The sequence below is a fragment of the Clytia hemisphaerica genome, unplaced genomic scaffold (genome assembly GCF_902728285.1).
Source record: "Clytia hemisphaerica strain Z4C2 unplaced genomic scaffold, Clytia hemisphaerica genome assembly, whole genome shotgun sequence".
Taxonomy (NCBI): Eukaryota; Metazoa; Cnidaria; class Hydrozoa; order Leptothecata; family Clytiidae; genus Clytia; species Clytia hemisphaerica.
The window spans coordinates 1,149,235-1,293,413 of NW_027103282.1; the positions used below are offsets into that span (position 1 = coordinate 1,149,235).

Genomic DNA, 144,179 nt, shown 5'->3' on the forward strand with positions numbered 1-144,179 from the left:
GTTTTTATGAGCATGAGTCTGNGCATTTATGAGCATGAGTCTGGTAATGTCACCCAATTAGGTGAAAAAATTTGGAAAAAATAAAGTTTTGAATTTCACTTTTATTCCTGGATAATTTTTTTATTAATGACTTCAATTTTCAGAAAACATAAGTATCAGGGCTTAATCAAACTGGCTTGGTCCATAAATTTAACCTAGAGTAGTTATAATCAGACAAATTTGCCAAAAAACTCTTTGTAGTTTACACTTTATTTGAGATAAAATATGCATTATCTAATACTTGTCTTAGATTTCAGTTCATGGCTAATATATTAAGCTGCATTAAAAAGCAATTTTTACCCTCCAGTAGGCATATTTTCAAATTCTGACACTTTTTTCAAAATAAAATCTAAAATACTAAAAAATATTCCCATAAAGTTTGACTTCATGAAAGAAAACTGGCTATGGTCAGGTAATTTCATTCTAGATTTGAAGGACTCATCACAAGGCTTCCAAAAAACCAAAAGTTTGCTATATTTCAGTTAGCCAATAAAAATTAGAAAATGAAACCTTGTTGGTTGCGGACATAACTTTTTGTTAAATTTGATTTAAAATCAGCAATAAACATTAAATTGAGTTATTATTTGGCTTTTAATACTTTGCTGTACTTGAACCAAAACTTAATCATTGAAATTTGTTGTCTTGAAAGGTCTTTGTAACTATGATTTCCTGAAAATTGAAGATTTATTTGTAAAAGAGAATCCAACCATATATATTTTTTTGTTAAAATCTAATCTTAAAAGTTAAGATTTGAGCTTGACATCAACTGTTGTACATTTCATAATCATTAAATATAATTTTTCCTTGAGAGTCACTAAACTTTTTCAATAGAAAGGGTTAAATGTATAATAATGCTGTGTTGCGGACATAACTTTTTCTTCTTAGGGTAGAACCATAGAACATTATACATCATTAATTAAAGATTTTGGAGTGTCTTTTTCTATTGCCAAAATTTAAGGAATATTATAGAGACTAAATCAATATAAAACCAAAAGATTTTGGTTTGGTTTGATTTCAGTTATTACATGTTTTTCTTTGAAAAGAACAAAAGAAGACTTATCAATGATATTAGAACTTTCTCATATTTCTAATAGAAGAACGACCCTCTAGACTAGAGGACACAAAAAATTAAAAAAAAACAAGGAAATGCATGGTTTTTACAAAATGTAACTCTTTAGCATTGTCAAAGTGTTAGCATAACTGCTTAAGGGGGTCAAAAATCTGATAAAATACTTTAAATAGTTATGTCCGCAACATACAATTTGCTACAGAATATGACTCTGTTTTGAACTATTGGAGCAATTCTAACCAGTCTGTAAGTGAATGTGTAGTAGATTATGTTGTGTGAACACTACACAATGAATTTAATATGCAAATTAATGCATGATTTATCCTTTATTCAAGCTCGCAGGCTCAGAACCATCATTTTCAAAGAAACAAAAAGGTTATTTTCTGTTAAAATTTTATTTTGGACCTCAACTTGGCATCAGAGTATTTGTTTTCTATTTCTAATAGCCTAAGCACTACTTCCATATAATAAAACATCATGCCAGCTTGCAAATACACTTTATCAGCAACATTTTAGATGAAATAGTTATGTCCGCAACATGAAATACATATGATATGAGGTGAAAAAACTGAAATCTTGCCAATGGAAAATTATCAGACTTTTTTCTGGTTTTAACCAACTTATAATGACCTCAAATGCAATAATTTGTCAAAGAAACCTAAAAATGGTGTTTGGGGGCTGAGAAAACTTCATGATTTGTTGCGGACATAACTTTTTGTTGCGGACATAACTAATTTTTGGAGAAACTATTTTGTTTCACCGTCTCCCAACAAATAGCCTTTGGGACTTCAAATTTGTATAAAATGACCCCAAATATGACCCTTGATATAGAAAAATGATTCAGCTGAGTAAGAATAACTCCTTTGAAAATTTAAAGGATAAAATAATGTGCGGACATAACTCAAAATTGTGAACGGAAATCATACCCTGTTCACTTCAAAATGGAATATTTTTCAATGAAGGACAACTGGTATTTTAGTGTTACTTGGTTTGGTTCTCTAATGGATGGGAAGGGTTAAAAATCAAATAACTATAGATATTAACACTTTCACTTCTCTAGCAAATCAATTGTGTGCGGACATAACTTTGTGAACGGAAAAAGTTATGTCCGCAACTTTTTGCATTTATTCTGGGAAAAACTTCATTTTGAAAAATCTTTTTGTAGATTTTGTTTTTCATGTCCCTTGGCTGTAATAAAAAGAAAAATTAAGTATGATCAGACATGATTGGGCCTAGATTATTAAATAATGAACTTAGACAATTTGCTAAAAACCTCATTTTCCGTTCACATTTTGATGTAAAAAGCTGTCCTGAAAAAATTGTGTACTTTGTAAAGTGAAAAAAATGACTGTTTAAGCTTGCCAGTATCAAGACTGATAAAAAACATCAGCTGGTATCATTATTGCATGCACCTAGATTTTTCACTGGATCCTTAAAGTTGAAAAGTTGACAAAACCGAAAATGGGTGACATTAGCAGACTCGTGCTCTTATCTGATTTGAAAATTGAAAATTTTCTTCAACCAAGGGGAGGGGGTGAATGAAAAAGTACGTACTTACCAGAGGTAACCTGAGATCAGATTGTGAATGTTTTCTGCACACCACGCTGAAGCTCTAAAGGGATGTGTGAAAACAAACAATCTGACAAATAATATGCAATCTCGAAATCGTAAGGACCACGTTCGTCTAAAAGGACTAGGAACGACAACAAAGTTGCGTGATTGTGTTTATGAATAGGGCGATGTATCAGTTTTTAAAACTTTCCGGCACACAACAAGATTCTTGTTGTAGAATTTTTGGCGAGAGGACTATTTTCCTCAGATGTATAATTTTCAAGCGCCTTTAGAGGTTTACCGTGCGCGTAAGAAAATTATGAACATCTGTTATCAGGTTAACCAGAGGGGGCTATAGCCATTTGGGTACGCTTGCATACAGGGGGAGAGTGTACTCGATTTTCGACATTTTAGTGCGTACGTACTATGTGGACAGCCCCCTGATGCAAGTTACCCGATCTCACGGTAGAATACTTTATTTTGATTAAATTTTGAACAAAATTAGATTTAATTTTGCGAGTCAGAAATATCTCAGGCGTTTTCGTGAGTTTTAATTTTGCGAGAAGGGCAAAAATTTGGAAAACCGCAAAATTTATATAAAGTCACGAAAGTTAATCCGATTAAACTAAAGTAAAAGAAAATAGCAAAAGAACAAAGAGGAATTATCTATGGCCACCGTTTCGCAACCATGGGGAATCATGATTTTACGGAAATGGGAATCCTCATATTGAATAAAGCATCTTCTGAAAATTCCATTCTTCCCCATAATTATGCGAAAATGAAAAACAAAGAAGCTTTCGTTTTTCTGATCGTCTTTTTAATCTGCCATGAAGTGTTATAAAATTCCTTATAGAATGAAACATTCTCCTACGAAGAGACTTCAAAAAAATGATGTATAGTAGAAAAAAGTTGTTACAAAGTACATCATTATATTTTCACAATTTCGTAAACTACGTCACAACCACGGAGCGCTGACTTTTAGATAAAAAGAAATTTTACCTGGTCGGTGGATGGGAAACATTTTTGGACCTACCTGGAGGTCCTGTAAATTAACCAACGTCTGTCCATTCAATCATTCGCTTGTTACCAGCTTTACCTGAGATAGTAGTAGAGACCAATGGTGCATAATTTTGATGGAATTGTGCACATTTGGCTAAAAGCATGAAATTTGGCACAGACCGAGTTTGGACCTTAATAAACGATTTTAGCCCGGGACCCACTCGGATTTCCCCTTTTTTACCCAATTTTGGGCCAATTTATGATGACGTCATCAGGAAAATTTTGGCTTAGAAGTCATCTCTGCAAATATGGTCATATCATACATCGTTGGATCGGAAATTCAATGTAGATTTCAAAAAAGGATTATCTCATACCATGAAAATCATGCCAATAAAAGTTATTCATTCCCAAAGTGAGTGATGACGTCATCAACTTTTTTTGGATTGGAGGGCATCTTTGCAAATATAGTCATATTATATACCGTTGGATCGGAAATTCAACGTAGATTTCAAAAAAGGATTATCTCATACCATGAAAATCAAGCCAATGAAAGTTATTCATCCTCAAAGTGAGTGATGACGTCATCGATATTTTTTTGGGTTAGAGGTTGTCTTAGAAAATATGGTCATATTATATACCTTTGGATCAGAAATTCGATCTAGATTGGAAAAAAGGATAATCCTATATCACTAAAAACAATAAAACCAGAAATTTGGACATGGTGGAGACCGTATCAAAGCTTGGTTTATGCATTAGCAAGCACCGGTTATCAAACCTCTCTATTGCAATGGGAAATAAAGTAATAGAACTGGATGAATTTGACAGGGTTGTATTGCCTACCAGCTTAATACTTGGTATTTTCTCAACGGCATCCATTGACAATCTAGATATTGCAATTAAATCAGCATTAGCTACAACATCTTTCCATGGGACTGCGGCTTCTATCAATCAACATCCTAAAGCCATTGGTCAAGGTTTTCCGAGGAAAGCTCCTAGAGTTGAAAAAATTCAGTCCGAGACACTGAAGAATCTCCCAACATCATATACTGACGTACCTCCTTTTCATTTACCAAGTGAAGTTAAACCTCCTGCATTTCAAAAGTCTAATGTTCCAAAACAAGACTCGGTGGCTGATCAAACGAAAGACAAGAAATGGTTAGAGAATCCAGAACAGTTATCATGGGCAGTCTATCATTCAAAAGAACGAAACCCAGCAACCTGTAAAGATATCTCAGCAATGTTGCCAATTTTTCGTGATGATTCAAAGTCGCCAGCTACAATCAAACATCTACTCAATGTTCTCATTCATTTTATCAGCTTCTTAAATCCAGGTCAACCTGCTGTTATTGGGCTCGACCAACCGCTATTTGCACTTGCTAAAAGGATTCAATGGTATCAGCCATCATTATATGGTGAAAAGAAGCTGGTGTGTTGATGCTCGGAGCACTTCACATTGAAATGGTCATGTTGAGTTGTTTGGGTGATTGGCTTGAGGATAGTGGCTGGACTATTGTCGTCTCCAACAGTGGTATCTCGTCATCTGGAAATGACTCCTTATTAACTGGCCACGATGTTGCCCAAACAAAATATGTGCATCAAGTAACTGCTATGGCCTTGCATCGCCTAATGAAATCAGCATATGACAACAGGACACCAAAAAATGCGAACACTTTTGAAATTTGGAGAGCCGAGATGGAAAAAGAAACCCACAGTTCAAATTTTGGTCAATTGCTTTGAAGATGGAAATGGATTATCTTACGTTTCTACGCTCCATTCGGTCTGCTGATTTCAAACTCTACGTCGCATCATTAAAAAAGTTTTTGCCATGGATCTTCCTCTTCGACCATGTCCATTATGCTCGTTGGCTAACCATTCATCATCACGACATGGAAGTTTTGAAAGACACAAATCCTCAAGTATACGAAGAGTTTGTGACAAACGGAAACTTCGTTGTGAACAGAAACTCAAAAACCGCTTCTCTAGCATGGGTCTGATCAACGCCATGAACAACTGAACAAAGATGTCAAAGGTTTGTATAAAGTATCAAAATTTTAAGGACCTTTTTGGTGCTATGTTTAAGTACGACACATTTAGTTTTTTTCACCTCGCTAAAGTGATTTTGAATTTATTTAAAATTTGATTGAATATAAAGGGTTTTGAAAAATGGGCAAAGTACTCTTTCTCTTTAATCCAGGAAGCGGCGGGTTAGTTGGTTTGACAGAAGATGAGGACAAGTTTCGACGCTGGCAGATTTGTAGTCCAGAAGTGGCTCGAGCAGTCTCAGAATTTGAGGAGATTACAGTCCTTAAAGAAAACGAGCATTCCGTTTATAATCACCACGAAGATTCAGAAGCGTTCAAGAAAAAGTTTCGAACGGATGTTGACAAGCTTTCCACTGAAATAACGCAACTGGGAAACCCTTTCAACAGCACAAGTTGTGACGATTCCAAGGAGCTGATTCAATTAGGAAATAAAGATGTGATGAATGAGGAAACAGCAAAGAAAGTTTTTGAAGTTGAGAAGATTGGAAAAGACCAGTTTGAGGAGTTTCAAACCACAAGAATTTTCAGTCAAACAACATCGATTGATTCTCCCATTACAAAAAACAATATTATCATTTTCAAAACATCTTGCACTACTCTCGGGTACCTAATAGCCGGGGGGTTTGGAATAAGCAGGGGGGTTGGAAAAAATATCAAAATTTAATAAGCGGGGGGGTTGGAATAAAAATGTCCTGGGTGGAAAATGTTCGAAAAGGAGGCTGATACAGCAGAATTAGGGCAAAAGAGGGAACTTTTAAAAACTTTTTCCCAAAAATCAATAAGCGGGGGGGTTGGAATAAGAATGTCCTGGGTGGAAAATTTTCGAAAAATTAATTAGCGGGCGCCCCCCGGCTATTAGGTACCCGAGAGTAAAGGGAAATCAAGCAAGGCAGAAACGAAAGAATTAAAGATGCACCTCCGGCTGTTCTCACAAATGTACATTGCCACACAAATCAGAGGAGGTGACCTTGATGAATTCTTCCAACATGAGACCCTTCCATATCCGCCAGCATTGTCAAAAGGTGGACAAATGCGTTCGGGAATTAAATCTGACCTGGCTAAGTGTGTTCAACCAGCAGAAGTTGTATCCTCTCCTCCTGAAGTTGATGGATCAGTGCTTGAAGGATCAGTCATCGTCAATATGACCAAACCAAAGAAGAATCAAAGATTCCAAGATTATTGCAAACAATCCTTCTATCCTCAGGTCAAGAAGCTTCAAAATGAATACAGGTCTCAACGTGTGGATGTCGTTTTTGACACACATCAGGATCTTAGTCTTACAGCAGCAACACGAACGAAACGGGGAAAAGGAATTCGTCGGAAGGTTCTAGATGATTCCATCGCACCAACAAACTGGAATGGATTCCTTCGTTTAAACCAAAATAAAACCGAGCTGTTCGCCTATCTTTCCAAAGAGCTGATGTCGTGTACCGACGATGAAACAGTGCTTACATGTGCTTATGCTACGACTTGCGTCACCAGTAGTGGTCAGATGGCATCATCATTTATTTCACCATGCAACCACGAAGAGGCAGACACAAGAGTGTTTTTGCACGTCAACGACATGTCTCTGCAAGGTCACACAAAGATAACTATTCGCACCGTGGACACCGACGTCTTAGTTATAGCTATATCCATATTTGCTCGTTTGCATGCTCAACTAGAAGAATTGTGGATCGATTTTGGTACTGGCAAACATCGGCAATTCTTCCCGATCCATTTGATTGTGAGAGATCTCGGACAATCAAAAGCTTTAGGAATCCCGTTTTTTCATGCCTTCACAGGATGTGACCAGGTCTCTTACATGTCGCAAGTCTCTAAAAGTTCTGCTTGGAAGATCTGGGACTCATTTGATGAAACAACCCCAATTTTTGAGAAGCTTAGTCATAAACCAACCCATCGTGATGTCGAAGAAGCATTGCCCATACTCGAACGCTTCACAGTGCTTCTATACAACAAGACGTCTAATTGTCTAACAACCAACGAATGTCGAAAAGAATTATTCTGCAAAGGCCGATCAATTGATTCCATTCCACCAACAAGTGGAGCTTTGTTGCAACATGCTTTTCGTTCCTCGTATATTTCCGGTTATAATTGGGATCAAGCGATTGTCACCAACCAAAGTCTTCCTGATCCAGAACAATGGGGCTTCAAAATGGCAAATAGTTGCTACGCACCTAAATGGTCTGACCTTCCAGATGCCACCTTGGCTTTGAGACAGTTGATTAAATGTGGATGCGATCCTCAGAAAGGTTGTAAAGGACGTTGCAAGTGTGTCAGCTCAGGGTTCTTATGTACCCAGCTTTGCAAATGCAAAGGAGAATGTGAACGTGATTAACTCAACAAATATCTAGATTTATATTTTGTTAACTTCACTAGGCTTGCTCTTTTCTATATATTTTCTATGTATTTTCAAAAGTCTCCGATTAAGAAGGTGTGTATATAATTTTGTACGAGAAAGTCTTTTAAACCCGAACGCTAGTTTGCTTATGCTTCTTTCAAAAGTTTTTCGTTCATTTATCATTTCACTATGTTCTTGTATAATCGAATTGTGCAATTCTCATTTATGCTTTTTTCTGCATTTTTATATATCAAATATAAAAATATAACACAGAAAACTGTAAATAAATATTGTTTAACCCGAATATATGATTTAATAATCTTAGTGTTCGCCGTATTCGGATAATTTACAAGTTACATTTAGTCTATAAAGCCCATGCCATCTGTTTATTTTTGTGGAAAATAACTTTTTGTTGGCTTCCTTCATGGTGTCAGATAATTTTCTTTCGGGATATAGGTAAAACTTCTGATCTAGAGCTATGTATAATTATGACCATTTGCTTAAGATGCAACTTTTAAGCCAGAAAGTTTGATGGGACCACCACTCACTTTGGAAATGAATAACTTTTATTAGCTTGATTATCATGGTATGAGGTAATCCTTTTTTGAAATCTACGTTCAATTTCCGATCCAACAGTATATAATATGACCATATTTGCAGAGATGTCCTCTAACCCAAAAAAAGTTGATGACGTCATCAACCACTTTGGGAATGAATAACTTTTATTGGCTTGATTTTCATGGTATGAGATAATCCTTTTTTGAAATCTGCGTTGAATTTCCGATCCAACGGTATATAATATGACCACATTTTCTGGGATGACCTCTAAGCCAAAATTTTCCTGATGACGTCATCATAAATTGGCTCAAAAATTGGGTAAAAAGGGGAAATTTGAGTGGGTCCCGGGCCCAAATCATTTATTTAGGTCTAAACTCGGTCTCTGAAAAAAATTTCTGCTTTTACCCTAAGTTGCACAATTTTTTCACCATTGGTCTCTACTATAGGCTCATTAGTTGTTTCTGATTTTTGGCACAAAGGTGCAAATTAGCAATGCCTAAAAAATCCAATTTTGAAGAATAATTTTTTCCAGCCAAAAATGATGGAAATATGCTGGAAATCAGCGTTTTTGCAGATTTTCATTGGAATTTTATTTCTTTGTTTTTTCAAACAAAAATATTGTTATAAGAATGTTAATTATAAGCTTGATTCAATATTCAATGAAACTGATTTTGTTAGCCAGAACTTCCTAAAAATCGCCATAACAGCTGAGAACCGCTGGAAAAACAGGTTTTCTTGAATTTCTTGAGTTGTACTTTTCTATTTCTCATGTGAGTATTGCCATTTTTCACCCTGGTGCAATAGATACTTAAAAAATGGGGGAATCAGATTTTCTAAAAAGGTATCTTTCTGGCCGCCTGGCCGAAAATGCTAGAAATATGCCGGAAAAACGCTCTATGATAAAAAAAATTCTACAATACTGATTGAAATCTCCAAAGGAATAAAATAACAAACAAAAGATAGCAACAGAACATAGCTATGTACAATAAATAATTAATTAGATAAAAGTATAATCTTGATATTCACAAATAAACTGATGCTCAGCAACAGTAACACAAAGGTGTATTTTAGATATTCTTTCTGATATCTTTTCAGGTTGTAGGAAGCCCTGAGCGTGAAATCCATGTACAAGCTTTGGTAACACTTGAGAAACTTGATGTCTCCAAACAAGAGGAGGATGAAGATGAGCTCTTCAAAATGTAAGCATTTTTATAGCAGACCCACCGGTTGATTTTTCTTTCATTTTTATAGCCGACTGACTGGTCCTGTTTTATTTTTAAAATGTAAGTATTTTTATAGCCAACTGGCCGGCCCTATTTTTGAAGTAGCTTGACCTCTTGACCTTTAAAACAAAAAATTAGCCTGATCAGTATTCAAGATTTATTTGATCTCTACACAATCCTACAACATTGTAGAAGAAATGCACAAAAACTTTCAGCAAAAATTTGTTCACTTTAAGAATCTCAAATCACAAAATATCTTTTCTTAAAACTTCAAGCAGTTTGTATCAGAGAAGTGTCTTTAATTCTCAATATTATGTTAATTTCTGCGTTTAAGGAGAGCCAAGCTATATCGATTTTTCACAGAGAAAGATGAGACTGGTTGGAAGGAGCGAGGCATCGGAGAAATGAAAATTATGAAACACAAAACTAACAAAACCTGTCGTGTTGTTATGAGAAGAGATAAAACTTTCAAACTTTGTGCTAACCATGCAAGTAAGTAATAACCTTCAAATTAATTGCGCCCGCCAAGGGCGCCTTAATGAGTAGTACCTAAGGAAAATCTCAGAAAAATTCGTTCTCGGAAATCTTGCCTCAATTGTTCAATTTCATCAAATACCTTTTTAGCGTGAATATCTCGAAGAGGTGAGTCAAGCTTTCGTCTCGATTGTTTTACGAAGCAATTCGTCTCGATTGTTTTACGAGGCATTGCTAGGAAATGCCTCGATTGACAAACAAGTACCCTCTGACTAAGTTTTGATACCTGTCAATCAACGTCAATCATATATCGACCAATCATATTAATTTTTTTAGATTCTTTTTCTGTTTTTCTGTAGTAATTGTAAACTTTAAAAACGTTATAACCATTATTTTTTTTGGGTGATAAAAGAGAAGAGAAAAAAAAAATCATCGCCCCGAGTGGGATTTGAACCACCACTAAAGGTAGATCTTCGGATAAGGGCGCCAGCGCTTTATACATTGAGCCACCGACTCACATCTGAAAGTTGAAATCCGTAACAACTGATTGCAATGCAAACTGACAAATCTCTATAATAGGGTAAAACCTGTGATAAGGAGTCTCCCAATTATTAATTCTTAAGAAAATTTTCTGCTTTCAAAGTAGAGGTCCTTTATTTTCCTCTAAACAGCCTGATTTTAGCCTATACTCAATTTGCGTTAAAATTCTATTATAATGTCACGTGACTTAGATAACATTTCCTACCTACAGCTAGATTTGACCTTCGGCTGGCTGACACGCCATTGGTCTAAATATCAGAAAACTATCGCCCTTCCGCGATAAAAGTCAATTCCTCCCCCCTTCTACATTTTTACTTTCAACAGGATTTTTTTCCTGGTTTAGAAAGGGTAAGGTCGATCGTCGCCTGGAAACTCACATCAACGGGCGCATCATGGCTTGGCTATTGACTAGTTTACTGTATGAGCGGCAGAGTTATTTCGAAAAAATAATCAAATTAGTCTTTCAAAAAGATCAAGAATTATTAAAATTAAACCTTGTTTTCGAATCTCAATTTCTTATTCAAAACTTTTCAGGCATAATTGCTATACGAAAAAAAAATGTATTGATTGACGGATATTCTTGTATCAGTCTTATATTTAAATCTTGAGTTTAATTTTGCTGATTTTCTCTCCTTCTAATTTAGTTTCCGGGAACATGGAGATCACACAGCACATGGGAAATGAGAAAGCGTTAGTTTGGAGCACACCTTCAGATTATGCAGATGATGAACCTAAACAAGAGACACTCTGTGTGAGGTTTGGTAAACCTGAATGTAAGTATAAACTTTCCCAAATGAAAAACTTGAAAATTTCCGCTCAATTTGTCAATTTTCTTCTTTTTTTCAAGAGAATTTCAATTTAAACAAAAGTATGATTTTTGAACATGTTTTGGCCAGACTTATCGGACCCACCTGCAATCCCGGACAAAAGGTTGAAGACTTTTCAAGATACATGAAAATTTTCAAAATAAGCTCTGAAAACCCATTTTTAACCAGGACCATGTTGTTTTTATTGGATTTGGAGAGCTGGGTGACAAGTCCAGAAGCCAAACCCACTCGACATTGAAGGAAATGAATTTTTCTTCAAGTCTTCAGGCCTTTTTTTTGTCTGAGATTGAAGATAGTTTTGCACTTCAATTTTTTCGAGAAGATATCATTAAATTACAGTGCTGCAAATAACGGCCGGTGACCGGTAAATGCCGGTCATTTTGTAGTTTCTACCGGTCATTCTGAAGCTCAGTTTTTCATTTTGTCCGGTTAAAATTTTAGATTAGAGGCTTCTTAATAGCGCTTCTAATTAGATTCTGCTAATCTGATTAGATTAGCACCAGAGCTCTCTGGTGCACCCACCACCCACAATCTGTGTGGCTGAAGTTTCAGCCATTTTGGAAGTCTAAAAATCACAAGGAATGCCATCGAGCCTGTAGCTGTCTTCTGCCAAATAATCACTTGTGGTTCATTTGGGGAATTCGCCATGTGTCAAAAGGGCTTTTTTGGCACTATTGAGTAATTTTTGAAGTCTACAGACCTTTTTTCCATGATTGTGTGTTTAGATTCGATAAGCCTGAGTGTGTAATGACATTTTCTGTAGGGGAAATAAACCTTCGATTTCTATTATTTTTACCTTTCAGCGGCAGCCGATTTCAAAAAGATATTTGAGGAATGCGTGGCAGCTTGTAAATCAGGAAAAGATGGAAGCGATAAGTTAGCAGACGATTTATCAACATTAAAAGTCACTGACGAAAAAGACAGTAAAAAGGAAGATGAAAAAGACTGTACTGAAGTAAACGGAGAAAAAGATTCTGAAAAAGATAAGAACACTGAAAAGACAGAAGAGTCAGTTGAGAAACCTGAAGATTAATTCGTGGTATAAAAATTGATGACGTATTTTTTTCACTGAAGCTTTCCAAATTCGTGAAAAATTTCGTATCAATCATTAAAATCATGTTTGTATAAATCTGTTTGGTTAATGAGAGAAGAATGTATGCTCGAGTGTGCGAATAATGGACGACGAGTGTATTACCAGCATGGGAGTTGACAGCGTGTTGTATCGGTGCATGGACTGTGACCCTGTTTTACTGAACTATGTGCAACGGTTGAACACCGAATTAAACTGCTATAACGTTGAGACATCTTTCAAGTTCAAAGACGACTACCACCACTACTGCTTTTACTGAAATCTATTTAATAGTGAAATAATATCGAAATATCAAACCCACTTTATTGCGATACATAGGACTCATAAAAAATAGCCCAAAGATAATTTTCCTGGTTTTTCCCTTAAGACTTCCGAGCTAGAGTAATATTTCAATTACTTATTCATTGAAATGCTTTATGTACTTCCATCAATAGTCTCGGCTTAACCAATCAGGCCATATCAAAAAAGTTTTGGAATCAACACCTTTTAAGTGATCCTCTTTTGGTTCTTAGGGAATTGATTTTAAATAATTTATTGATATTACTTAGGTTTGCAAAATAATGTTTAAACCATATGAATTTTGTATTACCTTGAATGGATTAATTTTCACGTGGATTCATTTTTTCTAATTTTCGCCAGTTTTGTCCAGATTTGTGATACGTTTAAAAATCCAAATTTCAGCCGGAAAATGAAAGAAAGTAAGTGCAAAAGTGGCTTCTCTGTGATATTTATTCCACATGAAAATTTAAAATTCTCAATTCGAGGAAAAAAGTCCACGTCAAATTTATCCACTTGAGGTAGAACCAGTTTAAGCCTGGTTTATCTCTTAATTACTGCTAGATATCTTTTTATACTTAGACTATAGTTTCATTGTTTTCAAATCAAATAGAACGGACTAATACTTGATTTCATAACTGGGACTATTCGATTAATGAAAGGGTCAATTTTTTTGCCGCCTGCTGATTTGGCGTATTTTACAGACCCAAATGTTTCCTTTTTGCTTAAATCAGCACCATGTTATTGAATCTCAGGATTGAAAAATTTCGCTAAATTTCGATATATTTTTTTTCAAAATGTTTTTTATTCACCGAAAATAAGCTCTTTAAAGTTTAAAAACTCTCCTTCTCAAAAGTCTTCGTTTTCTTCTTCATCAATTTTTTTCATTGCGATTTTTTAATTTTCAGATTCAGCCATAGTTTTATTGGTTACATCAGGTAGAAATCTATATATTTTTTACATTGAAAATATCAAAAATTCACTATGGTCAGAGCACTTCACCCTATTATTATCAGGCTTTTTCGGATTTTGTATTCTCAAGGGGGAGTGTTTTCCACCAGCCTTGCATAACTTTTGATCTAGAAAAGATATGGACTTGAAATTTGGTAGAAATGTTCTCTACTATAAAAGGAGTTCATAGAAAGAAATTTGGTTTGATGACGTCATCATAAAGGTGATGACATCACAAAGTTTAACAATTATCGCTGACCAATAAAAAAGTACTATTCAATAAAATAGCAATTAAAGTTGAAAGAATGGATATTTTTCAATTCTGTTTTGAATTTCTAAAAGCCAAAAAGAATATCTTTAAGATATTTGCTGGTTTTTAGCATACTAATAAAATTGACGTTAAAAATCCTTGAAGAAAATAAGTAAATTTTTTCAAAAAATAATGACGTCATTTTTTATGTCAGTTTTAAATATTTAACCCTATTCAACCTAGGCTTTTAGGGGCGGTTCAGAACTAGGGGGGCTTTTCCTGTACCACCCCACGGCGATCTTTAGATTAATGTTTAAAAATCGGGGAAACCAAAAGTTTATTTTTGTAATAACTGCAGTACTGTTTTTTAAAACGGCCCCATTTTTTGAGTCAATAATGCCCATACGTAAAACTATTTGAAAACAAATTTTTTTTTGATAAAAACTTTGCAATTTCGGGAAATTTTTGAAAAGTTTAATTTTAGATCCCTCAAAATCCCGCTTCATCCCGCTTTAGATCCCTCAAAATCGGAATCAACTTAATTCCCGATTGGGAAGGGCTAAAGTTCTCAAATTTTCACTGGATATTCGTTTTTATCTTCCCTATCGGATAAAAGAAGGATTCTGTCGTTAGATATCTTAAATTTTTCTTTACGACCAAAAAAGAGCATTTTTTTAATCCGATAAATCCGATTACAGATCGCCGTGCCCCTTAACTTTTGCTCTAGTGGGTCTTTTTGGATGAAATTTGGCACATAAGTTCCTTGTCACGTAAGGTAACTTTTGACAAAAAATTTTTTTGATGACGTCACTCATCATGCCCAAAGTGAGCAAAAACCGAAAATTTCCCTTGTTCTTATAAATAGCTATTGTATTCTAACAAATAAATGAGTAGTGAAGACATAGTCGGTAAACTTAACCAAGCATGTTAATTTTTATTTTTCATACATGTTTCGATTTAATAATCATCATCAGTGTTTTTAGTTCTAAAAATAGATAAATAAAAATTATATCATGTGTCACAAATAAATAGTGTATATACAGAATCAGTCACAAGTATAAAAATCAGCTTTTCAAAGTTTTTTGAATATTTAAAACCCCCCTCAAACGTTCGTTCCATAGATATTCCCTTTCAGACAATGTATATTTCCCCCTTGAGTGAATGCTTTCCAGATATTGGACAGCAAAGTCAGTTTTTTCTTTTCCAACACTACATACTTTTGAGTGTTCTAACACTGCTGAAGTTCTCGATTGTTGGAAATGTTCTTTAAAACGCTGGTTGAAATGGGTGGTGGTTTTCCCAATGTACATAGATAAACACGAACATGAGATACAGTAGATACCACAATCAGTACAAGTTAGACGTGCGTTAATGGGGTAGCTCCTGCCATTAGTTGGGGACTCAACGTGAGTGTTTTCATTTCGAATTTCATTAGAACAGATATCACAACGACGAGAACATGGCTTAGGAAAATGACTTTGTACATTGTTGTGAAAAAGAAGATTACCAATTGAAGACCCTGTTGATTTAACAATGTCTAATTTTACTTTATGATGGTTTAGAGTTCTGTTGATTTGGGTGGCAAAATGATCAATATCCTTTACATATGAGGTGTCTGAGAGGACTACCCACCGGACAGAGTTGATTTCAGATTCATTTGTTTTCGGGACTTGAACAAGATTGCGTTGAAGAGAATGAGCTTGTGAGAGAATATTATCTACCATTTCGATAGGATAACCAGAATTGATACAGCGTTGTCGCAGAAGAGCTACAGCGTCAAGGAAGTCCGAATCTCTAGAGCAAAGACGACGAAGTCTAACGAGTTGACTTTTAACTACTCCCTTGAAGGAATGACGGGGATGGGCTGATCCAAACTTAACATATGAGGTAGAAGCAGTTTGCTTGCGGTATTCCCTAGTGTGGAATTGACCATCTACGATGAAAATTTCAATGTCAAGCAAGTGGAGTTTTTCTTCTGAAATTTCGTTTGTAAGAAGAAGGTCGAATTTATTGAACTGTGTATTTAATGTCTCGAAAAAGTCATCGAATTTGCTTTTGTCGCGAAAGACCCCTCCACAGTCATCTATAAATCTCTTCCAAAGTTTCAAATTAGTTTCAAATATACGACGAAATCCTGGGTTATTTTCCAATAAGTCCCTCATAATAAAACTCAGGAAGATATTCGCTAATGGTACACAGTGTTTACCTCCTGTAGGGATACCTTTGTCCAGCATATAAAACTTATTGTCCCAAGTTATTTGCTGGTTTTCCAGTGTGTAAATGATCAGGTCTAGAAGAGTAGATTTGATTTGAATAGACCAATCAGTGCATTTATCAAAACAGTTCATTAAAGCTTTTCGGAGATGCTCGAATTTCACAGAAGGATACAGGGCTTGAACATCGATACCGAACAAGATGAGATCTGAAAAATCCCATGATTCATTAGTCGCTAGTTCATTCAGTTTATCAAAATCAATAAGGATATCAGTCGAGTCCTTTGTATATTCAAATTTACCATAAAGTTTTGAAAGTGGAGTTAGGAAAATTTCTAACAAAGGCTTTAGAAAAAAGTTGCCTGAGTTTAAACTGCTTATCATATCCTAAATATTCAATAAATTACGGATTAAACGATATATTTGACATTAAAAATAAATTTGTATTGGAAAAGTGTCAATTTTTGTGACATGTTACTGTTAGAAATGTCATTATGCTCAAGATGTGAAAAATTTCAGGTGTCAATTTTTTTGTTTTTTTTTGAAGCTAAATAAAAGTTAGGAATTTACAGAAAATTCCACGTCAAAAGCTCTATTATTTCAGGAGCTATTACCAATAGTTTGACCTCCGAACAGAAAGAGCCCCCCCCCCTAGGCCGAATAGGGTTAAAATATTATTAAAAATTTATTATTGATACCTAAAACCTGTCAAAATTTTAAGTCAGTTGGATGCCTAGATCAAAAGTTATGCTAAATTTAAGATTTTGGGATTTTACAGGGTTTTAGCTGGATTTTATGATATGCCTGCACAAAAAAGTCATAAAACCTGATCTGGTTCGGTGTATAATTGTAAAATTTGGTATACATGCTACTAATAGGATTACATTGAAAGTCAAAAACTTTCAAAGTGTTAAAAAAAATTTTCAGTGAGCTATTAGCTAAAGAGTGTCAGCCTGGTGGAAAACACCCCCCCCCCCTGATAAAAATAGGGTTAAACTATTAATTTTAGCGGGGATTAAATTTGACGGTTTTTGGTAAAACACACTAAAATTTTGAAAGTTGATCATTCGCCAAATTAAATACCGGCCAATATAAAAGAAATTTAATCTTTTTTAGGACATAAATCTAAAATCAGTATTTTTAAGTATAAACTGTCAAAATACCAAGTAATTTTTTATTTACAAGTGCCTAAAATTTCCCCTGAATTAAATCCTCTCCAAATTGTACAAATTCTGAAAATGCAAACAAACGAAGTTGGTATAGATGTTAAATTTCATTTGATCAACTTCATCAAGTTCTAAAGCTTCAACCATTCATCACAAAAATAGATGAACCAATCCATTGACAATTCACCACACAATAAATTCAAATATAATATGTATGTTTAGCCAACTGTCAATGGATTCCCACATTAAAATGTTTGTCATCTCGGATTGCTTATTGTTTTAATCTTACACCTGTTTAATTTGTCCTGCACCAATCCCAAACGAAATTTCATTGTCCTCTGCACGTACATCAAAAGAGCGCTTTATGCGTCTAACGTTAGGTATATTGACGTCTTGGCAACCAAAATAACATTTTCGACAAATGGAAACATCGCAGTGGAAAAAGAGCCCAATATCTTTGGAGAAATGTTCAATGTAAGCAGGGTTTAAACTAAACCGAAGAACCTGATTGGTCGTTTGGTTGAGCATTTGGAAGGAATTTGCATCACCGCATCTGAAACAATAATGCTGTGTGAGAATCTGTGATGATTTAGAAAAGTGATTTGGATCACGAGGTCTCTTTTTGAGCAAAATTCATAGGCTTCTAGGCTAAAGGCTCCTTCTATTTTCCGTCAACAAGGAGGAAAAGAGGGAAAGAGAGTAAATTGAATATTTGAGAAAATTTCAACAGTTCCCTCAAAAACCTTAGGTAGTTCACTTCTGTCTATCTTACAGGCTTTATGACGCTAGATAGACACACGTGATACTTAAAAAAGTCTTTGCACATCGCATATTGAACAACTAATGATAGATTAAATACCTGTTGCGTACGAAATAGTATTTTCGGCTGCCGTTCCATTGTCCCATTATGGATTCGGTCTTCGTGTAACAAGAGTCTAACACAATATTGATGCTCTCATGAGTGGTGTTCAAAACCAATTGGAAATACAGATATCGCTGTTCTTTCAGTTTCAAAGGGAATTCGTACGGTTGATATTTGTGGATAAAATCTTCGTCAATGTACATTTCGAACGTCACCAGTATCCGCCCGATCGGACCTATGTAATGAATGATACCGCGTTTGAGAATTAAAGGTTTAGTTTTTAAATAAGAGTGATAACGTTTGCTTACTCATCAATTTTAATTTAGAAGCTTTTTCACATTGAATTGACACGGATGTGAAGCAAAATTCACTTTTTTGCTTATATCATATAACAATAGCAAGACACTGTCCTGATATGATATATGTGTCTGACATGAAACGGAAACGCTTATGTAAAAATAAAACCTTTAAAGGTCAAAATGTAGAATCTAAAGTAAAGAATTTTCTACGTACTCGAGTATGGAGTGCTGCTGTTCTCAGGAAGACTCTAGACAACTACAAATTCATGAAATTCACGACGTAATGGTTAATACAGAAGCACCCAAGATAACCCGGGCGTTTGCCACTACACTAGTTTTATTATTCAAATTTAGAATTAGTGGAAAACAACCGAGTTTTTTGGGCGTTACCATACAAAACATCACGTTATGAATATCATGATCAGATAAGGCTGACGAACGCTCACTCACTATGAGGCAGAATGTAGACAGCTGCAGCATCTTTTTTCACCAACGAATTCCGTCCTTCTTCATCTGTATGGTTGAAGCTTCTTTCTACAGTGCAAACGATTGGTCGCTTCTTGACGATTTCATCGTTGTGCCTGACGTGAAATGACGGCATGACATAAGAGTCTAGTTTAGACAGCCCGCCTTTCGCCCTGCCTTTTTTTATTACCGAGTTTATGTATTTGCACTTTTGAGGACGGTATAGTGACTGAAGCGATTTGGAAAAACCCGCAATTCCGCCCCGCAAAATCGAGGACGGTAAAAGTGCTGATTTACCGTCGTCCTCAGCTGGTCAGGATCTACTCAAATTAGAACCTTACTTTCTCCGTCGCTGAAAAACACACATACATTAACTCGCTATTGTGAATTTCAAAAGTGAGAAAGTCAATGCATTGCTTCTTTTATGACGTCAATGTGATGACTTTGTTCAAGAAGCAAAATGTTGGTTGTCTAAACTAAGATACCCTATTTTTCAATCCTGTCCAAATCCTTGACCAAATAATGGCTCACTTAATCTGTTATCATCAAAATGCATTTATAGAAGAACACCTGCATGATTTTTTAACTCTTTAAGTTTGCTAAGGGTGAAGCCTTCATGTAAGATGATGCCCATCATGGTAATGAGTTATGAGTTTGATACAAGGAGCTTATTTGTTTTGCTAGTTGCAGTTGATGTTATCTAATTCGACGATCTACCATTTAATGCGCTCCCTTATTCGATGAAAGCTCAATTCCCTTTGAAATCGAATTAGAGAACACCAACTGTATATCTTACCTGAAGCTTGGTATTTTGATAGCGTAATGGAAAGTATTTAAGTAGGTTATATGGGTAGTGTTTGCCACAACACGTGTCCAACAAGCGCTGTAATTGGTGGATATTGTCATGTGACCTGAACCTAGTCTAGCTGTGCATTCTGATTGGTCGAGATGAGCTTTGATCATTTGGTAAGGTGCAAAGAAAGACTTGTTGATTGAAACTGTGAATCCGTTTTTTTCGCATTTCACTTCGACAGGATCTGATAGTGAACAAATAAAAGACTGGATATTGATTTTCAAAAGACACAATTTCCGATGATTTATGGAAGGTCGTAATTCATTACAATTGCCTTGCAATCTGTTAAAAAGACGTAATAACCTTCGAAATTCTAGGCCAATAGAAGTCGTTTTTGAATCTCTATTTATCATTTAACATTGTTCATTACCATCGTGGTCTAAAAGACTTCAAGAATTTAAGGGACAATGTTGAATAATCTAAAAAGTATATCTAAACCCTCATTAACCTCGTTCTGACGCCATGACGAAATCTGCATATTGGATACGAGGCTGTGAAACACAAAAATCCTCTGGGTCACTTGTCACTAGTCTCTGCGCGATCAATCGATATTTCTTCACGTAGTCACGCACAAAATCACGTAAGTTGATCACCAAAATGGTGGAATTCAAAATAATGACGTCACGATGTTTGATCACCTTAGCAACAGCTTTTTGATTGACGTCATAGATAAAAGCATCGATTTCGTCTACTGAATACAATTTGATCTGTAGTAAAAAACATCAACAGATGAACGATTTGTTATAATGGTGATGGGAGAAAATATAAACATTAGGTGAAATTTCCTTACCGTTCTGCGAAATTTGATGATGATTTGGTGGATATTTATCGGAACGATAGATCCAGGTTCAGGAATAATTTCCATGATTCGATTTCTGTTTAACCCGAGGTCTAACGAAAAGAATAGTAGAGAACGAGGTTTGACTTGAGTAATCGAAATGAGTCAACAAGGCAAATAAAATAAAGGCCGTTGCGGTGCAACTGCTTTAGCGTCAGAAATTTAAGCAGAGGCTTTTGTTTAAGATAAATATTCTATTGGTGGCCCCTTTGAAATTTCACTTTTAAAGCTTGGATAGCTTCGTTTAAGGAATGGCTTGATGTTGGTTCGGGATCCATGAAATATCAACACGGAAAGTTATGTGAAAGGTTTTGCTTTTAATGATAAGAGTGATATTGTTTGCTTACTCATCGATTTTAATTTACAAGCCTTATGATATTGAATTGACACAGACGTGGAGCATGATTGGTCAGAAAAATGAAAAGAAAAACATCTTTGGTTTATTCAGCACAATATAACAATAGGGAGACACCGTCCTTATTTGAAACATGTGTCTAATAAGAAACGGGAACAATAAAACCTTTAAGTAAGTAGAAAACGACCTACCTCCGATCATGATCAGCTGACAGAATTTCGAGGACGCGCGACTGAAACAGAATAAGAATTGCTCACGTGTAAGAACAGAGGAATGAACGGAACAGTACTCTTTAAAATAATAAGTCAATAGCAAGACATAGTCGAACGAACTTGACAGGAGTAATGTTAATTTTTATTTTTAAACATGTTTCGATATATTAATATCATCATCAGTAATTATTTAGTGTTCTAAAAATAAATAAAAATTAGGTTATTAAAAGTGCAAGTAAAATGATAAAATGAGACGAAGTATAAGGACAAAATCAAAATAATCAAACTATCAAATTAACTTTTCAACGTTTTCTGGATATTCAGGACACCTCTTAAACGTTCATTCCATAAGTACTCCCTTTCAGACAAAGAGTACTTTCCTCTAGAGTACATGTTTTCAAGGTACTGAACTGAGAAGTCAGTTTTCTCTTTACCAACACTACAAGTTTTCGAGTGTTCCAAAACTGCCGAGGTTCGTGATTTTTGGAAATGTTCCTTAAACCTTTGACCAAATTTTGTGGTAGTTTTACCAACATAGAGTGATAAGCACGAGCACGAAATACAATAGATACCTACCACAGTTTGAACACGATAAAGAACTGTCAACAGGATAACTACGACCATTGGTTGGTGATTCAATATGACTATTTTCGTTACGAATATCGTTGGAGCAAACAACACAACGCCGAGAACAAGCTTGTGGAAAGTTACTTTTGATATGGTTTTGAAACAAGAGACTACCGATTGAAGAACCGTTACATTTTACAATATCAAGTTTAATTTGATGATGACTGAGGGTTTTGTTGATACGACTAGCAAAGCGTTCAACTGTTTTTTCATATGATGTACCTGAGAGAATGACCCATCTAACAGCATTAACTTCGGTTTCTGAACGTCCAGTAGGGGTAAGGTTTCTCTGGAGGGTATGAGCTTGTTGTAAGATGTTATCCACCATTTGCGGACAATATCCAGAATTGATACATCTTTCTCTCAATTTTTCAACGGCTTGAAGGAAATCACAGTCTCTAGAGCATAGGCGGCGGAGTCTGAGTAGCTGACTTTTTACGATACCTTTAAAGCAGTGGCTAGGGTGCGCTGATCCGAACTTAACAAAGGAGTTGGATGCTGTTTGTTTGCGAAATTCACGGGTATGGAACTGGCCGTTTTCGATGAAAATTTCAATGTCGAGTAGGTGGATAGATTCTGAAGATATTTCATGGGTAAGAAAAAGATCAAATTTGTTGAATTGTCTATTCAAGAGTTCAAAGAATTCACGAAAATCTTCTTTCCCAAGAAAAACTCCTCCACAGTCATCAATGAATCTTTTCCACAATTTCAAATTTTGATCAAACGTTGCTTTAAAGTCTGGGTTGGAATTCAGTAAGTCTCTCATGATATAGCTCAGAAAGATATTTGCCAGTGGGACACAATGCTTACCACCGGTAGGGATACCTTTATTCAAAATGTAAAATTTATTGTCCCAAATGATTTGTTGATTTTCAAGGGTGTAAATGATCAAATCTAATAAGCTTGATTTAATTTCAAAGGACCAAGTCGTACATTTATCAAAACAGTCCATTAAGGCGATTCTCAGATATTCAAATTTTACCAAGCATTGTACCCCATGCTTGGACGTCAATTCCAAACAAAATCAAATCTGTAAAATCCCATGACTCATTTCTAGCAACGTTGTTCAATTCATCAAAGTCAATCAAGATAGTGGTCGAGTCTTTTGTGTATTCAAATTTACGATAGAGGTGTGAGAAATGCCTCTAGCCAGGATTGGGCACGAGACATCTGACATGATGACATACCTACGACAAGACGGGCAGGAATTCTGAGGCTAACTTCATTCGGTTTGATGTTCCTCAATTCTTCGATATCTAACTTATGAGCTTTAAGTAGGGGGTAGATATATGGTGTAGGCTGTTGAACAAAACATTCATTGGAATCAATTGCACGAGTATCTTTTCTAGTACCATCCTTGTTTTTCAAATTGCCCTCGGCACCCCCAGGAAGGATACCGGTTACTGCTGTTAATTCATTTCTCGTAATAAAATCAACTTTATAAAGTTCTGTCATTTTTTGGTCAACAAATCTTCTATTTTCTTCCCAGTTGGATGATTGGTTGGGGCATAATTCTGCTATTTTTGTTATGTTCGTTTCTTCAATTATCTTACGCTGCTCAAAATCAATGATGAGTATCAGATTTCCTTTATCAACCTTTCTGATATCAATAGTCTTTTGTTTGACTAATGATTTCAGTTCTGAGAGTGCGTTGCGGAGCACTTTCGGTAGATTATCATTTCTTGCTTTCTTTTTTGAACGAGCAAGATTTATACATTTTTGATTCAGTTCATCAAGTTCTTTATGAAGCTGCTTTGTGACACCGTTATGCAGGTCTCTCTCTCGAGGTTGTGAATACTTCAAATTACGTGGTATACGTTTATCCCTGGTAAAATTATCATGTGTATCATTTATTTCTTGCTCATTCACTGTATTGGTATCGTTGTTGTTACTTTCATCCTGCGTTTCTGTCAATCTCTCGTCAAGGTCGCCTATTCGATCCATAGCACGAAAACCTTCTAAGATAAGGATTTCCTCCTCTTTGATGTTATTAGTTGATGAAGGAATAAAACCTGATCCTAAGGATAACAAAACCTTTTGATGATACGTTATGTCTGTGCTCGAAAGGTTTATGACAGAATTCAGTCCATCATTCACAAAATACTTTTTAAATTTCCTCATTTTAAAACGTTCTCTTGATTTACGATTTCTTTCTTTCGTTCGGCAACTCGTCAAAATATCACACTTCCCCTATTGTAACCCTGTTTTATCATTTGTAGAAATGCAATCAGGTTTAGATCTGACGTATTGAGAAGGCAGACAATTTCACTTGCCCATGCATAATTACGAGCCCCTCCCCAACTTTATGAAGAAACACCCATGCCCCCTTCTTGAAGAAGCACACAAGTAAAAGTCGGACAATCAGAATCGTTTCTTTTAATGACTTACCCGTATTTAGTAAGTGCGACAAAGCAGACAAAATGAAACCCTTTGCGAGTCGGAAGCCACCGCAAAATCTTCTTGAGGTACTTCTTCCCAGACTCTTTATCGAGAACTACGTGACTTGTAGCGTTACTCAGCATTGGAGAGCTCGTCAAAATCTCCACCCTAGATTAAAATTGTGTATAGGAAAAAGATTCCATGGGATGACAACTTAGTAAAAGAAGAATTATCCTGAAGTTAATCACAATAATAAACAGTTGCCTTGTTTTTAATAATAATACAAACAGCAGTCAAACCTTTGCATGAAAATTAAACACCAGTCAGAATAAAGGAACAAGAATTGAAATTCGACTCGGGAGAATTTTCTCGCCTTACACCGTATCACTTCCATGTTCACTTCTAGCCATCATTTCCAATTCAACCGGTACTCCAACTTCGCCACGGAAACATTTTGGTGTCCCGAATCCACCATCTTTCTTTTCCACGAATGTTGGTTTAACATCACATGATTGGCTGAACCTGTTCTTTGATACCATGACAACGAATTGTAAACCAACGCTACTTTTTGGTTGCGTTGATTCGGCTTCGTTGAAATCTTCAACTTTCAGTGAGACGACGTAGCGCCCGGTTACAGAGGGCGCTTTGAAGTGTAAAATGCATCGCTCCTAAAATTTAAATAGTGAAACTAGACTTGGAAGCAACTTTGGAACTGACATTGAAGGCTAATATTCAAAACATCGTAGAAGCGTCTCAAAAATGTCTGTAAGAATTAATTTGTAGCACTTTATCAATTTACATGACTGAATTAGACAATAAACCTTATGGCACATACCCAAAGACTAAAAAGGCTGGATATAATTACGCATATGAACGTTCGGGAACTCGGGTAAATTATGGCATGTCTTAAAATTACCATAATTGTTAGATCGCATTAGTCGATATAGAAAATAGGATTTTTCGTTTTTCACTAATTTCTGCTGACGTCATCAAAATTTCGAAAAAGGTTTTCTTTCAAATGATCGACTTTAGTAAGATACATCTTTGGTGAGAGTTTGAAGACAATTGGATAAACCATTCTTGAGAAATTCAATTTTTAGTTTTGACGACGTCATCGATTATTACGTAATAATCATTTTTTGCGGTTTTTAGGTTACACACTACATCATAGTAGTACCCTTCATGTTCAGTCATTTGTTTGGTCATTTTCTTTCGACTAATGCGATCTAAAAATTATGGTAATTTTCAGGTTTTGAGACATGCCATAACTTACCCGAGAAGTATGAAACTGACCACATTTTCCAATGGCCCTGAATGGCCGGGGATTTAATTTAGTTTGTTTTTAAGAAAGAAAATGGGAAAAATATCATAATATCTTCTCTCTAGTGAGGATTGGTTTTATTTAAATATTTTCAGTGGGGGCAAAAATTGGAGGATAATTTCCCACCGGGGACGATATTTTGACCAATTTTTCCAGTGGGAAGGGTTCCCAGTGGGTCTGTGAGAAGGGGGTGTCTTATAGTACGAAGGTGGATATCCTTCCCACAAATGAATTTCTCACCCTATCAAGAGAAGCGTTCGGTAAATTAGTACATCCATCAGCGTATTCGTTAAAGTATTTTGCGAAACGACATTTCACGATATCATCGTCCGCATCGAAAACTAAAGAAAAAAGTATGAAGTTGTTTGATGTGATTTTCACAGTTTCTATGTTCTACCTAAATCTCCCAAAATACCGAGATTTTGACATTCTCTAAAAAGATACATAGTTCATGAAACATTTTGTCAAGCAACGTCAACGATTAGAAAATTCTTTTTGAAAATAATTATAACATGGTCGAACGTGCGCTCAGTGGCTTCAAATCATTCATAGGCCCAATTGTAGACCCCCAGATATTCACCCAATGAACAAGTGTGCCAAATTTCAACCAAATCCGATCATTTTGGAGGCCTGTAGACTGCTCCAAAGCTTTAGCCTCGTTTTGGCCAAAAACTCGTTCCCAGGCCCCAACAATCAAAATTTTTGAAAAATTCAAAAAGCACCCCCAGGTATTCACCCAAGGAACAAGTGTGCAAAATTTCAGCCAAATCGAACAATTTTTGAAGTCTCCAGGCTGCCCCAAAGTTTTAGCCTCGTTTTGGCGAAAAACTCGTCCCCAGGCCCCAAAAATCTAAATTTTTGTAAAATGAAAAAAACACCGCCAGATATTTACCCAAGGAACAAGTGTGCAAAATTTCAGCCAAATCGAACAATTTTTGAAGTCTCCAGGCTGCCCTAAAGTTTTAGCCTCGTTTTGGTGAAAAACTCGTGCCCAGGCCCCAAAAATCAAAATTTTCAAAAAATGAAAAAAGCTCCCCCAGATATTCACCCAAGTAACAATTTTGCAAAATTTCAGCCAAATCGAATAATTTTTGAAGTCTCCAGGCTGCCCCAAAGTTTTAGCCTCGTTTTGGCGAAAAACTCGTCCCCAAGCCCCAAAAATCAAATTTTTGAAAAATGAAAAAAGCACCCCCAGATAACCACCCAAGGAACAAGTGTGCCAAATTTCAGCCAAATCGAACAATTTTTGAAGTCTCCAGGCTGCCCCAAAGTTTTGGGACATACACACACACAGACACACATTCTCAGATTCTAACTCGACAACTGAAGTTGAGAATAATAACTCAACCTTTACCGTAAGTTGCTTGGTCTAATGTCGACACCCCTCTTCTAATTTCGACACCCTTTTTTAGAGATAAGAATAATAGGAAAGTCGGAATCGCTGATTGAAAAAAGTTTCTTTGCTTAGCAATATCAGTTGAAGAGTCCACCACTGATTCCAACCTTCCTATTATTTCTATTTCTAAAGAAGGATGTCGAAATTAGAAGAGGGGTGTCGACGAGGGGTCTAATACCAACGCACGGTACTATTTTTAGCCTTTAAAACCAATCTATGCATATATGAAGCTATGTGTTGAGCACCCTTTTTTTCATAGCGATTCAGACCTCACTTTTTATACCGTTTACGTGACTTCTCTTTTTACCTGGAATTTTGAATTTATAGTGACAACCAACGATGGCATACACAAATGGCTGAAACGTTGTGATTGGGGATGAATTGATAACTTGGATACCATCTTTGTTGTAGTGTTGCTTAGTAACATCGACTCGTGTCCAGACCATCCATTGGGCTTTGCTTCGGTTGATTCCTGTGATCCCTTTCCAACAGCAACCACTGAACCTGTGAATGAGATGTTGAAACAGATCTTGACCTTATCAATATAATGGATTTAACACGTCCAATGCCGAGCCCTTTCTAGGAATCGAAAAATTTATTGGAATTTCAACAAAAGTGTGGCAGAAGATTATATAATTTTTCTCCTGCTGAGAAAACCTTGGCCTATTTGGTCTCCCCATTACTTGAGCTGTCCGTTTCTTATCAAGCGATCTTCTTCCGTTCTTGCAATAACAAAAAGCTTCTGTTATCAACAAAATTTACACTAAAGGTATATGAAAGAATTAACTTGTCCAATAACGAATAAAGAAATCGTGTCAATCGAATGCTTCATCAAAAGTCGTAGAATTTATATCCTTGTAAACTCGGTGGGTCATACGAAGAACCTAGCCCACCCAGATTAAGCCAACTCAAATACAACTTGACTAATCGAGGAAAGGTTTGAAGAGTTAGGGGAGAAACATGATCAATTTTTCTTACCCTACTTCAAAGTTCTTCAATTCCGGTGTCAGTTGATACTGAAAAGTATTTTGCCCAACCATCCAATCACTGCGTTTGCTGACGTCAGCATTGCAATAATAAGTGGCTTTCCTGATGGGCAGCGTTTGACCGTCTCGAAAGCGAAAGTAAATAAAACTGCTTCCCGTGTTCTCATTGGTCGGTTTTGTGATGCATAAATTATGCGGCTTTGCACCCCGTCTCCAGCCCACGCGGTAAGTAATCTCAATCTAAAGTCAAAATAAAAAGAAACTGAATGTATACTTATATACTTATTGTATCATTTTCAGAAAATGTTGAACTTATTCATACTCTATTTATGATAAGCATTTCAAGTCCAGCCCTGAGAATGGCCACAAAATTAAACAAATAGGCCTTAGCAACCTAGCCCCGAAACCGGGAAAGCAACCAATGAAAAACCTAAAAAAGAGGCATTTTCGGCATTAAAATATGCCTATAGATGCATGGTATTTGAATACGAAATTTGGGTGTTTTTGGACATAAAATGAGATAAAAAAATAATTTTTGAAGTTGCTATGCATTTTTGGCTCAAAATCCATTAGCAAGTTTTTGGCTGAAATCCGGAAAATCCTTAGCAACTCCAGCCCTGAGCAGAAAAATTGAGGTTGCTTATAAAAAAATGTGTAAATGATTTAATACCTTACATTACAGATGGATAATATGAAAGACATGCTGGTGTCAGAGCATCGAACAGACATTGCGACGCACGCTGCTAGGCTATGCATGATATCCACTTTGACACTCGAACGACAATGGAAGAGCGGAGTTTGGTGCGAGGCAGATCAAACCTCATGTGTGTCAGGGCGCACCACAAGTTTACCTACAGACTTATATCAGAGGAACGATATCCGAATCTCATTTCAACATATTAAATTACTATTAGCAGTTCCGTAGTAAAACGGTAAGTACTGAACTCCGGTCCTTCAAAAAGCGAGTCAAGCGGCATAAACATTGTACGATATTGCTATCCCTATTTCACCTACACCTTTACGGACAGATATCTATAGACTCGATATCAAAGAATAAATGACATCAAATAGAATTGAAACCACAATCAAATCTTTTTGAATGATGAGACAAAGAAAGGCGGCTGGACCTAGAAAGATTCGAAATCAAATATTTCAGTGAGAAATCTCGTTCTGCGTGTATTTTGCCGAAATCATTTTACAAGAGAAATATATCTAGACATAAGAGAGCCACTTGAGGCTCTATAATATTGCTATCAGTTATCATAATTATACATGAGATGTCGAAGAAAATTTAGGAAAAAAATTACAGACAACCAGAAAAGTTTTGAGAACATTTTGGAAGTAAGCCATGTATGTCTGAGAAATTTTGAATTTTTTTATCAATCTTGGATAAAGCAGGGACATGGCCAGGATAGTGTTAGGGGTGGGAATTAATAGAAAGTTTATAAAGTGCCGTGTATGTGCGGATCAGATCTCTTAACCCTGACTCTTAGAAAGACTGAATTTAAGCGAGTGCGGCTCTGGATGAATGGACGGAAAAATGTGGTGGTTAATTGTGTGCTTGAAGAGCTTTGTGATGCAAGTAACCTGCAAGGGAAATTTAGGAAATACAATTTTTCAAAGGAAATGAATAGACAAGCAGACAAAGCGCACTCCTGAACGACCTGTAATGAAACTGGCTAGGGTATGGAAATCTAACTAAGCTGTCGCGAAACATTAAAATTAAAGTATTTACTTCTTTACGGCTGTGAAGCAAAAAATGAATGAATGAAAACGAGATACGAACGGCAATGGATGGATAAAGATAACTGAAAAAGAAGAATTCATGAGGTCCGACTTAGGTAGGTAAGTGAGACTTCGGCCCTTAAAATGTTGAACATTTTTAAAATAGCTAATAGAGCTGAAGAGTTGTAACGAGTCCACTTCAAAGGATATGTTGCATGAACAAATTTCAAAAATTATGTAAATGGTCTATATACCTTTCCCTTGTTATCAATAGGTTTCCAAGTTATTTGCGCTCCTCGAAAATTTGCGAATGTGTGATGGAAAGTGGCCAGTAAAATGAAAATTATAGAATAAAATTTTCTATCTCCCATTTTCTCGCGAAATACTCCAGACTCTTTGATGCGATTTTACGAACACAAAAGCTGAAAATTCTATTAGAATATGATGGGATGGTCAGGTTTTTATCAGTAATCAAATTATGAAATTTTGCGTTAATATAGTGGTCTGGGATATAAGAAGTCACTGAAGTTCATTAAGTGTAAAATATAATCGAAAACTTTAGCGTGACTTCGAAAGCCGAACAAAGCAGCCGACTAGCCATTGTTTCAATAGCTATGCCCCCCCAATAATTTTTTCAAAAATAGTTTTTTTGCAAAATGCAAAGTTTTTCTTTTTTAATTTGTCATAATTGTCTTTTATGTGCATTTTTAAGCAATCTAGAGCTCAAATTTTCAAATTTCCCCCCTCGTGCCAAACCATGGTTGGCCCTCGCGGTGTCACTAAACTTCAGCCCCCCCCCCAATATGAAAATGCTTCCTACGGCACTGATAGCTACACTTGTTTTCTGATACGACAAAGAGATTCAACCCTTTGTCATAAAAGCGAAGTACCAGGTTTTAAGGCTTCACGTTTTACCTGTCAATATATTGCAATAATAAGATTAAATATTTAGTAATTTCGCTTAGCGAAAGTATTACGATAGCCTTCCGTGTATGTATGTATGTGGCGAGACATTTTTTGGGGCGCAAATTATGGCGTGGGCGTTTAGCTGCAGGCGTACTACGGCCAATATTCTAAAGGTGGACTCACTCACAAAGATAAAAAGTGATAAAAAACAGGACTTTTCTTAATAAATAAAATACGCTAGTGCAAGAAGTGTAACCAAGCCTTTGTAAACATGGCTGCTTGATTGCACATGCTTGCTGAAACTTGCTGCTGGTATAAATTTTTATCATGTTTTCTGGTCTTCTGTAGAGTGTCTAAAGAGGTTCAATATTTGTTTACTACTAAGTATTTTATGTTTGTGTAGTTAGTGAATGCACCAACAAATTGATCATGCTCAGTAAGTAGTACAAAAAGAGTTAATTTTCCGCCAGAAAAACAACATTATTAACCCTCTCTTCTCTTCTTCACCAAAACTACAAACAGCACAGGTATGATATTTTTCCCTTTTTTCACCAGATAGTTATGTGTTAATAGTGAAACCAGTTGTGACAAACAGTCAGTTTTTTAGCAAGTACCGTGAACTGAAGTCGGGTAACTTGCATCAGTGGAGCGGAGGGTAACTTGCATAGCATTTGACCAATCAAAGCAGCAAAATTTCAAAACAAATGAACTACGCAGCTCCGCTTGCAGCTCTAACCTACCATTTTTGTTTTGATTTAACTTTGTATTTTAATGACCAAGCGGGTCATTCATTTCTTGAGGGCTATGCATGCCCTCAAATCTCCTGCCTCCACTGATGCAAGTTACCCGCGCCCATCTCATGATATTTCTTAGAAATCATGTCAAATTGAAATTCAGCAATGATTTTCGTATAATCGAAACGACCTTGCCTAGACACTGCCGTACATTGTCATTGTACGGTGATTTACGGTGGGTAAGGTGGGGTGTACAGTACAGCAGATTTCAAATTAACCTATTTTCACCCCCGTATAAAGGACATTTGGATCCAGCCCACCATACGCCACTGCACAATGTGTATCCGATGAATTTTGATTGGTGCTAGATGAGTTTGGTTAGTAAAAGTTCCAGCTTTTCCTTCCCGATGGGATGATAGATATTGGCTCGCTCTTTAAGCTTTAGCGTGGGAGTCTGCTAATAAGCCGTCGGAATGTAAAAAGAATGGGCAACAAAGTAATAAATTAAACTAATAGAGCTCCAATCAAACTTCACCGATCTTGATACACCTTTTGCTAATTAGGATTTTCATTTTGAATCATGGTACCGTTGTTTGTATAAGATTCCCATTTCCGCACTAAGATTCTTGTTACTTTTCTGGAATCTTTCCTCTATATATTCTTCACTGGATGAACGGCAAGATATTGGGAAGGGTTTGTTTAATGGGATGCAGTTTAAAGTAGTTATGAAGGAGTCAAAGTTTAATCTCAAGGAGTATTATTTCTTTAAAGCTTAAAGTTGGCTAGTTTTTTCCCTGCAATTTTCTAGTCCAGAAGCTGGAGCTCAATACTCAACTGCTTTTTGCCTTTAATTGGCCCTTCCAGAAAATGTCCGTACATGGGGGTGGGGGATATAGTGTCTGGAGGGGGGTAGTGAAAAATCTACAACATTTGCCTTGTCCTGGGGGGGGGGTAAACTTGCTCTCGATGGGATCAACTGATGCTTGTCCGGGGCGAGGGGGTTAGACCTGTTGTTCAGGGATCAAAAGTCACAATGTCCATGGGGGGGGGGTTTCCAAAAAATGTTATACCCTCCAACCCCCCCATATTCAAATCTTTTCTGGAAAAGTACAATGTGAAAGTGAAAGAAGTCTTTATCACAAGTTCCTTCAAAGCACAAAACGAGGTTTCTGGCATCAAAGAATGAAAAGTTTATTTTTTCTTTTTCATTTTCAAAAAAATTTTTAATTATTTTTCTCAAGTACATTGCAGTTCTCTGAATTATTCTGAATTGAAAGATTTTGTTTACGCTTTATAGAATGGAATTCTTTAGTCGCATTTTTGAAGGAATCTTTTTTTTAATGGATTGAGATTTTTCATTAAAAAAAACAGGGTATCTATGCCCTGTGTGTACAATACATTGTGTATATTTTGTGTAACGCTTCATTCAAAATGCATAATGCTGCAGGAGTCACGTTTCACGCGTCTTCGTCGTTGATGTTCGAGTATTATGCGAAATTTTCGACTTCAAGTCGTCTTGTTTTCTTTGAGGCTGTAAACTCAATAAGTAAGCAATATGTAGACAAAATATTGCTATCACAATCCAGCATTTTGTGGGCTAAGACAGCAAATCCTTTTCTTTCCATTCCTGCTTAAAGAAGAAAACACGGGAAGCAGTAGTGCTTGGATTAAATCAAAATCAGATCAGTAAAGGAATTTTTGTCTCTCTTACTTTTTGCATAAAATGATGGCAGTCCAGGTTGTATTAGGGTATAGTTCAAGGTTTAGTGGTGAAGGTTGAACATATCACATGTGTACTCAGTTATCAGCAAGTTTGATTCGTTGACCCCCCGGGGAGGGGGGCACTGACCTTGACTACCGACGGGGACGTGCCGCTGGAGTTTGAAAAGTGGACCCTGTCAGATATGAATGTTTGGTAAATTTGGGACCCTTTCAAAAATCGACCCTGTCAGGTCCACATCTTGAAAATTAGTAAATTTGGGACCCTGTTAGATATCTCTAGAGTCTGAAAAAGGGACCCTGATCAGCGGCACGTCCCTTAAGTGCCCCCCCCCTGGGCGTTGACCGTGACATTTGAAGACAACTTGGTCTACTAAGGTTATTATTAGTTCAGGTCAGCTTATGTTTTAGAGATAATTGTTGCTGTGAGAAAGGTTATTTTTTATTATTTAGTCTTGCTTTCAAACAAATATTCATATCTTAACCTCATCACTAGAAAGTAAGAGGATGCGAAATTAATATTTGGCCAAGCATCGGGCCTTTCATTAAGCATATCGCTGTTCCTGGTGCTGTATTGTTTACCTGTTTTTGAAGAAGCAGCGTTTTGTTATTTCAAGTTCGTTTTTGCGACTTCTGGTACGAAGTTTGCGCATAGTTATTATGAGTATAGGGACTTACAAGTTAGGCTCACCGTGGGCCTCTAACCGATCTTATTTAAACTCTTCTTGTGTCGTATTTCAAGCCATGGGCTTTCCATGCATCGTTAAGTTTTTCTTTGAATGATTTGATGGAATCTGCTGAAACTCACTTAGTAGCTTGTTCCAGTGAATAACGAGCAAACATTCGACTATCGCTTTGTGGCTGGGTCCTCGTGCCACTTCGGCTTCTTGTTCAGATTGATTTCCAAAATCTGTTTGGAGCATTAAGCGGCAAAATTACTTCAGCATACGCTTCTGACGTTTTTAAGAGAAGTGTTTTCATTTCATTTGAACAATTTTCCCTTGATAAATTTCGGGAAATATTACTGTTCAGTGAAATAGGCGGACTTGTAATTATTCAATTTCGAATTAAATTCAATTATCTCAATTTTCTTGTTTACTAAATTGTGGTTATGCATTATAGTGTAATTATCTTTGGCCAATAGGGAGAAGTAATAATTACCAAAGACTAATCGCAATCAGTGGTAAATCAGAAATACTTCGAAAGACGCTCCGAATCATTCTATATCCTGTATAGATTTTTCAAAGTTAGGCTTGGATGGTTTTGAAATTATTTGGCTGTTTTGTTTTGACTGAGCGCTTGGAATTTTTAAAAATTGGGTTGGAGCCCGGGGCACTCGATTAAAAAACGACCTTACGTGCAGCCTAAAATTTTGCCTTTTAAAGTCGTACCCTTATTACAGTGCAGAAAAAATTGGCCGAATTCGAAAATCGACCCTTACAATACAATTTATTCCAATCTTAAAAAACATCCTCCAATGTTTACATGCACACTGATGCACTGGCGAGTTAGTTAGATTGTTCGGGAGATTGTTACAAAATCTCCGATGGCAGATGGAAATATGAAATTGAATCTCATTCTTATATGAACTACACTCAAGTGACTCAGATTGATGTCGTGACAACAAAGAACTCGGGTATACCACATATTTGTATTTTCAGAGAATTCTAAAATAAGCAACACACAGGCAAGAAAGTAGAATGTTTTTATTTGACTTGTTTCAACCAAACCTTATTTCTAGAGTGCCATAGTTACAAGTCCGTTTATATACGCAAATATTTTTGCGTTGTTTGAAGTTGTTTGAAGTTTCTGAGGTTTAGTTTGCTTGATTAAACAAATAAAATAATCTTATATCGTAAAAACTATTAAGTGCTTATTTGACTTTATTTGGTAGAATGTTGCTTAGTACCAATATAAATTTGAATGGTGATATGGATTTTATTTTTGTTTGGTACAATATTCTGGCTTTCGTAGTCTAAAACGATGCTTATAAATAATAATCTAAACAACAGCTCCAGGCTTTAAGCCTTTGTAGGAGTTTTTCACTCGAAACGAAGAAAGATATGACGCAGCTCTCATTTTGCTGACATAGTTGAAAAGCCTTGCATGAAAAGATTAAGAGCTTTCAGGAGGTCCTAGGGAACATATCTAAGAAAACGGGAAGGAGATAAAGTTCTCCGGGGGGGGGGGGGAGTGGTAGCTCTCCAAAAAATTGGCTTTTAAAATCGCACCCTCACAGGAGGCTCCCCAAGCGTTAAGGACTTTTTTCTAGCGTGATTACGTGATTTTGAAATTTTTACTTCGTAATTGCGTGATCAGAGGACAAAATGTTATCGTGATCTGAAAGATTTTTGAGCCGTGATGAGTGATTATCCAAGTTTTTCGCTGTTCTACGTAATCGTGATTAGAGAGCCTGGGGGAGAGGCTCTTATTTTACCGAGTTTTTCAAAGACATTGTTTTTTTTGGAATTTGTAAATCACCCGATAAATCATTGTCTGTTATCTGGAAAGTTTCGGTACAGTATAGCATCGTATTCCTTGAGGGTATAAAGAGGACCCACAGTAAATAATGAAACGCACTTTCTCTGAGGAATGACAAGTTTATGTCACCTTGTAGAGTTTGAGGTATTGCAGCTTCGATTATATGAAAAGGTTCAATCCAAGTGTATCTTTATATGTTCTTTTTTCACAATTCTGGGTCTTCTCTTAGTACCAAAAGTGGGTTCATGATATCTCACAGCTGTTTAAGTTATTAAGAATGATCAAAATGTTGGAAAGGTCATGTCCTTTTTTCTAATGGGCAGGTTACAGAAAGTGAAAATATTTTAAAGGGGAACGTTGACGAAATACAGTATGGATAAAAATATACACCTTTTCGACCGTAGGCGCGTGCCACTTAATTATTTAATTATCCCCCTAAACTCGACCCAATCCTTTTTTGGCACATTTTTCTATTGTCTTTAGGTGTAAAATACGGACTGGGACGGTTTTAGTGGGATAAAGCGGACAAAAAATGTCCGCTTTAAAAAATGCAATTGGCGGCTACGGTCGAAAAGGTGTATTACAAGTTTTCGATATTATATCGTTTTCCAGACTATTTGCATCATATCCTGTCAAAGGGAAAACGATCATCCCTTCGATCGGAAAGTTCGGCACAATAAAACACAAAGAGGTTGACGGATGAATTTTGGTTCCTGGATTATACAATCTTATTTGTTGGATTCAATATATTGTTCGGCTTACACTTGTTGATCAGAGCAGATGTATATCTAACCAGAAATGCTTTTCAAAAAGTTGTCCAAAGATGTAGAGAGTGATATGTACTGCATTTTTGAATGAGGTTTTGGCGAAAGATAATTAAGTGAATTCTAAAGCGGCATGGAATAGAGCTTATGGTCAAATGAAATATTTGTGGTTTTTATGATATCTGATTTGCGAGGTTTTTTTCGTTGGTGATTTTGATCATAAATTGTAGAAGGTCTTTTATTATGACTGTATATATGATAAATTTCTGATCGCTCAGCAACTCTCATTAAAACCAACACTGACGTAAGTTTAGCAGTAGAAGGATAACAGAAGATTTTCTCGACCGTATTTTTAATTTGAGAATAAGTTATATGTACCGTTGGAAAGAAAGTTTTGCATGAAATATTATTCAAAGAATCATTTTGTATTTTGATGAGGGTGGGACGGATTTGAAAACGGAGGTTAGCCTGGGGCGGAGTAAACAGTGGCGGAGGTACATAGAGAGAGTGTCTACTTCGCATCTATTGTTTCCCCCTCCACAAAGAGGAATGAATACGTAAGGGTGGTACAGTCACTTTTGGTCGAGGTTGTGGATGGTGAAATTTGTCGCTCTTTTTTAAAGTTGCGAAATAGGTACTTTTCCCCCTCCAGGTGTTTACGTTTATTCCAAATTTTACCCCTGCTATTTTTCTTTCCGCAAACCGTCCTGACGCCCTGACTCCACACATATCTATCTCCCTGCGTTTACTATCCCTCTAACGGACCAGAGCATCGCTCATATCTAACAGGATAGATAATAAGAAAGCATAGAATTTTGGAGGTACTTATGTTACAGTGGGGTTTGGGCAAAATAGTAACTTTTAAGAAAGTATGGCGTGGTCTGCAAAAAAGTGGGGGGGGGGGCATGGTATCAGCATCATAAATCTCAAACAACGAATGACCTAGACCTTGATGGAACCTGACACACAAAGGTAATGGCGTCATATAAGAATTTTGAACGAGTCCAGACAAGTGTTATGATTTAGGGCGTGGTACCTTCAAGTATGTTTGATATTTGTGTGATGGAGTGAGGTACTTAGGTTACTTTCATGATATATGTGTGGTATTATGTTTGTTTATGTGGTATGTGTTTGTATTTATTAGAGAGTCAATTGGTCATAGGCTAGCGATGAGCATCTCAAAACAAAATTCATATGAATATATAATGCAGTTGTACTATAATATTGTGATCACAAGGCTTTCTGCGGATTTGTTGCATTTTCCGTGTCAATTGTTGTTTTCATTGTTTTATTACATCCCAGTCTCAATGACTCGGTTTGAAGTTTTTACATGGGATGAAGGAGCTGGTGCTCAAAAAGCCAGCGGGATGAAATTTATGGCCATTTTTCTCATCGGGGACGAATTTTAGGTAAATAGGGGCTCGACCCCCCCCCCTTAGAATCTCAAGATTGACTAGTGCCATGACCTTGAAATTTCGACCAGTGATAGAATGGATAATTTAAGATGATTTGCAAAATTTTGGTTCAGCCAACTGTGTAGTTAGTATATTACAGACCAGAATGTAAACTTGACCAAAATCATGTATTGACTCATTGAAATTTGTCCCTGAAGGCTAACTTGTCAAATTAAAGAGACTAGTGATCTAGTAACAGAAAAAAATCGCCTCTTTGCCCCTCCGCCAAGATGTTCGAAGGGTGAAGAACATTTTTAGGCTTTAAACTCAAAAAGTTAAGAATATCCTAAGGCTTCAAAAATTTGGATGTTCTTATAAAAAAAACGTGTACAGTACAACCTATTCTGTACGAAGAGGATGTTTTTGGATAATCATTCCCTTGATTTTTGATGGGAAAAGTTTGTATGCAAAAAGCTAATAATTGCATAAACACGCTAAAAATACCAAAAACTATTTATGATAAATGATTTGTTAGACCCATTTAGTGGTTTAGAAAAGTCAATGATAACAACAATTTAATTAGTGCAGATTCAAAATTCTCAAAGTTGCATAATATTTTCTACAACACAGGAGTAAGTTATGACTGGTGAATGTAGAATACCAAAACTTCAGGATGAGTATTTGTGGATAAGCAATAAGTGTAAGCTTATTTTTATAAAAACACCCAAAATTTTTGAAACCTTCGGATGTTCTAAACTCTTTGAATTTCAAGCCTAAGATGTTCTTAATATGTTCTTAGTTTCACCATTTTGTGAGTACTTTTGTACAATTGGTTGTTTTTGAGTCTATATTCTTAACTTGTTCTTAACATTTTGGCCATGGCAGCCTGTTCATACATAGCTTGTTCTTATAAAAAACGTGTATAATACAGAGCACCTCCCTTTGAACGAAGATTTTTCCAGATGGGATGGAGTTTTTATAAGATACTTTAATAATTGGTCATTTGAAGTAATAAAAATGACGCGTTCTTTAGAAAAAGTAACAAAGTTGTTTTATTACTGGTTAACGACCCCGGGGGGGGGGGGGGCAGCTGGGCAAAAGGACCTTGAAAAATCTAGATATTTTGACCAAAAATGCTAGAATTTTGACCATTTTTTGCACGAAAGGGATCGAAAATTTGGGGGAAAATGCACTCTAAGGGTATGATTTTCACTGATTTTTGCTACACTGTAAGGGTGCAATTTTAAAAGCCAATTTTTGGCCCGCACATACCGTCAGTCCGCAAACCCAGTGCCCCCCCCCCCGGGTTAACGACCAATCAAATCAAATAAGAGCTTGTAAAAACTCCATCTCGTCCCGATTTTCACCGTACGGTATTTACAAAAAAGGTGAGCATGCGGTTAGGTTTGCAGATTAAGGGATTAAGAGAAAAAGTATTTTACTTTAAGAAATTTTACCAATTCAATGTCAACACAACACCTTTACGATAAAATTCAAAATATGTGCAGCTTGAGCTGAACTGAGTAGGATTATTTAAGATTTTAGTGTTTGCTCGATCTGCGATTATTGGTTACATACACGATTGGTTGGTTGGATTTGATTGATGTTTAGTCGAGTCAATGTTTCTTAACCATATCACGAACTTTTTAGAGACATATCTTTATTTTTGATTCAAGCATAGACAACGGTCATCTAGAAGTTACCAGTTTCTAATGAACTCTTTCATCGAGCAGCCAAACGCAGAGAGAATTTATATTCATGGTATGGTACAACTGTTTTAATCTTATATTTCAGGGAAGAATTTAGAAAACAAATATATCCACTCAATCATGAATTCTTTAACAATCACACTCCAAATTATTTTCTTACTCCAAATTTTCACCGAAACATCCTCTTCGTCCTTCGAATGTACAAACCGATTCGAATATCGCCACATGTTGAAATCAAAAGTTCCACAATGGGGAAATTGTACTTACATAGTGAATCATTTTCCCATGTGTAAACCAGAGGTGGAAGTATGGTACCGCCATTTACCACCCTACGTAGACAAGCAGAACGAATCACAAGTACATGGGCTGATACCAGGTAAATTTGATTTCAATAAGGTCGCGTTTGTTATATTTTCGAAGTTGAAAACATAACGTCAGTCATGCGCGACTTGATTTTTTACCAACGATACCATATTTAATAATTTAAGATTTAATTCTGGGTTTGTATCGACCGACTAGTTTCAACTCCAGACCATTGATTTTTTTTAGTCTCCTTCATTTTCAACCAATCTAAGCCTTTGATTGATTTTTGATCAGGTTTTTGATCACTTTTTTGAACGTGAAGCATCATTTTATCATACTCACATATTCGGACACACCCCTTACAATGGTAAAATCAATCTTTGTTTTTCCACAGAGATGTTGCGTCAGGTTTACGAAACATGTTGTATGGGTTGTACCAAAATCAACTTCAAGAATTCTGATGACGTCATCGATATTTTGTTCAAACCAAATCTCACATTGGGAATGCCCTTTGAATCTGCACTAGGTTTGTATATTGTGTACAGTTGATGTTCTCAGATTCCATTCTCAAAGGGAATATAGGATTCCTTCGAATAGGGGAGCGTATCGAATGGCAGAGCGTCTTTTATGAGAGTTGCTCGCTGAAGGTGGCTTTCAATATTATCAATTAATGGAACGTTATCGAATAGGTGAACGTCAAATTAGAGTGTGCCAACTGTAGTATGAATTAAGTTTTGGTTTACGCCAATTTTCACCAGATTTGAAGTAGAAAGCTTACCAAAAAAACTCATAGGAATCTTTTGAACGAGAATAAAAGTTCACACAAACTAACAACGAGTCCTTGTTTTCAATAATACATAACTAAAGATGAAAAAGGACTACTTATTTATTCGGAATAGCAAGCTGATTTTCAACGCACGCTTCATTGCGAGCTTCAAAAGGCCTGATTAAGGATGGTAAAAATTCTTCCATAGGTAGTAAGAAGATTTCTGGCAAACATTACGTCAACTTTCTTCAATCACACAACACAGTCTTCTTAGCGAGAGAAATGCAAAATCTAAGTATCGAATTATCGAAAAATTTGTTCCTATCCGTAATCAAGACGTGGCCACTTTTACTGATCGCGTTTCTAATGGCTGTCATTGCTGGTTGCATTGTATGGTTTTTGGTAAGTGTGACCATGAATTTGTAGAAATAGACTCACAAAGAAATATATTTATATCTAAGTTTTTTGACATTAACATTTCAAGCCAAGAGTGTGAGGCTAGCTTGTAGCATTAAGTGTATATATTAAATGATTGTAAAACAGTATGATAATCAAAATTGTGTTAAGATCTTCAGGCTTAAGCCTAGATATGTTTTTTGAATCGGACTCATTGTCTCATTCTTGCTTCTTTTCCCATTCTCAGGACATGTGGTTTAACAAAGACGAATTTCCATCACATTTCCCGAGAGGCCCTTTTGAAGGATTTTGGTGGGCCTTTGTTTCCATGACTACCGTCGGGTGAGTCTACCAGTATTTAAAAGCCAGAATTATATTTATTTAAGGTCAGAGGTTTATGCGCCGAAATGGTAGCTTGTTCTTTAAATTTCAAAATGGCTGAAAACATTTCGACTGTGAGGTCCTGAATTTGATTGACATCATTATCGTCAAAAATTAACAAAGAGGTGTACGAGTTTGAGTCAAAGCTTTTCAAACGTTATATTACGACTAAAAATCCACAATATTCATTTGATAACTCTTCTTCCAGATACGGTGACCGTGCACCGAAATCGATCGTAGCACGTTTCTTTGCAGTGATTTGGATTTTGTTTGGTATCACGATATTCTCGATGTACACAGCCTCATTGACGACTGCACTCAGTAAATCTGTTGATGACCTTATCATACCTACAATGGCTGGCAAGAAGGTAAACTTTCGCGACTCTTTTCAAGATGCAATTTTGTGGCTACAAAGTTTAATTGACCAAATCACACACGAGTTGAACCACTTTTCATGATACTATAGATATTCTTTATTACATTTTCCAGCTTTGAATGTCTGTTGTATCACATTTTTTCGTGCATTATTATACTTTGTGGGCGTAGTGGTATAGCGGTAATCATCTTTGCCTTTGGTTCAGGAGGTCAAACTCGAATCCCACTGTGATACTACGGTTCACTTGGCTAGTTGTAGAACTTCACCCGGGCCAACCCATACCAATTCTGAGGTAATATGTCGTGCACAGTTGCGTGGTGACACTCCTCTTGTTCTACACGCGTGACGAGCACTATGCTCTCCCAAGTAGTTCGAGTGTCTTCACTTTACAGGGCAGGTGACTAAGTGTAATTGAAATCGAGAGGAATTCCTACCTTGTAAGTAGTAGGACCTGTTCCCCGATGAGGGGGGGGGGTAGTATAAAATCACCATATTATTGTGTTTTAAGTAGTGCATTAGTAACCCCTCTATCAATTTTTGTTTCAAATACTCTATAAGGAGTACTCCGAATGACAAAGATTTCCTTCACTCATAGATTGGTGTGTTGGCAACAACAGCTCTTGGCAAATCAGCCGCCATTATGGAAGGTGCTGACATCATCACATTTCCAACTATCGAACGGTTGATAGATGCTTTAAAACACGACGATGTTGAAGGTATGATGTTCTGATGTTCATCAAAAGGTTACCGAGACATACAGTATTAGAGCTTTTGAGAATGACAGTGGTATAAGCAAGGGTTTGTCTGTGATGGAAAATGGATTTTACACAGCAAATAAGCACTTATTGCTTAAGTTTTGAATTGAATGATGCAAAATTTTATACTTCTCTTAGACGAAATTCCGTCAGAGACATCTAACATTGATTTTCGGAATGATTCCTTTAAGTTCTAATATATACTAACCACTGACCTTTATATATCCCTGGACCAAGCTATATCTTCCATCTTTGATCGAAGTTTTTTTGAAATTGGTACCCGAGAAGATGCCATTGCAATGTTAAAAATTAATGTCTAACGGCGCCACATCATCAAAAGTATTCGAGGAAAAGTAGACCTAGCGCTTTCGATGCATTTACACTGCTATTGAGTAGTGCCGCCATTAGGGTACCACTTTTCAAAAAACTACGATCAAAAATTTTGCTTGGCCGGGATTGAGAAACTTGGTCCAGGAAGGGTATATCAAGGTCAGTGATATCAACCCTTATAATAAATGGCCAAAAACGTAAAAGCAATAAACAACAATAGCTCTGATCATAGAATGTGAAAAAATTCTTATTTTGCAGCCATCGCAATGGACGAATATTTAGCGGAATATATGTTAACGCATTTCGAAAGCCGCGTCTCTAAAATACGTAAACATCACGGCTTGCAAATTGACGGCAATTCCTACGGCGTCGTCACGGATGACGCCGGCATGAAAGAAATGTTGGACTCGTTTTTCCAAACAAACGAAGATAATCGAGAAACAATGATACATGAGATCATGAAAGAAAATTACGTAAGTACTCGTTTTACGAGAGGTCAATCGAATTAAATCGAATTGAATCGAATCTATCGAATAACAGAAATTCGACTATTACAGTTATTTTGGACCAATTTTCTTCTTAGAATACCTCCCTACCAAGATTCAATGTGTTAGTTTGAATTGAAAATATTCTACAAATCAAAGAGAGTTAATTATGTATAGCATAACAAAACTATCATACCTTATTCTACCTTCAGATGAAATTCAGCAAACTTCAAAAGAATAAGATCGATTCTCAAAACATCCATAGTGCCGATTCCCCGTTGTTTCTCATCACCGTGGTAACGCTTGTATTGGTTGGCATAGCAACCATCGTCCTTGGTTTCTTCTGCAAATGGTTTGTAAAACACCATCATCAACACGTTCCAGATTTCATCAAAAGTCGAATGGTTTACCGGAAGGAGATGTTCAACCCAGATATGGAAGCTCTGAATAAAGTAGATTTAGATAACAATAGTAAGTACATTAATCGGTCCTAATGCTAGACTGGGTTCGAGTTATGTTAAGAGTAATAAACTGTCAATATTGCAGCATTCCTGGCTTAAATTCATGAGTACATTATGTGGCAGATTGTCCCAGTTAGTTCTGTTTTTGTTTCCTATTTTGGCGTTCTTGACTTTTAACGCGACTCAAGCCTTATCTACCCTTGCACAAAAAGCGGGTTTGTCCCGATGTACTAATAGCTTCAGACTTCTATATAAAGCGGTGAATCTGTCAATAGTCGCTTGACGTCAGGTTATCCTGTAACTTCAAACCCAAACCCTTACTTCAAAGCACAAAGCATAAATTCATCAGATTAAGTCATTTCAATTTCTTTGTAAAATGACTGACTCATTCATCCTTCTTATATATATCTTTGAGTGCATTGATAGTGAAATTTTGTACGCTTTTTGTTGTATCGATCAGGTGTCGGTGATTCTCAACATATAAAGCATGAAGTATCTTTCTCTTAGGAAATGGGTTTTTAGCAATGGTTCTACATTATAACTTTGCAGGTATCCTAACTATCAAGGCTTTCAAAATTTTCAAGAAATTTTTCTTATAGAATATGAGCTTTTTGGAAACCAATACAGGATAAGATTTTAAAAAGATAAAAATCGATTTTCTAAAACGTTTTTGGTTTTGCTTCAGGTATCGAGACAACTACAGACTCCATCGAGATGGGGAAACTAGCCAAAGATGTCAACGATCTGAAAATTCAATTCGATAAATTACAAAAGCGTAGATAATTGGATGAACTATGTATTTTAATTGTTTGCAACCTTTTTTACCTTTAATAATTGTAAAATAACTAAAAAACTTTTGTATATAATGATTTCGTTAATTCTAACGTGAAAAACTTTCTACTACTTTCTATTTTGTGTACATACCAACTTCCATTTTACTTCTATTATGTCATTGTATTAAGTCATTTTTCTTTCTAGCTGAAAAACTAAGATTTTTGAACCGATGAGTACGAATCTTTCCATTCTTAAAACATATTAGTAGTTATGGTTCGTTAAAACAATGCTCATCACTGAAACAGGCTTGCATAGCTCATTTAAACAGGGGTGTATGGTTCACTGAAACAAGGTTGTGTGGTTCACTGAAACAGGGGTGTTTGGTTCACTGAAACAGGGGTGTGTGGTTCACTGAAACAAGGTTGTGTGGTTCACTGAAACAGGGGTGTGTGGTTAACTGAAACAGGCGTGTGTGGTTCACTGAAACAGGGGTGTATGGTTCACTGAAACAGAGGTGTGTGGTTCACTGAAACAGGAGTGCGTGGTTCACTGAAACAGGAGTGTGTGTTTCACTGAAACAGGGAGTATTGTTTCATGAAACAGGGGTGTGTGGTTCACTGAAACAGGGGTGTGTGGTTCACTGAAACAGGAGTGTGTGGTTCACTGAAACAGGGGTGTATGGTTCACTGAAACAGGTTATGTGGTTCACTGAAACAGGGGTGTATGGTTCACTGAAACAGAGGTGTGTGGTTCACTGAAACAGAGGTGTGTGGTTCACTGAAACAAGGTTGTGTGGTTCACTGAAACAGGGGTGTGTGGTTCACTGAAACAGAGGTGTGTGGTTCACTGAAACAGGAGTGCGTGGTTCACTGAAACAGGAGTGTGTGGTTCACTGAAACAGCAGTGTGTGGTTCACTGAAACAGGGATGTGTGGTTCACTGAAACAGAAGTGTGTGGTTTACTGAAACAGAGGTGTGTGGTTCACTGAAACAAGGTTGTGTGGTTCACTGAAACAGGGGTGTGTGGTTCACTGAAACAGGGGTGTGTGGTTCACTGAAACAGGGAGTATTGTTTCATGAAACAGGGGTGTGTGGTTCACTGAAACAGGGGTGTGTGGTTCACTGAAACAGGAGTGTGTGGTTCACTGAAACAGGGGTGTATGGTTCACTGAAACAGGGTGTGTGGTTCACTGAAACAGGGGTGTATGGTTCACTGAAACAGAGGTGTGTGGTTCACTGAAACAGAGGTGTGTGGTTCACTGAAACAAGGTTCTGTGATTCACTGAAACAGGGGTGTGTGGTTCACTGAAACAGGGGTGTGTGGTTCACTGAAACAGGGGTGTGTGGTTCACTGAAACAGGGAGTATTGTTTCATGGAACATGGGTGTGTGGTCCACTGAAACAGGAGTGTGTGGTTCACTGAAACAGGAGTGTGTGGTTCACTGAAACAGAGGTGTGTGGTTCACTGAAACAGGGGTGTGTGGTTCACTGAAACAAGGTTGTGTGGTTCACTGAAACAAGGTTGCGTGGTTCACTGAAACAGAGGTGTGTGGTTCACTGAAACAGAGGTGTGTGGTTCACTGAAACAGGGGTGTGTGGTTCACTGAAACAAGGTTGTGTGGTTCACTGAAACAAGGTTGCGTGGTTCACTGAAACAGAGGTGTGTGGTTCACTGAAACAGGGGTATGTGGTTCACTGAAACAGGGGTGTATGGTTCACTGAAACAGGAGTGTGTGGTTCACTGAAACAGAGGTGTGTGGTTCACTGAAACAGGGATGTGTGGTTCACTGAAACATGGGTGTATGGTTCACTGAAACAAGGTGTGTGGTTCACTGAAACAGGAGTGTGTGGTTCACTGAAACAGAGGTGTGTGGTTCACTGAAACAGGGGTGTGTGGTTCACTGAAACAGGGGTGTATGGTTCACTGAAACAGGGATGTGTGGTTCACTGAAACATGGATGTATGGTTCACTGAAACAAGGTGTGTGGTTCACTGAAACAGGAGTGTGTGGTTCACTGAAACAGAGGTGTGTGGTTCATTGAAACAGGGATGTGTGGTTCACTGAAACACGGGAGTATTGTTTACTATAACAGGGATGCATGATTTACTAAAATAGGGGTGTATCTTTTATTGAAACAGGGGTGAATAAAAAAGGGGAGTATATGGTTCACTTCGACATGAGTGTATAGCTTACTGAAACAAGGATGTAAAATCTACTGAAACAGGGGTGTATAATTCGCTCAAAGAGGGATATAATTCACAGAGGTTACTTCAATGTTCTAATCAAATGACAGCTTCACAATGAATCTTGTGATAGAGGGATACTAGTCATATGATTCAGTAGAAAATTCCCTTGGAAAAATCCCATACTTTCATTTGAAATTCCCCTTTCAACAATACGCTGAAATTTATGACTTCCCTTTAAAGATACGTTTCGTTGAAAAGATAAAGTTCGTCAAGAGAAATCCTGTTTTCGATAAATTGCAAGTCATTCATAAATTTTTCGTGTAAAAAATATTTTTCTAGAAAACGAACCGAATGAAATTTTTTGACTATATATATACTAATTTAGGTTATCAAAAATATACAAATAATTTTATAAATTGATCTGAAAAAAAAACTAAGTAGCAACTAAACATTTACTTACATACTATAAACCAAAATAAGTTAAAACAAGTTAATAACATATTAAAAATGTTCACTGTGTTGAAAACTCTTGAGAAACCCTCGAAGTCGCGACCCAACTAATGATCGTAGCTTTGGGTCTTTCACCGCTAACATTTCCATTATAGATCGATATACTGAATCAAAGACACCATGTTCATCGGATGAAACTCCCAAAGCACAAAGTCTACCCACAAAGAGTTCTGGGTAATTCACAGCTATTTTGCAAAAAGTGTCTTTCAATTCTTGGACTTCCTTCTTTAACTCGATGTTCGTTTTTTTGAGATCTTTTTCATTTTGAAAGAATTCCCTTTCTTCTTCTTTTTTCTTCTTTCGACGCTCTTTGGCTCTTTCGTTCCTTATGGCTTTTTTTAGTTGACCATCAGAAATTCCATGATCAGCATGACTGTCAGTGGTACCGGATGAGCAACTTGGACTTGACGAGTTAGAGTAAGTTGCTGAGCTATATTGAAGAGAAGAAGAGGAGCAAGAATCAGGGCTGTATGGCGAATTTGCATAGTTAGTGATTGGGAAGGAGAATGTATTTGCTTGCCTTAAAGGAGAAGGTAGTTCATGGGGAATTGACAATGTAGCAACACCAAGACTTAATCGATCATCATCATTTGAGAAAACTTGTAGTGAAGAAGTTTTAATAGCTTCTTTGTTTCCCTCTTCAACTTGCTCAAGTTTGTATAACTCAGAAAGCAATTGTTCCAGGGTTTCAGAAGATCCATCTGTATTTGAGATAAGAAAAATATATGATAAATTAAAAAGCTAAGGCTACAGCCGGAGCCTGTCCCGGTATGGATCTTGATGATAAAACATGGTAAAAATGATAAGATTAGATAAAAAAAAATAAAATTAGATATCTGTATTTGAGATATCTGTTTCACATGAGTCAGTATCTACAATATAGAAGAGATATCAGTTAATAGTCTTAAAAATTCGCCTTGCGCAGTGTCCTTGTTTAGTACTTTGAAAGTGTTTTTTTCCGGGAAATTCAATTCTTGGGTACGGCTATCTTCCAAGACATCTTTATCAGCTGGTACGTCCTGCGCTGATTCCGGGAACAAATTTTTTAGAGGAAGCCTTGAATACCTCAAAGTCATCCAAAGTAGTATCAGCAATCAACAAGTCATCAAAATCAGTGGTCGGATCAAAGTCATAAACTTTCCTAAAGTCGTTTTCTGTTACATCCATAATTCAACAAATGTCTTATATTCACGATGCTGTATTTCTCTGCAATGTGTTTGTTGTCAAATTTATCATACACAAATGTTAGTCCACCAAAAGAAAACCTGGTGTACATGTGTACCCTTGACAAAACAAACTTCATTTGATCAAAAAGTCAAAACTCAGACGATTTATATATTTAATAAAATTTGGTCTTGCAATAATTTTAGTCTTGCAATATATATTTTCTACTGCATGACTTTGACTTTTTTATTTCAATTATCCCAGATTTGAGAGTAATGGATGTCTCAAGGACTTTTAAAACACATCTAGAGCAGCTTATCGGGAATATTTTTGAACATTTTTGGTTGGAAGATCTTTAAATATTGAAAATTTTTTGTCTTGCTCCAAATCGTGAAAGGTTGTTTCTAGACTTCTTTCGTTGAATTTAAGATATTCAAGGAACATAGACATTTCTCGAAACAAATGGTGGAATGTTAAAAATAACAAAAAAAGTCCCTCGCTAAAGTTGAGTTTCGTGTAGATCTGGGAATAACAATTTGTCTAAGAAACGACAGCAGTGAACAATAGAAATCTAGAGATTGCATCGCTGGGAAGGGTAAAAGTACAGAGGGAATTTGTAAACGCACGTGCTGTTCATTTCCGAAAAATTACACGGTTATTATAAGAACATGTAAAATTCTTGAAGCCTTCGGATGTCCTTGAGTTTAAGTCTAAAAGAAAAGTGTTCTTAAAATATTCTTAACTTGTTCTTAGTATTATGGCCATCGAAGCTTTATGTTCTCATAAAAAAGGTGTATGTATTCAGACAAATACTGAAGAAAACCATACAGGATAGCGATATCTAATAAAAACAGGGATGATGGCATATGGTTGATTGAAACAGGGGGAGGGTGCATTTTCATTGAAACAGGGGAGTTTATGAATCATTGAAACATGGACTCTATGATTCATTGAAACAGGGGTGTTTATGATTCATTGAAACAAGGGAGTTTATGATTCAATGAAACAGGGGTGTATGGTTTATTGAAACAGGAGTGTTTATGATTCATTGAAACAGGGGTGTTTATGATTCATTTAAACAGGGGTGTGTGGTTCAATGAAACAGGGGAGTTTATGATTCATTGAAACAGGGGAGCTTATGATTCATTGAAACAGGTGTGTGGTTCAATGAAACAGGGGAGTTTATGATTTAATGAAACAGGGGTGTATGGTTTATTAAAACAAGGGAGTTTATGATTCATTGAAACAGGGGGTGCATTTTCATTGAAACAGGGGAGTTTATGATTCATTTAAACACTCAGGGGGTGTATTTTCATTGAAACAGGGGAGTAAATGGTTCAATAAAACAAGAGAGTTTATGATTCATTGAACAGGGGAGTTTGATTCATTGAAACAAGGGAGTTTATGATTCATTGAAACAGGGAATTTTATGATTCATCGAAACAGGGGATTTTATGATTCATTGAAACAGGGAATTTTATGATTCATCGAAACAGGGGATTTTATGATTCATCGAAACAGGGGGGTAAATGGTTCAATAAAACAGAAGGGTTTATGATTCATTGAAACAAGGGAGTTTGATTCAATGAAACAAGGGAGTTTATGATTCATTGAACAGGGGAGTTTGATTCATTGAAACAAGGGAGTTTATGATTCATTGAAACAGGGGATTTTATGATTCATCGAAACAGGGGATTTTATGATTCATCGAAACAGGGGAGTTTATGATTCATTGAAACAGGGGAGTCTATGATTCATTTAAACAAGGGAGTTTGATTTATTGAAACAAGGGAGTTTATGATTCAATGAAACAAGGGAGTTTATGATTCAATGAAACAAGGGAGTTAATGATTCAATGAAACAAGGGAGTTTATGATTCAATGAAACAATGGAGTTTATGATTCAATGAAACAAGGGAGTTTGATTCATTGAAACAAAGAAGTTTATGATTCAATGAAACAAGGGAGTTTATGATTCAATGAAACAAGGGTGTTTATGATTCAATGAAACAAGGGTGTTTATGATTCAATGAAACAAGGGAGTTTATGATTCATTGAAACAAGGGAGTTTATGATTCAATAAAACAAGGGAGTTTATGATTCATTGAACAGAGGAGTTTGATTCATTGAAACAGGGGATTTTATGATTCATCGAAACAGGGGAGTTTATGATTCATTTAAACAAGGGAGTTTGGTTCAATGAAACAAGGGAGTTTATGATTCAATGAAACAAGGGAGTTTATGATTCATTGAAACAGGGGTGTATGGTTCATTGAAACTGGAGAGTGTATGATTTACTGAAACATCGGACTAAACGGTTTAGCGAAACAGGAATGTATGATTTACCGAAGAAGGGATGTAAGATTCACTGAAACAGGGATGTGTGGTTCATGGTAACAGGGGAGCATATGGTTCACTGAGACCTGGGTGTTTGGTTAACTGAAACAGATACGTATTGCTTAATGAAATAGGGGTGTATCATTCATTGGAACAGGGGTTTATAATCTCATTAAAACAGGGGAGTTTCGTTCATAGAAACGGGGGTGTATGATTCATTGAAACAGAGTAGCATATGGTTGACTTTGACATGCGTGTATGGTTCACTCAGCATTTTATGGTCGTCGAACAAGGCGCGCGTCTTAATTATTGCATAAATTACATAAATCAGGCCTTCAAAGGCTGTCGCCTTGAGCGCAACAAGAGTTGAAACTTTTTAACTTTTTTCGCTAGGCTGTGCGGCTTCCCTATTGTTCTTTTTTAAATAGCCAATCAGAAGAGACATTTAACTCTCTTGTTCCGTGTGCAAAAAGATATCAGCAATAGAAAAAAGAAAAAATGTGCAGCATATCTCCCCTTTATTTTGGATCAGTGGAATGGGAAAAGCGTTCAGCGACCAAAGCGCCCAAGCTGTGCGCCTTGTTCGCCGACCATAAAATGCTGAGTGGGTAGCGGCAGCCTTAACTGGAAATGGGATGTACAATTTATTGATACAAGGGTGTATAATACGCTGAAACAAGGGATGGGGTTCAATGAAACATGAGTGCGTGCTTAACTGAAAAGAGACAATGTTCTTATTAATGACAACTTTACAATGAAGCTTGATTAACGGATGTTACACAGACACCCAGCTGATCAATTGGAATAATTTTTAGTCATAGGATCCAGAAGAAAATTCCCTTGGAAAAATCCCAAATGTTTCATTTGAAATTCCCCTTTCAACAATAAGCTGAAATTTGTGACTTCCCTTTAAAGATACGTTTCTTTGAAAAAAGAAATCCTCTTGAATTGGAAAATCACTCATACCTTTTTCATGTAAAAAATCTTTTTTTAGAAAACGAACCGAATGAAATTTCTTGGCTATATACAAACTAATTTAGGTTATCAAAAATATACAAATAATTTCATATATTGATCTGAAAAAAAAAACAAGATAGCAAGCAACTAAAAAAAATTACAAACTATAAACAATGAGCCGGAACAAGTTAATAACATATTAAAAATGTTCACTTTTGTGTTGAAAACTCTTGAGAAACCCTCGAAGTCGCGATCCAACTAATGATCGTAGCTTTGGGTCTTTCACCGCTAACATGTCCATTATAGATCGATATACTGAATCAAGGACACCATGTTCATCGGATGAAACTCCTAAAGCACAAAGTCTACCCGCAAAGAGTTCTGGGTAATTCACAGCTATATGACAAAAAGTGTCTTTCAATTCTTGGACTTCCTTCTTTAACTCGATGTTCGTTTTGTCGAGATCTTTTTCATTTTGAAAGAATTCCCTTTCTTCTTCTTTTTTCTTCTTTCGACGCTCTTTGGCTCTTTCGTTCCTTATGGCTTTCTTTAGTTGACCATCAGAAATTCCATGATCAGCATGACTGTCAGTGGTACCGGATGAGCAACTTGGACTTGACGAGTTAGAGTAAGTTGCTGAGCTATATTGAAGAGAAGAAGAGGAGCAAGAATCAGGGCTGTATGGCGAATTTGCATAGTTAGTGATTGGGAAGGAGAACGTATTTGCTTGTTGGCAGGATAGGAAATCTCCAATAGTGGTCGTTGACATGTCACTCAATCTTGGTTTCTTCGCAACAGGGTAATAATCTTCAGCTAGCCTTAAAGGAGAAGGTAGTTCATGGGGAATTGACAATTTAGCAACACCAAGACTTAATCCATCATCATCGTTTGAGAAAACTTGTTGTGAAGAAGTTTTAATAGCTTCTTTGTTTCCCTCTTCAACTTGCTCAAGTTTGTATAACTCAGAAAGCAATTGTTCCAGGGCTTCAGAAAACCCATTTATATTTGAAATATCTGTTTCACATGAGTCAGTATCTACAATAGAAGAGATATCAGTTGATAGTCCTAAAAAGTCACCTTGCGCAGTGTCCTTGTTTAGTTCTTTGGAAGTGTTTGCTTCCAGGAAATTAAATTCTTGGGTACGGCTATCTTCCAAGGCATCTTTATCAGCTGGAACGTCCCACGTTGATTCAGTAATCAAATTTTCAACCGAAGGCTTGAATACCTCAAATTCATCCAAGGTCGTATCACCAATCAACAAGTCATCAAAATCGGTTTCATCAAAGTCATAAACTTTCATAAAGTCGTTTTCTGTTACATCCATAACTCAACAAATGTCTTATATTTACGATGCTGTATTTCTCTGCAATTTGTTTGTTGTCAAATTTATCATACACAAATGTTAGTCCACCAAAAGAAAACCTGGTGTACATATGTACCGACTCCTTGACAAAACAAACTTCATTTGATCAAAAAGTCAAAACAAAATGATTTATTCATTTAATAAAACTTGGTCTTGCAATAATTTTAGTCTTGCAATATATATTTTCTATTGCATGACTTTGACTTTTTCATTCTGACTATCCCAGATTTGAGAGTAATGGATGTCTTAAACTACAGAGCAGCTTTTTGGGAATACTTTTCAAGATTTTTGGTTGGAAGATTTTTAAATATTGAAAAAATTTTTGTCTTGCTCCAAATCGTGAAACGTTGTTTGTAGACCTTTTTCATTGAATTTAAGATATTCATGGAACACAGACATTTCTCGAAACAAACGGTGGGATGTTAAAAACAACGAAAAAAGTCCCTGAGTTTCGTGTAGATCTGGGAATAATAATTTGTCTAAGAAATGACAGCAGTGAACAATAGAAATCTAGAGATTGCATCGCTGGGAAGGGTTAAGTACAGAGGGAATTTGTAAACGCACGTGCTGTTCATTTCCGAAAAATTACACGGTTATTATAAGAACATCCAGAATACTTGAAGCCTTCGGATGTTCTTGAGTTTAAGCCTAAAAGAAAAGTGTTCTTAAAATATTCTTAACTTGTTCTTAGTATTATGGCCATCGAAGCTTTATGTTTTCATAAAAAAGGTGTATATATTCAGACAAATACTGAAGAAAACCATACAGGATGGCGATATCTAATAAAAACAGGGATGATGGCATATGGTTCATTGAAACAGGGGGAGGGTGCATTTTCATTGAAACAGGGGAGTTTATGAATCATTGAAACATGGACTCTATGATTCATGAAACAGGGTGTTTATGATTCAAAACAAGGGGTTTGGTTTATTGAAACAGGAGTGTTTATGATTCATTGAAACAGGGGAGTTTATGATTCATTGAAACAGGGGTGTTTATGATTCATTTAAACACGGGTGTGTGGTTCAATGAAACAGGGGAGTTTATGATTCATTTAAACACACAAGGGGTGCATTTTCATTGAAACAGGGGAGTAAATGGTTCAATAAAACAGGGGAGTTTATGATTCATTGAAACAAGGGAGTTTGATTCAATGAAACAAGGGAGTTTATGATTCATTGAACAGGGGAGTTTGATTCATTGAAACAAGGGAGTTTATTATTCATTGAAACAGGGAATTTTATGATTCATCAAAACAGGGGATTTTATGATTCATCGAAACAGGGGAGTAAATGGTTCAATAAAACAGGGGAGTTTGATTCATTTAAACACACAGGGGGTGCATTTTCATTGAAACAGGGGAGTAAATGGTTCAATAAAACAGGGGAGTTTATGATTCATTGAAACAAGGGAGTTTGATTCAATGAAACAAGGGAGTTTATAATTCATTGAACAGGGGAGTTTGATTCATTGAAACAAGGGAGTTTATTATTCATTGAAACAGGGAATTTTATGATTCATCAAAACAGGGGATTTTATGATTCATCGAAACAGGGGAGTAAATGGTTCAATAAAACAGGGGAGTTTGATTCATTGAAACAAGGGAGTTTATGATTCAATGAAACAAGGGAGTTTATGATTCATTGAACAGGGGAGTTTGATTCATTGAAACAAGGGAGTTTATGATTCATTGAAATAGGGGATTTTATGATCCATCGAAACAGGGGATTTTATGATTCATCGAAACAGGGGAGTTTATGATTCATCGAAACAGGGGAGTCTATGATTCATTTAAACAAGGGAGTTTGATTCATTGAAACAAGGGAGTTTATGATTCAATGAAACAAGGGAGTTAATGATTCAATGAAACAAGGGAGTTTATGATTCAATGAAACAATGGAGTTTATGATTCAATGAAACAAGGGAGTTTGATTCATTGAAACAAAGAAGTTTACGATTCAATGAAACAAGGGAGTTAATGATTCAATGAAACAAGGGAGTTTATGATTCAATGAAACAAGGGTGTTTATGATTTAATGAAACAAGGGAGTTTATGATTCATTGAAACAAGGGAGTTTATGATTCATTGAAACAGGGGTGTATGATTTATTGAAACTGGAGAGTGTATGATTTACTGAAACGTCGGACTAAACGGTTTAGCGAAACAGGAATGTATGATTTACTGAAGAAGGGATGTAAGATTCACTGAAACAGGGATGTGTGGTTCATGGAAACAGGGGAGCATATGGTTCACTGAGACCTGGGTGTTTGGTTAACTGAAACAGAGATGTATTGCTTAATGAAATAGGGGTGTATCATTCATTGGAACAGGGGTTTATAATCTCATTAAAACAGGGGAGTTTCGTTCATAGAAACGGGGGTGTATGATTCATTGAAACAGAGTAGCATATGGTTGACTTTGACATGTGTGTATGGTTAACTGGAAACGGGATGTACAATTTATTGAAACAGGGGTGTATAATTCGCTGAAACAAGGGATGGGGTTCTAGGAAACATGAGTGCGTGCTTCACTGAAAAGAGACAATGTTCTTATTAATGACAACTTTACAATGAAGCTTGATTAACGGATGTTACACAGACACCCAGCTGATCAATTGGAATAATTTTTAGTCATAGGTTCCAGAAGAAAATTCCCTTGGAAAAATCCCAAATGTTTCATTTGAAATTCCCCTTTCAACAATAAGCTAAAATTTGTGACTTCCCCTTAAAGATACGTTTCTTTGAAAAAAGAAATCCTCTTGAATTGGAAAATCACTCATACCTTTTTCATGTAAAAAATATTTTTTTAGAAAATGAACCGAATGAAATTTCTTGACTATATACAAATTAATTTAGGTTATCAAAAATATACAAATAAATTCATATATTGATCTGAAAAAAAAATAAGATAGCAAGCAACTAAAAAAATTTACAAACTATAAACAATGAGCCGGAACAAGTTAATAACATATTAAAAATGTTCACTTTTGTGTTGAAAACTCTTGAGAAACCCTCGAAGTCGCGATCCAACTAATGATTGTAGCTTTGGGTCTTTCACCGCTAACATGTCCATTATAGATCGATATACTGAATCAAGGACACCATGTTCATCGGATGAAACTCCTAAAGCACAAAGTCTACCCGCAAAGAGTTCTGGGTAATTCACAGCTATTTGACAAAAACTGTCTTTCAATTCTTGGACTTCCTTCTTTAACTCGATGTTCGTTTTGTCGAGATCATTTTCATTTTGAAAGAATTCCCTTTCTTTTTCTTTTTTCTTCTTTCGACGCTCTTTGGCTCTTTCGTTCCTTATGGCCTTTTTTAGTTGACCATCAGAGATTCCATGATCAGGAAGACTATCAGTGGTACTGGATGAGCAAATTGGACTTGACGTGTTAGAGTAAGTTGCTGAGCTATATTGAAGAGAAGAAGAGGAGTAAGAATCAGGGCTGTATGGCGAATTTGCATAGTTAGTGATTGGGAAGGAGAATGTATTTGCTTGTTCGCAGGATTGGAGATCTCCAATAGTGGTCGTTGACATGTCACTCAATCTTGATTTCTTCGCAACAGGGTAATAATCCTCAGCTAGCCTTGAGGGAGAAGGGTGTTCATGGGGAATTGACAATGTATCAACACCAAGACTTATTCGATCATCCTCATTTGAGAAAACTTGTTGTGAAGTAGTTTTAATAGCTCCTTTGTTTCCCTCTTCAACTTGCTCAAGTTTGTATAACTCAGAAAGCAATTGTTCCAGGGCTTCAGAAAATCCATGTATATTTGAAAAATCTGTTTCACATGAGTCAGTCTCTACAAAAGAAGAGATATCAGTTGATAGTCTTAAAAAGTCACCTTGCGCAGTGTCCTTGTTTAGTTCTTTGAAAGTGTTTGCTTCCGGGAAATTCAATTCTTGGGTACGGCTATTTTCCAAGGCATCTTTATCAGCTGGAACGTCCCACGTTAATTCAGTAATCAAATTTTCAATAGAAGGCTTGAATACCTCAAAGTCATCCAAGGTCGTATCATCAATCAACAAGTCATCAAAATCGGTTTCATCAAAGTCATAAACTACTTTCATAAAGTCGTTTTCTGTTACATCCATAACTCAACAAATGTCTTATATTTACTATGCTGTATTTCTCTGCAATTTATTTGTTGTCAAATTTATCATACACAAATGTTAGTCTACCAAAAGAAAACCTGGTGTACATGTGTACCGACTCCTTGACAAAACAAACTTCATTTGATCAAAAAGTCAAAAAAACTCAAACGGTTTATACATTTAATAAAACTTGGTCTTGCAATAATTTTAGTCTTGCAATATATATTTTCTACTGCATGACTTTGACTTTTTTTTCATTCTGACTATCCCAGATTTGAGAGTAATGAATGTCTCAAGGACTTTTAAAACACATCTAGAGCAGCTTTTCGGACATATTTTTGAACATTTTTGGTTGGAAGATCTTTAAATATTGAAAAATTTTTGTCTTGCTCCAAATCGTGAAAGGTTTGTGTTCTCGACCCTTTTTCATTGAATTTAAGATATTCAAGGAAAATAGACATTTCTCGAAACAAACGGTGGAATGTTAAAAACAACGAAAAAAGTCCCTGAGTTTCGTGTAGATCTGGGAATAACAATTTGTCTAAGAAATGACAGTAGTGAACAATAGAAATCTAGAGATTGCATCGCTGGGAAGGGTAAAAGTACAGAGGGGATTTGTAAACGCACGTGCTGTTCATTTCCGAAAAATTACACGGTTTTTATAAGAACATCCAGAATACTTGAAGCCTTCGGATGTTCTTGAGTTTAAGCCTAAAATAAAAGTGTTCTTAAAATATTCTTAACTTGTTCTTAGTATTATGGCCATCGAAGCTTTATGTTCTCATAAAAAAGGTGTATATATATTCAGACAAATACTGAAGAAAACCATACAGGGTAGCGGTATCTAATAAAAACATGGATGATGGGATATGGTTCAATGAAACAGGGGAGTTTATGAATCATTGAAACATGGAGTCTATGATTCATTGAAACAGGGGTGTTTATGATTCATTGAAACAAGGGAGTTTATGATTCAATGAAACAGGGGTGTATGGTTTATTGAAACAGGAGTGTTTATGATTCATTGGAACAGGGGTGTTTATGATTCATTGAAACAGGGGAGCTCATGATTCATTGAAACAGGGGTGTGTGGTTCAATGAAACAGGGGAGTTTATGATTCAATGACAAAGGGGTATATGGTTTATTGAAACAAGAAAGTTTATGATTCATTGAACAGGGGAGCTTATGATTCAATGAAACAGGGGAGTTTATGATTCAATGAAACAGGGAAGTTTATGATTCAATGAAGCAGGGGAGTTTATGATTCAATGAAACTGGGGAGTTTATGATTCATTTAAACAAGGGAGTTTGATTCATTGAACAGGGGTGTTTGATTCATTGAAAAAAGGGAGTTTATGATTCATTGAAACAGGGGATTTTATGATTCATCGAAACAGGGGAGTTTATGATTCATTTAAACAAGGGAGTTTGATTCAATGAAACAAGGGAGTTTATGATTCAATGAAAAAAGGGAGTTTATGATTCATTGAAACAAGGGAGTTTATGATTCATCATTGAAACAGGGGTGTATGGTTCATTGAAACTGGAGAGTGTATGATTTACTGAAGCATCGGACTAAACGGTTTAGCGAAACAGGAATGTATGATTTACTGAAGAAGGGATGTAAGATTCACTGAAACAGGGATGTGTGGTTCATGGAAACAGGGGAGCATATGGTTCATTGAGACCTGGGTGTTTGGTTAACTGAAACAGAGATGTATTGCTTAATGAAATAGGTGTGTATCATTCATTGGAACAGGGGTTTATAATTCATTAAAACAGGGGAGTTTCGTTCATAGAAACGGGGGTGTATGATTCATTGAAACAGAGTAGCATATGGTTGACTTTGACATGTGTGTATGGTTAACTGGAAACGGGATGTACAATTTATTGAAATAGGGGTGTATAATACGCTGAAAGGGATGGGGTTCAATGAAACATGAGTGCGTGCTTCACTGAAAAGAGACAATGTTCTTATTAATGACAACTTTACAATGAAGCTTGATTAACAGATGTTACACAGATACCCAGCTGATTAATTTGAATAACTTTTAGTCATCATAGGATTCAGAAGAAAATTCCCTTGAAAAATCCCAAATTCATTTGAAATTCCCCTTTCAACAATACGCTGAAATTTCTGACTTCCCTTTAAAGATACGTTTCTTTGAAAAAAGAAATCCCTTGAATTCGAAAATCACTCATACCTTTTTCATGTAAAAAATCTTTTTAGAAAACGAACCGAATGAAATTTCTTGACTATATACAAACTAATTTAGGTTATCAAAAATATACGAATAAATTAAAATATTGATCTGAAAAAACTAAACAGGAACTAGTCATTTACATACTATAAACCAATACGTTGCAACAGATTAAAAAAGTTCACTTTTGTGTTGAAAACTCTTGAGAAACTCTTGAAATCGTGATCCAACTAATAATCGTAGCTTTGGGTCTTTCACCGCTAACATGTCCATTATAGATCGGTATACTGAATCGAGGACACCATGTTCATCAGATGAAACTCCTAAAGCACAAAGTCTACCCGCAAAGAATTCTGGGTAATTCACAGCTACTTGACATAAAGTGTCTTTTAATTCTTTGACTTTGTTCTGCAATTCGATGTTCGTTTTGTCGAGATCCTTTCCAATTTGAATGAGTTTTTCTTGATCTTGTCTTTTCCTTTTTCGGAGCTCTTTGGCTCTTTGGTTCCTTGTGGCCTTCTTTAGTTGACTATCAGTGATTCCATGATCAGCATGTCTGACAGTGGTACTGGATGAGCAACTTGGACTTGACGAGTTAGAGTAAGTTGCTGAGCTGTATCGATGAGAAGAAGAGGAGCAAGAATCAGGGCTGTATGGTGAATTTGCATAGTTAATGATTGGGAAGGAGAATGTATTTGCTTGTTGACAGGATTGGAAATCTCCAGTAGTGGTCGTTGGCATGTCACTCAATCAACTTGGTTTCTTCGCAACTGGATAAAATTCCTCAGCTAGCGTTGAAGAAGAAGGGTGTTCTAAGGGAATTGACAATGTATCAACATCAAAACTCAATCTATCATCCTCATTTGAAAAAACTTGCTGTGAAGTAGCTTTAATAGCTCCTTTGTTTCCCTCTTCAACTTGCTCAAGTTTGTTTAGCTCAAAAAGCAATTGTTCCAGGGTTTCAGAAAATCCATGTGTATTTGAAATATCTGTTTCACATGAGTCAGTCTCTACAATAGAAGAGATATCAGTTGATAGTCCTAAAAAGTCACCTTGCGCAGTGTCCTTGTTTAGTTCTTTGAAAGTGTTTGTTTCCGGGAAATTCAATTCTTGGGTACAGCTATTTTCCAAGGCATCTTTATCAGCTGGAACGTCCCACGTTGATTCAGTAATCAAATTTTCAACCGAAAGCTTGAATACCTCAAATTCATCCAAGGTCGTATCACCAATCAACAAGTCATCAAAATCAGTGGTTTGATCAAAGTCATAAACTTTCATAAATTCTATTTCTGTTACATCCATAACTCAACAAATGTCTTATATTTACGATGCTGTATTTTTCTGCAATTTGTTTGTCATCAAATTTATCATACACAAATGTTAGTCCACCAAAAGAAACCTGGTGTACATGTGTACCCTTGACAAAAAAAAAAACTTTATTTGATCAAAAGTCAAACTCAACGATTTATACATTTAATAAAACTTGGTCTTGCAATAATTTTAGTCTTGTAATAAATATTTTCTACTGCATGACTTTGACTTTTTAATTTCAATTATCCCAGATTTGAGAGTAATGGATGTCTTAAGGACTTTTAAAACACAGAGCAGCTTTTCGGGAATTTTTGAACATTTTTGGTTGGAAGATCTTTAAATATTGAAAAGAAAATTTGTCTTGCTCCAAATCGTGAAAGGTTGTTTCTAGACCTTTTTCGTTGAATTTAAGATATTCAAGGAACACAGACATTTTTCGAAACAAACGGTGGAATGTTAAAAACAACGAAAAAAGTCCCTGAGTTTCGTGTAGATCTGGGAATAACAATTTGTCTAAGAAATGACAGTAGTGAACAATAGAGATCTAGAGATTGCATCGCTGGGAAGGGTTAAGTACAGAGGGAATTTATAAACGCACGTTCTGTTCATTTCCGAAAAATTACACGCTTTTTATAAGAACATCCAGAATACTTGAAGCCTTCCGATGTTCTTGAGTTTAAGCCTAAAAGAAAAGTGTTCTTAAAATATTCTTAACTTGTTCTTAGTATTATGGCCATCGAAGCTTTATGTTTTCATAAAAAAGGTGTATATATTCAGACAAATACTGAAGAAAACCATACAGGATGGCGATATCTAATAAAAACAGGGATGATGGGATAGGGTTCAATGAAACAGGGGAGTTTATGAATCATTGAAACAGGGGAGCTCATGATTCATTGAAACAGGGGTGTGTGGTTCAATGAAACAGGGGAGTTTATGATTCATTGAAACAGGGGAGCTCATGATTCATTGAAACAGGGGTGTGTGGTTCAATGAAATAGGGGAGTTTATGATTCAATGACACAGGGGTATATGGTTTATTGAAACAAGAAAGTTTATGATTCATTGAACAGGGGAGCTTATGATTCAATGAAACAGGGGAGTTTATGATTCAATGAAGCAGGGGAGTTTATGATTCAATGAAACTGGAGAGTTTATGATTCATTTAAACAAGGGAGTTTATGATTCATTGAACAGGGGAGTTTGATTCATTGAAAAAAGGGAGTTTATGATACATTGAAACAGGGGATTTTATGATTCATCGAAACAGGGGAGTTTATGATTCATTTAAACAAGGGAGTGTGATTCAATGAAACAAGGGAGTTTATGATTCAATGAAAAAAGGGAGTTTATGATTCATTGAAACAAGGGAGTTTATGATTCATTGAAACAGGGGTGTATGGTTCATTGAAACTGGAGAGTGTATGATTTACTGAAACATCGGACTAAACGGTTTAGCGAAACAGGAATGTATGATTTACTGAAGAAGGGATGTAAGATTCACTGAAACAGGGATGTGTGGTTCATGGAAACAGGGGAGCATATGGTTCACTGAGACCTGGGTGTTTGGTTAACTGAAACAGAGATGTTTTGCTTAATGAAATAGGGGTGTATCATTCATTGGAACAGGGGTTTTTAATTCATTAAAACAGGGGAGTTTCGTTCATAGAAACGGGGGTGTATGATTCATTGAAACAGAGTAGCATATGGTTGACTTTGACATGTGTGTATGGTTAACTGGAAACGGGATGTACAATTTATTGAAACAGGGGTGTATAATACGCTGAAAGGGATGGGGTTCAATGAAACATGAGTGTGTGCTCCACTGAAAAGAGACAATGTTCTTATTAATGACAACTTTACAATGAAGCTTGATTAACGGATGTTACACAGATACCCAGCTGATCAATTGGAATAACTTTTAGTCATAGGATCCAGGAAAAAATTCCCTTGGAAAAATCCCATACCTTCATTTGAAATTCCCCTTTCAAGAATAAGCTGAAATTTGTGACTTCCCTTTAAAGATACGTTTCTTTGAAAAAAGAAATCCTCCTGAATTGGAAAATCACTCATACCTTTTTCATGTGAAAAATATCTTTTTAGAAAATGAACCGAATGAAATTTCTTGGCTATATACAAACTAATTTAGGTTATCAAAAATATACAAATAAATTAAAATATTGATCTGAAAAAACTAAGTAGCAACTAGACATTTACATACTATAAACCAATAAGTTGCAACAGATTAAAAAAGTTCACTTTTGTGTTGAAAACTCTTGAGAAACTCTTGAAGTCGTGATCCAACTAATGATCGTAGCTTTGGGTCTTTCACCGCTAACAGGTCCATTACAGATCGGTATACTGAATCGAGGACACCATGTTCATCGGATGAAACTCCCAAAGCACAAAATCTACCCACAAAGAATTCTGGGTAATTCACAGCTATTTGACAAAAAGTGTCTTTTAATTCTTTGACTTTGTTCTGCAACTCGATGTTCGTTTTGTCGAGATCCTTTCCAATATAAATGAGTTTTTCTTGTTCTTGTCTTTTCCTCTTTCGACGCTCTTTGGCTCTTTGGTTCCTTGTGGCCTTCTTTAGTTGACTATCAGTGATTCCATGATCAGGAAGACTGTCAGTGGTACTGGATGAGCAACTTGGACTTGACGTGTTAGAGTAAGTTGCTGAGCTGTATCGATGAGAAGAAGAGGAGCAAGAATCAGGGCTGTATGGTGAATTTGCATAGTTAGTGCTTGGGAAGGAGAATGTACTTGCTTGTTGACAGGATTGGAAATCTCCAGTAGTGGTCGTTGGCATGTCACTCAATCCGCTTGGTTTCTTCGCAACTAGATAATATTCCTCAGCTAGCGTTGAAGAAGAAGGGTGTTCTAAGGGAATTGACAATGTATCACCATCAAAACTCAATCGATCATCCTCATTTGAAAAAACTTGCTGTGAAGTAGTTTTAATAGCTCCTTTGTTTCCCTCTTCAACTTGCTCAAGTTTATATAACTTAGAAAGCAATTGTTCCAGGGCCTCAGAAAATCCATGTGTATTTGAAATATCTGTTTCACATGAATCAGTATCTACAAAAGAAGAGACATCAGTTAATGGTCTTAAAAAGTCACCTTGCGCAGTGTTCTTATTTAGTTCTTTGGAAGTGTTTGTTTCCGGGAAATTCAATTCTTGGGTACGGCTATTTTCCAAGACATCTTTATCAGCTGGTACGTCCTGCGCACATTCAGCGAACAAATTTCCAACCGAAGGCTTGAATATCTCAAAGTCATTCCAGGTCGTAACAGCAATCAACAAGTCATCAAAATCAGTGGTCGGATCAAAGTCATAAACTTTCATAAAGTCGTTTTCTGTTACATCCATAACTCAACAAATGTCTTATATTCACGATGCTGTATTTCTTTGCAATTTGTTTGTTGTCAAATTTATCATACACAAATGTTAGTCCACCAAAAGAAAACCTGGTGTACATGTGTACCCTTGACAAAACAAACTTCATTTGATCAAAAAGTCAAAACTCAAACGATTTATACATTTAATAAAACTTGGTCTTGCAATAATTTTAGTCTTGCAATAAATATTTTCTACTGCATGACTTTGACTTTTTCATTCTGACTATCCCAGATTTGAGAGTAATGGATGTCTCAGGACTTTCAAACTACAGAGCAGCTTTTCGGAAATACTTTTTAAAATTTTTGGTTGGAAGAATTTTAAATATTGAAAAAATTTTTGTCTTGCTGCAAATCGTGAAACGTTGTTTGTAGACCTTTTTCATTGAATTTGAGATATTCATGGAACACAGACATTTCTCGAAACAAACCGTGGAATGTTAAAAACAACGAAAAAAGTCCGTGAGTTTCGTGTAGATCTGGGAATAACAATTTGTCTAAGAAACGACAGCAGTGAACAATAGAAATCTAGAGATTGCATCGCTGGGAAGGGTTAAGTACAGAGGGAATTATACAGAGAAGAATCATGTGGGCAAAGTTCATCGTTCATCTCAGAAAAACTAATTCTCCTGGAAATTACAGTAGAAAACAATAAAGTGTATAGAGTTGCTGTAAACACAGTTCAAAGGGTAATTTTTAAATTAATACACATTCAGTTGAGGTCTGCAATTTTGATGGTACATCTGGGAAAAACGTTTTCTCCTCGGAAGTGGTAAGAGTCATGGGTGAAATAAAGATAGGCAATCCATTTTAAGGTTAGTGTCAGCACTTTTTGATGTAGATCTGGGAAAAACAATTTCTCTTGGAAAGACTGTGAGTATTAATCTGGTTCCATGGTGATTACAGCAAACATAACTTTATTAAGAAGCATTGAAGTCTTTAAAATCCCAGGGGCCTTCTCAGCTTCTCATGATACGAGAATTGCGTATTTCAGCACCATTTTGTAAATCTGGGAAAAACAGTTTCTCCTAGAAACTTTTCACAGACAAAAATTAACAATCAAAACTTACCGAGGTTCAGTTTGATATGGTTGTAGAAGGGAAATCTGTGATTAACTGTTAGCTGAGAGTCGCCTGTTGATGTCTTTATCTATAAGAAACTCAGAATCATATCTAATCATTACATCTTTACTTAACTATTAGAATGTCAAAGAAGTTTAATTTGCCAGATCTTAATAAATAGAAAGTCCAATAAAATCAATGAATATAGACCTAATATGCTTATAAAACAAAAACCACGGTAATTTTAAACAGCTCCTAAAGCATAGTAGAAATGAATGTTTCTTACAAAAAGAGTTCAAAGTCATTAATTTATTAATCAAACAGAATCACCATAGTAACAACTTCTAGCAAAAATTCCCTCTTTCAGCAGCCTGCAGAAAAAAGGGAAATTACCTTTAAACAGACCTTGACCGTGAAATTTTTTCAGACATTTTTCAAAACATTACGTACCTTTTGAATAGATGAATTATGGAATTATAAGAATACAGGACGTTGTTTGAATGTGATTTGGACGTCTGGATAACAAATAAACATAGATAAGGGTTTTTCCGAAAAATATGATTCATTGCTTAAAGTTGGTAGAAATGATTGCAAGACCAATAGTCGATCATTATGTTTGGAAGGGTGCAGATCAACCTCAACGACTTTTCGAAATGCAATGCCATGTTTCTCAAGAAAGCCAAGGAGTAGTAAAAAAGTAAAATTTATTAATAAATTGTTTTCTAAATTGGATGCACTGAGCATCGATCCTTTGTTGGTATTAGAGGAAAAGAATTTACCGTTGAAAGAAAAACTGGACAAGATTATTTCGGACGTTGAAACTTTTTTGATTTTCCATAAACAGCATACATTACGACCAAGACCGACAATCGACATGGAGAAAAGACAGCCATTACAGTTACCAGGTTTCCCGCCAGGTTTTCAAGATCACTTACATGATTATAATGAACTTGACGTCGTGTTACCTTCTGGTAGAGATACTGAGTGCTTGTTAAAAAAGATGGATGAAAATGAAGGTCGCCACAGTCACAGTTTTTCTTCCAGTAATTATACCGAATGGAATAATCACGGTGAACAATTACAAGCCGGTCACAAAGAGTTGAAGCAATCACATTTTTACAAGTCCTGGTCGTTGAATTCCAATAAATTTGAAAGAGATAGACTTTCAACTATTTCTTCGTCTTCATCAACTTTAAACGTCTATGATTATCCTTCGCAGCCACAATTCGATTGTAATAGAAGTGATATCGATAGTGCTTATTACAGCTCCTCCAACATTTCATCACCAAGAGATGTCAAAAGCCTTCACGAGGATGAAATCGATTGCCAAAGTGCCTTTCCGATTTCTTCAGACCCAACACCGTTTTATGCAAATATCTGCGAGAAAACACTTCCTGCATCACAAGTGAGCCAAGAGGGATTTCACGAAGGAACCGAAACATATCTGCATGTAGACTTTGGTGATAAAACAATTTACAATCCACAGACAATAAACACGAACTTACTCATAAACAATGTTAAGAGGGGACAGCAAACAGTTCCGAATAAAAATTATTTTGATATTAAGCCTCGTCAAAATGTGTTTCAAAATTCTGTTCCCGACAATTCGTTGGATAATATTTCATTGGCTTCTTCGATAACATGCTTAAACAAAGAGTCGATAGTTTACGAGGAACCACCAGAGGTTTCTTACCAAGATACTTTACCAGTACTCAAAGGAGAACTTTTTGAAAGTGAAAAATCTGACTACGTAACGAGTTTACAGAAAGATACTAATTTCCCCAATCATTCAAACATGCTGCTGAAAACTACTGATATGTTAATGCAAAGTTCAGATCGTTTCAACGGAACTGGTTGTGTTGACGAAGATCACATTTATATGCAGTTGCCAAACCAAGGCGGATGTCAAAACCTATATGAACCTTTGCACCACATTGGAGACACACAAAGTCACTTCGCTTCAAAGGGAAAAACCATAGTTCATCCTACTGGAACATCAGAGTCGGAGAGAATAAAACTGTCCCAAAAAGACCTCGACAAGAAGGAACGAAGACAAAAAAGTAATCAAAAATATGCCCGAAAAAAGAAGGTATCACACAATGAACTCTTTGACAAGGAAAAAGAACTTGGAAATCAAAACAAAATGTTGAAGAAAAAACATATAAGTATGACGAGACAAAAAATGTCATGGATTCATAACCTAAAAGTGAAATCCAAATCGAAATTGAAAGACTTAATTTCTTTACTAAACTGTTCACCTGAATATCAAGAGATTGCCAGGAATCTTGTGGACGAAATCCAATTAGGAGAAAACTCGAAAACATTTTCTATATCTAGCACTAATGTAAATTGTAATTTATCGAATAACCTGCCTTGTTTAAAATATAAACACTTTTAAAACATAATAAGAAGTTTCCAATAGCCGCGACTTTGTTATTAGGGGTACTCGCCGTTGATGAGGAGGTCCAGCCATTTATGACATACTCTCTTGAATTGCAACTAAATCTAACTTAAATTTCCTGGGATTTCAGAGTTTAATTTTAGCAGAATTGAAAAAATCGCCCTACAGAATTCCGATTATTATTTGGCAGACTTTTGCATGCCGGTACAGTTGAAACCTTACCCTTAAAACGAAAATAGACCTCAACAAGGTCAAGGGTATCTCTATGCTGAAAAATGTGATACCAACGACCACGGAAAATAAGACTTGAAAACAACGTTGATATTAATGATTAAAATGAGATTGGTCCAAATGGTCTAATTTGGCCAAACTGGTCGAAACCTCTCAGAGCATAACAAAATTCAAATAAAGTGCTTTTGAAAGTCATTTTCGTCCTTAATGAATCATGAATAAAAATTCCCCTAGATCCGTGTGTATTTGGTGTCTACTACAATTTTGTTTCATATCATTATGACACCAAATGCAACGTAACAGGGCTAGTATAAAAATACAAATTTCCATTCATTTTTCACTTGCTCTGTTGCTAATACTCTCATGCACAAATTCTTTTGAGTTTGGAGCGAAAATTCTTATAAATCAGGCAGTATTGTGCAGTTATCATTGCCTATCATCCTCAAAGTTCAAGATCGAGGAAGTCTTTCACCAATATCGTTTGAAACCACCAATATATCGTTGCGCTGGTATAGTTTACTAAATTTCGAATATCGAACATCGCCTAGTTTCTACAGCATTTACAGGAACGAAGTGATACCATCTTACCATTCTAAGACAAGGCGATTAACAAACGTTGTTGGTCTCCCCCGGCAAAACGATCAGATCCAAGCCTCTGAAAAATAAAGGTTGGATAATCATTTTCAGTCTCTCTAGGGCCAGATATTTAAGTCGGATTTAAATGGGACATTCTATTTTATATCCATACAGGTAGGAGGCGAACTTTTCCAGGGAGGGCAAACCTAAGAAGAATTTCCAGGGGGTAAAAGACTGAATTTAGTTCTTCCCCCCTCACTAAGGTACATGGAGAATAATTTTTAAGGGGTATCCACATATTCTCAAGAATTATTACTTTTTTGCTTTAAAAGGTTTGTCCACCCCTGTATGGATTTCAAATGGAACAGCCCAATCGTGTTTCAAGAAAAAGATAAGGCAACAGTGTTAGTCCGAATTGCAAAAAATGGATAAATTTTCGAGATATATTTAACTTTACCTCAGACTTGTCAGACCTCGCAAATACCTTTTTTCTTAGAAGAGAGCTTGAATACCTGACTCCTTTTTATTGATATCGTTTCCATAGATACACAACTGTTGCTAACGACAATATGGTCACTGTAACACTTCCACTCAATCTACGGTGACAAGAAAAGCGCAATAGAAAAATGATGGTACTAGGTCTAAGGGTGACTTTCGAATTCCATAAAATACATTGTTTTAATGTTCCTGAAATCATATTCTTTTAGTGTGCGCAATAACAATCGAGAAATCTTTTGCAACACGAGAACATTTGGTCAAAGATTAAAAAATAAAATTTTGAGGGTCTAGAAAGTAAAAAATTGTCTGTTTGACACGTCTTTTGGTGTTTTGTTGGCCTTTTTTAATAAATAGTATAATTTTCAAATTTTAGCCATTCTAGCGGTTCATTCTTGTGAACTTTGCGATTAAAACTACTACGCCTAAGACAAATCACTATCTAAGAAATAAGCCAAAAGCCGAAGAAAATTCGCAAACGGGTTTTTTTGCCCAAAAGAGTTTACAGCCGGTAAACTGCCACTCTTCGAAACTCTCCAGCCAATTTTTTTTCCGTTTACCGCCATAACGCCATACCGCCATATTTTCCCGCCTTTACTATCACTGTAACGGACGATAACATCGTCTATCTCCTCACCTGAGTTTGGAAGCTTCTTTGGAATGTTTCCACCAGTCATATTCTTCAACGATGTAAAATTTGTTCATCGCAAATGCTTTAACTAAATTCTTCGCCCTATAATAATGAAAAAAAAACATCAATTCCTTTTAAAAAGTGAAAGGGACCTTCCCGGGACTCTTTGGGGAAAAAGACCTTATCGGAGTTTTTGATTTTTTCAAAAAAGCGATGCATTGTGGAATTGTTTCGAGAGTATTACAATAGAATTCTCTCGATGAATTCCTAAGAGATTTCTATGGTAATTCTCCCGAAACAATCCCACAATAAATCGCTTTTTTTAGAAAAATAAAAAACTCCGATAAGATCTATTATAAAGTGCGTGTTTGCCAAGTCTTCTATATTGGGGACGACTAGTTTTTCATTTGTTTAATTCCTGACTGACTGGCTGACTCAGACTGAGGACAACAATAATGCGTTTACCGTCCTTTAATTAGCGGACAGCATTAACGAACCCATTGACTAAATCGTCTCCTCAAGATTGAACGATACACGTTTTTTATAAGAACAAAATATATAAAAACATAAGGCTTCGATGGCCAAAATGTTAAGAAAAAGTTGAGAACATTTTAAGCCTTTATGAACTCTAAAACACCCGATTTCCTAGGAAAATGAATACAAAAATACTTGCAAAATGGGGGAAAATAAGAGCATGTTAAGAACATCCAAAGGCTTCAAAAATTTTGTATGTTCTTTAAAAAAAAGTGTACGTAAAGTCACTTCTTGATAAAAAGTTGCAGACGGATCAGTGCAGGGAAAAAGCCAGTCTGTCTCGTAAAGACTTTACAACATGAGTCTGAACTAAATTTCATTTCGGGACAGATAATATAGATAAAGCGAAAATAATAAAATGTAGTGTTTCCGGAAACCGGCCGGGTGAAAAAATAATAATTTTCTGACCCGGCCGCAAACTTCGTTAGTAATCGATAGATTAGTATTCAGGGCTTACTTCATACTGTTTGTACTAAAAAGTTATCTTAAAAGTTCTATTTCAATGATCAAAAATAGCAAAAAAAGTTTTTCCGGCCGGACGCATGAGAGCTTTTTTCCTTGACCCGTATTCCGGAAACACTATTTTTTTCGCCTAAAGTTCTTTTTTCGAGATTTATCTATATACAGAAAGAAGCGAGGTTTAGGAAACAAACTAGTACTTCTTATGCTTACCTCTTACGATGAGAGACAGCGATTATGGCTTCGTTGTTTGATCGCAATCTCACATCTACGGAACCGAATGGTAAAAAGTCTTGCGCTACCTAAACAAGAAAAGAAAGGGTATTTGAAGTTAACTTTCCTGTACAAATTCGTCTTAAATGACTTAATCAACAGAGCCAAATGGTAAAAAGTCTTGCGCTACCTAAATAACAAAAGAAAGGGTATTTAAAAGAAACTTTCCTATACAACTTCGTCTTAATCTCATAGTGCGGAAAGGGGTCTGATCTTAAATGACCCCCATTCTTGGCATCCCCCTAACCTAATGTCTACCCCCCAAGGATTTTGGACAACTTTCAGACTACTCTAACAGAAAACTTCGATCAAAAGTAAGTGTATTTTCAACTTTTATTATAAGTTCGTGTTAAAGGGACTAAAACCGTAAACGAACTTCTATAATTCGGACTGGTTCTCAGATCTCCTGCGTCAACCCTCGTAGAATACTCTCTATAATCCACATCTCTCTGTAGTTCGAACAAATTAAACTTTACATTTGAGATCGAATTAGCGAGAGTTAACTGTAGTTAAATTATGGAGACAATGGGTTTGAATGATTGAAGTTCGAATTATACAGAAAATTTATTGTATTGACAAGAACTGACCAGAACAGTTATTTCGATCAGTTTTGTTTAATAAATCAAAATTTTGCTTTTATCGTCCTTGATCTTTTGATGAAGAACTTTCAGGGGTCTGGAACCGAGAAGATCCATACAGAATCTTGTTGGCAATAAAAAATGTTTCAAAGCAAATATATCATATATCTCTTTCTATTGGTGCTTCCGTTTCAGTATCCTATTCCTTTTGATGTCAATAGTTTGAAAAAAATTATCTTGCAAAGGGTTAAGTTATAATATCCCCTTTGCTTTAATGTAATTCTGACTCATTGGAGTTTTGCCTAAAGTTCGAGGAAAAAGGTAATTCATTTATTTTTTTTCAAATTCAAGCATTCACGCAATTGAAAAAGCCCATTTACGCATTAAATCAAATCGCTGGGGGCCCCTTTTGTAATCTTGTTGGGTTCTAGCGAGAGTATTTTATTTATTTCCAAAATATTTATTTCGAAATACAATATGAGTAACCAGCTTGAATCTTGAGTAACGAATGTGGAGGATATCAAACCCACTCCATCTCACCTCTGTTATGACTATATATGGGCATTCAAAGGGCATTTGGAAATTAGATTTAAACAAAAGCTTTGCGAAAACATCTTGTATAAGGAGTATCTCATTGCAGGCTATAAATGATATCATTGCGCCATAAAACTGTCAAAATTTCGAGCGAGAATTCTTAGAACACATTACGCCGAACATCTTGAGTATTCGAATACGAAAAAACAGAAGAAATTTTCTCCTCTTTCTTTTATGCTACATAAAAATTTTCATCGACTCGAAGAAGATATGGCAACTCACGCAAACTAATAAGCTTTCTCGAATAACAGCTCGACCGATAATTTCAATATGTGAAAAACTAAAATCGAAGGGTCTTCCTTACATTATGAAAAATATAAAATTATTTACTCTTTACTGTTTTACTTAAAATCTTGAAGATAAATGTTAACCAATGAAAATATTTTATATGTAACATTCGTAAATAATCTGGAAAAATCATAATTCAAAAGCGCATACTGTATTTACAAAAGAATTTAGATCTGAGTAGTGACAACACAACAGCCACTGACATCCACCAAACGTCTATTTAGCGTCCAAGGGTGACGTTAGAATAATGCTAAACAACCTTACCCTAGTTAAAGCTATATCCGCTCTCTTTGATCGGAGTTTTTAGTGATGCAATAATGGTAGCACTTCTCGATGTGGGTCAATTTACAATTCGAAAACTTTTCCATTTAAAAACGCTGTCATTCTTGATATGCGTAATTCAAGATAACGTCATATTTTTTAACGGAAGCACTCGAAAAAAGCCGGTTTTTGACCTCCGTGTTTCTATTTTTAGTAACAGAGAGGGATCAAATCCCGGCTTTTTAAGGGTGTTTCCACTAGAAAAATGACTTACGCATATCAAGAATTAGCATTAAGTAGTGGTACCATTAGGGTACCACTTTTAAAAAACACCGATCTAGTTTGACCAGCATCGAGAAATTGCGTCCAGGGTTTATGAAGGTCAGTGGTGCATCAGACCCATTTTGGGGAGCTAACAATCTGCTTCCTACCATAAACACCGAAGTAAACTCTAGCAGCTGTGCATTCTTTACAAAAGTCTTTCAGTAAGGCTGAAAAATATTTCCCCGATTTCGGCATTATGGAAAACTCGATGATCAAATCGGGGAAATGATTCCGTTCGTAATCCGTTTGTGTGTTTTTATACACAATCAATCCTTGGAGATATTTCCCCGATACGGGATGTGCTTTAAATGTCTCGATTAAGAAATTAGCTTGTTCGTGGACTTGTGTGTTCGAATCCTCGTGATCGATTCGTTCGATAAAACAACACACTTTATCGGATACTTTATCGTTTGAAACGGTCGCATCATCGATTGAAACATACGATTGTCGCCAGATCGCTTTCTTATGTAAAATGTATGCACCTAATGAATCAGGTGTACACAAATCGATTTCAATCTCTGGATCGTAAATAATTCCATCTGGATGCAGAGATGAAAATTCAGCAAAACTGAGTGTTTTTCTTGTATAACATTTATAAGGGACAATCTTGTCGCATGTTTTTATACATTTGGTTAACTGCATTGTGATCTTCGATTCACCGCATCTCTCCTCTAGTTGATTTTTGAGGATTTTGCGTCGCGAGCAACGACTGGTGTCTCTGTAACCTACAAAAATGTGAATGATCGATTCGGAGTTCGTTGGATGTCGTTCGTTCTTTTTCACGCTGTTAATCATCCTAAGAAAGTAGATAAAGTCGATATTTAATGTGGATAGCCCAGTAATCTAGGGCTTTTAGGCAGTCTTTCGATTGTTTTCACGGGGTCCACGGCCAGCCAGCCGGCTCGGCTATCAATGAACTGAACGAAACATTTGAAGGAGCGAAGATTCGAACCGCGAATCCCTGGTTTAAACAGCTGATGCTCCTCCTCCAGGAAAAAACGTTCAAAAATGTGATTATTGTAACTTTTCTCAGCTATCATGGTATATTTGGTATTTGAAATACATCAAAATTTAGAAGTTTAGGACGAAGTTTTGATCAAAGCTTCAATGATGAAGATTCATGGACAGACGGAAAGTTCTTTTAAATCACATCTCAATGATAAAAAAGTATGTAGTCGATTCTTGACCACTCAGTTCTTTACTTCTCACTCTTGTAAACAAATTCGCAAATAAAAACGTCGACACGGCGACCTGGGCTTTGTCGAAAAGCAATTTATATAGAACACTTACGGGTAGCTGTGTTTCATCATTTTGCAGCGCAATCTCTTTTAGAAAAACAACCAAAGAAAAAAGTTTTGACAAGGTGAAGTCTATCTTCTGTTAAAGCTTGAGCTTTGTCTTTATGTGCGTTCTTCAATAATATTCAACCAGTACGAAAATCTTTTTCTTTTCTTCTGTGATACAAATATTATTCAACAGACAGGAGACAAGTGATTTGAAACAGGATGTTTTTGCAGCTTTAAGTGGATATGTATATACTGTAAGTAGGTATTCTTCTTTATGTATGTCCAACTAGAAGCCAACTGTGAAAATGATGTTATGTTTTCACCAATCTTCCTTTAAATACAATTTCTTCTTCGCCCTGCTTTCGTTTATCCTGACCTCTGTTGCGTCAAGAGTTTTGACATAATGAGACATGAGTTGAGATGAAAAAATTAGATAGAATGACATTCTCACATTGCTTTTAACGAGCTTCTTAACGAGGATGATTAGTGATCATTAGTGAAGATCATCGAGTCCAAATAATGGTTGCTTCCTCATTTTTAAGAACTTTTAATCTTTAAGAATAATAAGAAATCATGGCCAAAAGACGGGGGTAAGATTGAAGATACCCCCTGGAAATGATCGATATTTTCATAGTATTAACTGTCCTTACACTTACAGGACTTAATAAAGTTTACAACGAAAAAGGTTCTTAGAATACTGTATACATTACACACCCCTGTCACTCTCACAGCCTCGGTGGAACTTCAGTGTTTTCAGTGGGATATAAATCCCTATTGAAATCTCAATGGGGATAGGCATTTTATGATCCTAGGTTAAAAAATCCAGTAGGGTTGGTTTTAAAGTGCAATTTTCAGACATTGATTTTCGAGTGAGGATGAAATCAAAGTTAATTTCCCAGTGGGACTGAAATTCCAGGGTATTTTCTCACCGGGGACCGAATTTTTGCCAAATTTTCTGTGACTAAGGAGTGTCATTACCAAAGCTTTACGTATCCAATACAAAAATCTCTTGAGTACAAAATGTATCAAAACAATTGTAGCATCAAGCGGAGAGCACCCGTGTGTCGCTATAAGAAATATTATACCAAAGAAGTTCTACGGTTTCGATAGTTTTGCAACTCATGAAGAAGGCGTAGTATAACGGTCGTTAAGAAAATTAAAACTTAACCATTTCTAAAGACCTTATGTCTGTTAAACCTCAACAATGAGAAATTCTAAACGTGAATTTAAATGAAAATTAAAGCCGATACGACATGGTTCAAAAGTAATTTCCTTGTAATTATTGCTACTGCAACGAGAAAACGAGAAAATCTCGTATTTTAACTTTGTCAAAACTTAATGACGCATATACTCTTTTTCTGGAATTAATCTTGTCAGCCAAGCACTTAATCTAAGGTAAGTTGAAAATAATTACATTCTTCCACTTTTATATTATACTTCCCAAATAGGTGTCATTATTCCCCCTCAAAATTTGCGTCAATCCATTCATTTTATAGTGTGCGATGGAGCAGCGGCCGAGTTAGGTCTTATTTCAGTTTACTTGAGCTTTTTAGAAAGGTGTACTCTGGCCTAAAACGGTTCCAAATCACAAAATCAAACGAACAATAAATCTAATGGTCTCAATTCGAAAATAACCCTTTTACTCTTGAACTTAGACCAAAGACGGCGGATACAACTTGGCAGTTGTAGTTGTTACAAGGAAATGAGTTCACTTGCTCAACAAAATTAATGAGGATATTTATAGTTAATGAGGCTTGTACTTATGGGCTAAATCACGATACACGACCGCGCGAACGAAAGCTATCCAAATTGGACTGGGTTGTGTGGTGCCCCTTTTTTGTCCAAATTATTGAAGCCTAGTAGAAATAATTTGTGAGAATACAATACTAGAACCTTTTAACGGTCATTTAAAGAAAAAAAGTTCAAATTTGATCCGTAACTTTAGTTACTGTAGTAATTTTTGTAAAAAGTACTAAAATCTACTTCTGTTTACTGAAAAATTACAGACCAGACCATTTTTATGGTGAAAAGTAGAGAATATTTTTAGATCCCAAACATTCTAACGAAGACTCAAAATAAAAATCAGAACAATCTGGAGCAATGGGTAATCTTTTATACCTAATTAATAGGTGCAAGCTTTACATCTATGTTAACTCAGGGATTCACACCTTGCAAGGAAATAACATTTGATAATTATATTTAATCAGAAGGTCTCAGTTCAAATAGTGCAGGAAACAAGCTCTGACCATGTGTTAAGTTAAATCTTGGAATATCTTCTGCATCATAAATGAATAATTAGAATATTTCTCCAAAGTTTTACCCCCTGGCTCCAATGAGGATTATCAGCTAAAAAGTTTTTATTTTTTTACTCTGGTGTGTGAAATACACGGCTACCCCACAACCTAGCCAAATTGGCTACCCTGCTTTTTAGACCAACCCCCAAAAAAAACAATTACTAACCAATTACCAAGGTCTTTTAAAGAGTTTTTACATGTATTTGGTAATTGGCATGAATAATGAGAACTCCAAATTAAACAGTAAATTATTTGAAGAAATTTTTTGAATCTCATCTGTGGAAACTATGATGCATACAAACAAAGTGAAAGGATTTATTGCACAAAAGAAGGTCAAGATGTAAGTGTAATAAAATAATCTTTGCTGACTTTTTTATCAAACCAAAACAAACAGAAGTGTCTTTCTGGTTCTTTTGTTTTTCTTCTCTTTTTATCTTGCTTTTTATATGCTCTCAAAGTCCAAATACATTCAAAGTACCATTACAATGAACAGCATGTAACCATACTGTTCTGCCAAGTTCAAATAAATTTAGCCCTCCACCCGAAGCATTACAGAAGAAATCTTCATTTATTTTTCCAATTTCAACTGCTACAACTAAGCAACGAGATTCAATTTCTGCTCTTCATCATCAACTATATATTGTACGTACAAATCAGCCTGCTAAAAACCTGATGTCACACAACCGCTGAACTTCGAGAGTTATTCGAGAGAGTTATCTTAGTCCAACTTTGCAAATTCATCGAAGACAAAACACTTTACCACCAAACACAGTCTGGATTTCGTAAAGGTCACTCCACCACAACCTTACTCGTAAAACTGAGGGATGATATCAAGAAAGCGATGGCGAAAAGTGAAGTTACCATATCCATCCTAATAGACTACTCAAAAGCCTTCGATACTATTGATCACACCAATTTGCTTCTGAAATTACGAGACATGAATTTTTCCATTGATTCTCTGCAGATATTATCGAGCTATTTAAAAGACAGAAAGCAATATGTCCAAGTCGAAGATAAAACTTCATCAATTAAATCTATGTTTTTCGGAGTTCCACAGGGTAGTATACTAGGCCCTGTGTTATTCAATCTATATGTCGTTGAACTTTCCGACCAAATATTATCCAGTAGCATTCAGTATGCCGACGACACCACCCTCTATCGGCACTGCAAAGTTAGAGACTTATTGCAGACTATCAAGGAAATGGAGAAAGATGTCGAAAATCTTCGATCCTGGTCGAAGGATAGTAATCTACTTTTTAACAGTGATAAACTGCAACTTATCATCTTCCATTCAAATCGTATAAGGAATTACCCAAAGAATCAAAGTCTACTCTTTCGATGCTCTGGGAAATCCATCGAACACAAAGTCAATGTCAAACTACTTGGAGTTCAACTCGACGAAAATCTTACTTGGTCGACACACATAAACGGTATCATTAAATCATCATCTCAAGGCACCCTACGCTCTCTTCTTCGAAAATTCAGTCGTTTCACACCCTTTAGTGTACGTAAAACACTTGCTGAAACATTGATACTATCAAAACTGAATTACAGTAATGTTGTCTTTGCACAGATTCCGAAATACCAACTTGATCGACTACAAAAAATTCAGAACATAGCAGCTGGTTACGTTCTATCGCGATATGCTACCCTACACGATGTGATTGAATTAAAATGGTTACCTGTGAAAGAGTATTTTGAGCTCAACACATCAAAATTGTTCACAAATCCCGTCGTGATGCTAACCACCCCCATTATCTGAAAGTTGAGTTTTTGTGATCAAAGTAAGGGTCTTCGATCCACAGATAAAGAATCTTTGGTCAAAGTTGTAAATGATGGCACTTTCCAATGTCAGGCACGATGTTATGATGATTTGCCGGAAAATATTAAATCTTTAGAAACTCTAGATGAATTTAATTCAGAGGCAAAGAAATTTTATTTTGACAAATCATTAGCTCGCTCTTTGTCTCTCATGATCATATTTTTTAGCTTAGAATTCTGTCCTTTTCTAGGTTCAATTTTTTTATACCAATTTCTGTCTGTCACTATTACAACACTTCGACCTTTGATCCCCAATTCCATTCTTACATTACTATCCTATTCTAGCAATCTTATGCCTATTTCAGTGATTTGAGTTTTGTGTTCTCTTTTGCTATTTTAAGTTAATAATTTATCTTAATTTATCATTATTTTATTTTTCTTAGATCTTAAGATTAACTAAATATTTTTTTTTTTTTTTTTATCACAAAAATTTTTTGCTGCTTTAGGCAGATATACACATTTAGACCTTTTCAACCGCTTTAGACTCTTTGCCATTTTACTCAATATACTCATTACTCAACTCCGGTAGTTTCACTTCTCTCAAGTCTTCTTTCTAGCCTCGTTTAGCCTCTGGGTCCTTATTATCCTTTTTAAACTTATATATTTAATAAAAATTTATAACTATTTATTCTATTTATTCTATTTATTCTTTTGTATTTTCATTTTCATTTTTAAGTTTAGGCGGAAGAACAATTTGTACAAATTGAAGCCAAATAAATGTGAAATAAATAAAAAAAAAAAACTTCAAACCGTTCCAAAAAAATTATATAAAGCTCTATCGGAAAACCGCTACTGCTTTAAGTTCTCAATCCTTTACTGAAAAATTTTAATTGACTGGTCATCCTTCAACTTCTTCAACATTATAACGTTATAACGTTCCAGAGAAAGTTTGGTTTGATTCTAAAGAGACATCTCCCCGCCTTCCTAAAAAGGTGATATCGGTACCTTGGAATGCAAAGAAGCAGAAGAAGGAACACCTGCCAGATATGAAACTCGAGACCAGGTTTGCACACTTTTTTATAAGAGTGTTTTTATTGGTAATGGTGAAGCATGCATATAAAAATTCAGCTAAATAAGAATGACATGCTGTACACTATGCTCATACAGATTATTTTTTGTTTATAAATAAGACAGTAATTTTTTATTGGTACCTATGTAAACTAGGAATGAAATCATGAAATTGTTAATTTTTATTGCAATGTTTAAGTCATGATATTATATTAATTCATTGAAATGATTATAGACATATTTTTGGTATACTAAAATGTTGAATCTATATATTAATAGCGGTGCTTTGTGTGTCTGTGTGTCACCACTTTCGTTTTCACTTTGTTTGTGTTTTAGAATTATGACTTTTAATCTCTTGCTCCAAAAATTTGTTCTATTGGATTCGCGTCATTTGCAAAAGATTTCGCAAGCAATGTTTTGCTCTCGATAAGTCTGTTTTGATTGACAGATCGGATAGAGCCTGGTTTAGACTTTTTTCAGCCTTTGTTTTGAAATGTAAGGCCCATCTACATTTAGTAATTTTAATTTCTGCCCAGCTTTGCCTGATCCTATTTTTCTCTTTTCTTTTGTTTGAAATGTTTTCGAATGTATAACGATCGTATTTATTAATGACATTCGAATTCTTTTCAAAACAAAACAAGTTTCTTTTATAGAAAACAACATTTCAAATGTAAATCAAAACATAAATTTTAAAAGTTTGTCGAACAATAACAGCATTCAAAGGGCGATGAAAAGCAAGAGAAGAAATTAGTGCATCTATTTCAAGTCTTTCTTCATATAAAAACATTCATGTGGTTGTGGTTGATACTGTTAAAAACTGTGTACGTCATTTTACATGTTTAAATTCGAAAAGTTATGGCAAGGGTTCAAAAAAGCAATTTAGAAATTGACTTATTATTTATCTTTTTATCTGATAAAAACTAAGTTGCACTATTCTGTGTGGCTTTCCCGCTTTTTCCTAAAGAATTGTCATTTCTACATTTTACTCCTCTTTACCATGATATTTTCTCAAACTGTCGATAACTGGACGGCGTATTTAATGCGAGTGAAGTGAGAAAAAGATCTCCGGGGGAGTTTTAGAGCCCGGGGGGCAGTCGGATTTTGGACTGACGCTATGTGCGGGCTAAAAGTTGGCATTCAAAGTTGCACCCTTACAGTGCAGCGGTTTTTCCCGAAAAATACATCCTCGCAGTGCATTTTTCGCAAAGTTGAATACCCTTACAGTGCAGTCTAGCTTTTCCTGGAGTGATTGAAACGGGTCAAACAAAGATTTAAATAAAAGCAAATAAAAAATAGACACGCTGGGTGTGATTCTTCTATACAGTATATATTTATGTAATTTTGCATCTAAAAAGGGATCCAATCCCGGGGGGGGGGGCACTAGATCTGAAAACGACCATACGTTAGGCCCAAAATTTGGCTTCTAAAATCGGACCCTTACGTCCGAAGTGAATCATCAGTGAATTTCCATGAAAAATCATACCCTTACAGTGCACTTTTTCAAAATTTGTCGCCCGTAAGTGCGAAAATTTTTGCAATTTTCCAAGAAAATGTGGAAATTTTCCTCCAAAATTGACCAACTTTGTGCCAATTTTACCAAAAAATTGGCCTTTTATCACAATTTCCTACCCTTACAGTGCAGTTCAGCGCAGTTTTGTAATTGTAATTGTAATCCTACCCTTATAATCCGCACTAGCTGAACTATGAAAAACCTACCCTTAAGGGCCAAACGTCTGGTAGGTCATTTACCTTGAGTGCCCCCCCCCCCGGGGATCCAATACGTACTTGATCCAATATTTGAAAAGAATTAGGTCAAGGCATTGAATCCCTTAAAAAAACTTTGACTGAACAATTTCATTTTTGTTAGAATTTAGAAATGTGTACCCTTACAGTGCAGGCGGCAAAAAAAACCACCCTTACAGTGCCAGCTCATACCCGTCAGTCATTTTGCTTGGCTGCCACCCCCACCCGCCCGGGGTTAGAGTCAATTTTGAAGATATCTTTTTATTCATTTGATCGTTTTTTTAAGCCAGCTTCAACATCCAAAGGACTTTTAGTGCGTTAAGCTACAGCTTGACCGGCGTGCGACGCCGGGTACCGGCTAGTAATAAATAATAGTAAAAGTAATAGAATACTCTATGCTTGTCTAGATTAAATTTTTGTGAAAAACATTTGTCTTGGGAAAAAACTAAGTAGATTAAAATTGAAAGCAAGGGGAATTTATAGACCAAACCACCAACAAGAAAACTGGAAAAGAAAAAGAAAATTTTAGAAGTTGGGGCCGAAAGTGAAGCACGGAAAAATAAACATTACGTCATACGTCATAGATCGCCTTTTTTGCTTAACCTCTTTTTTCTCTATGCCGTGAAGCTTTAGGAATCAGGCTAAAACGCCTAGGATCCAGTCAAAAAACTCACGTAATAGATTCCGTACGTAATAGATAGTTTCTTGCCTAACCTCGCTATTTGGCATTAGGCATTAAAACCATCTAATTACTTTTTAATACTTTTTAAATTAGATTTTTCCACTTCGTATTTCATGCCAATTCAAATTGAAAGGAAATTATTTGATCAGCGCTTTCCTGGCGAATGAAGAAGAAGAAGAAGAATGGTCCATCCTAATCACGAGGAACTGGCCTAAAAATATATAATAAATATAATCCTAGGAAATCACTACGCTAAGGACAATAAAAAGTCACTAAATTAAATTCAGATGTGAAAACATTAAGAAGAAAAATCTAGCATTTTGAAATATACTACACATTTATCAATTTTCTCCAATTACCACGATCATTAATCAAATCAAACCAAATAGATTTCTCAATATCAAACCACTTCAAGGCTTTATAAACACTTCTACCATAAGTGAACTCAGGCGAACCAACCAAACGAGCATTACATACCCAACATGATAATAACTTTCTCGGTAATCTATCAAACGACATACGCGATACATGACCCAACCAGGATAATTGACGATTGAAGATATAAAATTCAATTGGTTGGATATTCAACCTTGTCAACAACGATTCCGTACTTATTCGGTACAGAAAGACATGGGAACGATTTATACGACACATTGAACGCATACATGCATGGTGAAAGTTACGCAGAAGACGAAGTAGGTGCTCAGTGAGGGACCACGACTCAGCGCCATAAAGCAATATCGGTAGAATGAGACATATGTAAACTACACTTTTAGCCTCATCAGAAATGACACGAGAGGAAAATATTGACGTTCGTAGGGCTCCGAAAGCATTGCTAGCCTTTTTGATACGATTGGTAATATCAACATAATCCTTACAGTCCCTTGATATAAAGCAACCAAGGTAGCAAAACTTGTCAACGATGGGGAAGTAAGTGTGCGCACAGAGCTTTATGGGCGAGAGATCGATTCCGTCATAAGATTCAGGATCAGAATACGATTTCGGTGGTTTCGAAACAAATAGGATTTCCGTCTTTGAGGGTTTATCCGGAGTACGAATATCACCAACATGGACTCCCATCCCAAATTTCAAGAAGTGAGTGATCAACAGCGGAGAGTAAGTTTCTGTATCCGATCTACTTTCAAAAAGCACAGCAGTATCGTCTGCATATTCAGAGTCGTCTACGGAAAAATCAGATCCTTTGGTGTTGTATCTCCGTCCTGTTAGCTTGAAATCTTCCTTGGTGCGGTACATGCATAGCGGTCGATCGTGCATTTTCCGCCATGTTTGCATTATTGCGGCAATGTAGATGACAAATAACACGGGCCCGAGGATGTCACCTTGTTTAACTCCGATTGTGCAGGGCATAGTGTTATCAACCGAATCAACTTGAAAATTTACGTTGAAATTTACGTGTAGAACTTTCAAAATAGAAATAAGTTTGTCTGACAAGCCAAACTTTTGTAGGACTTGCCAAAGCAATGATCTGGGCACCCTGTCAAATGCCTTGACAAGGTCAAGAAAGAGTACCCATGTTTCTAAATTGTGTTCTCTGCGTTTTTTAAGAGCAAGTTTGATCGCGAATACAGCATCCATGCAACCTCTACCTTGACGGAAACCACATTGTGCCTCATGATCAAGATTTTCAACGAAAGGTTGGAGTCTGTTGTGTATTATGATAGCCAGAACTTTGTATGCTGTCTCCAGAAGCATGATTCCCCGATAGTTGCCTGGCTTCGATAGGTCACCCTTTTTCGGTAAGATGACAAGTTTTCCGAGATCCCATTGGGAGGGGTAAGTTTCATTTTCCCAGATATCAACAATAATCTTGACAAAATAATCGAAGCAAAGTTCGTCTTCCGTCAACGATTTGAACATGGGAGCAGTTAAGCCAGATGCCCCTGGTGCTTTATTTTTCAGTCTCAATACTGCCTTTCTGATTTCTTCAACGCTTGGAGTATGACTGAAATCGTCATTCAAGATGCGCGGTGTTATGGACGATAGGACGGAAGGGTCATAAACTTCTTCACGATTATAAAGTTTTGAAAAATGGATTCGAAAAACTTCAGCATTTTCCTCTGACGAAACGCACTTACTTCCGTCCTCTTTTTTCATCATGACTTGTTTTGGTGGAGGGGGTTTACTCAAGCCATTTTTTAGGAGTTTCACATTTTCCCAAAACGATTTTGTACCAAGATTCAATGCATTTGGACCTTTATTCAAGCGGTTACATGAGTTCATAATCCAAGTGCTTTTGGCAACATTAATAGCGTTTTTGAGTTCCTTTCGAGCACGTATTGCAGCTGCAGTTGTGCGACGTGTGATGCGTTTTGTTTTGTTATAAACTGCGATATTACGTTTCTCAATTAAATTCAACAGTTCTGATTCATTTGCTGAGAACCAGTCGGGTGGTTGACGAGTGATTTTTGGTAGGACTGAGGATGCAGTATCATGAAGTGATTTCTCCAAGGATTCGTACTCTACGCGATCAAGAGATTGTAATTTTGAAGATAGGGAGTCGATAAATGTATTACGCAATTCACGATCAACAAGCAGTTTATTAGAGTCAATATTGGAAAGTGGACGCTTTGTTGGTGATTTTTTGATGAAACGAGCTGCTATTCGTAATTTCATCCTCACAGAGAGGTGATCTGAATCAAGTAATGGTTTTGAAGCAAACACATCAACAACACGTCGAAAATCAGTTTTTAGTACAAGTAGATGATCAATTTGATGCGGTAGTTTAGATCGAGGGTGTCTCCACGTTGCGTAGTTCTTTTTACGGAAATAGGTACTACAAGCGACGAGACGATTGATTTCAAGGAAGGTAGTAAGTCTTGTACCAGCATAATTACTATGAGGTAGACCAAATTTGCCTACTGAAGATATTTCAATCCCACTTCTCTCATAACTAATTCCGAGGGAGGAATTGGTATCACAACCAACGATTAAAATATCTTTCGGACGTTTCGAGTTTATACAGTTCTCAAGATTCTGAAGAAAAGTGTCCCACAAAAGTGCGTCTGCAACTCCTATAGGGGCGTAAGCTGAGACGAGAAAGATATCGATATTCTTGTCACGATTGTCTTTTAACGAAAGTCTGGTCGCAATTATTCGATTTCCAAATTCGGTGAAAATGGGTGAGCCTGCTTCTTTCCAAGCTTGGGTTGCAGTTTTGTTAAGTACGATACCGACACCACCTTGTCCTCGTTTGCTTTTGTTTTCGGATGCATTTAACCCATTCAAAATAAAGGTACAGTCATTTACGATCTCGACCGATTTACTGCTTTTCCATGTTTCTTGTAGACAAAGTGCAAATGTATTTTGTCGTTTAATTTGGGTAGAAAGTTCATAAACCCTTTCCGTAGTTTTAATTCCTCTAGCATTTTGTGTAATAAAGTTCAGTTGCTTGAAATTCTTCGCTTTCTTTGGCATGACAAAACTGGGGCTCGCGACACCACCAATATTGGTACTACGATGATCTTCTCCGATTGTGCGGCAGAAGCAAGTTACTTCCAGCTAATCACAACCACCAAATGAGTAGACCATCATGATAGCACAGCCATAAACATCTATGTGAGCATCATGGTTGTTGTTGTTCTTCTGGGTGCGGCAGCTGACGGATCTAAAGACACCGATTCAGGTGGCCGCCACACCCTTTTTTTTGATTTTTGGTTTCTATAAGAACAACTTGTAGTCAAAATCAGGAGTGATTGGTGTTTTTTTTAATTCCTGGCGAATAAAAGAAATTAACGCAAGTTCTGAAGAAGTTTGTGGCAATGACAAAGGAAGCTTCATTTCATGTCCAGAAGAAACTACCAAAAGTATAGGTTCCATCAATAAGTATCACCTACCGCTTGAAAACTTAAATTATTACTTTGATATATGGCAAATTGATGATTTCCTGTAATATAATGGCCTTCAAGGTGGTCAGCTTCTCTGCTTTTTCAGTATGTTCGTCGTCCGTTGTTTAAAAATATGCGTATTTTATGATGACTGTGAAAACCTGTGAATTTTACTTATACTTAAGGCCAATACTGAACGGCCATATAGACTGGCTCTTATGATAAGGCATAGTTGGTAGTAAAACGAATTTCAAACTTTCCCGAGAAACAAAGAGTGAAACCATAAATATGCAAAAAAGAAAAACTATGTTTATTTAGCCTCTCGTTAAGGAAAACCAGTGACTTCATTTCAAGGCAAAAAGACCGACGAAATTCTGCGGCGGTTAAGGGCATGTTTTTCAAGATGGCAGAAATGCATTGTAAGGGTGTGGTTCAAACCACTTCAGGTCATAAATTCATTTGTACAGTATTTCCACGTGATAAGTTTTGCATGATCAATTTCGTAAGGGCAACAAACAGATTTGTCGTGAAAGAATATATGGAGCAACAGAGAAAAAACATTAATTTTCCTGTCTTGTTGAAAGATTGAGAAAGCGATTAATTGCCTGAGGAGGGTCCTTTAATTATGAGGTCACTTTAGATATAATACCGAAAAAAATTGAAAGAAAATAACTGCTTCAATTACGCACGTCAAAGAAGCACGAGATAACGAGTGACGGTGCGGTGACGTTTTTCTTTGATAAAAACTTAAGTTTAAAATTCGAGGTTAGCTTGGAGTTAGTTGCTGGTATAATTTGTTTGTCAAAGAGTTTTTTCAACGAAATCTAAGAAAATGCAAATGTTTTTAACCCTTTAAGTGCCGATGTCGTATATATACGACATGGGCTATATAGGAGGGCGAAGCCCTCCTGTAATGCCCAGTTTGAGTTAGAAATCGTTATTTTTGGTCGAACTCGTAGGAATTAGATTGTCCTTTATGGTCAAGCAAAAAAAAATTCAAAAGTGAGTCTTTCCAGCGAAATTTTAAGCAAAAAAGTCAAAAAATTGCAAAAAATTGACAAAAATTCACTTTTTTGAGATTCTGACCGTTTTTTGACTATTTTTGGTCAACGAGGGATCCAAGAACCTCCAAATTTGGCCCTGTTTTACTTTATTCTGTCTTCTAGTGAATTGATTTGAAATTTCACCACTGGGCACCTTTTCATCAGTTCAGTCAGGTCCGCGCAGCGGGCCTGACTGCTTTAATTCCCTAACCTACCCCCCCCCCTTGGCCGACGCCCATCACGCCCTTCCTAAATCGGGCGGCGCCGAAGGCGCCCAAAAGAAAGAAGAGACTCTAAGCTATCCAACGAGCTATATACGAGCTTCTAATTCCTTCTAGATCAGGAGATATAAGCCCTTAAAGTTTGAACTAGCGATTTTTTAAAAAAAACTTAGAAAAAAGGACCCTGGCACTCAAAGGGTTAAAAAGCTTTCGAATGAAGAAAATCAAAACTTATTGTGAAAAATGAAATCGCCAGTTAATGGTAAAAGAACATTACTGTTAAGTATCTAGAACTTTTTTTATAAGAACATCCACAATTTTTTAAATCTTCGGATGTTCTTAACTTTTTTTGGGTTTTAAGCCTAAAAATGTTCTTAAAACGTTCTTAAAACGGGTGTTTTTGAATCTGCTAAGAAAATGTTCTTAATTTGTTCTTAGCATTTTGGCCATCGAAGCCCCATGTTCTTATATAGTTTGTTCTTGTAAAAACGTGTAATGTAGAGGAGTGTACGTTTAACTAAGTATCATTTTCACAAAAAATATGACGAATGGCAAGTTGCTAAAATAATGGCAACTTAGAAAAACAAAAAATCTTTGTTTCATGAATATTTCGGCCACTGGTGTTTTTCAAGATAAAAACGGATTTGTTTAACACCGTTTCAATTCCATCTCTAATGTCAAATAATAAGTATAAATCGTTTTAACAAGATGAAGTTAGAGGATGCAACAAAGGTTTTGAGTTAAAAGCAGTTAAATGGCAACAAAGGTGATATCTCAAGTAACACATCCTCCACATGAAGAAATGGGAAAGTTACACCTGGTTACACGTGGGCTTCGTGAGGAAGTAACCGGAATCCTTTGAAAAGAAATGCAACCAAATCCGGCATCAGGATATCTTGAAGAGATTTCTTTTTGAATATATGGTTATATTGTTAAAAAGGATATTTTTTGATGCTATGTATACTTTATTTGTAGTAACTACATTTTTTTATAAGAATAATTTTATAAGAACAACGAGGCTCAAAATTTCAAAAATATAAGAACAATTTAAGAACAAGGCTGAGCCTGAAATTACTCAATTTCAAGCAATTCAAGGGGTCAAAGGATAAAAAACAATTTGAGGTTCAAAGTGAAAAAAAATAAGAACAGCCGAGCCTCAGCAAAATTATACTGGTTTTTATAAAAAAAAGTTTAATAAGTACCTAGCTTAGAATGCTAAGCAAGTTTGATTTTGTCACTACGATAAATCTGATGGTAAGTTGTGATGCTGAATAATTATATCATTCCAAGGCAAACTTAAAAATCCGTAAATTTAAAAAATCTTTTAAGAGCGTCGAAAACGCTGTATTGTATAAGCCTTCCGAATACGGGCTAAAAAGCATCCTCTCCACTAATTTAGTTGCATGGACATGGATTTACAAAGTTCCGTCTTTTGCCCTAAATATTTTGTTTTACCTGTAGCATATATAGCCTGTTTTAAAGTTTTTTTCTAGTTTTTACGGAAAAAGAAATTTGTAACGTGAGGCAATCCGGGAAATACGATTTCTTCATCAAACTGAAACTTTTCAAAGCTATTTTTCCATCAAAGCAAGACTTTAAACGTTTTAAAGTCTTGAAATGTATCTATTTGCTGTTATGAGATTGTTTAAAATGGCCCTTCCCCGTCCATTACCCGATCTTTACGCGTATCCTTTGACACTCATCATTTGGGTTTTATCTTAGTTAGGTACTCGTCCACCATCATAAATACGAAGGAAAACTAAAATAGAAAGTTGCATAATCTTAGAGCTTAGTATGAAGAACTTAAGCATGGATTAAAGCATTGCTCTATTTTTATTCATACGGTATTATAAACTCAAGCTATCATTTTATCCCTCATCAAGCCCTTTTTTCACTCCCATCAGTCAAAGATCTATTTTCAACTTGTTGTTGATCCGAAAAATTAAGGTTATATGATGCAGAGTGATCTACAAGAAACTTCAACACACCTTCAAAGATTTTTGTTTTTCTGTATTCTTATTTCTAACATCCAAAAGATATTTTGACGCCGAAAAATTGTCAATCCGTAAATTTTCAGCCCTTAGAGCACCAAAATTCTATGATACTAGACGAGATCTTTTTCCGACTAATAATTCCTTACCTGATTGGCGGACAGTGGCTTCTTCTTCTTACGAGATCGAACGATAAAACGTTCGGGAAGTGTACTTGGTGGGTCGTCACCGTTCAAATTCTGCAGATTAAATAGGGAAGGGTTACAACTAAAATTTACTCTATAATATAATCAGGCCTTGACCCTTCAATCATTACATACTTACAAACTTCTACATAGCGCTACTTCTACTGTAAACAGCTACAGTAAACAGAACGTTACTCTTTCTACGATATGACGTCGTCATCATTGGGTGAAACAGAACACTATGTTCTAACTCACCACACAAAATTAATTGCTCGCACTCATTAAACAAAATTTTTTTTAGCCATGCGATATTGTGTATGCGGTGTAACCCTCGAAATAATTAAATTTTATAAAGTAAAAAAGTCTATTACATGACTCTCTAAGGCAAAAAAAAAATATAAGATTACTCACGCCAGGGATTTTTCTAAGCACTTTTTTATGTCCGTATACCGTCCGTATCTTCAATCTAAGATTGAGTTTTTGAAACTCAATCCAGAATAGATGAGATTTTTTCTAGCGAAATTAACATTTTTTGTTGTTTATGAGCAACAGTAACTAATTATTATCTACATATTCAAGAGTTTTTGGGAGCATCGCCCTCTGAACACCCACAAGATCCCCATCAATGTACAGCTTTGCTCAGCAAGTTCCCTTTCAGGCATATTAGAAATTCAATCTAACTTTACAAAAACGGCCCCGGCTCAAAGTGCTTAGAAAAATCCCTACTCACCACATGTCGAACAGCAGCTCTGGACATATTGATGCCATCAACAAATATTTTGAGAACGTAGAAATGGTCTGTCAAATCTAAAGGTTTTTCGTCCGTCAATTTTATGTTCTTCGTAGCCAACAAGTGAGCCATGCGCAGAAAGACTGAAAAGATAAAATATTTGCACAGTCAACTAATTCAAACCTCTATCATTCGAACTAAAATATTTGCCGACTCAGCTAGAAAATGGTTTAAATTACTGCCTGTTATTCAAATTCTTCTCTAATTCGAAGAAAATGTTTGGTTCCATGAAGATCGAAATAGAGAGAGTCACCTGTATTTGAATGACCTACAGTATTTCAGAAACTCTCCCTAATTGGAAGATTTAGGGGGCAATGAGATTTAATTAAGAATAATCTTGAAGATGTGGGACAGCTTAAAATTTAGACAAAAATTCATGGGTGTCTGAAAAATTGGCTTAAAGCCAAGGGTAAGGACACTGTAAATCTTAACAATTCACTTACTAAAGCCAGTAGAATAGGCATCGAAGCCTGCTTCGTGTGGGTGATCCCCACTTTCTTAAAAAAAGAAAATATAATAAGGGATGAAACATTGAAGCTCTTTATGTGTAACCTGTTGATGGATATCTTACCTTAAACTCGTACAGTACTGGATAGCTAAGGGAGTGGTCAGAAAGTATCTACTAAGGGGGGGGGGTCCGAAAATTTTTGTTGAGGGTTTACGGGAGTTCCAAAATTTTTTCAATGAAAAAGGAGGGGGGATGCAAAATATTTTTGTGCAACTCAAGAGATAACTCATGGTTTCACATTTGAAAAAAAATTTCCAGGTTAGGGGTAAACTTCAGAGTTTAGACTACTTTTGTGCTATTTTTTGTATTCATCCCATTTCAAAGGCACGGCCTTTAATAAGAAGAATTTCATATAGTAGGGGACCAAGCCTGTGGTTCAGTGACATCTTTTTTACGACCTAACCATTTTTAGTCTATTCCAAAGAATAGTAGATTACAAGATATTTTTGAGAGGGAGGACGCAGATTAGGCCCGGAAATAGTTTTTTTGACCAAAATAGTGACGCCATAGGCAAAACTGCAAGGGAAAAAAAGAAAATAGCTTATTTTCAATAGTAAAAACAAAAAACGAAAATGATTGGCATCATCTGAAAGAGCATAAAACTATGAGCAAAAAAATGTATTACAACAACTCTCTGACTGAAACACACAAAGAAATACAGCCGCTCGAAGTTCAAAAACATGCCGACATCAGTATGATCAAGACAAGATTTAAGGTCAAATCACAGTAGAGCTGACAGTTACCTTAAGTGGATAAATTTTAGCGTGGATTTAATTTGGCGATTGGCCAAAATACGATTTTTATCGGGGATTTAATTTGGCGATAGATCAATTTCGTAAAATTTGGCGGGGATATAATTTGGCGAATTGGAAGTTTTGTCACACTGAAATGGGCGAAAATTACTAAAAAATGTACTAAAAAGTTGTGATTTTCCACATAATTCTTTTGTTAAATTTGGTGGGGATTTAATTTGGCGGTTAATACTTAATGTTTTGAAGCTTGAATAGTGATATTTTTACAAGTTTTGGCGCTATTTACAGCCCTAATTGGCGTGAGCACAAATATAAGCTGTGGCGGAATAAGGGCCGGCGTAAAAGGGGCTGGCTTTAAATTAGGGCCGGCGTAAAAAGGGCCGATAAGGTAATTAACCCGCAGTTGGAATTTCGATTACAGACATTTCTTTTTTCGATTATTATTATTATTATATATTTAATACAAATGTATGACAATATGTTCGGAAATAACCGAAAAATCTATTTTTTGCCACTTGCATTTCCATGATTTTGTCTTTTTCTCTCCAAAGGTTCTTCAAACTCGCATGTGATGTTAAATGACTGGTAAAGAAATGTTGTATACAAGTTGGGATAGTTCGGTATTTTAACCATTTCCAAATATTAGTTTAAGATTTCATGACACAGTCCAGGGTCAGACTGATAAAGGGCTGGCTGGTGTATCATTACGATGCATTCAAAGCTTGAGAGTCTAAAAGGTATAGGGGTAGTCAATATCCAGTATAACGTTCTTATGCAGTTGACACAGTTTCTATGCTGTCTCAGCTGCGTGTTATGGAGCTTCACTTTGGAGATCACCTTGAATATTAAAAGAATAAGTTCTTGTCCGTCGATGTCTTTTCGTCTTGGGTTTTTGATGGGTAGAAGCTTCTGATTGTAGTGGTTGATTGTCATTTCTCTGAGAGCTGATTGGCTGTTGTTCGTTATTTTGAAAACTGATTGGTTGGTTTGTGTTGATCAGTGATTTGATTGGCTGATTAGGATCCATTTGGTGCTGTACCTGCTCAATGTCAGCGTGTCTCAAAGCAGGACCCGTCTTTGTTGAGTCGATTTGAGAGTTATTCGGTTGGACCTGATTTCTGCCCTGGAATCGTCTGTACGATTTGCGGCAATGATTGGGCTGGTTATCAGTAGATGAGGAAGAAGTCGTGTTACTGTTTGATGTATTCGAATCTGCGCTTAACCTAAACATCGTCTTAATTTTTGACCGAAACTGAGCGTCTCTTAAAACATAGATGACCGGATTTAAAGCCGAGTTTCCTAGATAGATAGCCAATGAGAAAAAGAAGAACTCAGAATGGCCGATTAGCCTAAAGGCGGCTAGGAACGAGACAGGGGTGTAACACACGGTACAGAAGAAATACGTGGACATTAGCAGCATGATCTTGCGTGTTAACCTTCGCTGGTTGCGGAGTTCAGTTAGTTCTTCTTCCGAAAGGCTGTTCTCTTGGGCCCGGCGTTGTATAACCCCTTTGATTGCGTTAGAAATTCCTTCAAGTTGTGGTGTATGGGAGGAAGAGGCGACGTGTTCATTTTCTTGAGGCTTTGCAATGGAATACGCGCGTATGGTGGTACGTGAAGCTTTGTAGAAGCGGTAAATGTGGAAGTAAAGCACCGGTAAACACGTCAAGGTTGAAAAGGTGATGATGAAGTTACTCAAACCATAAACGACACCACTCCAAAAGGCGCTGGACATTGTTATTATGGGGAACAACCAACACATAGCAACCAAATATTTGACTCGATGATCAGTCAATATATCATGGTATTTGGAGTAGCGAGTCAACTTGATGAATTTTTCGAAGGCTAGCAGAATAATGATGAGGGACGAGGCTCCACATAGAGTTGTCACAAAATAGCTGTGTAGACCAACTTCAACAAAGAAGCCAGCGATTTGTAAGGGACAACATATGAGGGCGACCAGGAAATCACATATCACCAGCGTAAACAGGATCTTTTGTGAATTGCTCACTTCTGGTGTACTTTTGGCCACCTTGTAAAGACAAATGATAGAAACGAGATTGCTGACTGTTCCAATAAGTGAAATACATCCGAAAACACATATCAAGATGATGCGTGATATGCTAGACAGGTATATCATCTTTCTTTTATCTCCAATACTGTTCTTTGTTCGTGAAGTTGTGACGAGAGCGAAGGATAAGGATCTTGTTTGGTGCCAGACTTTAAAATTATCTTTTTCTCCGCAGTCTTTCTTATAGCGAGAATATTAACGAACTAAATAGACGCTTTAAAGACGTTGACATTATTTAAAGGGGAAAAAGAGGTACGAAGAAAGCCTATTGTAATACATTCTTTTGTTTTAAAGGTCTTCTTCTTTTTAACCATTTAGCCCTTTCAGTACTCGAATAAAGATGGATTTGAAAAAATAACAAAGAATGAAAAAGGAACAATAAAAAAAGTTGGGACCAAAAATTTTAAGCTACTTAATAATATGGATTTGAGCCGCCTGCTGTTGTTTAACCCTATTAGCCCCTGGGGGGGGGGTAGAATGAATCTACCACGCTGGAGTTCTTTTGTTTATATCTCGGAGAAAAATTTTTCAAACGACTTGAAACTTTCTGACTTTTAATAAAATCTTATTAAGAGTACTTGTGCAAAATTTTAGGTTCATAGGTTGTCCAGATCAGGTTTTATGACTTTATTGTGAAACATGACATAAAACCCAGCTAAAATCGCTTAAAACTTAAAATTTTAAAGTGCTGATAACTTCTAAACTATTTATTCAATCATTTTCAAATTTTGACACGTGATAGGCATATTGATAATACAAATTTAGAAAATCAAATACAATTTTTTTTTAAATGATGACGTCATCATTTATGACGTCATCAAATTTTGAAAATTTTACTCATCTTCAGCATAAATTTTAAGAAAAAATCTTTATGGAAATTGCAAAACCTGCAATTGTGTTAAAGAACAGGCTTTAACCTTTAAGAATCTTCAAACAGAATCTAAATATCTTTATTGGTTCGATTGTTAGATTGTAATAGACACTTTTGTAAACCATATATTTGGGCTTTTTTCCGACAGGTGGAAATTTTGTGATGACGTCATCGGTTTTTGAATGACGTCATCAATTTTTTTTTTCTTCCTGGAAAATTGTATCATGATGGAGAACATCTGTACCAAATTTCATGGCCATAGCTCTTCCAGATCGAAAATAATCGAGGGTGGTAGATTCTACCCCCCCCCCGTGGGGATACAAAAGTCAAACAAGCTTGGGTTAGTTTCTATGCTCCTCTGCAAAAGTTTCGTATATCTTGAGTACGGTTTCCCCTTCATCATAAAATATACTAATGTGGTTCTTCGTTCAACGAAAATGATAATTAAAAAACTATTAAAAAACTGTTAAATTATTAATTACCTTTAGACGCCGAGAGACGTACCACGTACGTCATATATACAGGCCGAGAGACGTACCACGTACGTTTTGATACTGGGGTCCTTTCAAAGTTTAATAAAATAAAGACCATGTCTGTTTTTTTCTTGGTTTCAGCATATAAATATCATTATGTGAGATAGAGAACCTTTATTGGCAGTTTCTATGTAGTTTGAAGGGGTTTTAGGGGGTATTTCCTGACATACATCTCTAGCTCCAACAACTCAGGGCTGTTTTGCCTCAGTTTTTCCACTATTCTGGTGTTTTATTGCTTGAATTTACATGATAGAGAGTCTGTTATGATTATTGTAGTAATTTTACAGGCTTAGGGTAAGTGCAGGGCCAATTTTAGAGCAACGGGACCACTTAATTTACCTGTTGTGGCCAGAGTGTCGATTTTGGTGGAAAAGTGTGCTTCACCGCAACTTAGATTCTGAGATGAAATGAGCTTCTTCAGCCTTGAAATTTCACACAATGGTGGCTTATAACATAAACTAAAACAAAATAATTTTTTTGGGACCAATCTTTACCTTGTACCCACTTTTTTCATTCAATTTGTCAAAAAAAAGAAAAAAAGTGAAAAAATCGTAAACATGGAATTTTTACTGTTTTGATTTGACGCTGTGTAGTCAGGTTTAAAAGGGTGATGAGGCGTCTTTTTGGTATTATCTGAAAAAATAGATCCTTAGCTTTTCAAAATGGGTTTACTTTTTACTTAAGCTTTAGCGGTTCAGATTTTATGACATTTTCCGTGAAACCTCCATTTTCATGAAAAAAACAGCGGCAGCAGCGCGCGCTGTTTTTAAAAACAGCGGTGTCTAAAGGTTAAGAAAAACTTAAACTGGAGTTCTTAGATTGTAGTTCGTTTATAGTCCGTTTGATACAGTTGAAGCGCTCTAATTACACACTTTTTTTTATAAGAATGGTGTTTTTTCATTTCATCATGGATATTGTTAACTTTTTTTGGGAAATCATCCTAAAATATTCTTAGGGTATTTCTTAGGTTAGGGTCGAAATTCAACCAAAATTAAACAAAAAATACACACCTGAAGCAAAAAATGGCATTTTTTGTGAAAATTTTGAGTCTTACTGGGGGAAAACTGGCTATTGCTCTGTAAATGGTATTGTTAGATTTTGTTGCCTAATCCCATGATGGTACGATATTCTCAGTTTTTTGGCCATTTTCATCATGGGCATTCAATTATAAAGTGTATTCTTATAAAAAAGGGTGTTATTCGACGTTTTACTATTCAATACACTTATTATTCTATAATATTGAAATTGACCGACATGGCCCTCTACTTACTATTCGATACGCTCCTTCATTCGATGAAGATCCAATTCCCGTAAAACAACATTAAAGAGCGTCAGCTGTAGGTGCCATCGTGATAATACAATTACAACTTTTTCCAAACGCCCCGTCAAGTTCATAGAGCGCTGAGCTAGCTAACCTAAATGTTTTGCTTTGTTTTCGAAAGGCTGGTGAATAAAAAATCGACTCTGGTAAATTCTCGATTTTTGACCAGCGAATTCTTTGCAAACCCATTGTATTGTTTAGCGTAGTAGCGTTCTCAGGGGTGTCGAAAAATATGAGTAGGAGAGCATATTTTTATGACAAAGTAATTATCTATTTAGACCAGCGTCCAAGATTCAGAAAAGCCGTGTCTTAAAAGTCCTAGATTAGATACTGGGCTATCCACGTAAATTATCGACTCTCTATAATAGTGGATACCTCAATGTGTTAACCCGTTTAGTTTGACCGCAACCGTAATAAAACAAATTAAAAATAAATTTAATGAATCTGACCCCCCTCTTATCTTGCGTTTACATCTCCAACAAATACCTTGCGCAACTTTGAAACATCTCACAGAAATTGAGAAAGAGTCCGGTCAAAATTCAGTCAGTTATCCAGGTAATGAGAAAACCTAAAATGGCCTGTACAGTAGGCTAAAGAGTAGACCTACTGTATTAAAAAAACACATGTCCAATTCAAGAGAATATCATTTAGTAGGGGGATTTTTTGAGGTCGTTCGACTTTTTTAGTCAAAGCACTTGTTATACATATCCTGAAAGTTAAGGGGTATTGGAATTATAATAACATAGGTGCCAATTTTTTTTCGGACTCTTTGGCGTGCTTTTCGGACAAATATGACGGTCTCAGGCAAAAATCATATAGGGTCAAAATTTAATGAAAATTTTAGCTTGAGAAAAGAGAGACCTGTTGTATATTTTTGGAAAGCTCTCAAAAAAATAAGATTAGAGATAGATTGCGAGTATAGGTGATTTCTGTGATCTCAAGATATAGACCCTTAAAATAGTGTTTTTCAGCCAGAAACAGCTATTGTGTCCACTTCTTGCTCTTTTTGAAGCTCAATATCTCGAATATCGATTTCTGCAAAATAATTCCAACTGGTTACGCCATCGTCTATTTACCCACCTATTATCAACCGTAAAAAGTTAAAAGAATCCACGTCACGATAAAAGTGATATAATTTGCGACGAATCCATTAAAGCGTGTATTCTTGCTTGATGTTGCTGTATACAATATCATATTTATAAAATGTCATTTTGCATTAGTTTGCAATTTTTTTACACAAAAAAATATAATATACCTATCTAAAATATATTTTCGAAATTCTATAACAATATATCCTAAACTTATTTAATCAACATCATAAATCACATGTTAAAAAATATCAGTTCGCAAGACGAACTCCTTTGAGTATGAATTTATCGCTTAAAATGGCTTGGTTGATTGATACTGAAATGAACGTATTTCAACGTCTTTATTAAACCCTCTCATACTAGTTGTCTACCTTATCGGCCCTTTTTACGCCGGCCCTTATTGGCGTTATTTTTCGGCTCGTGGCGTAATAAGGGCCGGCGTTAAATTAGGGCCAGCGTAAAAAGGGCCGATAAGGTATAAGCTGGTATCAACACGAAAACGATAAAAGGTAAATGCATATGCTAGGTAGAGTATCACTACGCGTATATCATCTGATTTCAGTACTTTCAGCCAATCAAAAGATGCTCTTGGCTGTAACTCCGCAAAGGAGGTGCATGCGCAGATGTCCTTGGTGTTAGTGTCAAAATGGTCAAAGATCTTCAAACGTCTTTAAGCAAAAACGATGTGGAATTTTTCTACCAAAATCTAAGGAAGATTACGAAGCATCATGATGTTTTGCTCGTCTGTTACCAGTCCAGTAATGAAGAAACAAAAGTGACGACAGCTTTTCTACCCAATTCTGACATCAAAAAATGTACCACGTAAGGCCAATAAAATCAACCTCTCAGTCGGAGTAACGATTAACGCTCGCACAACTAGATCCCCTCGAAGTGTTGGAGGAGCCTGAACAAAGACTCTGCTCTCGCTTCGCCTTGTTGCATTTCTTTGCATATTTCCTCATCATGTATCTAATCTCTTCAGTCAACGCAACATCAATGGCAGATTGACCTGTTGTTGATCGCACCTTCGGGTCAACTCCAGCCTTCAAAAGTACTTTAATGGTCTCCTCATAACCAAGAGCGGCTGCAGCGTGCAGGCTAGTCCAACCATGCTTGTCGGTAGCATTAATATTGGCGTCAAAGCTAATTAAAACACGTAACATGGTCGTATTATTGGCAAGAGTGCATAAATGAAGAGCGGTCACACCTTGCCTGTTATACGCTTCCAAGTCGATCTCGTGGCGGTTATTGATTAGTAAATTCTGCACCAGTGTGATGTTCTCGTTCGCCAGAGCTGTTTGGAAACGTTCTTGTGCAGCGGTAGAAGTGCGTTTCTTTGAACTCCATTTTCTCATCAGACCCATCGTCAAGTGTTGTACAAGTGTGTTTAAAATGTGACAAATCCAAAAGTTTTATAAGTAAATAATCCAAGTTTGAAGGTGGTTTAAACACTTGTTCTGAATGAATGCATTTAGTGTTTAAAGACCAACCGACCGACCGAATGTTTTTCGACTCTTATCTGTTTGGTTAACAAGTTATAAGGGTTCGGTTTTTATAGGCGGGTTTCAACTCATGATAGGAGCTCGTTATCTATCTGTCGTCAGCTACTAAGAATGTCTTTCTCAATTTTTTTTCTACTCAGTTTTTTTTCTTACTGAGTAAACGATATCTCTCTTCGCCAAGGGGAGAAAATATAACGGCTAGCTATTAGCAATAGGAGATTTTGATATTACATGAAGTTATAAATCAATATTGTTTTCATTCAATTATTCCCAGTCATACTAACTTCCTTAGAAATGCGCCGCCCCCGAAAATTTAAGCACTTGCACAATCAACAATTCTAGAAAACTTTCAAAAGCAATTTAAACTTTAAAAAAGTACCGTATACAGAATGATTTTTGAAAAAGTTATGAGAGAAAGAAATTTGATGGCAATTTTATCCTTTTAATTTTGTCAAAAAACGAGAACTAATCCAGAACGATTTTGAGCGCGTATTATATAACCATCTTGGGACGTAGGGAGTGTAGTAAACGCTTTTATGAGAAAGCAGTAGCACAGAGGCAAATGGCTTCTAGCGGCCGAGTTTTTGGAGCGCGTCGAAAGAGAATGAACAGAAAATGGCGCCGCTAATTACTAATTTCAGCGCCCCTTTGGTTTTTTACTCTTTAGAATAAGCAATTTCCAATCAAAATTAGAAAAAATATCCCAAAAATGTTTACAAACGTATTTAACTTTTAATGGGGGGGGGGATCTTTCGCAAAATAGCCTCCAAAGTTTGCCCTAATTTTGGTCGACTCACTACGCTATTTTAAGAATGGTGTTTCCTGCTGATTCCTAACTTTCTGGGGAAGATCATCCCTAGAATATTCTTACGGTATTCTTAGTTTAGGATCCAAAGCCAACTTAAATCTAGCATGCAATGCTTTCCTCGAACAAAGATTTGGCATTTTGTGAAAGCCATTAGATAATTGGCAATTTACAGGCAAAATGCTCTAAAAATCGGCATTCTTAGGTTCAGTTTCCAAATTCAATAATAGTATTATCCTTATCATATTCTTATTTTTTTTGCCAATTCTTATAAAGTATATTCTTATAAAAAAGCGTTAGTCTAACTGTTTGAACGTTTCACAATAGGTAGTCGATGACAGGATTGTAAAGTTTTATTTGGAAAATTTTCATTGGTCAGTTTTTTTCTTTTCGGTTACTTGTTCTTACGCTATGTGTAATGTCTTGTCAATTTCGCGGTTTCACTCCTGATTCTTTTCCTTCTTTCTTGTGTAATTCATATGCGGGTTTTTACTGCGGGTTTTTACTGGGTATTTTTCGTATCTCATATTAGCAATGCTTTTATCAACATCGCGATGAAATAAGATTGTTTTCAGAGGTTGCTTAATTCGAAAATCTATAAGCTGAGTCTTTCAGTTGACTATGAAGGCAAGAGTTAACTTTAAAACTAAATTTTCAGCAGTTCCGTTGACAAGAGAGTTTCTCATGTCCTTCAGAATATGAAGTTGGATTAGAAATCCAAAAAAAAAAAACCATATACTTACCTAAGTATATGTTCTTATAAACTTACGGTATCAGGAAAATTTTACCCCTTCAATTTCATTGCTATTGCTAAATCAAAGAGAAAGTGATAAAATACCCGGTAGTAAGAGTTTTTACGAGATTGAAGAGTGCAAGATTTCTTTGCACTTTTTGTGCAAGATTTCCTTGCACGTTTAATGGGAGGAAGATTGACTCTATATCAATAATTTCGCAAAAGTATTATGGATAAATCTCAGAGGTGTTGAACCGTGAAACATCAAAGTATTGATACATGCAGATAGTTGCGTTGCCACCTGCCGTCATTTGACTACGGTTGAATACATACACGATCCGCTCACGACATTGGGAGATTAAATAGGAAATATCATATGAGATAAACAATTCTATTGATATCTATTCCTATTGATATCGCATTTTCTAGTTTTTCCCGAAACTGTGACGTCATTGGGTCCCTTTACACCTAATGCTGTCAACGGTCAATTCGCGAATTCCTGTTGATATTGGGTTGGGTCATCAAAACTGAACGAACAAATTATTTTTACACAAGTGTTTCCGCTTCATATCAGACACATGTTTCATATCACGGTCAGTGTCTGTCTATTGTTAAATCGTGCTGATGTAAGCAAAAAAAATGTTTTTCTTTTACTGTTTCTAACCAATCTTGCTCCCCATCCGTTTTAATTCAATTTGAAAAAGCTTGTAAATTAAAATCGATGAGTAACCAAACGATATCACTTTTATTTAAAAACAAAACCTTAATTAACTCGACCTCTCAGGGAAATTATCAAATTGTCATGGGATGTTAGAGTCGACCAATTCAATTTTTAGTGTAATATTTAAAAATATGAATGCAGTTTTATAATTTTGTAAGCTGTCCTCTGATTTTGAAGTTGGATTTGCGCAATGAAATGTTTCTAAACAACTTTCATTTGGCTGCCTGTGATAATGTCTGTCTGACACACTGAAACAGAAAGGGGTATACATTACAAGGTTTTTTCTTTCAACAGCTCCATGTTGAGGTTGTGTGTAGTAATAAAGATGGCGGTTTCATGAAGCTTTGATACTTCATAACACTCACCGCAATGAATCAGTCCGTTACATTTAACAACACACCTTACAGTAGCGAAAAATTCATTAAAAAAAATTCGGTTAGAAGTTGTCTAGCCTCTGCTTGTTATCCCGTACCTTTTTTGAAGGATGTCTTGTTTTTTGTACGTTTTTTGAACCCTAATTCGATTCAAGAGTCGTTCTTAGTCACTCTCATTTTGAACACATGATTTTCGAGACTTAATTAAAGAAAAAGAAAAAGTGAACAACAAAAATAAAGGCTCCTGGAGTTACAGCGAGAGTTGAATCTGGTGGTCTTATAGGTTTTATTACACGTTTCATATCAGACACTTATTTCATATCAGGACGGTGTCTGCCTATTTTTTAATTATTTTGGTATAAGCATAAATTTTTTTTTCTTTTCCTCTTTCTGGCCAATCTTGCTCCACAGCCGTGTCAATCCAATGTTAAAAAGCTTCTTTATTGAAATTGAAAATGAGCAAAAGATGTCACTCTTATTTAAAAACAAAACCTTTAAATACATTATTCTTTAAAAAGCTGTTAGACGTACACAAGTTAGTAATAAGAAAAAACAACAACAAAATTAAAGCTTACCATATTTCTTGCAAATATCGTTCAAAATGAATTTGGGTGTATAAATCCTGTGATGAAAACCCTCGGAACGGCTGAAATAAAGACGAGCGAAAAACATTGAATAGTCAAAAAATAAAATTTTCTGTATAATTTGAGAAATATAGACCGGCAGCCGAGGTAGTGAATTGTGTCACTTTATCAGGCACCCCTTAGATCAGGGCAAATTTTTGATATTATGCTCCTGCCTGACAAAACAAAATTGCCCTTCGAATCCCCTGCATCCATTGAGTGAATCGATTTTTAGTTAATCGATAGAAGTTATCAAACAGTTTTTTCGAGGTCTGAAAATCAAATATCAGATGCTACCAATGAATTCATTGTGAAAAGAAGATAGAGAAAATGGGGTTATTTATTGAGTTTCGGCGTCACCTGGTGCCGAGAAATGGCATTTTTAGGGCAAAAAATCGACGTTTTGGGCGTTTTCCGATGACGTCATCGATAACTGGGAGCATTTTCAGAAAAACTATTTTTACAGCTGGATAGTTTGTAGTAGATCTCGAGATACATAATTCATTTTTAAGGTGGGTATGTAGATATGCTAAAAAACGGCTGATTCAGCAAAAAATATCGATAATTTTCAATATTTAAACCAAAATATCTCAAGATCATCGAAAGTTAGCAAACCATACTATTTTTGGATACTACTATGGCAGACTAATTTTGTGGGATGCATTATTTATCGGACATGAGAATAATGTCTAGGGGGGGGGGCTTATGACGAGGTTTCCAGCGAAACTAACAAATGAGGAATAGAATTTCTATGGCATTAATTGCTCTGCAAGTGGCACAATTTTTGTCTGACCCACCCTGAATATAGACCGAGTAAAAAGTTAGACAAATATTTTGAAAAAAGGAGTGTAAAAAAATTGTGAAAACGGTTAACAACAAGTCAACAAAAGAAAAGTGTGGAAAAAACTCGAATTTTTTCTTCCTGCAGTTTTCTTGCCTTTAATGGGTTTATTTTTAAGTTTATTTTTAACGCCTTTACGAACATCACTTTATCACTTTTGGTTCGCTCATATTGATTGTTGTTTTTCATGTTCCCCTGGCAACCATTACGTTAAATAACATCAGAATTTTTAAAAATATGGAAATATGTATTTAAGTCAATGAAAAAGAAAATAATCTAGGAAAGTGTTGAAGATTTACAGATCAAAGAACGAATTTTCGACTGTAAATTACCAATTATTCTCCAGCAATCACAACGTCCATATAACGTTAAATGAACGTTGAAACAACGTTGTGTGCCAGCTGGGAAGAATAACGTAAGAAAATTTCAGGATGATTTTCCCCCAAAAGAATAACCATTCTTATAAAAAAAACGTGTAACAAAAACTTTCAACCACGGTTTCTTTAAGATGAAGAAAACCTTTAGACCCAATCTACAAGGGAAATCCTCAACATGTCAATGTGTTGTAGCTTTACAGATTATTGTACAGGAAAATTAGCGGATATCATATTTCAAGTTGAACCATTAGTTGTGTGGGTAGCGTGATACATGTTTTTAATAAGAACAAGCTTATATAAGAACATAAGGCTTTAATGGTCAAAATACTAAGAACAAGTTAAGAACATTTTAAAGGTTTGTTTTTACATAAGTGTTCCCGTTTCATATGAGACACATATTTCATATCAGGACAGTGCCTCCCTATTGTGTTATTGTGCTGATATAAGCAAATGCTTTGCAGACTCTAATACACTCAATTTCTTAGGAAAATTGACAAAAAAGTTAAGAACATCCCAAGGCTTCAAAAAATTTGGATGTTCTTATAGAAAAAACGTGTATCATATCTGAAGTTGAACAATTTCCTTGGTGTGGGTAGTGATACTAAAACTATTATTTCTCTATATATATATATGTAATGCGCGACTTTCGCCTACGTTCTTCGTACATTAAAAGTGTCTAAACTAAAATAAGCTCCTCTCTGAGAACACAGCAGGCTTTCCCATTTACCGAACACCATTACTAAAAACTCTCGAAAAGCGTGAACAAAAACATCAAATATACTCTCAAATTTAGCCGACTATTTTCTAGAAATACACTGAGCTAGGAATAAAAGCTTGACCTTTAAAAAGATGTTAGAGTACAATTTTACGAAGAAATGTGTAAGTAGTTCACACACAGAAGAGACATTCTACAAACCACAATTTTGATCGAAACTATGAGATATTGAAATAATTCAAAGTTACATAAGAATGTGCAAACAAGGTGACCCAGACAATCCTTGATTTAAAAGTCGAGCATTTAAAGAAAAGTTGTTTTTTAAAGACTCTTGGTAAAATGACATCACTCGTCTAATGTACCCTGGTTATATAACATAAGCTACACCCTAGAATCTCTTTTTGGAATTTTTATCCAAACATAAACATTAGTTTTCGAAACTTTTACATACGAGGTTGGTCGTCAAATATTCCCACACATACACGTTTTTTTCTATAAGAGCATCCAAAGTTTTTGAAGCCTTCGGATGTTCTTAGTCTTAGAGTTTATAAGCCTAAAAGTGTTCTTGACATTATCTTATTTTCCCCATGTTGTGAGTATTTTTACCAATTTTCCTAAAAAATCTAGTGTTTTAGAGTCTATAAAGCCTTAAAATGTTCTTAACTTGTTCTTAATATTTTGGCTATCGAAGCCTTGTGCTTATATAGTTTGTTCTTATAAAAAGAAACGTGTAAATGATACGATTTTATATCCAATGATTTTAAAAATATGAATAATTCTGTTCAGACAACTATGCCAGGAAGATCTTATGAGGTAGATAGAGACTTTGATTAAATTCCACTGCTATCACGGCAAAATGGCCGAACTAAACAAGTATCTGGGAAAACTATTTTTATTTGCAGCTAACCTTAAAATTTGAGATTGGCATTTTTTTGGTAGCTTGGATTCTCCAAGTCTTAGGTCTGCTAAATAAACAAATTTTTCGAAAGATTAGCCCCTTTTTAGCCAGTCCTGAGACCATTTGATAGTAACCATATAGGCGGTTCAACCGTGCATCTCTAACCGTGGTTGACAATTTCTTGAAATGGCCTTTTTGCTTTAATAGCAGCAATTTGATACCGGAGTAAGGAAGAGAAGGGTAACAAAAAGACAAAACAAAAAAGCAAGTCGATAATCACCTGAAATAAGTAAACAAGTCTTGAAGATTCGTGAAATCCGGAAAATTCAAATCTCGAAATTCCTAAAAAATAAAGCATTACTCATTGCATCGTTAAAGAGGAAAAATTTTAACAAAATATACTTAATCACTAGTTCAAAGGAGATCCTCGTGTTTATATTTTTCTTTCTTCATCGTCTCTAGATTCAGTTTTTGCATTGATTGTTCAAAACAGTCGATATTTTTACGAGGATCTCCCAGTAATTTAGGATTTTCAAGATGTTTTTCAGAAAAATTCCTATGCGGATAATAGTAAAATGGACTTTTAAAGAGAACAGAGAAGGGTGCAGAAGAACTGGCACCCAGGTCTCCAGTAATGTGAAAATTTCTGACAATGGGCTCTTCCAGAAAAAAATTGAATATGGGGAGTGGAGGATATAACGTTTTTTGGAAATTTATCCCCCGGACATTGTGAATTATGACCCCCGGACAAGCATCAGTTGAATTCCCGGACATTCAAAATTACCCCTTTAAAAAAGAACAAAATTTGCCCCCAAAACAAGACAAATTTCTGGAAGAGCCCAATGGAAGAAAATGATTATACCCTTCGCAAATTGTTGGCGATGTGCTTTGTGTCGAAGATTTGATGGAAATTATCGTGGATCCTTTTCTTAAATTGATGGTAGTCTTGTGGAAGACGGTGGAAGAAGCGTTCGTATATCATGATCAAGTCACCCAAGAAATTGTGACCAATTAGAGGCTGAGAAACAGATAGAAAGATAATTATTGCTTCAATGGTCATTCTGGGTCATTTGCTAATTCATTTGAAGTGAAATGGTATCAAAAATTAAGATTTTCTTGCCTACCCTACTCACTGTAAGTAGCTAAACACAATAACTCCTTGGTTTTTGAAGTTCCAATCAGTCCTGAATATTGTGAGTATACACCCCTCTGTCACAGACCCACTAGGACCCCAGCCCCATTGGAAAATTTGGCAAAAGTCTGGTCCCCGGTGGGAAAATACCCTGGAATTTCAGCCCCACTGGGAAATTGACTTCATCCACACTCGAAAATCAGTGTCTAAAAATTGCACTCTAAAACCATCCCCACTGGATTTCTTAACCTTGAAACAATAAAATTCAATAGGGATTTATATCCCCACTGAGAAAAGAAGTTCCACCGGGGCTGTGAGTATGTTAGGGTTCGAGTAACGGGGAGTGTACTGTACGTCAGCCGTACCTTCTTGCATTCTGCAATGAGATCTAATACACGAGATACTCCAACGGTATCTTGCAAAATCTTTTCATACAGAGGTTCAAAAACAACTTTTTGTTTTTCATCCAAAACCCTCGTAATGGCGATCTAAACGGAAAAGAAAGAGAAAATAATTATGTAGTAGGAGAAAAACATGCTTTTAAGAAGAGTGGTGGGAAACTCAAAATAACTCATCCATACTTAGCACATTCGAGGAAAAAATGCATTAGGCTAATGTAGACCAATAGATCTTAATAATCCTCAGCTAAAAGATGTGTAACAGCAATAACAAGTGATAACCCTAAACGAGAGGAATTAAAGTCATAATAAATGAACTTTATATGACACAAATGTATCATGTTTTATGATTAGTGTCTAAAAAATAGCATATTCTTAGTCTATGTATCTCAATTTATCCATACAGTGTTTGCGCTAATTAAATGCACATACGAAAATCTGCTAAAACGGCGATTTCCGGCATATTGCCGGCATTTTCAGCGAATCCCGGACAATTCCCCGACCGACAATTCCCCGACGGATCATTCCCCGACCGGACAATTCCCCGACAGACAACTCCCCGACCGGACAATTCCCCGAACGGACAACTCCCCGAACGGACAATTCCCTGAACGGACATTTCCCCGAACGGACGATTCCCCGAACGGACAATTCCCCGAACGGACAATTCCCCGACAGACTATTCCCCGAACGGACGATTCCCCGAACGGACAATTCCCCGATTAATGAAGAATAAACTGACAGGAGAAATCTCACGTTTTTTAATTGAAAAGGCCAAAGAAATTAATGTGAATTGTTGGGGTTTCATTGCAGCGTTAAAATTTATACTTCTGTTTGTTTAATAGCCCAACCTTAAACAATAAAGATAATCTTTTTCTTCCTCCCCACTCATACCGTGAAAAGCACAGCTCAAAATCATATATTACTGTGCCGACGAATCGAGATTCTATTCAGCGCGCAATCAACGAAGACAAAAGTAACCATGACGACCATCCAAGATCTTGGATGAGGTTCAAAGTTGACATTTTTATTCCCGTCGTTGAAAACACAACAAAGAAATATCATCAATGCTTTTTAAAAAGAGTCAGTGATAGAGAATCATAACATAAAGATGTCTATTATTTCGATTCAATTGAAAGTGACATTTCCATAATTAATAGTTTAGTAATTACTGCTATACATTCGGGGATCATGTAAAAGATTTCTTTCGAAAGAAAATCACTTCGATTACACCTGGAGGTTTCTGGGGAATTCGTAAATAGTAAACTGCATACTGATACAGTTTGCTAGACATTAATAAGGTATTATTTGCTCTTCATCTCTGATTCTTTCTACAATGATTAGATTGACACATGCGCGATAAAATTTCTATTATCGGTCTTCAGAGGTTAATATATTCTTCGAAAACTTAACCTCTGATACTCAGGGTACCCCACTCAAGGTTTATTTGTTTTTTTTACACAATGAACCTTTTCAAAAAATTGTGGCTTTTTACTTTGAATAATTGATCTCTTGACTTCTGGTTCTTTTTATTGACTTTCCAACCATTGTGGAAACGATGAGCAGGTTATCCTGGATTACTTTGAAACGGATTATATAGGAGAGCAACGCCGTGGGAGACGACTTCGACCTAGGTTCGCCCATGCTATGTGGAACGTTCATGGCCGTGTGGAAAACAACCTTCCGCGAACGAATAACCATTTGGAGGGTTGGCATAATCGAGTCAACGCATTTCTTTCAATACGTCATGCTGATATTTGGAAATTTATTCAAGCACTCAAGCAAGATTCAGCTCTTCACGACCACGCACGAGCTCAAGTGTTGATTGGCGCAAATCCACCCCGCCAACGCTTGGCATACAGACGTATAAATGAACGGTTACAAAATCTTGTTGAGAATTACAACAACAATGATAAGTTGAACTTTCTCCGTGGTATTGCTTATAACCTTGCTTTTTAAAGGCGTGTATGTTTGTTTTATTCTTTTGTTTTTTAGTGATAACCGATAACTTTCACACAAATGTAAATAGTCTTTTGTTACATATTTTACGGGAAACAAAAAGTTTGTTAATTATTCATCTGCGTATTATTAAAATAGAAAAGGAAAAAATCAACGCAAACTAAACAAAAAAGAAACACGTAAACATGTTTTTTTTTCATCAAATAAATATTTCCCTGCCGTTTTTTAATTAAAATTCTCTTTCCAGTATATTCGTGAAGCGACGCTCGCAAGTTCGTTACGGTGGCAATTTACACAAAAAACTAATTACATTTTGAAAAAACATGAGATTTTTCCTGTCAGTTCTTCATTAATCGGGGAATTGTCCGTTCGGGGAATCGTCCGTTCGGGGAATAGTCTGTCGGGGAATCGTCCGTTCGGGGAAATGCCCGGTCGGGGAATTGTCCGTTCGGGGAGTTGTCCGTTCGGGGAGTTGTCCGTTCGGGGAATTGTCCGGTCGGGGAGTTGTCTGTCGGGGAATTGTCCGGTCGGGGAATGATCCGTCGGGGAATTGTCGGTCGGGGAATTGTCCGGATACCTTTTCAGCCGGAAAAATTTTTTTCCCAAAATTTTGAAAATCGGGCTCCGCCACTTTTTGGGTATTGTCACTTTGCACCACTATGCAAAAAATCAGAAAAAATTAATGAGCAGATCCCGAGAAAAGCTGGTAACAGATGAACGGACGGACGGACGAACATAGGTTGAATTAAAGGACCTCCGGAGGTAGGTCCAAAAATATCGAGTCTTGATTTATTCATAAAGAAATAATAAAGTATTTTGTTTCATTCTATAGTCAGTCAGGGATATTTTCAAATTAGTCGATAGTCGGTTGTTTAGCCTATTATCGGTTATTTAGACAATATTATATAGGCTAATTAGCCTAAAAACAAGAAAATTTTAAATTTCTACTTAAATATTATTAGTCACGTCTTTCTTTATACAAATATCAACTGCTTTATATGTGAGGAATGTGTGTGATAAATTTTGTATTTGGATCAACAACCGGTTGATTAACCGATCAGCTCTCGTCTTAATAATCGATCCGGCTAAACAACCGACTATTAGCTAATTTAAACATATCCCTGACTGATAGTGAACTTTTTTCAAATCCATTCAATCTCGGTCAACCAATTTTACAGATGAGTCTTTTGATGTGTTACCTAGCAGTAACAGTATTTCGATGAGGGAAGCATTTTCATTACGGGCAACAAAATTAACTTTGCCTCCAGCTGAGCTTCACAAATAGCAGGCTATCAGATTTCTGGAAACGAAGGGGGTCTGTTATACATTTTTACTGCAAACGTGTGTTGTCTCAGACATTTTTGACCATGATTGTAGATTGGTTGGTCTGTTAGCTCAACTTAAGAAAGTATTTCATACCTTATCGTCCTCATTAAAGGAGCATTCCAGGTTTGTAAAACGTTTTTCTATGGACCTTAAAACAACGTATAGTTCGATGCCTAAAAGAAAAGGTCGAGAAATACTTAAAACTTCTTGTCATCAGGACATGTTCAAATGCTCCTTTAAAATGCTCTTTAAAAATTGACACGTGATTAAATTCAAACAGTTCAATCTTGTGGCAATACGGTATTTTTTAATAAGATTCAAAGAAAGAAGACCAATAGACCAATTACTTTCTCTTTTATGCCAGCCTTTATTTACACTGTTTTTTGATTGATTGCGTAACATGGGCCAGTGTAATCAAACGACGCACATATGGCATTCGCTATAAATAAATAATTCTTCTTTGATTAAGCCTACAGTGGTGTAATAAAGCCAGGCGTAAAAGGAGCTGGCGTTAAATTAAGGCCGGATTAAAGGACCGACCATGTGGTGGACACGGTGAGATGTAAGTAAACAAATTGATTAAAGAATTTTTTTTCAGAATTATATTTTTCTCGTCTTCTCTTGTTATTTTTCATCTAATTTAATTTGATTCCATTGACATTTGACATCGAACGAATAACTACTTTCCAGGGTAAAAAAAAACAAGATAACTTAAAATTAAGTACGACTTCAAATGGTTAGTGTATACACTCCAATTAAGAAAAATAATTTCTATGCAGCGGGGGGGGGGGATAATGACAATCTCAAATGACGCAAGTGAAATTAAATTGGTCAACCAATAGACCAATCAGAACATAGGGATATGCATACCATTGGGAATGTATGGCAATTCTAAGTGATCGTTCTTCAAATCAGACACCAAAAATTCTTCGATCAGCTTTATGATTGGTTTGACGTATTTGTCATCGATTTGTCTAAAGATAAGTTTTGTCAATTAGTGGATTGCGATAAACCTCTGCTCAAAGATGACTGTAGGTTCACTACTCTTTTTGTGATAAAACTATTTATACCTGCATCGGCAGATTCTTATTTTTCAACTTTTCAGGGTTTGTTTGTCAGGCTAGATGTCGTCAAGCTGTTAGTATATAACAGCCCGTATAAAAAACAAAACTTTCTCAGCGATTTTTGAAATTGTTTCGACTTACTTTAGCAACATAGAGGGGATAGCCATACCAGCTTTATGGTGCTCATACAAAACAACTCTCTACAAAAAACAAATGAGAAAGCCATAAGACAAGACACGTTAGAGATGAGATGATAGATAAGACCTTCTGATATCCCAAAATGGATCCTACCCACAGAGGAGTAGCCAAGTATTAGCTGTAATTGAGAGATATCGAGCCTTAGTGTAGTGACAATATTACAACAGTAAAATAACACTGTAAGAGCTATGCTCTCTCGTGGCTTAAGCTGGAGTAAATGTCGATGCACGTCACTTTGCTCGATCATCTTTCTATCTTGGATGTCTCTTAGAAATAATATTTTTGAACACGTTTGAATCTCACATGGCATTGTTTGACCCGCGCAAAATTACATTGACTTGCCAAGGGGAGTATCAAACCCAAACCGTCCTATCAGTAGTCAGAAACCGTGAACACTGTATCTCTCTGCAAAGAAACACGACAAATAGGAAGACCTAAAGTTCCATAATTTGTTACCTGATCTCTGTTGAGGTAAGGAACACCTTCTTTTACAAACTGAAATGATTAAAAAGACAAATGATACAAATACAAAGTTGTGATTTTATTACTATTAATGTGACCCACCAGGTAAGAGTCCCTTTGGGGTCATCCATATGGTGTGTCTGAATTGTCTAAATATTTGACACCCCACCCACTTGAACGCAGAGAACAATAGAAACATCGTCATTCAAACAATAGACGTATGTTTATACCTAATCCCCTCTCCTCTACCTTTACTACGTACGTACTGTAAGAATGGTCTATTTCAGGCGTGTAATTAACCATTATTATCCATATAGAGGTCATTAAGTAAGCCATTAATTCGAATTCGAACGGCGGGCGGTTCTATGACTCAAATAGTCATACCCGCGCTGAGAAAACTAAGGCGTCGTGCTTCAGAGGGCTGAAATATCATTAACCGCCCTGGTTATAGGGCGATAACGTCATCTGTGGCCCGCTCGGAACTTTATTGAAGTCGTTGCATTGAAGCGGTGAGACTAAACCGACGTCAGAAAAAAACACTTTTTGGTCATTTGCGGCCCACTCGCAAGGGTACTCAAAACTTGTTGAAGTCATTGCATTGAAGCGAAAAGACTTGGCTGACGCTAGAAAAAACGTTGTTTGAATTTCCAATATGGATAATAATAGTAATAGCGTTAAGCTTTCGTTCGTTGTTGTCATTAATTCTGCCCTTGCAGTTTGATTATTAGCCCTCTAGTGGCATTTGCACCCTCCGCTTCGCGTCGGGCTCAAATGACACTCTCGGGCGAATAATCAAACTGCGCGGGCAGAAAATAACAACAACGACCTCAAACTGAACGCTATTGTTATAATATCGGATTATTAAGTAATTATTTAACAATGAAGTTTTAGTTATTTGGCAAAAAGTTCACTTGATTATGTGAGCGTCAATTATGTGAGTAATAATTATTGTATAACTTAATTGGGTATTACCTTGTTGAAATCGAAATGGTGTTCGGTTAGAAATTTCAATGCTGATGCCTGTAAATAAAGAGATTGGTGAAAAAAAACATCAAATCACCCAATGAAGCCCGCTTTCAAGCAGTTCAAAAGGGTTATCAAGTAATTCTAGTGCTATACAAAGGCTGTCTTTGATCAATTATCAATTAATAATGACTACTAAAATTCCAATAAAAACACTTTTAAATATGGAAGATATTACAGAAATTTCTTGTCTCGGACGTCTTTAATTATTTTATAAGATCACAGTGCATCAGATTACATTCTATTGCAAAGTGGAGATTAAAATTTTTTTTATCATCTAAGACTATGTTCATACGTTACTGTTTCGTATCGTGTTCCGGTATGGTTTTCGTTACGGATCGAGAGTGTTCATATAGGTTTCGAAACGTTTAAGAGCGTTTCGGAGCAAGAAAACGGAGCAGTTCCGTTCCGATAAAAATAGTGGAGCGAAACCGTTTCAACCTGTTTTGCTTTGTAAAGTCTTCTTTTTTGACGTTTCGAATTTTGACGTTCACACTTGTTTAGAAACCGTTTCGTTTCGCAACGATTCGGAAACGTAACGGCGGAACATGGTTTAATAATATACCTGACAAGTGAACTTGGAATCGATTGAACCAAATGAGGCTGGACATGAGTAAATGTTGAAGACGTAAGTATCATAACTGAAAATGAGATTATTCAAAGAAAATAAGTTAGATTAAACCATATCCCCAGATTGAAGTTGAAGGCAGAGATGATAGTCACAATTTACTAAAGTACATTTGACGCACTCTAATTCGATTTTAAAGGGGCATATCGAATAGTAGAATGTTGTTTATGAGAGTTTCTTGTTGAATGTTTCTTTCAATATAATCGAATGATGGAGCATATCGAGTAGTAGAACGTTGAATCAGAGAGCCTCATGGGTTAAACATGACCCTTGTTTGAAGGCAGAGGTGATAGTGACAAAATTTTTAATTAAATCCAATTAAAATTATTTTTGAGTTTCGAAGGGCTGAATCTATTTAGAAGGTATTACGAGTGGATTTGATAAAAGATTCTCCTTGAATGATAATTTAAAATCAAAAAATATTTAGTAAAAAGCCTACCGAACAATGGAAAATGCAATATAATAATTACCTGTTTTCTATTTTAGTACTTCGGACAAAGCAAGCAAGTCCTATGAAAATAGAAAGAAGTTAATATTGAGATTGAATGAAACGGTTAGATGAGAAGATTCGTATGAAACTGTATGAATCAACTTATTGCTAAATATCAAAAGAGATGATAAAAAATAATACCAAGTTGGCATAAAGTGAATTTTGATAGACTTCTCTTCAGTTTAGCATAGCGTTCTTTCGGTGTGTCGAACAATGTTGGCTCGAATGTATTACTCGTTGAAAGCCCTGTAAATTCACCATCAATAGCTACAAAAAGGGAAAAAAGATATTACACCTCCAGGCCATCGGAATGCGGGTACTAATCCTTTCGAAGCAAGAAGTCCTCTCTTTCGAGTAGAAAAAGAAATGAAAAATTGCAAAAGGAACTGTTACAAGACTTTATGAAAGGTTTCACAATTTAAATGGAAGAAAACATAATTTCGATAGACAATATCCGATATGATTATGATAAAAATCCTTCCAAGATTAAGAATTAAAACCTTTCACATATTATTATATTTCGCACGCAAGTAAAAGAAGAGTGACACGTTTAACGTTCAAAAACCTTGCATCCAATTTGTTTCAATTGAATGACTGTCCCCCATGTTGGATTGAGTTCTAGACTTAAATATCCTACAGATGGAACAATACTTCACGCCTATGGATCGAAATAATACTATGAAGAAGGCAACAAATTATAATAACAAAATCTTATTCCACTATCCATCAAATGACTATCTCTTACCAATAAACTCAGAATTTCGAATTGACCATTCTATTGTTGGAAAGATTCGATTGAAATTTTCTTTAGTGACGTCACACATCACAGCCAATCAGAATGGACCAAACAATTACGTATGTTATTCTTTTGTTATCTCATATTAGTTGACACATCCTTTGTCATTTGTGATTTCAAATTATTGTTATTAAAATCTAAAATGTAGAAATTTTAAAGTAGACTTAGTGGAATGAAATATGTGTTTTTTATTGAAGAAAAACTTGGGGACTCTTAAAGCATTTTACGTGAATAAAATAAAGATGCAAGAGCTGTCAGATTTCATAAGAGCCGCTTATTGGACTATGAATGAGTGTTATTCTAGTCTCTATATCATTTTTCATAAAAAGATAACATTGATATAAAATTAATTATGATATTCCTCATTTGGAGAATACACTAGCAACAAATACGTTATAATTTTACCAAATTTATCGAAATATATGATACTTTCTACTTTACAAAGTTTTGCTAATTTTATTGAACTCTAACTGAGATACACTCTTCTATAATATAAAATTCGACGTATTATGCATTATAAAATAACATATATAACATTATTATACGATTATTGTTATCAAAAATAATACCATATACAGAAATAATAATGAATTGACTAAAACAATCCTAAAATGTACATAATTTTATCAAACTCTAACATCGATTGGAGGCAGATAGATTGTACTGACGAGAAGTGTGTCAAAACAATAGAACTATCGAACATAGTCTTAGAAAACCTAAAAAAAGGAATTTTGAGATAATTTTAAAACTTCATGACAGAAAATATCAGAATAGTTTGTATGATTACAGACGCTTGACGTTATTAGCGAGTTTTGAGATAAATCGAGGGAGACGGTATGTCTCCAAAATCACCGTCCACTTTGCTCGACGACGGTAGAAACACCAAAATACCGTCGTCTGTTTAAGTGAGCAAAGGTGATATTGAGCCGTACATCAACTATCGACTTTGTTTTGTATCGATTTCACTTACCGTCGCCCTCGATATCCTCCGATACTTAAACTCGGTAATGTTTAGCCCTGCTGAGCTCGAAGCCAATATCCTTGTTTCCTTGATATGTTTTCTAGACACTGACATTTAGAACTGCCAGTAAGGAATATCCATATTGTCTGGGGAAACACTTGACAAATGAGAACCAGATACTTGATAAATGATATATTGATAACCAGGACTCAAAGCAACGCATCATTACCACCAATATCAACAAAGATCAAATTGATTCCATCCGGTGCTCATAACTTGAGCTTGGTGATGAACCTTTATCCTGAAAAGAGTCTTTTCGAATAAAAGATGGTCTTTTAGGTAAGAAAGCACTTTGGATGCCATAAGCATACATAGTTGGTATAACGATCTGCCCATCCACAGTATCGCTACTAACTATCTCATTTTTGATGGTATTTTCAAATAATGCTGTTCGACTCTGGTTGTTATCTGTTGTCTTTTTCACCCAGTGACCATACAAATTGAAAGAGCAACTATCCACTATTTTACGAACATCTTTAAAATTATACGGTTCTTTTAGTACACTACTATAAGTCTGCGGTATAAACCTCTCATGGAATGTATAATACAGTTTCTTCATTGTCATGATAGTGCAAACTAAAACCTGTAAAAAATAACAAAAAGCTTACTAAAAAGAAAAAAATATTTTGCTCTTCTTAGATACATCCATGCCCGTTTTCATGCCCTTTTAGAATCTAGTTATCGGATGCTGCCCCTACTGAAATCACTAAAACTTTGGTAAAAATAACATTTTTCGTGGAAAAACACTTAAAAAAACTGCCCCTTTTGGCCACTAACAGACACTGCCCTGTCTTTCCAAAATATGGCTTGACATTAAATCCAGTCGAACACAGTCGGTGTAATAAATATTTCAATTCAAAATGATGTTGGACACAAAAGTTACCTTAAATTTGATCCTTTGTCTCTTAGGTAAAGCTTGTTGAAGTTTCTAAGATTTGAAAGTAATGATGAATTAATCCATTGGGATAAATGAGGGAGTGTATCATTGTGAAAAATGGAAATATTAGTGCAATTCATGATATGCACCACTGCAATGACTTCGCGAAATTATGCAGCTTTTCTGTTTTTTTTCTCCACCCATTACGTCACTTTTTCTATTGTTTAAGTGATGTATTGGGTGGAAAATTCTCAGAAGACTCTCCAGTGACGCATATCATGAGTAGGTACAATAAACTAACGCAATCTGCACTGATCCTTAACAGGAGAAATCTTACAGCTTACTTATAAAATCTTTCAACAGCAAATTGTAGGGATCTAAAATTTATAATACCTCACACTTGTGACAAACAGATAAACCTTTGAACCAGGGATGGCATAATGCATCCATTGCATTGATGCGTTTGCTTGGATCAACAACCAGAAGCTGTGATATCTTTAAAAAAGAAAAAAGGCTGATTTATGATACATTGTTTTACAAAATGTTTAAAGGGGGGTGATTCAGAATTGAACTTTGATTATTTAAAAAAATTTAAGATCATGGTTACTAAACCCCAAATCGAAAATACTGAAAATGGAATTAGCATTCAAAGACAAAAAGCATACCCAAATCAAATTTGAAAAGTGAATAGTAAATTAGCAGACAAATACAAGAATTAAATAATAATTTGAGACACACCAGATCCTGAGGACATTCACCAATTCCCTCCCATTCAGCGCCTGCTAGACTATATTTTCCTTCCATGATTTTTCGATACATTATTGTGTCTTTCCGGTGCCAAAAAGGACCTTGTCCAACAAGCCTGAAATGATTTTTCAACTTTGTCATTGACGCATTTCAAGATGATTCATTTAAAACGATTAAAAGGTTTGAAAGAGTTGGAATATCAGTATCAAATTTTGTTGTTGCAAGTTGAAAAAATAATTATGAGATACAAATACTTAAAAACACCAGTTACTTACAGAGTGTAAAGAATGACACCACAAGCCCACCTAGTAAGAAATATTGTAAAATTAGCAACAGTTTTTTACAAGGCTTTATTTTAAGGAGACCCAGTAACACAAAAGGTTTTAAATTACTAAAATAATAAAAAGTAATTAAGAAGAAGAAGTATAAAGCTTACAAATCGACAGGCTTCCCATAACCAGTTGCGTTATCATAAACAACACATTTTAAAGTCTCCGGAGCAAAGTACGCTGGAGTACCTAAAACATCTGAAAAAAAAAAAATCACTCAAAATAAATCATCTAACATCTCAAAAATTGTTCCCCACAACAGGAAATCCGCATAAAATACTCTGTGACGCAAATCTCTCTTTAATTCGAAGAAAATTCATGGTCCATTGAAAAAGACCATTACAGAAGTTTCTACTTGCAAAAATCATGCTCACCAAAAAGCTGTTCATCTTTACGAATCTTGTGAGCAAATCCAAAATCAGACAATAAGACATTATTTTCACTGTCCAACAATACATTCTCTGGCTAAAAAAAGTCAAAAATGTTTAATGATAAATCATTTACACATTTTGTTTTGCCAAGAATGTACAAAAAGATAATAAAAAGCAAAATATTAATTAGGTTTGTAGCGAATAAATCTACCTTTTATATCAAAAAAGACCTTGCTCAAAAAAAATAGTCACTTATCAATAAGGTATTCAAAATCTACTAGTTAGCCCTGTCAACCAAACACAAGGTTTTTGGAAATGAAGAGATATGATACCTTCAAATCTCGATGAACATAACTATTTTCATGCATGTGGTATAAGGCATGGAACAATTGCCACATGATCCTCCTAAAATATAAAAATAACACTTTTAGAGTGAATTAAATACAAAAAAATATGTTCATTCTTATAAACAGTGCTCTAGAAAACACCAGCCATAATGTCCATAGACTTTGGAGTATCTAGTAGAGAGAGAGATTATTGAGAAAAAGGACTTAATAGGGAGGACAAGCTTTTAGTGACATTATGTGACCGAACTAATTATGGCAGAAGATGATTTTCTCAATTCCTCTAAATATTTCGAAGCTGTTTAATTTGACTTAGTAAGAAGCTGTTTCATTTGACTTTGGGATTTTGTTAGATGCTAGTACTGGGTTTGAGTGTGGTCTAAAGAATGGTAAAAATGAAAGGGGAAATGTGTTAACACTTTTTAGTTTCTACCTGGCAGTCCGCTCATGGATTGTCACTTCTTGTGTGAGCAGATCGAAAAGCTCTCCACCTTTTGCCCTGAAAAAATAAGTGTTTTGGAGTAATTGATATTGAACCTAAGAGATTTAAAAAGATGGCGAGGAATCAGGGTATGAGATATTTAGTATAAAAAACAATTCATTTATAAATTTTAAAATCTAAAAAAATTAAAAACAAAACTATATAAAAACCTCTGATTAAATATTTCTACTTACAATTCAAAAACCAAAAACATGAATGCTGAGCTATCATAGAAATCAACCAGTTTGACTGAAAGTAGAAATTGTCAAAATCATGAAAATAACAACTATTAAGTACTCTTGGGTAGCTAACAAACCAGGGGTTAGGAATAAGCGGGGTGGGTGGAGAAATTCTCAAAAGTTAATAAGTAGGGGGTTGGAATAAAAATGTCCCTGGGTAAAAATTTTCAAAAAATTAAATTGCGTGGGGGGACACTAGGTACCCAAGAGTATTATATGGAAGGCATCTGGACTTTATAGCAGAATAAATTCAATGTCAGCCTTGGAAAATGATAAGGTAATAAAGAAGGAAAAACAAGGAGTTTGCCTGTAGAAATCAGAAAATTAAAGAAAATTAAAGAATGATGGTAATTTTAGCCTACTAATTCCAGGATAGCCTTGAAGCTTTGATAAAACTTCAACTTCATTATGAATTTGTGTGACAATATCGATTCCTTTCACCACCTGTCCTTTTTTACTGAACTTGTCTATGATCTTGACCGCAAATTCTTCCCCATTTTCTTTGTTCCTGCATTTTCGAACCACACTTGATATGCCACTGTAAACAAACATAAACAAATGGTAAGAAAATTATACTTTACAAACATTCACCAGAGTCGAAATCAAAACCATTTTCATGCTTTAAATTAGATAAATAACAAGTTATAATACTGATTTTGTAATGTGATCTGATAGAGTTAATTAATTTTCTTCTACTGACAAAAGCAGAAATGTAACTTACTCTCCTAAGATATCTCCTGGTTCATATTTCGCATAGAAATCTCCCTTGACAGCTGTAACTTCAACATGGGGTGTTGTTGAAGCCACAGTAACCATTGATTAATTTATATTTTGTTTACGTTTTTAACTTCTAAAAGAAATCAACATATTAATGTTTTTTATAGTGCTATTACTTTCTGACAATAATATATGTGACCACTGAGGCAATTCAATGCTTAACTTTCAGATGATGTATTGGATTTTTTTTGGTTCGGATATCTCAGGGTATCTAGATGATCTTTCAAAATTTCTATTCCTGCTAACTTTAAATTACAGTTCTGAAGTAGCTCATCTGCCCGTTTTGATTGTCCCACGGCCCACAGCCCGCTTTTCCTTTTAAAATGTTGAGACCTCATTGCGTTGTTTTTACTTTTGTTTTTAAGGTGATATCAATTCAATGCGGGAAAGGAAAAAAACATTTTGAAATTTTAAAGACATTATACCGCAATGAAAGCTTAAAAGTGTGCGACGCCAGACACAAGGCCAGACAAGAAAGTGTTCAAAACAGATGATATGGTAGGTTTTTATATTTTGAAAGAAGAATAAAAAAATGTTCCATTTTTGGTCACCGACCGACCGACCCATTTTTTCTATTCTAGGACACAAACCAAACAATCAATAGGGGCCAGCCTTATTCATTCATGATATATCAGATATTCAAAGATTTAACCTAATACATGGTCAGTGCTTGTTTACTCCACAATTTGAACTTACTTCTCATTACATAAAATTACCAAATGCGGGTAATGTGGGAGAAAATCCTGAAAATGTGGGAAATTTGGGGGAATTTTATGCGGGAGTCTCCCACCCAATGCGGGAGAGTTGACAGCTATGCAAACGACATTTGACCTAATCGAACACAATTGAATACCGTGAAATCAGGTAACTTGCATCAGTAGAGGGAAACTTGCATAGCCATCAAATGCCTGACCAACCAAAGCAGCAAAATTTATGTTGTTTAATTCTTATGCAACTTGCAAAACTGGGAATTTAAAGTCTGTCCAGATATAATTGGCAGTGGAAACAAGAATGCCTGTAACTTTTGATAGTCAAATATAATTATGGAATTTTTTTTTGCTTGTTTTAGAGAGTCAAAGGTGCTGTATTTGAATGTATTTTTGGTTGAAAAAATCGCGATTTTTAGCGGTTAAATTTGCGATTTCAAAAATTGAGCTTTTTTTCTACTTATGCTATAACGTTCATTTTTACATGAGTGGTAGTTCAACCTTAGGTTAAGAAGTTTGTTAAATTTCAAGGCAAACAGAAAAGTCCTTCAGAAGATATGGGACCCGAAATACCCCTTCGTAGCACTCTTCTGTGAAATATCAAATCTCCAACTAATTACTAAAAACGGGGGTAATGTTATCTTTTTTGAACAGTGCAATTAAAAGTTCTTGTTTCCACTGCCAATTATATTTGGACAGACTTTAGTCACTTTTCTATTTGGTTGAGTTGCAGGAGGCTTTGAGGCCTTTCAATGAGCACCCCATCAGCACCTTGGACTGACTACCCAATTCCCCTCACATGGCATGGGTTGACCTGGGCAAAGGTTCATTCACTTGCCAAGTGAACCGCTGTGAGTGTGGGAATCAAACCTCAGTCGCCTGTGCAGCAACCAAGGTTAACGACCACTATACCACAGCGCAACAGATATTTAAAGTCAGTTAGGAACATTTGGCGAGTTCCTGTACGCGGTCGCAATCAAAAAAATCATAACATCACTCATTAAAAAATGGTGTTTGTGTCTTTTCGCACTTTTTTTAGCCTAGACGATAAAGCCACCATAGTAAGTATAACCAAACTGTGTTTTTAATTGGCTGAAATGTTTTTTTGTGTCGGAAAAACTTTTTCAAACTTTCAGCAATGATTGACCAAACTGTTACAATGAAAATTATCCATTTTTTATCTTCTTACCTTCTTCATTTTCAATGAAACACTCGAAATTTACTGAAGGTAAGCACATAAGATATTCTTATAATTAATGATATTCATTGAAACACGCTTCGCTGTGTGCTGCAGTGGAGTGCCGGAGTGCATGACGTAACTCTTGCGGAAGATCATATTGGGCGTTTTGGCGTTACCACACTTGACACAGCAGGCGCCTTTGTCTTTCCCCAACTCTTTCCACCTTTTTAGATGGCCTTACAGTAACAATAGATCCAAAAGGGCGCCATAACCTTGGAAGATAATTTGTTTTGGTCTCCAGCTTTGGGAAATAGCAATGTTTTTGGTTGTTTTTGATGGAAAATGGTAAGAAACTTAAGTTTGCAAGTGTCATTTTTAGTTTTTGCTGGCTTATAGCCAGACAATCTCAATCGAACGGAATCGACGATCGAACCAGTTGAACCAAATCGAACGCAATCGACCGATTGAAATTCAATTGTCAAATACAATTGAATCTCAATCGAACGTCAAAATTCTGGGTAATATTCGATTGGTTCGATTGTTGCTTGACTGCATTTTGATTGTCGTTCGACTACGTTAGATTGTCGTTTAATCGTCTTTCGACTGCGTTTGATTGCTCTATGCTCTAAAGAAGGCCGATTTTCAATCGTAAATCAGAGAAGAGTGTCTATCTATCTATCTATATATTTCATACTAAAAGGTCCTAGGACCCATTATCCGTACATTTGTTTGTTTAAAAAAATGAAAAATGAATAAATAAATGAAATGTTAAGAGCAATAAAATATTTTAAAATTTTAATTAATGCTTGATAATGAGCCCGGGGGGGGGCACTCGGTCTGAAAACGACCATACGTTCGGCCCAAAATTTGGCTTCTAAAATCGGACCCTTACAGTGCAGTGAATTTCCATGAGAAATCATACCCTTACAGTGCACTTTTCTAAAATTTCTCGCCCGTAGGGGCGAGAATTTTTGCAATTTTCCAAGAAAATGTTGAATTTTTCCTCCAAAATTGACCAATTTTATGCCAATTTTACCAAAAAATTGGCCTTTTATCACAATTTCCTACCCTTACAGTGCAGTTCAGTGCAATTTTGTAATTTCCTACCCTTACAGTGCACTAGCTGAACTATGAAAAACCTACCCTTAAGGGCCGAACGTCTGGTAGGTCATTTACCTTGAGTGCCCCCCCCCCCCGGGATAATGAGAAAAGAATGAATAGGATAAGTGGAAAACCAAGCATGCAGCCCTGTGTGCTGTGATAGATTGTGCTTGAGACTAGATTTAATATACAGTAGAGAAGTACTAAGAAGTATTAAAGCTAGCAGAAAGAATGTAACTTGAAGCATGGAGGTATAAAGAAAGACAGGAGATGAATTTGTCGGTAATTGGTCGTTAAAGTCTTTTGATTTCTTTTATGTAATAAATCAAAAGAAATTCTAGGCTCGCCCGATGAAATATGACTTTTTAGTAGAACTCAAGTTTTCTCTGAACATTCTTACTATCAGCATCGAAGATTTCTAGCCTTCTAATATACGAGAATAAAATAAAATCTAGCTCCACGAAATAAGTTTGCGTTCAATTTTGTCATCCATTAAATTTTGTTTTGAAAAGATATTTTCTCCAGCCAGAAAATAAAAAGTTCTTTATAAGCACACACAATTTCAGACGCAATTTGTAGACAAAAAGTCGCTGGAGAATTTTGGAGGAAAGTATTAAGCAATAGAGTTCACCTTGAAGAAAATGTTGATCGAAAAATCTTGTCATTTGATGAAGGATTGCAAAGTTTACAGGCCTTTTTTAATCCAAATATTTTCTTACACCAATGTCAGAAACAATGGATCTCGTCTCATCTAATTTCTACAACTGAAATAAGCCAATAAGATTTCACCTATCAACAAAAGAGCTCATTAAAAATGCACGATATATGAGATTATGAGCATGCATATACCTCATAATTTTTTTAATCGTAGGGCGAGCATGGTTACAATAGCATACTTCTCCTGTTTCTTTATACCTCTATGCTTGAAGTAGCCTCAGTGCTGGGGTAAGCATAGGAGCAGGCATAATGTGGTAGCAGACTACTAAATATTATAAATATTTAATAAATAATATAAAATTAAATAATTATTTTTACGATTAAGATATACAATTAAAATCGGATGAAAATTAAATATAAAATAATAATGACCTATCCAAAGTGGTCTTCAAGTTTGTTTTTAAAAGATGAATGTTCTTTAATTGTCGTAAGTCCACCAGGGAGATCATTCCAGAGTTTAGCTGTTGATGGAGCAAATGAGTTTTTGTAGGCAAGCACTCGCCCATGCATTTGTTTGAATCAAATACAATTAGAAAACCTAGCCCTGTTTGAAAATATAGTCTCAGGAATTGCATCTGCTCCGTGAATGATGTTGTGCATCATTGTAAGGTTGCGAATTTTCCTTTGAGTTTCTAAGGTTTTCCATTCAAGATCGTTCATCATTCTCGTTGGACTGGAGTGACGATTCCAGTCAGCATAAACAAAGCGAGCAGATTTCCTTTGTATCATTTCAATTCGGTCTCGCAGTCCTTGATTGCTCTCCCCGATAGGGTTCCAGACAGTAGATGCGGGCGATTTGCGCTAAATCTGTACCGTGTCCCGTCCGAAATCATGAAAAATAAAGTTCATTTTTTAAACATAACTCTACTTTTCTATGACAGTCTATAGCCTATTATTTCATGGAAATGTACCTTGACACCACCTTTTAAGGCCTAATAATAAAGATATAGGGGCTCATGGAGCTGTTAGAGCGTATGAAAATGGTAAATTGGTGGTAAAAAAAATCAAAACTAACTTGCACTGTAGAGAGTATCACATATTATAAGGGTTGTAACAGGTGATATTTAAGTATCACTAAACTTAGGTAAAATCCTTTTTTTGTTGCATTCTTTTGATTGGCATGTAGATATCGAAAATGATTTCGGATGGACAAAATTTGCAAAACTAAAGGCTAGAATAGAATACATCAGAAAAATGTATTGAGGAAGTAAGGAAGCTGTAGAACAGCCTGAAATTGTTTGTATAAAGGCCTTCCTCAAATTAGAATAGATCTTAAAAATCTGTATCACCTTTTTCATCTTTTTTCAGGGTGATTTGCACTAAATTTTTCCTGTCCCGTCCGAAATCATTTTCATAAAAATCTGTTTTATTTCAAGTTTTGCTAAACTTTTTCTTTCTACATATTATCCAGTAAGTATACAAGTAAATATACTAATATTCCAAATAGAAAATACTTGAGAATCTTCCACTCTTTTTGTTCCAGTAGTGGTTTTAATACAATACCTATTTTTACAGGAAAATTGTCCCATCCGAAATAAATTCCTATTTTCAAGGTTAAAATAAAGGTATAAAAACTTACTTCAATTGGCCTGTTTGAACATTTTTCTTACTAGGTCCTGCTAATAACTTCCTGAATGTTAAACATTTATTTTATTACAAATTGAAACATATTTGAAAAGATATGATTTCGGACAGGACAAATGATTTTGGACGGGACATTTTTTCTAGTACCCCTAGAATCAAATCTGAAGAGCTTTGGATCTTAGATTTACTTAAAATTAAAATATGCTCTATCCTAGATTACAATATTCAGCCATTCAAATCTTTCTACCCTGCAGAATTTCAGAAATATTGTCGATCTTATTGTGATTTCGGACGGGACATTTTTTGGTGTCACTTCCAATCACCAATGCACTGGGACCTATAGAATGTTAACCTAATGGTAAAATCATACTTTTTAACAGGTTTCTCAAACACATACAGATTGAGCTTACTCTCAAACTTAAAAAACCTTCAATAAACACTCTTAAAATAGGGGCAATGTGCAATGATTTCGGACAAGACACATTTCGGTGTCAAAATGGAAGTAAACAGAAAATCACTGCTAGAGCAAGATGGAAAAAAGGTTTCAAAACACTTTTTTTGTAGAAAAACACATGAATAAATTGCCTATATGGAAAATCAAAATTCCAGGTCAAATACCTTACTGGAAAGAAAGTGCTACCATAAAACTGAAGCACTTTTTTGCTAAAAATTGCCAAAACAAGGAAAAATTGACACAAAATTTATGATTGCGGACTAATGATAGACAGTTAAAACATGCAATTTTGTAGAAAGTGTACCATTACCAAGCTGTATCTGATGAAAAAAGAAAAAAATCATTAACACTTACCCTTAATGAGATATATGCAAAAAATGATTTCGGACGGGACGGTACAGATTTAGTGCAAATCGCCCATGCGTAGTTGAGGATTAGGTTTATGTACGTCTTGTAGGCTTTTGCTTTGGTGGCTTTGGTGCATCCTCTCAGATGCCCTCTGATGTCCCAAAAACATACAATCAACAAAAAAGACAACAACATTAGCTGGAGGCACGCAGTTTATGTCAATTTTCTCAGGATCTAGAAGGAAGTTTGAATAGAAATTTTAGTATCCAGACGGTGTCAATCGAACAACTTCGAACAAAAATCGCAATCGAACCAATCGAACGTAATCGAACGCGATCGAATAACTGCGATTCGATTGTCGAACGTAATCGAATCTTAATCGAACGGCCGATTCCTGGGTAATATTCGATTGTGTTTGATTGCGTTCGAGTAATGTTCGATTGATAGTTGACTATGTTCGATTGGTGTGATTGATTGTCAATTACACTGGATTAATGTTCGATTACGATTATGTTCGATGAGTTTGATTGCGATTAAATCAAAATGCATCACTCTGTCAGAGCTTTTTAGCGTGGGCGGCCGAGTGCTTAGTACCATACCAAAGCGAATAAAATCTAATACACAATTGAATCAATCGAACGTAATCGAATACAATCGAACGTAATCGAAGCAATCGAACAGTAAATCCTGGGTAATATTTGATTGCGATTCGATTGCCTTCGACAATCGAATTGCAATTATTCGATTGCGTTCAATTGCGCTCGATTGATTCGGCGTTCGATTCGTTCGATTGACACCGTCTGGTAAGTATGTTATCTAATAACTATATAGGATTCTTATACTAAAATTTCATGAAATTCTGATGAAGAGATTTTGAATAATAAAATCAAAACTGCCCTTTTCCAGCGAGCGCTTCGTGTTTTCTGCCTCTGAAAAACCGTAACTATTTTATGGCGCATGCGCATACAAACGCAAAAAATCAAAACATTGAAACGGGTCTATTAGAGGACACCCTGCCGACGCACCGGACTGTCCGATGTATTTGTCCGGTGGCAAAAAGTATCCTTTCGCTACACCGGACGCAATAAGTCCGGTGTCAGTCCGGTGTTGCATACAGGGAATTTTGGACGCCGGACATTTATGAAACAAAAAATTAAGAAACACCGGACGCACCGGACTGGTCATGTCCGGTGTTTTGATTGTCCGGTGGGAAAAAATATCCTTCTCCGACACCGGACATCCGACTTCCTTAAGTCCGGTGTAGAAATTGTCCGGTGGTAAAAAAAATTCTCATTTTACACCGGACTTTCGCGTGTCCGGTGTTCGTTAAGTCCGGTGCGTCGGCAGGGTCCTGTCTTATAGAATGGCAGAATATCCTGGATAGTTGCTAACTGAAAGTCACTTTTGTAAACAAACAAGTCCTCTTGCCTTAGAACACATCCCACTTTTCAGGAAATAAATTTTAAAATTTTCATGATATAGCTTGTTCTGTGCATTTAACCCCCCCCCCCCTCCTCGCTCCATCCAGTCAGGACCTCATTTCACTTTATCGATATTACGCAAACGGCAGTGTGCGCTAAATAATCTTGGTTTCACTTTCGATTTCAAGCAAAGGTCTTAGCAACAGGGCGCGCGTACATAGCAACGGGGCTGGGTAGAAAAATCTAAACATAGAATTCAAAAAAAATACCGATCATCGTATAGAGCACTAAAAAATACCCCCTTTCTATGTTTAGTTTGTTCTACCTTGGATTATAACTGAAAATATTTTCAAAAAAACCTTCATCCGCTATCAGCCGCGCGGTAATCTTTGCCCGCTTCAATTCTTAGATAATGAACAAGAGAGGTGCGCTTAGCTAAGCCGTGCTCGCGGGCGATAAATTTATGTTTACTTATCTTGTATATTTTAGTGGTATTTATCCAATGAAAAGGATGTTGACAAAATATGCACGGCGCTGACAAAATATTCACGGCATTGATTATGACATCATTAAATATGTCAATGTCAATTCAACGCCCGTTAAAAATAATAGTTCGTAGACAGTTCTTTTTATCTTGAAATTTAGAAATACAAGAAAAAAAAGATCAAATTTAATATTTGTTTCCTATCTAGATTATATTAGTGTTAGAATACGGTATATTTTCACGAAAAATATTTCGCGATGGCGGTGGTACGCCCAATCGCGCCCATGGGAAAGTTCCAATTTTTAATTATCGGGAAATCGGGGAAACCGGTTCACCACGTGGATAAAAAACGTACGGAATGAAACCTGACAAAAGGTTTTCAACCAGATTTATTCAGATAAAGCTATAAGAGGTTCATTACTTGTGGATTTTAAAACCTGCATAAGCAAAAACGAAAGTTGTTAGGAAGGAAAGAGTAAACGCAAGACAGAAGGTTTGGTTGTGTTGATCAGGTATGTTTTTATTCTATCCGAACTAATGTTAAAAAAGACCAAAGAGGTCCTGACTGGCTCCATCCATCCCCACTCACCACCCCAAAGCAAAAAAAAAAAACATTCAAAAACCCTCAGTTCACCTCAGCACTTATCTTAGGAGAGCCTAGTTTTAATGATACCGAACATCATCACCTTTCTACAACATTTAACTACAACTCTTGTGGGCTCGACTTCATCTGGTTTTGTGGTTTGCTGCGAAAAACAAAGAAAAATTGATGAAAACTGAAAAGTGTGAGGAGAATCCAAAGAAATTGAAAACTGACCCCTATCCAGTACACGCGTCCAAAACTACCGTCTTCCAAATCGAATCAAGGCGGTGGGTGGATTTATGGGCGGAAAGACAGAATACAGTTGAGTCCCGGGGGGGGGGGGGGGGCAGCTGAGACCCGGAATTCCCGAGTTATTTTTTCCGAGTTAAAAAAAAACCGAGTTATCCCGAGTTATGACGTCATTTTTGGAATTTAGTGACGTCATTTTTCATTTTTTAACTCGGGAATTTTTGCTTCCTTTAACTTTCCGAGTTATTTTCCATTTTTTAAAAACTCGGGAATTTTTGCTTCCTTTAACTTTCCGAGTTATTTTTCATTTTTTAACTCGGGAATTTTTTCTTCCTTTAACTTTCCGAGTTATTTTTCATTTTTTAACTCGGGAATTTTTTCTTCCTTTAGCTTTCCGAGTTATTTTTGAATTTTCAACTCGGGAATTTTTGCTTCCTTTAGCTTTCCGAGTTATTTTTCTTCATAAAAAAACACCAGCTTTAATCTATTGATCCCATACCAACCTAAATCAAAGACATAACCATCCATTACCAACTAGAAAAACCTTAACCTGCTTAATAAAATGAAAAATCAACAAAAAAGTGAATAATTGAAAAGCAAGAACTGAAGTTAAAACCTGCTAGATAAACAAAGTGTAAGCCTTTCATTAAAGAATACTGTAAGTGACATGACAAGATTCTCAAAAAAATTCACTCAGTCCTTCCCCCTTTGCTGTAAAAATTTTGAATGAATATAAATAAAACTGTCCAGAGTGCACACACTCACCAAATCAACTTACAGAAAAACATTCGAAAGTTTCCCGCGCGCGTGTGACCTTTGCAAAACATTCGAATTATGAATCGAATCTTTTTGTGTCATAAGGCTCTAATTAGACTTGCGGTTAAAAAACGTTCCGGGGGTCGTACGCTACTTTTTCAAAGTGGAAAGTCTTTAAATGTTGACCTGAGGGTATATTGTTATTCGAATGTTTGCCCCCCGTCTTTTTATAAAAACTATTCGAACGTCAAACCCCATTCTGCGCAATGTGAAGTGAAAGATACTGGACACTTGTTCGAAACTGAAAAACGTGCGATGCAAAAATAAGAAGAAAAAACGTGTTGTGTTCATTTCATAATCTTGACATAAAGTTTGTCGCCATTGCGCCATAAAAGTTTGCCATGTCGATTGAAAAGAAATTTAAAGAGAGATGAAAAATAACTCGGAAAGCTAAAGGAAGCAAAAATTCCCGAGTTTAAAAAATGAAAAATAACTCGGAAAGTTAAAGGAAGCAAAAATTCCCGAGTTAAAAAATGGAAAATAACTCGGAATGTTAAAGGAAGCAAAAATTCCCGAGTTAAAAAATGGAAAATAACTCGGAAAGTTAAAGGAAGCAAAAATTCCCAAGTTAAAAAATGGAAAATAACTCGGAAAGTTAAAGGAAGCAAAAATTCCCAAGTTAAAAAATGAACAATGACGTCACTAAATTCCAAAAATGACGTCATAACTCGGGATAACTCGGTTTTTTTTTAACTCGGTTTTTTTAACTCGGAAAAAATAACTCGGGAATTCCGGGCCTCGGGGCAGCTGGGCAAAAGGAACGACGGGTATGTGCGGGTCCTAAGGGTACCTTTTCCAATATGTTTAAAATGCACTGTAAGGGTCGGAAAAACTAGAGATGCACTGTAAGGATAGAAATTTCAGAAAATTCTTGAAAAATCTAGATATTTTGACCAAAAATGCTAGAATTTTGACCATTTTTTGCACGAAAGGGATCGAAAATTTGGGGGAAAATGCACTCTAAGGGTATGAATTTCACTGATTTTTGCTGCACTGTAAGGGTGCAATTTTAAAAGCCAATTTTTGGCCCGCACATACCGTCAGTCCGCAAACCCAGTGCCCCCCCCCCGGGAGTTGAGTCTAACTCCAGAAGCAGCCACCGACCTAAAATTCGCAAATATCTGTTCTGATTTGCCAGCTGGAAGGATTTCCCCCAAATTAAGAAAAGTTCCTCGTTTTCCATGGGAGAAATTTTTACTTCAGATAGAACAGCTATATTTTTCCAGCTAGGAGGTAAAAATACTTTCGGATGGAACCAAACAGGTACGAAATTACCGCGATTGATTTTATGCGAGTTAACTGTTAGTCTTATCTACTGGAAGAAAACTTGGCCTCTGGTACCCAGCTTCCGGGTGTTCGAGTTATCTTATATATAGAGACTCCATTTATTATGTATTACTATTGTGAGTATCACAGCTTTTTCTCTGTTGATGAAAACTTGGGCTCTGGTACCCAAGGTATTGTACAGGGTGGTGGTCTCCCGAAAAAAATTATCGAGTCGAAACACAACTATAAGTAGAAAGATTTTATGTGTGTATTCACAAAATTGTATTTTGAGCTCTCGCCCCCTCTTTTTTCTTTGTCATTACGTAACAATGGAATAGTAAAAAGGACAGTGGAGTACGTTCTCGTATTTTAGCAATAACACACACAAACTTTTCTACTCAATGGCTTGTTCAAACTTTTATTCGGGTCACCCTGTATTACCGAATGAGTTTCTTCCAAAAGAAATCTTCTAAATGATTCCCAAATCCGGGGGGGTACTAGGTCTGCAAGGTGACGGGAATGTCCGAGCCAAAAATCGAAAATTGACTTTTAGAGAGAAATTGGCATTTTGGGACCCTTAAAGAGATTTTGCTCAAAATTTGTGTCGAAATCTAGGGTTGAATTTTCAAACTCCAGCGGGCCGGTGGTATTATTTCAGGATTTTGAATGTTAACTTTTATGAAATTGTGATAAAGAAGGACAATATGTTGATTATGTTGAGAACAAACTTTTAATGGATCAACATTATCTGTTTACTCCTCTTTCCTGGTTTTAAACTCGTATCTCGTTTCAGGTAAAATTCCGCTCGTACTTACAGATAACTTTCCAAATGTTTGCCCAGCCTTCAAAGCAATTATGATTGGTCAATTCTAGATAAATCGTCCAGTCAGTGCTCAGAAAATTGGATATTAGCGTAGTTTCACGCTGTTGAAAGACGGTACAAACATTTTGACTCTACTTGTGAACAAATTTATGAGATTTCTCAGCAATGAAATATCCAATTGGGAGCTAAACTTAAGTATTTTCCCCTTGCTCCATCTTGCTTGAAAAAGCCACGTTGCTCTCAAACTCTGGATATTGTCAGGATTTGAAATCCTAGTAGAAGTGACGTCAAAACATATCGTATGAAAAGATGTAGTCGGAGCGCGTAGACGGTGCATTGGATGCGAGTTTTGTCCAAAAATAACACCTGTTTTATTCAACGATAATGGAAATTTTTATAATTCCTTAATTCATTTTCTGGCATTTTCCCATTTTCAAACATATCAACAAAAGAAGTTGCTACAAGAGAGAAGGGGAGATCATTAAAGGAATAGTAGGCTAAAGAGTAATTCTGCAAAAATTTGAGTTTCATAAAGACACATGCATGTAATAACATCTACTCATTAAGTATTATAGTTTACAGAATAAATGGATTTAAAAAGATATAACTTAATCATGGTCTGATGCCGAGTTCCACAGTCATGCGATGGATCAACTGACTGTTCGTTTCAACTTTCTGTTGCAAGTTTTCAACCAGTTTCCGCAACGATTTGTGTTCATTGACCGAACTTTCTCCATTTCCAATCTTCTGGTTATTTTCGACGTTTTTCAAAGAGTTTTCGAGAATACGGATATAAAGCTCTATTTTTGTTTGAAATTCCCGAACTATTCTCAGTGTGGTTGGCTTGTCATTTGTTTCAATGAGTTTCTTTAAAAGGGCTGAGACTAACTTGGTGACAAATTGTCAACTTGGTTGTGAAGGGCAACGGCAGATTGTTTACCAGTTAAGCGTGGTGGGGTTTTGATTATGGATCGATTTCGAGTGGAGTTGCCAACTTCATCGGCAACTGGAATCCATGCCATCTGGTTCATCTTCTTCGAGATCTTTAGTAAGATTGAATTGTCAGCGGAAGAGCTGGTATCATTTTTGTTCTTGCGTTTCATAAGGCGATCGAGTCTTTGGCTGATTGTCCAAAGCATTTCTCCCAATGATTCAGTGTTAGATTCCAGTTTTTGAATACGGTGAATCAACTCTGTAAATTTGAAAGGAAGATAATAAATTGTTTATCCGAACACATTCCTAAGAGCAAACACTTTTCACTTTTCCTGAAAACAAGAAAGTGAGGATAATAAGTCACACTGCTTTATTCCAAACCTCTTTTTCCAAATATATAAATACAAATCTCATTGGACCATTGGCCCAATGAGATTTGGCCATTGCATTAAATTTCTATACAAGGGGTATGGACGAACCTTTTCAGGTCAAAAGATATTTTCTTGAAAAAAGAAATTTACAAAAGAACCCTTGGAAAAATTTATTTTCATACCTTAAAGTGAGGGTGGACTGAAATCAGTCTTTCACCCCCTGGAAATTCTGCTACACCCCCTGTATAGATACGGTACAATGTTCACACCGACCGCGAATTCTCAAACTCTTTGAAATCAATCAAGTAAAAACAACTCACTTTTGATTATTTTTTCAACAATCTTTCTTTTCAATCCTTTGGGAATTCGAGGTGTGGTTCTGGTCGTTTTTGTCGGTTGTGTAGGTTGTGTGGTTTCTACTTCCCGTTTAGTGGTTTGCAGCTTTGTTTGAAATTCTGTAGTGCTTTCTCCAACAAAGAAGTCAGAGCTTGGACGATTTACACTCCAGAGATCAGAATTTCCATCTGAAGAAGGGCGTTTCCTTTCCATGCCATCAAATGTTGATTCATCATCGTCAGCAAGGTACAATGGAGCTTCGTCAGAGTTTTCAATTTCGTCAGCTTGCGAGCTTTCGAACGATTTGATGACTCTTGAATTACTTGCCCTATGGAAAAGATTGACATATTGTCATTGTTGTCTCCAGATTCAAATAAATAAACGATAACCATACCATTAGAGCAAAACGAAATGACACAAAGTCAGTAAAATTAGAATTTATTACAATCCTATCTTTTACCAAAAAGCTAATATCATTATCCATAAGCTATTACGTAGGTTTTTCGAACGGTTTTCTTACCTAGCATTGTAGAAGAATCAACGGAAAGAAAACTACTAAAGACTTTTGTAAATTTTGTAAACTTAAGGGCTCTGACCATAGTCCACAAATTGATTTTGGTATTTGAACATAAAAGTTATATTTCAGGTTCCCTAACACTTTTAACAAAAAATTGCCTTTATAAATTGCTTTTTAATCGAATCCCTTAAGAGCAATTAAGAGTTTAATTGCAAAAATGACGTTATGAATTTTAAAAAGATGTTAATAATATGTTGCATCACCCTCTTTTACAAAAAGTGCTTAGTTTTAATGGGTAATTAAATTTTTTGTTTCAAAATTTCTTTACACTGTCCGCAAAGAATTGAACTATTTCAAATTTTGCGGAAAATTTTTCTAAAAAGATGTGTCAAAAGTTATGACTGTTTTTTTAAGCAAAATCCAGATGAAAAATTGATGAAAAACCACTATTTTGAAGATTTCGAGAAAAAGAAGCATTTACAAAAATTTTCCGCAAAGATTTTTATTGTTCGGTAAAAGATACATCATCTACTGCGAAAAATTTTTCAAAATATTTTTTCTTCGCCGAAACTAAGCTCTTCAAAGTTGAAATACTCTTCCTCGCAAAAGTCTTCATTTTCTTTTTTATCAAATTTTTTCAATGCAATTTTTGAATTTTCAGATTCAGGAATAGTTTGTCTAACAGAAAATGTATTACATGCCATAGTTTTGTTCGTTACATCAGTCAGAAAACGCATTTTAAACACGGCAATTATGAAAAATTCACTATGGTCAGAGCCCTTAATATACAGCTTAACCTTTAACAGGAGAAAAACTGGATATCCAGACCGTAAACTATTTCACCGTCTAGCTTTTTATAATCTTGTCTCTGGTTTACGGTCTGGTCCAACTAGCTCATCTGCAGGGATATTTGTCCCTGCATATGCGAGTGTATCTAATTGGTCAGTACGCGCCCAGTCACTGAGCGGAATTTTCGTGGGGTTTTCGATATTTCTCGATGCGCGTGCATAATTTATGGAAAAAGCTGACATGGCAAAATAAGATAAACAAATGAAAATGAAAACACAGGTTCATTTCTAAACAAAATAGCTGATGGAAAGGAGCCTTTATGAATGTGGCTGACGTTTGGATATAGTTTAAAGTAGTTTTGAAAGTTTATTGAGTTTGTAAACGAGGTTTTATGGTAAGTAATTATGTGTGTCTGCATGGGTTTCCAAAGTTTTGAGATTCTGTCAACAAGGGTTTACTCACAGACTGTGTCATTCAAAACTGTATCAGACTTTTTTAGTTGCACCAGACTCTAAAATTTTAGAAACTTTGTATGTTGAGGTAAGAGTTTTTTTTCTGAAGTTTTGAGTCTGGATACCCAGGCTAGAGAAAAATTTACCTATCAAGACAAAAAGAATCCTGAAAGCCAAAATTCTCATCTTTTAGTATTGGTGTCTCTCTCCTCACTTGCTTGTGTTAGATGATTTATTATGTAGAGAGTCGATCCAATTTATAAGCGTTTGAGAATCTAATCAAACCATTTGAGAGTTCTTTACAAAAGGTGAATATTCCCAAGAGATGAAATACACGTTTTTTAATTAGAATAATAATAGGGCTCCGATGGCCAAAATATTAAGGACAAGTTATGGACATTTTAAGGCTTTATAGAGTCTAAAATACCCAATTTCTTATGAAATTGCACAAAAATACTCACAAAATTGTGAAACTAAGAAAATTTTAAGAATATTTTTAGGCTTAAAACTCAAAAATTTAAGAATTTCCGAAGGCTTTAAAAATTATAAAGGAACGAAAAGTAATCACAAGAAATTTAAATGATAATAAAAAATTAATGTTGTGATTAATGAATTCTCTCGGGATTAATATGACCATAATTACATGTTTTTCATAAGAACATTTTTATAAGAACACGATGTTGAAAATTAGAACTAGCCCATTTTAAACTAAGGCCAATCTCGACTTAGTTTTTTATTCGGACGGGTAAAAATAACATTATGGCATGGGTCGCGGCGCTCCTACAATCGGTCCCGAAATTGGGCTATTCCATTTCATATCGATACAGGGGTGGATGAACATTTCCAGAGTGTAATACGATAAAAATTTCCAAGATGTGTTAATTTTTCCAAGGGGTAAAGAGTTATTTCAAAATTTCCAGGAGTAAAAGACAGATTTTAGATCGCACCGTAAGGGTCGGTTTTTCGCCCAAATTTACTAAAATTTTGCTAGATTTTCTCTGCATTGGTCCAACTTCAAAAGGTCTAATCGCACGTACGGTCGTTAATCGAGTCCCCCCGGGTACATTTACTCAAACTTTTGATTGAAACAAGAGCTCTTTTTTTGAGTACTTTTGAATTGATAAAGCATACGGCATAAAACTTTGAATTGGATAAATTTTCTTCACCATGATGACTTATTCCAATTTCTTCAAGAAGTAAGATTTATTTTAAAGCACTAAATTTTGAAAGGTTGCGGCATGTTTCGTTTCCACTGCCGAATTTTGGGAGGGACGGACTTTAGCTCCCTTTTCAATCTCTGGATGATGACCCTAAACTCGCAAAAAAAAAATTTCAATGTTGGGAAATTAATAAATCAAATTTAATCCCCACTGGAATTAAACTTTAATTTTTCCTCGCTGAATTGTGAACGATGGATTTTGTATCCAGATTTGATGATTGATGCAAATTTTTTTTTTCATAAGCAACCAGGTTATTAAGGCTCAAGCCCTTACTCTTAAGGTTCCAAATAAATTAATTTTTCGAAAATATTTTTCCAACCCCCGCACCTTATTAGGACCCCCCCTCCATTTATTAATCTTTAAGAATTTTTTCAGCTTTCAAAGAAAAGGTCCCTTATTCTGCTCTAAATAGCCTGATTTTAGCCTATATTTACCTTATTTTTGGGTTTTCGTAATTAAAACTTCCAACCCCCCTGATAATTACGTCCTCCCCCGTTTATTAAAATTTTGGAATTTTTTTTCAGAAAAAGAGCTAGAATGCTAAGCAAAAAACTCATCTTGGTGAGCAGGTGAACTGAGAGTTCCCTTTCGTACCCAGAGTCACTTGCACTTTTATTTTATTGGTGGATGTGATACAATCGTGAGCGCTATAAGAATCATAAAGTGGACTAGAGGACTGGGTTCGAGTTTGGATGATTTAAAGAGAATTGATTGATACATCTCAACTACTTTTCTGTTTCAAAGCGATTATATACAAAAAAGCTCTTTACTATACTAAATTCTACAAAGGGTGCACTGTGAGTGCAATGTTAAATATAAAATGTCTAGAAAAATATTTATTTTCACGTCAATATTTAAATATTTTGATAGAAGTTATACAAATAAAAGTTATACAAGTAACGGAATAGTTACTGGTGAGGCTAAGCCTCGGTTTAGCTAGATAAAAGTTTGTAGACAGTTCTTTTTAACATTTTTACAAGATAGTTTATTCAGCACTGACGATTTTTGGAGCGTGAAAGGACTTTTTGATGATCAGGAGACAAGCGATCAATAAGAGTGTCGAACCGATCGTCGCAACCAAGATACCATTTGTCGTCTCCATAAATTGTTTAGATGCTTTGTTTGATGTTGGTTGGTTCCCTATGTAGAAAGGCGAAGAGAACTTATTAGCCAGGAAAAGACGTGACACATGAGTAAGCGTTAGTGAGAATAAAATAGCAAAATTACTAAAAGCTGTGTTAAAAAAAGGCATATAGAGACTCACTTATCAGTGAGTTTGACGAAAAAGTGTGAAAATGTGCTGCAGCAGACTGACTGTAATTTCGAATCTCAGTGTAATACTAATTCAAAGTAGCCACAAAACATACAGGTGACAAGATATTTTATTTCAAAAGAAAGAAGAGATTTTTTACCTTCGTTTTCCTCGACTATGAAATATTGTGGACTTTCAATCTGTACTTCAGACACTGGGTAATCAGGGACCTCATCAGCGGCTTCACGACGTCGACGAGCCGATACTTGATTGCATCTCTTACATTGTTGTGTGGTGTTGGCAAAATCTTTTACCGGACAGACCAATAGATCACAAGCAAATCGGACAGTGTTTGAGTTTCCATGGTAACGGAAAGCAATGTCTTGCCATTCGAAATATTTCTTGTCCGTGGGTGAAGTATTGATTTGTAAACTGTCCGTGAAAAGTGGGTTCGGACACCTAAGAAACGAACAAAATGTAAGTCAGTGGTTCATGTCACAGATATAATATTTATGTTATAGTTAAAGATTCTCTTGAAGAAAATTACCTGGCTTTAAATACACCTTTTACGCGCCTGACAGCGCGACTACGGTCGAAAAGATGTATTGCATATGAAAATAATTCATCACTTCCCTTTGCTTAAACTGTAAACATGAATACGCAAAGTTAAAAAATATTCTAAAACCAAAAAAAGGATCTTTTTGTACTAACCTGTCTTTGATGAGGGTGACCCTTCCCGTGCGGTCGCCACGTGTCGCGTAACAGTTCTGCGGCGACAATAAGACGTTATCGGCCAATGTGGTCAATCTCACTTTGAATGTTAATATTTCCCCAATGGAGATGAGGCCGGTGACTTCAGTGTTGTCTGCTTTGTACACTCCAAAATCGAAGTCAAATTCACCGATGCCAGCTAGAAAATGTTAAAAAAAATATGATTAAATTTAAAATTTGAATTAAAATCTTTCTTTATTTGAAATAAAATCTACAATACACCTGCATTGCCTGAAGATTGTACCGTAAGTTGGTCTAATGTCGACATCCTTCTTTAAAGATAGGAATAATAGGAAGGTCAGAATCGCGGATTGAAACTAATTTTCTTTGCTGAGCAATCAGTTGAGGGGTGCATCAGTGATTACGACCTTCCTATTATTCCTATCTTTAAAGAAGGATGTCGAAATTAGAAGAGGGATGTCGATATTAGACCAACTTACGGTACCAGCATGAAACAACGTGTAGCAAGTGTAAGTTAGTTCTTTATTTCTTAATATTTCGCTCGAATTCTTTTCGAATTTTCTTGGGCACTTTGTGATTCTATTTATTTCACTAAATTTGGAGTTCTCTTTTTACCATTCTTTACTTTATCATTCTAAACACTTACATTCGATGACATTCTCAGAGATGCGATTGAAAACATTGAAGGACAGTTCCGTTGTTTGATTGACATGAAAGAAACACGAAGCTTGAGTATCATGCTTGAAAGATCGATACACCAAGGTGGAGTTCATTGGATTCCCATAAATGATCTCCACCGTTTGGTTAAACTGGATGTATTCGTCGTATTGGTGGATGCTTATTCCGCAATCTAGATAGCTCGTTTCAATAAAAATTCCACCTTTTCCGTCCGTATTATTAACGGAACTGCCAGTGATTCCGGAACAGTTGGCGTTGTCTTCTTGTCCCTTGAAACGTATTTCGTAAGGGAATTCTTCAAGGGCGATGTCGGAGAGACTGAATGTGATTTTCATTCCGGAAAGTGTACATTCCAATTCGTGATCAGCGACCTCTGTTTAGTGGATAGGAAAAAGTGTTAGAAAGGATTATGAAAAGAGTCAAGCTTGCACTGAGTTTCGAAGCAGCGCCTATCAAAAATCCATAATATTTGGACAATTTTTTTAAGACATATTTTCCGGACATGTCCGGTTTTAAACTGTCCGAAAAAGTGGTTTCTCTTGTCCAGATTTCTACCTGACCATATGGCCAACTACGTTGGCCTTTACAAAGGCTTTCACAATTCCGGTTCTTCTTAGTGCCAAAAGTGATCGGTGATATTTCACAGCTGTTTAAGTTGTTAAGAATCTTTTTAGCTGATGATTGTCATCCATACGGACGACATGAAACTTTAGGTACCAACAAAGTCTCAAAACTTTCGATTTTTTCTACATCATATGTTATATTATGACAATAACCTATACTAGAACATCAGGCGAGGCTTCGATGTCCCAGATATTAAGAACAAATTAAGAACATTTTAAGGGTTCGCAGACTCACAAAATGGTAAAAACAAGAACATTTCAAGCCTAGAATATCCTTAAAATGTTCTTGCTTTTACCATTTTGTAAATAGTTTTTATTTTAAATAAAAAAACATGCATTTCATGTTGTTAACTTACTGTCTTCTTTGACCCAGACAGCGGTGATGTTATTGGCTGTCACGGAGAACGTTTGATTGGCTGGTTTGGTGACATCAAAGACCACAGTGTAGTTGGTACCATTGTGTGAAATACCGAGGTCTGTAAATGTCGCTACTCCATTTTTAAATTGCGCTACGGAGTTTCCGATAAGTTCTGCTTCAGCATCCCCGCCCTCGTTGATAATTAAACGGGAGGTAATCTCCCATGGATTGCCTGATCCGCCCACGTTTGAGACCCAATCTCCATTGGCGTCGACCAATCGGATTGCAGGTTGAGTAATAAAAGCCGAGCGTTCCTCATTGTTATGGTAACTAGGTTCTGTTTCGAATTCGGCTACCGTAGGGATGGCGAAAACAATGATGGAATTGTTCAGGTCAGCTTCGAACTGTTGCAATTGAAAATCTGACAGCAATGTACCACTCATTGCTTGAGCTGAAATATGAAAAAAATGAAAACAAGTCGGTTACTTTTCTCTACTGAAGATCGTTTTCGGAATGCACTTGCTTCCAACAAAGATGTTCTGGTCAAGACTCTACCAATTATTATTTCTTAACCGAATGAGTTAGAGTTTACATGTCAAAGGTTATACAAAGGGGCTAAGAATGTTCTCCTTTCCCACGAAAACCTACTAATGCACTACGCTCTTTTAATGTGATATTTATCGAATCTTACAAGTATTAAAACAATCAAACTTACTCCACTGAAAAGAGCAAAGATGGACTAAAACTTTGGGTCCAATAAAGCAGATTTGATAGAGTTGAATCAGAGTTTTCTTAAAAAAAGGATAATTTTGTAAAAACTTATATAACTTGAAAGATTTGATTTCAAAGTGAGTCAATTATGTCTGGCACACCCAGTAGTTCATGTAAATCAAGAGCAAGAGCGGTAATATTATTGTGGCTGACACACTTACTGGTGTTGCTAGTGGCGTGCGCAGGAGGTTCTGGTGGTGGCGGTTCTGGTTCTCGTGCAGCAAAATCCTCAACTGTAACGTTCAATTCGTCACTTAGCAACGAGGTCAATGATCCCGTTTGGAAGCTCGTCACAACATCTGCGTACGTCTTTGAAAGATCGTTGAATGACGTATTTGTTGCTGTGGGAGAATGAATGAAAATTAGTCAAAGTTCATCACGTTCATACATAAAGCTTTCTTTTCATTTCAAAAGTTTATGTTCAGACGTTATGGTTTCGCATTGTTCTAGCATGGTTTCCGTTACGGTGTTTATATTATGTTTCGGAACGATGCTTCTGAAGCCGTAACATCTAAACATGGTCTAAAATCCTTGCTTTGTCAGATTTCAGTTCCGATTTGTTCAAAATTAGTTAATTAGTACTTTTAATTAATTAATGTAAATGAATGTGAATTAATTAATAAATTAGCTTGCTACATTAGAGATGAAGTTTCACTTTTTCAAATCGTTGATTTCACAGAGTTACATGTTTTGCAGGGGTCAGTGCATTTTTTGAAATGGGGAATAATCTTGATGCTTACAGTTCGATGATGATGATGTTTGATTGGTTGAGGTTGTGTTGTTGGTTTCGCTTGGTGCTGGATCTCCGATGTCGATCTAATGACATTGAAAAGAAACCACAGGAAATTTATTAGATGTCAGCAGTAAGATTTAGATAAACAGCCTTTCAGAATCAGAGAATTCTTAATTATCTGAAAACTGAGCCCCCTATAAGAATTTTTCAAAAACAGAGTTCAACTTAGGTTTAATAAGACACCATTTTGGAAATTGAATTTCAAAAGCGCCAAAGCACGCTGTATTGCTCTCACCTCAACAGTAAAGGAGCCAGTGGCACGACGGCGTCTTCGGCCTTCACCGGCCGATACAACGTTCATACGGAAAATTTTCTTGGGATCAATCTTGAAGAAAGCAGCAATATTTTTGGCCAGATTGGGACCAAAGAACTCATCTTCATCAAGAGCTTTGGATGAAGAAAGTCCAATACGTAGCTGGTGAAAAGAAAACAGAGATCAGTGAAGTTGAGGCTTTTACTCAGACCACCAAGCAATTATCGTTACCGAGAGATTAAGATAGCATTTTAATGTTGCAGGCTGAGGTTTAGTGTCATCCAGGCCTACATGAATGGCCCTAGGAGGGAGGGATTTGGAAATTTAAGCTCAAAATGGCTGAAAAATGCACTCTAAAGAAAATTTTATTTTTGAGAAATAGAACGAAAAAAAGTAATCTATCAGAAAATTTATGAAAAACCATTTCTCAAAGGTTTACTTGGCCCTTACCCCCCCCGGTAGCTACAGCACTAAAACCATAAACTAAAACCACTGAATAAAATCTATTTATCATCTTACCTGAATGATAGGAACTGTTACAATGCGAACTGGTTCTTTCCCCTTCACAACAACATACAAAAGGTTCTTCTTCTCGTCAAACCAATTACCGGCTGCAAAACTCCGAGTATCGGGCAGGTATTTGTCCGGATCATCGGCCGGATAAGGTGCAAATGATAAATCTCCATTCTTCACCACAGCGTTGTTTGGACGGATGTATAAACCTGAATAAGAAAATGTATCAGCCGAAATTATGCATATAATGCAATGATGAAACAAAAAGTGTTCGCAATTAGCCGACATGACTCTATCACCTATAGGCTACCGTAATATTCACTTTAGCTCCATCAGAAACGTACAAGATCCATTTAAGTTTTTCTCAATTTTTGACAGGAAAACTTCAACAGATTTTATCATATTAAGTATTAATTTTCAATTCTTGTTGAGTTCTGGCCAGATACTGAAGTCATGACATGCCATGGTCTTGTATCCTTGTAATATTCTACCTTTAGACTAATGAAACTAACTTAGAGCCCAAAGCAGAAGACGCCATCTTACCTAATCGATAGATATCCAACCTCTGTGGTTTGGGGTAGTAAATAGCCAATCGGATGGCGTCCTCCTCCTCAGCGTTCAGGATCATTAGTCTTGTTTTTTGAGGGTTGTATGATGTCAGGTATAAATCATAGTGTCGGTGCATGTTCACAATCATTTGGAACATGGACACGCGTTCCTGACACGTATAGCCGTGGCACCATCCGTGATCTTGTGGTCCGTTGATCAGATCGATGTATCCATCACGCGTTGCAAGAGCGATCGGCGAAAGACGTCTGAAAAATATTTTGAATAGACATAATAACATCCCCTGATAAAATGGTCGCTAATTAGGTATGATGTTTGCAGCCCCTTTCACAAGTGTTAATATTTTTACGTAGGCCTTCCAAAATTTAACGTTTATCACTCAGGACAACTTAATAAAAAATAGCAAAAGACATTCTTTTCTTTTCACGCATTTACTTTATTAGCATGATTACTACAGAAGCTACAATCAAAGTCATAATATATGAGAAAAAAGGGAAATCCCCACCAAACCTTACAACCACAAAATTAGGTTAGACGGGTAGAGTTTTAACTCTGAGTTTTAACGCTAGACTTAAAAAAAATGAATTTACAAGAAAAACTGTACCTTATTTCTGTATCTTTATCCAAACTTTCGAAGACAAACATTCGGTATTTCATGTCCTTACACCGGTACATCCGCCAATCGGAGCGGAACACACAATTTCCGCCATGTCGATCGATACCTTTGTTTGGATAGGTGGCGTCGGCATTTAACCGCCCACCAGAGGGCGTAGCTAGAAGTGTTTTCGGGATTCGACGGTTATCTGAAAAGAAATAACACTTTTGTTAAAAAAATAGACTCACAAAATATTCCCATTCCCCTACCGAAAATTCCCCAACAGACCATTTCCCGACCGGGCAATATCCCGACAGACAACTCCCCAACCGGGCAATTCCCCGAGCAAATAATTCCCCGACAAACTATTCCCCGAACGGTCCCCGATCAACGAACGACTGACAGGAGAAATTGAAGATTAATTTCGATTTCGAAACCCATGAAAAATTATTGTGAACCAATAATCCATGAAGGTAAAAAATTCCTGAAGCACAATCTGCAATGAAAATGAATACAGAAAACCAATATCTGCAATTAACTTACTCAAACCCCATTTGCGATCACCTCCCCATCCGAATTCCGATTGGGATATTGCAGAGATTCCGTTTTCCCCGAAAAACGAACCATCGTCATTGGTTAGGAGAACTTTTCTTCTGGCATCACAATCCATGTCAACACAGTCTGATGGATTGATCCATCTCGTTGTCATTGCATGGTGGTATATCTGAAAATGAAATATGATGGAGATAAAATATACAGTTGACGCTCTCTGACGATGACGGAATATCTGAAAATGAAATATAATGGAGATAAAAAATACAGTTGACGCTCTCTAATGATGATGGAATATCTGAAAATGAATTATAGTGGATATAAAAATACAGTTGGCGCTCTCTAATCCGACATTCTCCTATTCGATACACTCCATTATTCGATAGTATTGAAAGTCACCATCAACAAGAAACTTTCATAAACGACGCTCTACTATTCGATATGTTCCCTTATTCGATGAAAATCCAATTCCCGATCGAATTAGAGGTCAACTGTACTGAATGTAGATACAGTTGATAGGTATAATGAATGTTATTATGTTAATCGAATGTTATTGTCCGGATGATTCTTAAGAAAAAAATTATTGGAATTTTATCTCGCTTTTTATGCTACCCGTTTGAAAAAGGCAGTACTGTACTTAGAATATTTTACCAGTACTCCGATCAACAGGAAACTGACAGCCATATTGTTTAAAAATATCAGTTTGAAAATATATAGATGAATATCTAAACCTTTAAATATTATGGGTTACATATAAATGGTTAGCCGGGATTGAAAGACTGTCTCCAGGATTTCTAAAATTCAGTTAACATCTATCTTAATCAATACCTTATTGACTTCCCCCACGTTTTCGAGAGTGATGTTTTTGAAATCCGTCGGATGGAGGATATCTCCGTAGACTGGTGACGTCATCCACACATAGTTGTTAGCGCCGTTACAT

The 144,179-nt window shown here is 36.0% G+C and overlaps 8 protein-coding genes across 10 annotated transcripts in view; 1 reads left to right on the forward strand and 7 right to left on the reverse strand.

Moving 5' to 3' along the window:
* Positions 1–17,565: 17,565 nt before the first annotated feature.
* LOC136804601 (uncharacterized) lies at positions 17,566–30,341 on the reverse strand. Its single transcript, XM_067061206.1, has 13 exons — positions 30,182–30,341; positions 28,195–28,442; positions 27,524–27,720; positions 26,061–26,161; positions 24,878–25,167; positions 24,509–24,667; positions 21,473–21,513; positions 20,879–20,979; positions 20,537–20,795; positions 20,032–20,272; positions 19,221–19,351; positions 18,469–18,706; positions 17,566–18,162 (listed from the first exon to the last, which is right to left on the reverse strand). Exons 1-13 carry the CDS (start codon positions 30,296–30,298, stop codon positions 17,895–17,897), a joined length of 2,391 nt encoding a protein of 796 aa, XP_066917307.1. The 5' UTR covers positions 30,299–30,341; the 3' UTR covers positions 17,566–17,894.
* A 9,374-nt stretch (positions 30,342–39,715) lies between these two features.
* LOC136804609 (uncharacterized) lies at positions 39,716–44,806 on the forward strand. The gene is made up of 9 exons (XM_067061216.1): positions 39,716–40,010; positions 40,332–40,463; positions 40,912–41,105; positions 41,347–41,441; positions 41,689–41,848; positions 42,452–42,572; positions 43,200–43,414; positions 43,639–43,897; positions 44,573–44,806. Exons 1-9 carry the CDS (start codon positions 39,755–39,757, stop codon positions 44,668–44,670), a joined length of 1,530 nt encoding a protein of 509 aa, XP_066917317.1. The 5' UTR covers positions 39,716–39,754; the 3' UTR covers positions 44,671–44,806.
* A 23,258-nt stretch (positions 44,807–68,064) lies between these two features.
* Positions 68,065–114,156, reverse strand: LOC136804660 (poly(A)-specific ribonuclease PNLDC1-like). 3 transcript variants are annotated; one of them, XM_067061267.1, is made up of 20 exons: positions 113,965–114,156; positions 113,361–113,486; positions 113,200–113,239; positions 112,667–112,742; positions 112,051–112,098; positions 111,073–111,111; positions 110,560–110,618; positions 110,225–110,328; positions 109,448–109,527; positions 106,037–106,159; positions 105,402–105,557; positions 104,820–104,881; positions 101,661–101,731; positions 90,250–90,303; positions 89,747–89,889; positions 88,981–89,070; positions 70,793–70,881; positions 69,593–69,688; positions 68,973–69,056; positions 68,065–68,539 (listed from the first exon to the last, which is right to left on the reverse strand). In XM_067061267.1, exons 1-19 carry the CDS (start codon positions 114,041–114,043, stop codon positions 68,984–68,986), a joined length of 1,608 nt encoding a protein of 535 aa, XP_066917368.1. In that variant the 5' UTR covers positions 114,044–114,156; the 3' UTR covers positions 68,065–68,539; positions 68,973–68,983. The 3 variants fall into 3 exon arrangements, with proteins under 3 accessions (XP_066917368.1, XP_066917377.1, XP_066917385.1); XM_067061276.1 differs by lacking the exon at positions 113,361–113,486 and having other exon boundaries at positions 113,965–114,124; XM_067061284.1 differs by lacking the exons at positions 68,065–68,539; positions 68,973–69,056; positions 69,593–69,688; positions 70,793–70,881 and adding an exon at positions 70,909–70,982.
* Positions 72,910–74,248, reverse strand: LOC136804681 (uncharacterized). The gene is made up of 2 exons (XM_067061292.1): positions 74,188–74,248; positions 72,910–73,693 (listed from the first exon to the last, which is right to left on the reverse strand). Exons 1-2 carry the CDS (start codon positions 74,205–74,207, stop codon positions 72,967–72,969), a joined length of 747 nt encoding a protein of 248 aa, XP_066917393.1. The 5' UTR covers positions 74,208–74,248; the 3' UTR covers positions 72,910–72,966.
* Positions 97,656–98,455, reverse strand: LOC136804690 (notch-regulated ankyrin repeat-containing protein A-like). The gene has a single exon (XM_067061304.1). The coding sequence runs from the start codon at positions 98,312–98,314 to the stop codon at positions 97,796–97,798; it is 519 nt and encodes a 172-aa protein (XP_066917405.1). The 5' UTR covers positions 98,315–98,455; the 3' UTR covers positions 97,656–97,795.
* Positions 114,157–114,356: 200 nt separating the features above from the next.
* On the reverse strand, positions 114,357–119,274 carry LOC136804620 (phosphorylase b kinase gamma catalytic chain, skeletal muscle/heart isoform-like). Its single transcript, XM_067061225.1, has 12 exons — positions 119,146–119,274; positions 118,787–118,962; positions 118,380–118,434; positions 118,138–118,203; positions 117,693–117,765; positions 117,364–117,454; positions 117,097–117,187; positions 116,936–116,965; positions 116,652–116,775; positions 116,307–116,408; positions 115,920–115,964; positions 114,357–115,619 (listed from the first exon to the last, which is right to left on the reverse strand). Exons 1-12 carry the CDS (start codon positions 119,238–119,240, stop codon positions 115,224–115,226), a joined length of 1,344 nt encoding a protein of 447 aa, XP_066917326.1. The 5' UTR covers positions 119,241–119,274; the 3' UTR covers positions 114,357–115,223.
* Positions 119,275–131,747: 12,473 nt separating this feature from the next.
* On the reverse strand, positions 131,748–133,051 carry LOC136804022 (uncharacterized). Its single transcript, XM_067060766.1, has 3 exons — positions 133,035–133,051; positions 132,559–132,902; positions 131,748–132,126 (listed from the first exon to the last, which is right to left on the reverse strand). Exons 1-3 carry the CDS (start codon positions 133,049–133,051, stop codon positions 131,819–131,821), a joined length of 669 nt encoding a protein of 222 aa, XP_066916867.1. The 3' UTR covers positions 131,748–131,818.
* Positions 133,052–136,267: 3,216 nt separating this feature from the next.
* Positions 136,268–144,179, reverse strand: part of LOC136804648 (fibrocystin-L-like) — an 8,616-nt gene continuing 704 nt past the window's right edge. Inside the window, exons 2-14 of the mRNA XM_067061256.1 lie at positions 144,068–144,179; positions 143,231–143,411; positions 142,697–142,895; positions 142,069–142,340; positions 141,532–141,734; positions 140,995–141,174; positions 140,707–140,782; positions 140,128–140,307; positions 139,194–139,646; positions 138,183–138,587; positions 137,516–137,714; positions 136,965–137,263; positions 136,268–136,692 (exon numbers count right to left, since the gene is read on the reverse strand). The exon at positions 144,068–144,179 is cut by the window's right edge and continues 142 nt beyond it. Coding sequence (XP_066917357.1) covers positions 136,538–136,692; positions 136,965–137,263; positions 137,516–137,714; positions 138,183–138,587; positions 139,194–139,646; positions 140,128–140,307; positions 140,707–140,782; positions 140,995–141,174; positions 141,532–141,734; positions 142,069–142,340; positions 142,697–142,895; positions 143,231–143,411; positions 144,068–144,179 — 2,914 coding nt within the window. The 3' untranslated portion in view covers positions 136,268–136,537. The remainder of the gene's footprint in view (positions 136,693–136,964; positions 137,264–137,515; positions 137,715–138,182; positions 138,588–139,193; positions 139,647–140,127; positions 140,308–140,706; positions 140,783–140,994; positions 141,175–141,531; positions 141,735–142,068; positions 142,341–142,696; positions 142,896–143,230; positions 143,412–144,067) is intronic.

Bases quoted from the DNA above. Each gene is read 5' to 3' on its own strand.
- LOC136804601 (XM_067061206.1), bottom strand. From the start codon at position 30,298: ATGGGAGATAGAAAATTTTATTCTATAATTTTCATTTTACTGGCCACT. The intron at 27,721-28,194 runs GTAAGAAAAATT...TCTCATTCACAG, and splicing joins TTGAAGAACTTTGAAGTAGG to GTTCAGTGGTTGCTGTTGGA. The intron at 25,168-26,060 runs GTGAGAAATTCA...TTTAAATTTTAG, and splicing joins CGAACGCTTCTCTTGATAGG to GAGCGATGCATTTTACACTT.
- LOC136804620 (XM_067061225.1), bottom strand. From the start codon at position 119,240: ATGGTTACTGTGGCTTCAACAACACCCCATGTTGAAGTTACAGCTGTC. The intron at 118,963-119,145 runs GTAAGTTACATT...GTTTGTTTACAG, and splicing joins CCAGGAGATATCTTAGGAGA to TGGCATATCAAGTGTGGTTC. The intron at 116,966-117,096 runs GTAAGCTTTATA...ATTTCTTACTAG, and splicing joins TATGGGAAGCCTGTCGATTT to GTGGGCTTGTGGTGTCATTC.
- LOC136804660 (XM_067061267.1), bottom strand. From the start codon at position 114,043: ATGTGTGACGTCACTAAAGAAAATTTCAATCGAATCTTTCCAACAATA. The intron at 112,099-112,666 runs GTATATTATTAA...CTTTATTTACAG, and splicing joins ATTCCAAGTTCACTTGTCAG to GCATCAGCATTGAAATTTCT. The intron at 110,619-111,072 runs GTAACAAATTAT...TGTTTTTTGTAG, and splicing joins CTTACCTCAACAGAGATCAG to AGAGTTGTTTTGTATGAGCA.
- LOC136804609 (XM_067061216.1), top strand. From the start codon at position 39,755: ATGAATTCTTTAACAATCACACTCCAAATTATTTTCTTACTCCAAATT. The intron at 41,442-41,688 runs GTGAGTCTACCA...CTCTTCTTCCAG, and splicing joins GTTTCCATGACTACCGTCGG to ATACGGTGACCGTGCACCGA. The intron at 42,573-43,199 runs GTATGATGTTCT...CTTATTTTGCAG, and splicing joins AAAACACGACGATGTTGAAG to CCATCGCAATGGACGAATAT.
- LOC136804022 (XM_067060766.1), bottom strand. The intron at 132,127-132,558 runs GTGAGTTGTTTT...TCAAATTTACAG, and splicing joins TGTTGAAAAAATAATCAAAA to AGTTGATTCACCGTATTCAA.
- LOC136804681 (XM_067061292.1), bottom strand. From the start codon at position 74,207: ATGATGAAACACAGCTACCC. The intron at 73,694-74,187 runs GTAAGTGTTCTA...CTACTTTCTTAG, and splicing joins ATGATGAAACACAGCTACCC to GATGATTAACAGCGTGAAAA.
- LOC136804690 (XM_067061304.1), bottom strand. From the start codon at position 98,314: ATGGGTCTGATGAGAAAATGGAGTTCAAAGAAACGCACTTCTACCGCT.